The 144,179-nt window shown below is 39.5% G+C and overlaps 1 protein-coding gene and 1 long non-coding RNA gene across 2 annotated transcripts; one reads left to right on the top strand and one right to left on the bottom strand.

The window, feature by feature from the left end:
- Positions 1–3,131: 3,131 nt before the first annotated feature.
- On the top strand, positions 3,132–6,238 carry LOC308499885. The gene is made up of 2 exons (XR_013993648.1): positions 3,132–5,414; positions 5,869–6,238. It is a non-coding gene; the product is annotated as an uncharacterized lncRNA (long non-coding RNA).
- Positions 5,274–86,440, bottom strand: SLC1A3 (solute carrier family 1 member 3). The gene is made up of 10 exons (XM_081053768.1): positions 86,294–86,440; positions 84,457–84,733; positions 65,460–65,597; positions 21,593–21,797; positions 18,735–18,777; positions 15,623–15,915; positions 12,966–13,199; positions 12,210–12,404; positions 9,350–9,484; positions 5,274–7,602 (listed from the first exon to the last, which is right to left on the bottom strand). The coding sequence occupies exons 2-10, from the start codon at positions 84,635–84,637 to the stop codon at positions 7,398–7,400; spliced, it is 1,629 nt and encodes a 542-aa protein (XP_080909894.1). The 5' UTR covers positions 84,638–84,733; positions 86,294–86,440; the 3' UTR covers positions 5,274–7,397.
- Positions 86,441–144,179: the final 57,739 nt, after the last annotated feature.

Raw genomic sequence — 144,179 nt, forward strand, 5'->3', positions numbered from 1 at the left:
GTTTAAATAGAAAGTGACCCAAAGAAGACTATTTAGGTGGCAAAGACTGGGATTGTCCACCTGGAGGACCAACAGATAAGTTTGAGATAAAATAAAGGATCTCTTGCCTCTCAGACTCCCAGTGTTATCCCATCACTCCTAGAATAACATCCAGAGTCCTCACCTGGTCTGCAAGATGGCTCTAGAGAAGTGGTTCTCAAATTTTAGTGGGCAGTAGAACCACCTGGAGGGCTCGTTAAATAGATTGCTAGGCTCTGCCCTCTGAGTTTCTGGCTGGTAGGTAGTTCTAGCGTGGGATTTGAGACTTTGCATTTCTAAGGCAGACCACACTTTGAGGATCACTGCTGCAGACACAGAATGCTTCAAGTTCCTTTTTTCTTTAAACTTCTAAACTATTTTCTGTCTCTATAGCCTTTGCTTGACTCCATAGTAATGAGCTTCTAGAAAATGCTTCCCTGAAGTCTGCCGTGGCCCTCAGGAGCCTAGAGAAAGACTTTTGCCACAGGGTGGCAGCAGCGTCCCAGGTACAGAGCGTTTGGCCTCCAGCTGGGGACAGCTCATTAGCACACCACCCCCTGGGTTCCCACAGAGCGGGCCTGACTGCCTCTCAATTCCCCCTTGGCAGGGAGGAGGGTGGCGGCAGGGGGCCTGGCAGAGGGGTAGGTTATTGGCACACAGAGGGGCAGTTTTGTTCTCTGGGAGACTTGGAGGAAGCTGGGTGGTCTCCTCGGAGTGTCGAATTGTGCCCTACACAAAACCTCCATGCAGTGTGGGGCTGCTGGGAGAGCCGGCCTGACAAAGGCCTTGAAGGAGACTGGCAGGGGCTACCGGTCCGCCCCGGCACAGAGGCCTGGACCACTCTGTAAAGAGGCCTGGCAGCTTCTCGTGATGCCAGTTTCCAGGGGTGACAGGCCTCTGCAAAGCCTCCCTCTCAGAAGATGTAGGTCTGTGGCCGCCTTGGGGAGTTCCGTCCTGCTCACGGTGAGCCCAGATGGAGCCAGAAACCACGCTCCCCGCCTCCAGCGTCACTTTCGTGCCTCTTCCCCCTTCACTGAGCCCATTTTGTTCTAAACACCTTAAGAATCTTCCTAAGTGACAGAAACTGTGCTGAGAATTTTATATTATCATCTGTTTAATTCTTATCACACCCTCATGAGAAAGTATTATTATACTCATTTATGATGAGGGGGTTGAAATTGAGTCTATCATTTGCTACACTTAGTGGACAACAGAACCCCACTTTAACACCTCCTCCAATATATGGGAACCTGATATGAAAATTGGTTTGGAGATTGTGGGTTTCAACCAACCCCACATGCACAGATGAGGACACTGAGGGCCAGGGAGAGTGAATGGGTCAAGGGATCACCTTTGGTTACAAGCAAATCAGAGACTAGAACCCACATTTTCTCATCCAGGTCTGCTTTTCACCCTACCTGCCCAGTGAAGAAGCTGTGTTAAAACTACCATTACCAGGATGTCCGATTGTGTTTTAGAGTTAACCGAGATGGTCCATGGATGCTGATGAAATTTCTCAAGAATTCAGGCATGTATTCAGCCCAGTACTGTGTACAAGTTTGGAACCAACCACTTCTCTGTAGTTGAAGCCTTTAGGTTTAAGGAAGCAGGGAGCTATTTTCAGTTTAGCTTTGTTAGTTTTCTAACACACATGCAGACTTTCTTGAGTTTTCTACTTCTTTGGCTAATAGCTCATCCTCAGCTTAAGTGAAACAATACCTCACAGAGGCACGGTAGGTCCAAGACAGTGGAATTTGGTGACAGTTTCCAGACTTGTGTTGCTGAAAGAATCTTTGAGTGCTAAGTTCTCCCCAGGGTGGACCCATCATCAGTTCCTTTTGGGAACTGACTCTTGGGTAGTCTTCTCCTGCAAGCTCCTAGCTGGCTGCCTTCAGGACACTGTAGGGTCCCCTGAAGGGAGTTGGAAAATAAATCCAAAAGTTGTCATCTGACACCATCTTCTACGAGACTCACTACTCTCTTTAACGTGTCTGCATATATGTGATTATTGGAAAGGAGTTTATGATTTTAAGGGGCATATTTTGTCCTCCTTCTGTAGTACCAACTGGGCCCTGCTTTTCATAACTTTCAGCCTTGGCTTAAAGGGAGGGGGGCTTTTGTGGGAATGATGCCCATCCATGTAGGCTGGAGTTCCCTAAAGAGACTTTGAAAAATGCCTCGTTACCAACTTTACAATGACTGGGAAATGATTGGTCTTTGAATAGTGCCATATGAAAAGAAATTATGGGTGCTTTCCTAAAAGGAGCACCCCAAATGAAAAAAACGTGTTCTCCATTGAAAACCAACATGTGAATGCCAAATTTTTCAGCCCTGTAATGGACTACAGAAAATACTTTATGTTTGAAGTGGGGGAGGAGGAGAGCTGCAGGAGGGAGGAGTGAGAGAAGGAAAGGAGAAAAAAAGAAAAGAGAAGAAAACAGATGTGAGTCTTAAAATATTTCAAGCATGGATAACTGAAACGTTGTTCAATTTATTTAAGACTGTTCTGTGAAGTCTTAAGTGTGATTTTTTTAAGTGCAGCCACAAGATTTATAAGCACATAATGAGTGATGACTTCTCCAGAACAAATAAATAGTAGGCAATGTCCCAGATCTGGACTCCTTTTAAAACCTGGTTTTGTCTACAGATATAAATTAAAAATTAGGATGATTATTTTTAGTGATCCCGGAAACTTGTTCACCTATAACATCTACTTCATTGAAGGAAACATAAATTGTCTTGAATCTTCATTTTGCTCTATGTAGTGTGTCAGATAAACAGATAAAAATACAGGTTTTCCCATGTAATATTTGGGCCATATCTCTACTAAAACATTATTTATTTAATACTTATACTCAACATTTGTTACTAACTTGAAGTTCAAATTTAACTAGGTATCCTGTGTTTTATCTGATAACCCTTCCTGTATGTGTAAATTCAGTAAAATGTGACTGTCCACAGTGAAGGTTGAGACAGCAGTTTTGTGGGCATGCTGAGGGAAAATCAGCGGACATTTTTACGATGCTGCTTTCTGAGTACCTGTCTGAGTCTGGGAAACATAAGTGATGAAATGGGGAGTGATAATCCAGAATAGGATGGCAAAAAAAAGAAGTGGGAGGGGAGAGAGGCAGGGAACAAGGGAGACAAAACAGTACCCAGAAATGAAGGGGCTTCTGGCAGAGACTTTTGGAGAAGCAGAGTGACCAGAGGGAAAAGGAATATGGGAACAGTGAAGAATCTTAAAATCCTTGACGGCTTTCACATATTGACCCTCCCTCTGCAGACCACAGAGTTCCATGGGCTCTTAAAGGGAATTCTCTCTGAGAGGAAGTACAGTCCCTCCTAGTGAAGAGACCCGAGCTCCCCCTGGTGGCTATTGTTGCTATCAGACCCGGCCTCATTTGTCCCCAAGAGTTCTCATCTCCCACTTCCCCTCTCAGAACATCAACCATCAGCTTCCTTCGCTCTTCCTTCCTTGCTCTCTTTCTGTCGGCTTATTCATTCGGAGTCTGCCTGCGGGGTGACATCTTCCAACTGCTCTGGCCCCCCAGAACAGGCCACACAGAGCTGGTCATTGTTGCTGGAGTTCTGGGACCACCCGGGTGGGAGAAGGGGCAGCGCGCTGCTGCGGAGGCCAGGTGACTGACAGCCGACTTGGATCAAGTGCCCAGCGGGCCGCCGGGAAAGAGGGCATGTGGTCCGGTCCCCCCCAGGACCTCCTCCATCCGCTCCCATCCCGCGGGGATAGGCGCCCTTCCTTCAAGGTCCCTTCAGACCCACGCAATTCACAGCACTGAAATCTGTTTTCAGCTTGGCATATATGAATAAAAGCTTTACAAAAAAGGATTTTATTGGAAAAGTGAGACTTTTCAGCTGGGGGGAAGGGAATCCTGCTTGGGGTGGGATGGTGGTACTGACGGGATAAATATGGGCCGGCAGCACAGACTTCCAATTTCTCAAAGTGTAAGATATAAAACTTTGTTAGGAATATATTTATTTAGCAGAAACATTTAAAGAATGTTAACCTGAAAAATTTTCATAGTTCCCTTTGTGAACAGATTTACGACTACCACACGTGGGGATCTACTCTTGTTTCTCTCTCCATCATCGAAGTTACACCATGACCGAGCTGCCAAGTCCCTTAACCGTGATAATGTTCCCACAGGCTGGTGACCAACGTCTCAAGCACTGTGGAGGGGGCAAAATCCAGTTTAGGCTACAGAAGGGAAGGAAACTGGTGACAGCAGGGCCAAGTGCTTCTTAGCAGTGGATTCATCTCTGGTGGCACTTCCCAGCATGCCTCATTTCCAGTATGTCCCACCAGTGTGCAGATGTGGCTCTCCTCAGGGTGGCCTGAGCTGGTTTGGTTCCCTCAGGCTGTTAGCAACCTCCTTCCATTTCCCCAGTCAGCCATTCAAATATCACAGGCACCTTGAAACAAGTTAGGATGTACTGATCAAAGAGTGACTTGTAAGTTTTTTGGCCAAAGAGCCTTTAGAGAAATAGATGGAAATTGAGGATTTCTACCCCAGAGAAAGGCAAGTGCACAAAACTTTTCCCATAATTTCAGGAGCTCCATGAACTCATTGGCATCTTCACATGGATGACCCAGGGGTGTGTGGACCCTGAGCCTCTCCTGTAAGTGGCTGCCACCTGCAAGGAGAGGGTCAGATGAAAGGGTCTCCAGACACTTCTTCAATCTGGCACTCCATGATATTGGAATTGAATAATTATTTATTAAAAGGCATGATGGAAAAAGGCAGCCATCCACAAGTCATTCTTCATGACTAGAACGCTTCACCAGCACAATGGCTGTTTCTGAAATATCCCTTGAGATCTTATTCAGCTCTTCTCACAAATGGCAGTAGTAATCACATAGATAAATCTACTTAATTTGAAGGTCAGATGGGAAATTATTTTTTGGAAGAACCAATGGTTCTTTTCTAATGCCAACATGGAAATGATTCAATTTATCTGAGGAATTTGATGTGGACAAGTGCGTGCAGGTTATTACAGCAAAGTGCTTCCCTCACCTCCTGTTTCCAGCCCAGTTGTAGGAGTTGGGCAAGGGAGAGCTTGTCTTTACTTATTTTCTTGTGGCTGGCTCTCCCAGACAGTCCTTGCGAGATTTTACCTAGTAAAATCTAAAAGAAATTTGCATGGTTTCCTTCCCAAGCATTGTCCTGAGCTCATTGAAATACTTCCATAAATGTTTTTTTTTTTTTCAGGGATAAGAATAACAACGTGCAAAAGTATAATGTAAAACTAATTTTTTTCTTTATTGAAAATACATCTACAAAGTAATGCTTCTCAGTCCACACTGGGTGCATGTATGCAGAGCCTGTGATGGGCTGGCGAGAGGATCATTCTAGAGGACATGCTTTCCATAAGAAATGGTTAGTATAAAAAAGGATCACACTGTGTAACAGAATTAATTTGACATGATTAATTTTCGCTCTACCGGTGTCACAAGATGACATCCGTGTACATTAACGTTTGTAGTGTATTTCCGAAATAGAGCCTTGACATTAAATGATTACTCCACCACAGCCTAATGTTAACTTTTGTACACATATAATGCTTGGGATTGCTATAAAAATATCTCTAATTGTATATAGAGGATGTATGTCTAGATTTTCAGTCTGTTAGCACGATTAAGTCCATTTTTCACTATTTTTCGGTCAGAAACTCAAACACAGCGGGTATTGTCTGACAGCTCCCAGCCTGCATCTGGGACTGGATATGCCTTACGGGGGTGAAAAAAATTAATCTTCTCCAAACCTGGGAGCTGCTTCGCCTGAAACTAATGCGCCTGCTTTTTTTTTTTTTTTTTTTTTTTCCCTCCCTTAGAACCACATTGACAATGTCTTCCTACTGATTCATCTTCTACCATTTCTCTCAGGGACACAAGCAAAACAAAACCAAACCCCACGCCAGCTGAAGGTTTTGAATGATTTGGTAAGTAGAATTCCAACACAAAGAAATATCTTGTTTCCCTCATTCTAAGAACTCTTGATTATAGTCCAAAACCTTTTCAAACAAGAGACCACCCACCCGGCTCACAGCCCTCTATCAGAAAGAGAGCCCATTCATTTGACTTGTTTAAAATATATAAGAAGTAATCCTATATTTTGATATGCAGACTTCCGTGGGAAATGATTTTGAACTGAAGAGAAAAAGTGTTTCCGGTTTAAAAATAAAACCTCATTAAAAAAAAAAATTCTTCCTTAAAGATGACCTGTAATCTTGGTGTTTTAAAAATCCTCTCTTTATGATGTCAACCATGCTCCACTTTTTCCTAGCTGGCTCTTTAGTGTTCCATAGTAAGACCAGGAGCACCCTTGCTAGTTGCTAGTCTTACACTGTAATTTCTAAAAGTCTATTGTCAGTTGAGGAGTGGTAGGAGACATCCTTCCCAGAGCAGTCCTTTCAGTTTGGGAAGAGTAGGAAAGAAGGGAATACTTCTCCTATTGGGAAGAACTGAGTCAAGAGATCATGAATAACTCCACTCCTGGAATGACCTCTGGCCTAATGACTTGTATAACCGACATTTTAGACACAGGCTCTGGTAAACCATACTGCCAACCAGCCCCTACTTAGAAATGTTCATTCCCAATAAATGTTCCTTCTGAAAGTTCCATGCTCCATGGGATGATACTCGTTACAGGATAACCTGAAGGGAAATAGAGGACAGGCTCTTTCGTGATGCCAAAGGACATTTGGACTAGAAGAGAACACAGAGGCATCTGGGGAACTCACTTATTTTACAGATGAGAACACTGAGGCCTAGAGATAAGATGTAACTTGGCCATGGCCACATGAAAATTTCGTTTTATGTACCTCCACACAGTTGTGCTAGGTGTGTTTTCATATTGTCCTGCTACTAATAAAATAAGGACACAAATCAGAAGAGAAAGGGGAGAAGACCCTTCTATTGTCCAACTGATAGCCAGTTATAGCTTATCAAGTTATTCTGTTTTGATACGAAAACTGAATTGTATGCTGAAGGATTTTTAAATTTTGAAAGTTGATTTATAAGCATATTTTTAGCCTACTATTTGTTTGACTCTAACTTATAAAAATCACATTGACAGGATTGTGTGCCACATAAACTTGTAAAATCTGATCAAGACTATTTTTGATCTCAGTTACCTTATTTGATAAGACTAACATGAAATTACTTAAACATTTCAAATGTGGGATAAACACTATACATTTTGGCCACTGCAAAATCCTCCCTTGTTTTTGGATGATTATTTCACAATCCTATCAGAGTAGGGAGGTAAGGGGCTTACTGGAGAGAATGAGTTGTAATGAGATGGAAACGTTTTGTGATGATATTCAAAACACATGGTGCTCAAGAAAGCATTTCTGTTCGTCTACATCTTGGTTTCACTGTCGATGGGTTTCTCAGTTTCACCTTCCTGGGCAATCAGTTGATAGGGCTTTTTCATTTCATTCTCTTCAATCACAGAGTTACCCATTTCAACATCTCGGTTCTTCAATTCATGTCGTGACAAGTGCTCAACAATGCCGGCCCCAAGGGAGTCTCCCAGCACGTTGGTGGTTGTGCGGAGGCGGTCCCTGGGAAGGGCAGGAAGAAGGAAAAATGAGGTGCCTGTGAATATCATGTGATTTCAGCTCATATTTTGAATCATTGACTAAGTGTTTGGAAGCATCTCTTAAAATTCTGCTTGGTGTATACCTCAACTGCCGTATTACATAACAGACATATAACTTTTATAATAGCAGTTATTAAAAATTACAAGGACATATAGATGATTAATTGTCAGTTACTAGGTTAGAGTACCAACAGTGGGGAACGACCCTTCCCTTTCTCCTTTTATTTAAAACTTCTTTGATTCTCTACAACTCGCCTTCCTTTATACCAGCAGTTCTCAAAGTGTGGTCCAGAGGCCCCGGGGAGTCCCTGAAGTTGAAACTATTTTCACAATAATGCTAAGATATTATTTGCCCTTTTCACTCTCATTTTTTCTCATGAATGTCTAGCAGAGTTTTGCAAAGACTACAACACAACACAAAAGATACCGCAATGGATTAAATACAGAAGCAGTTAGGAGACTCCAGCTGTCTTGTATTAAGCCAGACATTAAGGAGATTTGCAAAAATGTAAAATGGTACCATTCTTTTCCCTAAAATTTTGGTATGGAAAATGATATTTTTTTCATAAAAATGTTATTTATGTTAACATGTAATGAATTCATTATTGTAACCTTTAAATGAATTCAACATTTAAAAAATTTCTAAGTTTTTCTAATATGATAAATATTGATAGATATAACCTACATAGATAAAAGCTTTGAGTCCTCAATTCTTTTTAAGTGTAAAGGGGTTCTGAGACTAAAAACTTTGAGACCCACAGCTTTATACTATAAAAGTCCTCATAATTGTTGAGTGCTGACTGTGGGCTAGACAGTGGACTAAATGCTTCCCAGGATGCATCATTGACTTAATCCTCACAACACCACCAGGAGGCAGATGACATTATCATCCCATTTTACAGAGGAGAAAGCGGGTGGCTGCGTAACTTGCCCAGAGCCACACAGGGCCAGGATGAAAACACAGAGCCAAGTGACAGTGGAATTCATGCTCTCAGCTGATTACCCTCCCCTGAGCACACTCTTGGGCTCTTCATGGTCATTAGATCTAGTGAAGTCAACCTATGTTGACTCCAGCACCTGCGTGTCCTTCTAGGCATTTACTTTGGGAATCCTGGGAGAAATTTTTTTGCAAGTGGAAGGGAACTCGTGTGAGAAAAGAGGCAAAGAATGTAGCTGGAAAGGTGAGGGGAAAAGAGCAGAGGGATGGGCCGCAGAGGTTAGTGTCTGAGGGTGTGGAGGGTACTTTTCTTGGAACTTTCCCCAGAGCTAAAACTCAGTCTCACTTAATGAGAGCAGCTAGCTCTCTTCCCACTGTCTGCATGGCTGTCCCTCTCCCTGTTGGGCTCAGATGGGACATCTGTGCTGCATTTCATCATCGGAATGGGAAGCGCATGGATGCAGGACCTGAACCAGTGTGTGAGGCCTGCCGTTCTGTGGGGTGTTGTGCAATTCAGAAATGGCCTTGCTCATTTATGTTGGCTTTGCAGACAGTGGATTTCCCAATCCCTGCAGGCTTTATGGAGTGTGAAGTGTAGCAGGCAGATGTGCCCCACAGGCTGATAAGGGAGTGAATGCACATGGCGTCTGGGGCTTGGTCTCCATATCAGGGCATAGATCAATAAAGACAATTTAATTTCTGCCCTTTTGTTGACATGCCAGGCTGTTTGGTGCCGTGTGACAGGAAGCGTGAACAGTCTGCGCATACTCACAGGAACCAGTCCACTGCGATGATGAGTGTGATGTCGTCAGTGGGCAGGCCCACAGATGTCAGCACGATGACCATGGTAACCAGGCCTGCCTGAGGAATCCCAGCTGCCCCGATACTGGCAGCCGTGGCTGTGATGCTGTTAAAAGAAATCCCAAACCAGAAAGCATTTGTACAAATCTCCCCAATAGAAAGTATACCCCATAAACACACACAACACAAATTCTGACTTCCCAAGTTAGCAGAAAAGGATGTGCTTTAGAAAAATATAAATAAGATTATTTAAAAAACCCATTGAAATCATAATCATATTAACTTATATTTATCAAGTGCTTATTATGTACCATCAGATATGCTAAGCATGGCTTATCTCATTTGATCCTCAACAACCCTTAGGAAGTGGGTCCTATTATTATAGCCATTTCTAAATGAAGAAATAGGTGGCTATATACTTTTCATGTACCTGAAAGTATTTTGTAAAGTCTAAAATACTGTATAGTTCAATGACAGTTTATTTCTAATCATTCCTCTGTCCAAGTAGAAGATTGTAAAGATGCTGAACTTGTATGGTTAATGAGGTCAGAAAAAAAAATCAAATTTATCAATTAAAAAGCAAAATGATTATGAACAAAGTTCTGTAGCACTATAAATATTTTTATGGAGGCAGTATAGACCTGGTTTTTAAGGCACGTGATCTGTCTAGGACTCGGTTTTTTAAATACTTATTTGACAGGCTGACGTGAGATGATGAAAATGTTTTATAAATAGCAAAGTTTTACCTAGAGAGAAAGTGGTATTAATAAAATAATAAGTCTGTGGAAGATTCTGTTCATGGTTCCTCCGTGTTGTTCCCCTTCCATTGTATTAGAATGTTTAACTGGTGTATGGCTGCCCAGAGTGAAGCCTGCATTTCTCAGCCTCCCTTAGAATTCCTTTAGAAAAAGTCCTGGCCAATGAGAAATGGATGAAAAGTGATCAAACAACTTGCAGGCTATGTGACTCTTTCTCTTCCCACTGGCTAAAATTTGGAGGTGGTGATAAGCCAGCCATCCTGGACCTACTGGATGAGGGTAACACCCCAGGTATGCTGGAACCTCAAGTCTTGCTCCCTTACACCATAGAACACCTACCAGCCTTGAGGGCTTTGTGGAGTAGAGCTGCTCCACATGGGAGAAATATAGTTCTATCCTGTTGAAGTCAGTGTTTTGTTATGTTTTTAAATCTGTCATATGCAGCTGAACCTTTTCATAACTCAGGGCTTTTCAACCAGTGTGCTAAGGTATGCCTAACAATAGGTTCTTCAGCCCCAGAGTAGCTAGACTGGGCCTGGGGCTCCCAGAACTCCCTGGTGTCACTTCTGGCCATGATCAGTATCATCTTTTCACCCCAATGGACCCCACAACTATTATCATTTTCCAATAACACATATATACAGTCTAATATAACTTATTTCTAAATAAACATATACACACAAAAAATGTGTGGGAACTGATAGAAATTAAAGTGACATAAAAAAACAAATGTAAGCTATAAATCTGGATTTGATCTTGGTCTAGGAAAAAAGGCTATAAAAGACATTTTTGGGATAACTGGGGAAATTTGAATATAGCCTGGATATTCTGGAAGTATTTTTAAGATTCTTACTATTCTGGCTATGTAGAAAAGTATCCTTATTCTTAGAAGATGCATGCTGAACCATGTACAAATGAAATGTCATGAAGGCAGAGAGAGAGAGAGAGAGAGAGAGAGAGAGAGAGAGAGAGAGAGAGAGAGAGAGAGGAAGCAAAAGTGGTAAAACGTTAATAAAAAGTTGTGGAAAAAAGAAAAAATCTGACTTATTTGATCTCCAAAATAAATTGCTAATAATAATTAACATGCACACACAGTGACGAGCAGGATCTGAGGATCTGATATGGATTGCGAGGCTTAGTTTCCAACATACCTACTTATTGTTTGTTGTGCACGCTGACCTTCAGTAAGCAAAAAGAGGGGATTGTATTTGCATATGCACACAGATATGTGTGGACTATTTCCAGAAGAAAACTAAAGAAACTAGCAAGCAATGGTGGTTTCTTCTGAAGGAAACTAAGAGATTAGGGGAAGCTATGAGAGAAAAAAATTACCTTTCACTACACACTTCAAATATGACTAAAAAAATAGTCCACAAAAAAAAATCTCAACCTATATGTCAGTGCAGTCTGTCATCTGTTTTATACTGCCCCAAAATTAGCTCAAGAGAAAATGTTAATCCAGTTTTTCAAGTGTATTTTTATTTTCTAATGCTGTCAAAAAAGTTAACATTTTAGTGCCTTTTAAAACTGAACTATAATCTAACATTTTTTTTTAAAAAGAGAAATACTCATATTATGTATTCTGCGGAAAGATATATTTTTCTATTTCTATCTATTACATATTTCTATGTATTTCTTTAAAAAAAGAGCCAGATATATTTATGATGACATATTGATAATCAAGTGGCAAGCAGTATATATGGTGTGATTCCATTAATTATTAAAAAAAAAAGTTTGTGTATGTCTATGCATAAGAAAAGGTCTTTATACACCATACATTAACCGTGGCCGTCTATAGGAAGATAGGGAGTGATAGTGGCAGGCAAGTTTCACATTTTACTTTATACATTTCCATATTTCTATAATAATTTCATTAAATGTGCACATCTGTAATTTAACAAAAAATACATTTAAAATATCTAAATATAAAAAAAATAAAACTATTCCTGCAAATCCCAACCTCCTATATATGTGTGATCCCCTTCCCAACTGGTATCTTCACCCCATCTCTCGTCATTGTCTCATTGTTTAACGTCATTCTTAAGAACGTGTTGTGTAGAACTTTCATTGTACCTGATTGTAATAATCTGTCCAAAGTTCAGCTCAAAGTTGTTAACTTGAGCGATGAAAATGGCAGCCAAAGCCTCATAGAGGGCGGTCCCATCCATATTAATGGTGGCCCCTACTGGAAGCACGAATCTGGTGACACGTTTGTCCACGCCGTTGTTCTCTTCCAGACACTTGAAGGTGATGGGCAGGGTGGCAGAACTGAGAACAGTAAAACAGGGCATGTCAGCTGACGGTCCTGAGAGTTCAGACTGTGCCAGTGTGTTTGGTATTTTGGACAGAGAGTTCCTTCCTCTCCCATGTCCTAGGTTAAAGGGAACCTAGTCAGCACTTATATAAATAGGGGAGCAGGGTTAGGAACTGTGGGTCCCCTCACGGGGTCATTTGGCAGCTCTCCTGCTTCTGGGTTCCTCTGTGAGGCATCACTTATCTTTATTTCTCCGTCACAACAACCTGTGCTGAGTCACTCTGCTATCTCTCCCTCAGGCAAATGTCAACCAGAGGAGGGAGATGACAGTGTACAGGAAAGGATAGTTGATTTCCATTATTGTCCCCGCAAAGGGTATACAGCCAGCCATTCTCTGACTCCCAAATAAGTTTGATTAGCACCAGAAGTGAAAAAGCCAATTGACATGCCTAGAAGTTTAAATCACGCCTTCCCCACCCCCCAAATGTCTCCCTCTACCTTGAACCTGGGGGTTCTGGTTCAAGGTAAAGTTTGAGATCCATTTTCTGATAGGAGTAAGCCACATATATCCGTACCTGGAGGAGGTTCCCAGAGCTGTGATGAGTGCTTGTAGCAACCCTCCGATGAAAACCCAAGGGTTTTTCCGTGTTACCAAGAAGTAGAGGAGAGGCAGGACAATGACCGCATGAATGAGTAAGCCTACGATGACGGTCACAGTGTACATGGCAAGCTGGCCCCCAATCACTCCCATGTCTTCCATCTCAACAATTTTCCCTGCAATCAGGAAGAGGATACCCAGAGGCGCGTACCTAGGTAGAAGCAACACACGCACAATTGGAAGTCTGATTTCTAACAAGCTATTCCACAGAAATTACCAAGTGATAAATAAAAGTGAAAGCGAGTTAATTTCCAAACTTTTTTGCCCAGGATACTGTTAGGACTTGTAGAAATTGTGAACTTCTTTCTTTTCTTTTAAAAAAATATAAACAAGTATAAATATTGCAGAATTAGCCTTCTGTCATCCAGAATTTCTCTAAGTCACATTTTTTCCCCCTCCTAAATCTGTGAAAAAAGGCAGGCACAGAGGTTTTACTATGCACCTCTTTTTTCTTTTTTCTAGATAACTCTCCTTTCACCACATTTGGATCACTTTTCTGGTCCTCACATGCCACCCACTCCCCCTGCCTCTTGCTCCCCTGCTAAGTGCTTGGAACTGCCAGAATCCACCGAACCAATATCCAGACTCCTGGAAACATTTCCCACATCAGAGCCTGATTCCTAAGTTGAAGCAAGATGGACACAATGCCTTTTCAGTGTTTTAGATTTGGAGACAGCTCTCATTCAAGGACCACTTTCATTATTTTTTCCTATCTTACACACCACTTACATACAATATTACTTAATACTAGTCTTTAACTCTTTTAAATAAATTTACTCTAAGAGGAAATTTTGTTACAGTGCAAATGGAAAATTGGTACCATTTGCCATAACTAGAAGGCACCATAAAATAAATTTAGAGCTATTAAAATGAATAACATCATATATATACTACCACAATCAGGTTATAGGTGTTCTAATGAAGTATCACCCACAGGCTGCTACTGTCATTTGTGTTCTTTCCTCTGCAGACTTGGCAAGAAATGAACAACTGAGACACAACATGACTTGTACATATTGAAACGACCCCAGTTGCTTCAAGGACCTTGCTGCCTGGTATTCAACTCCCTCTGTCTGATGTATGCTGTAAACTACAATCAAACTCACATTACCAAAATCAGAGAGGCCAATCACCCTTAAGGAGAAGGGTCTGCTGGGAACTGTGGAGGACTTATTTCAAATGGAAAAATACAATGCTTCTTTTAAAAGTCGTTTAATAACACAGGCCCGGAAATTAGAAGTACCTGTTTTCAGAAACGTAATAACTCAATGTTGAATGTGCACGCAAAATGTACAGCTAGAAAAGCTACATGTGAGGTTCATTCAGCAGCCCTGAATGGGCTTCTTTCATAAAAGAGGTGAAAGGTGAGGGCATTTTAATAATATGAAGATAAATGTCCACTTTCAGCCCTGCCAGGATTTCAAAGGAGGGCCCCTAGGATTTCATTTGGGGGCTCCTGTGGAGACCACATTCTGATCCGTCTTTGTGCCCAAGTTCATATCCATCTTGTACAAACTCCTGAAAAATGAATTTCTCTGGGCTTTGGTTGCAATAAAGACAAAGAATATTTTTAATCATGTTGGTGAGTATTTTTCTTAGAAATGGATACCTTTATGCCTCAGGTGGCAAGAAGGAGACTGGATTAAAAATAAAAGAGAACGGTAAGCATCCCCTTCATGAGGCTAAACCAATCAAAGGGTTCTCTCTCTGCTGGGGAGAATTTATTTCCCAAGGTCAATGTTTCCTATGTGGATTAGTCTTTTCCTTTGTCTCCTGCTCTCTACTTTATTTGAAGGAAATTTTGTTATAAGTTGTGGCTTGGCATTCTATAATACTTCCCATGAGTCCTTCAGGCATGCGGCAGAACCGCCATTTACATTTCTTTCTTAGGGCTGAAACAGAGGAGAGGCGATCTCAATTTTTCTGAGGGTCTCGGGGCCTCTCTATTTGCTTTTCCCGCTACTGGGAATGCTCTTCCTCTGGTATTTTGTATGGTTGGCTTTTCCAGATCATTCAGATTTTAGCAAAAAAAGTTACCTCCTCAGAGGCCTTTCTGTACCAACCAAGGCAAATTTTATGCCTCCTCGTCAGTCGCTTCTTATCACATCACATCACATCGCTTCACATCACAAAACCTGCTATTTTATTTTTTTTCATAGCACCTGTGACTAAAGTACATGGTGGATTTATTTGTTTATTTTCTGTCTTCCTTAAAAGAATGTAAGATCTAGGACATTCTGGTATGTTTTCTTCAGTGCTAGATCCATAGTGCTTGGCAATATATACTTGGTATACAGTAGACTAACAAAATAGACATAAAATGGAAGAATGAGGAATGGGATCCCATCAGTACCGGGGTAAAGGAGTTGACACCTTTCAAAAACAGGGAAGCAAACTTATTAAGAGAGGCTTGCAGATTTTCTGGTTCAAATCCAGAAAATCACTGATTTTCTTGCCAGAATGAGATCATTGTAATTGGCCACCTTGCCTGGTGGCTTCTTCCTCAGTATAGCACACGTGTTGATGGCAATAAGCATCTTGCATATGGCATATACAGCAAATGGAAATACATACCACATTATCACTGCTACCAATCTCATGATGGCTTCATTAAGAGAATCAAAGAAGTCTCTCAAGGCTTGTCCCTGCTCCTTCATGTTTCCAATCACGAAACCAAAGCACAAAGAGAAGACGACGAGTCCCAGGGCATTGATCCCGTTCACAGACCCAGGAACTGGGACCAACTCCTCTGTGATCTTGGAAAGAGTCTCCATGGCCTCTGACACATTGTTTACCACAGCGCCCACCAGCGTTTCATTGGACTGAATGGGCACTTTAATGCTTCTCTTCTGGTAGTTGGTTTTAAACTTAAAAAGAAAAGGCACAACAGGGATTAAAGGTGATTTTTTTCTTTGTACTTTTCTGTTATCCAAATTTTCTATAATGATATACATTATGTTGCATTCAAAGCATAGAAAGTAGCTATGTACCCATCTATTACATCTATCTACCTATCTACCTATCTATCTATCTATCTATCTGTCTATGTAACTATCATCTATCACTTATAGATGATACTTCCTCAGCGCACTCGTGCACGCGCACACACACACTCAAATATATAACCAATCATAATAGGAAAGCTATATCTGATTGAAGATATTGGACTAAACATACTCATGTGCTTTTGCTTTCTTCTGAAACCCTAATAAAATGGCTATCACGGGCTTGTAAAAACTTTAACTCCAAGTATTCCCAACAGTCCCTTTACTCTGTGGGATTATAGAAAAATCACTAACATCCTTTTGCTCATAGTCCACAGCTGTGAAGCAGGGACAACTGTGCTGGTTCTACCTCATGGGGTTGTTGTGATGGTCAAATAAAACAGAATGTATGCAAACGTCTTGTAAATTTTGAAGTATTGTACCAATGTTGGCTAATGGTGCTCAATAACAAAGCCCTTCAGGGACTAGACTTAGTTGGAGATACTAAAAATTCTAAACCCCAAAACAACAGTCTTCAAGGCATTCCTGATAGTTACCAATTCTTAAGAATAAGTGTTTGATTAATAGTTGATGATGACAACCCACTTCTCAACTCCCTAGTGGCATTTCTTTCCTTATTCAAGAGATGGTCTTTTCCCCATAGGTTCTACATATTTCCCCATAGACAAGAGATGCCAAGTATATTGCTGAGGCCAAATGAAACAAATAAACCCATCCCTCTATGATTTTAATGACAGTAGAATTCCTGGCCCTCATGTTGATGGTAGTAAAGCGTCAGAAATAGTAATAATGTATGGATGTTGACAGGATCTAGAGTCTAGGGGAAGAAAACACAGCTGTACATGAAGTGCAGGGCCATTTCTTTACTAAGAATAAATGGGAGACTTTCTTGTCCCAAACCACTATTCCGAAACAAGGACATGGCCAGCTGTCAATCCTCTGGACATATCCCTGAAAAATCAGTGGTACCGCTGGTAATTTCAAGTAACAAAAAACCTGGCCCCTCTTTGTCTCCAGTCGACTCTTAAATCTCTATTCCATTGGGGTGTTTATGCATTTTATGGATTGTCTAGAGTAGATTTTCAATTCTGATTAGCCTCTCCTGTGCCTCCAACGCTTTCTCCTTAGGCACAGTTTGTAGCCTTCACGAAGACTGCTACCTCGTTTGCATTCTGGTCTAAGACAAATAGATCTGGGAAGATACATTTACTTCTCCTCCAAAATCCTGTAAATGCAATCCAAAACCAAACACAATAAATCTGCGTGAGTCAGTACTTTTCCCAGTGCTGCTAGAAATCAGCATTTTTGATGTCACCCAGTGCCAGCTGACTAACTGGAATAACAATCCCCGTGGTGCTGGGGTTGGCTGGTCGGATAGAAAAGGATTTTATTTATGGTTAGAGTTGTTTTTGAATAAAGAAAGTTAGATTTTGTCCTTTTAGGCTTTTAAAAAAAATTTAAAGAAAGGGTTCTGTTAGAATTTTGCAGTGTAGACATGCGTTACCTATTAAAAATAGTCAATAAAAATTTTAAAAAGGGAGGAAAAAAATCAAAGGGTGACTTTGTTTTTTATATGTGTTTTTATACTTTATATACATGAAACTTGGTCCTCCACAACAGCGGGGGGTTTATTTTGTTTGTTTTACAGATTCTAAACAGAAGGATTAGGAAATTATGACAAGGGTAAAATGACACCAACTGGGGAAATGTTTGGGAACTATTGTTGAACACAGAAAGTCTAATTATTTCCCTTTTAATATTTGGGTAACAAAGGTTTTTTTTTATTCAAGTGAGGATAGAATGAACTTTGCTAATTTTGTCCTTTCATAGTAAAACACAGAGAGCCAAGAGTTGCTTGAATATAGGGGGTTAACAGAAACTGGACCTCACTATAGCCTCCAGGTAGGTGTGTCATCACCCTGGATATCCCTTTCTAGGAAGCAGAATGTAGGAGTAGAAAGATGATGGAATTTTGAGTCAATATAACAGATTTAAATTTGGGTCTGCCATTTACCACTTGTGAGATCTTGTGCCTGCTACATAATCCCTATGAATTATCATAGATGAGCTGCCTCATCAATGAGCCGAAGACAGTGGTACCCATTATATTTATGTGAGGACTAAATATAACATTAGTGCTTGGCACATAGCAGGCATTCAATAAATGAAGATGCCATTGCTTTCTGATATGGTAACTCCTTTAGGAGTAAGACAGTAGTAGGCTTTTAAAAAATGACCTATTGAATTTTTCAAGTCACTTGAAAAATTGAATAATTTTTCCAGAAACTTGAGTAATCTCCCTAATACTTAAAACAGCTCATAAATATATTTTATACTGCGGTATGCTTGCTTGGTGGGGTTTTGTGTGTGGGATGTGGGGGTGGGGAGAGAGAGGGAATCTAGAGAAAAATAAGATTAGCCTTCTTACCAATTAAGAGATTCAAAGAGCTATTTGTATGCAAGATGTACAGTACTTGGCAACCAGTAAGACTTTAATATAAGGTGAGACCAAATGCTGCTCCTTAAATTTATCAGAAAACCCTAGTGCTTTCCATCTGGTTGAGAAGAAAAGTGTTTCTTACTGCAGAGAAATGGGAAAAGGAAAAGAAAAAGAGGGCCCCACTCTGTTGGTATGCCAAAGAGGAATTTCAAAGGTGAATTAGTAGCTGTAGAGTGTTTACCTGTTTAAAGCAGGCTTCCACCAGATTTGGAGGGAACATATTCCTGCAAAGAAAGTAACAGTCACTTGAAAAACTTCCCAAATAATAAGTTAGCTCCTTAAATACTTTTCCATTGCGTCTAATGTAAAGATTGTTTTGAACTAAGCAGCAAATGGAAAAAGAGAAAGATTTTGGTGGATTTTATGACTCAAAATGGGACATATAGTCAATCCCAAGTGTGGCCCATATAGTTCATATTTTTCAGGGAAGTCCCAAATTCAACTTATCGTCCTCCTGTCAGATAATGGGATTCTTTGTTCAGATGTTATCTCATCAAAACCCTGCTCCTCAGAAGAATTAAGGGAAGAATGGAAATGCTTTTCATCAAAAGCATTCTGGTTAATTGAAGTATTATTCAATAATGGCCATTTTGCTAGTGTGCCAAGTGTCTAGGGTCCAAATATTCTAAATTCAAAGTCATGGTCAGACTGTGGAATTTTTATTCTCCACAAAGTCTTCCCAAAGGCCCTCTGAGGGATGGGATATTGACACACTATTGCTGGAGCTTCTGAAGTTCTTCTGTTGACTAATGGGGAAAAAATGGCCCACAAAATTTCACCCTGAGGCCTACGTGGCAGGGTTTGCCACTTCCTCTGAGCATTGCCCGAGTTGACAGCAGGGAGAGAATAAGGAGTGACACTCTAACTGGGGAGTCCCTAAACAGATGTGCGACCTTGGCACCCATTTAGGTCTCAGTTGGCTATCCGTTAAAGAGGAAATTGAATTAAACTATCATAAAAGCTCAAAGATTGAAGACTATGGGAGAAGGAGACATGACTCAGGCAGTTGCAGAGCCTGAGATTCTAGCAATTGTATGCTATCAAGGTAATTTTTTCAGGTTATAAATTCTTGTCCCTTTCTTCCTACTGCCTAGACCATCCTGTTTCTTTTTCCTTCCCATCTATGCTCTATGGGTCTGTTCCTATCAACCTTATAGAAATGTGAGTTCAGGAGATTCCAGGATAAAAGCTAAGCCAAGTGACTGGATGGGGACAGGTTTGTCACACACTTGTCACTGGAGCAAGGAAGGGCAGAAACACATGGTGCCCTAATGGATTGACTAGACTGGGAATGACAAGAGCCCAATTCTTCAAACAAGGAACAGCAGTTATACAGAAAGAGACTGTAATCAAATACTCCTAATTCAAACTACCTGAGGGTAAATAAAGTTCATGAAAAAAATGACGAAAGGCCATAATTAACTGGATGAACTAAACAAAAACATAGCTGTTGGGTGACAACTTGATATGAAATTTTGTAGGGTAGCTTGTTAATTTCAGATCATTGTGATGAACTGCCTGATAAAGGCTTTCAAGAAGAGGCTCTGTGGGGCGGGGTTGTGCTTACCCACAGATGGTACAAAGTCACCCACAGTAGTAATTGAGAGAACGCTGGTTCCCCAAATTTTTCTTGACGCTACCTGCCACAGATCCAGTTGTTGAGATGGCATGTGAAGTCAAGTCTCTAGGAGGAGTGTTTTTCAGATGATCCCATTAGAGTAGGTATCTAATATTGGCACACCAGCCACTTTGCAAATAAATTGTAAGGAAGGGACGAAAGAGCTAGGTTTGGGGATGACAGACTGGGTGGGGCTACCTGGTGTGTGTGGGAATGCTAAGCAGGTGGGGGATCTAGAGGCCTGTGCTGGGACATCTTCCATTTGCCCTTCTAGATCCTCTCTCCATCTTGCCCTGGGAGGCTGACCCTTTGCATTGCATGTGGGTTCTCTTGCCTTTTGGCTTCCCATTGGGTGTGTCCAGTGGAATGTTCTGAAAGATCTCAGGGTAGTGAAAGAGAGAAGCGCATGCATATATTCTTCCAGGTCACCGTTGACAGGTTGGACAGCAGCTCATTCCCTCCAAACTAGAATTAGAGCTCCTCTCCTGAGGGTCCTTTCCCAAGGCCATAGCTCTTCCTGAGTTTTAGTAACAGCTCATTCCTTTGCGGCTCAGAGCTCGGGGTAGTAAATAAAACAGCTTCCTATTGCTGCTAGTCACCTGTTGCCTCACCACCCCTTGTAGGTTGCCTTAACCCTGCTTGCACCTTTGCAAGCTCTTTTCAATGATCCTTTTGAAAATGCGATATGCTTCCTGCCCACACCTGACTGATGCAAGGCAGCTATGTAGAGAGGGCAATCAGGAAGTTTCAGGATCAAACTTTGACTTACATCACAGTTCTGTGTTAGACCGACTCTATCATCAAGTCTGTTTCAAGTATTAGATAAGAGTCATTTGTAATCAGTGTATGGTTTGTACATAAAACGATGCTAAAGAAACCATCCTTTAATCTTTTATTATTGATCTGCCAACTCCTTTCTTCATAAATAGTATTTAAAAAAAAAAAAGACCTTGAAACAGGTATGACCAGATGATCGCTAAAGTCCCTTCTGGAAAGAAATTGTTGTGTACAATGGGTGATACACATCACAAATTCTAAATTAGAAGAGTCCAATCAACAGGTTATGCTTGAACAAAACGCGACTTTAAGAGAAGACTCGAGCAAAGTAAGTTAAAAATCATTAATAATCCAAGGCGAGCAGCACAGTTGAAAGGAGAACTGAGTGATCAGATTCTGAATCCTAAAAGCAGGGCTCTCAAAAGCTATGTCCTCTCCTTGCTTTTCTTATGTCTTTCACATAAAATCAAATAATGTATTCCTACTTTAATTTCTGTTAGAAAGAAGCAAAGATGTCATCTTCATTTCAAACCCAGCAGGGCTGGTTCAGTTGGACACCTCTTTCAAAGTCTGATTACCTCTCCAAAATAAGAGGGGTTGGGTAGTTAAAATAGACCCAAACGAATGGGCTTGCAAGGACATACCTGATCAAGTCCAGGAAGGCGTCTGCGGCTGTCACTTGTACAATTTTGCCTTCTCTGTGCATGTTTTCCTTTGTGCCCTTCCCAGGATGAATGATCATGACAATGATTATGCCAATTACCACGGCAATGATGGTCGTAGTCATGTAATAGACTACAGCTCGCATTCCCATCTTCCCTGATGCCTTACTATCTAGGGCCGCCATTCCTGGTGAAGGCAAACAGAAGGAGATTTTCAGGAAGTCAGTCCAGGGAATTCTCCAGTGGAAGGTAATGGGAACAATATTTCCTTCAACACTCCCCAACCCTCATCCCACCTAGCAATGGAATTGTATATATGGTATGAGGCATCATGAAAGGTAGAGGGAAAAGGCCAGAGAATGGCTAGGCATCAGCTGTGTCAGCAAACACGTGATCACCTGTTTTCTGCTTCAAGAGTTGATTTCACGTGTCTCTCTAATGATTTGGAAGTGCACTCAAATTCTTTCCGAGGTTACTACTAGTAGTTGGGGAAGCTATGAGTGTGAATAATTAGTGGTGTGTGTGTGTGTGTGTGTGTGTGTGTGTGTGTGTATGTCTATAGATCAAGAGATAAATACTTTAAAACAGTTTCTGGCCGGATAATCTCAAATGCAAGCACTCTGGTGACTCATATAGATTAACTGGCATTAAATTCTTTTAAAAGAATTACTATTATTGGGAGTCTTTTTGATGTTTTTAAGTAAAATGTAAGCTATTATTCCCATCACCTATTGATTTATCTACAATTTGCATTTAAAGTAGACATTGGGTTATAAGGCTGAAGTTCACAGATAGCTTCTTTCCTGTTTCATTTCATCTCATCTAATCAAAACTTCTTTGAAAAGAATTATTGGGGGGGGGGGTCTTCCATTTTTGCACCATGCCTTCCTCCACCTTATCCCACAGGCCTGGAGTACCTCATTTCATGTTAAACATTTTTCTTATTTTCAGGACATTTTAAAAGTCTACCTCAGGCAAGGTGTTATTCTAGGTAAGAAAGGAGGCATGACTTTCAAGATTTCCCTAACTACTCTAGCAAATGGAACATATCTCAATGCCTCTTGGAATGGAAAAAAAAAATGGAAATGATACAAAACTCTCAAAAGATAAAATTATCTATAATAATATGGGCTCTTCTGGTTCATTAGCTATTTCGTCAATTTTCTTCCTTCTTTCGCCTACCAATACCACTAAAACCAATTATAGTATAATCCAATTATAGTTAATTGGACTATTTTCTTTAAAACTGTTTCTATAAACGTATTAAAAGGTGTATTGTATTTCAATGATCAGTATCAAATTCTAGGAGTGATTTAACATTCAGGTAGTGACCCTGTTTATACCTACATATTTAGAGTAGGGTAAAATATTGAAATAATAGTGCTCATGATTGCCAGATAACTGGCTGGGTTTGCCAGTTGGGTTTGCCCAAAAATCTTAATACGATCGTAATGAGCTTATATGTGGATTGAAGTCATGACCTTCAATTTATAACTTCATTTGCACTTGAATCATATCATTTATAATTTTAATAATAAGCACTTACTTAGTACCTGATATGTTCTTATTTTTAACCACAACCTATAAGACAGATTAAAAAACAATTAAGTAACTCCCTAAGACCCTAGTTAATACTCAGTAAAATGGAGTGGGAACTTGAACCCAGGGCTCAGGTGACTAAGTTTAGTGTACTTTCTGCCCCTGAGGAAACCAATTCCAGCTTCCATAAACAAGAAGGCCAACTTTAGCTTTAATGCATGAACTTGGCTTCTTTGATTCTTGCCCTGGGTTTTTGAAACCCAGGATTAACTCTCCATGTATTGGGATGGTGCCACTTTGACAGTTCACCAACATTAAAAATGAGCTAATCAGTTCTCAAAGTGTCCCATCCCTCGTTTTCATTCTCAGGTCTGAATCCCATCTCAAAAATATCTTGGCTTTCCTGTACTTGAAATAATTTCTCTCAGAAAGGGCGCACTCTCTTTCCCATCATTTCCTGAGCTTGTGACCACTGAAGCTTGCAATTCTTCCACTGGCGACTGGTATGGGCCCAACAGGCTGGGTGTCTCTGCTGGGGGGTAACCGGCAGCAGTATTTTCCTCCGAGATGCTTTCTTTCCCTTTTGCCTTCTGTCTTGTGTTGCTGTTCTGTTCTCATGGCGACTCTTCTCTGACACTCCTGCCCACTATTCCCAACCTATAGCTATTCAGAGAAAGCACTAAGTGGTCAAGGCAGAGCACCGGAACCGAAGGGGCAAACAAAGGAGGAGGCTTAGAACACTCTCCCTCCCGCCAAAAGCAGAGGGATGGAGGAAAGTATCCCAGAGTCCACAGCTACAGGGTTATCAACTTTAGGAAACAAAGTTTACAAATGTTTTGTTGGTTTGTTTGTTTAATTTTTAGGATGAAAATCAATGTGAAAGTATTTTCTCCATACTTTCTAATGCTGAAGTAGCTGAAGACAACCATTGAGGCATATTTTTAGCAACGACACCAAGATGAGACTAGATAGTCAAATAAAAGTCCTCACTAACCTCTGCATATTGGCTTTTTTCCTTTGAAAGAGAATAAAGCAATAGCGGCTGTTGTTTCCGCCAACGAAGGGGTTTGTGGGGGGTGCCTTCATTAATGAATTCTCCAAGTAGGTCCTTCCCCTAAAAGGGGTCTGGTGTCCCACATGTGGCTGTTTGTCCACCTCTGTTCTTGGTACTCCAGCACCTTCCTCCTTCCAGTTCTAACCACTCCCCTTTTCTCTGAGACAGGCGTGTAAAACTAATGGGATCACCAGAAACAAGGCCACACACTGTCATCAGTGCAACAGCAGGACAGATGTGGATAATCTGTCACTCACCAGGCCTGAAAGAAAATGGCCTCGATATTGGTGGGACTAGGAAAATGGAGGAAGAGCTCTGGAGACAAAACCCACAACCAGCAGGGTGTCAGTTTTCCTCTCCCTTTTATAAACTGTGACCATGTCCTTTCCTCAGCCTCACAAAATTTGAGACAGAGCTCTATACCAGAGACTACACACAAATGTCAAAGTGTCTGGGGGCAAGGGGAAATTACTAGATCACTTTATAGAAAAGGGAACTTTTGCAGGAAGTGCCCTAAACGTTTGGGAAAAGAAAAGTTTGCATTGAGCCTTGCCATTTGAAAATATATGGAAGAAAAGGGCACTGGGGAAAAGGAGAGATAGGAGATCACTGGGGTATGTGGGTATTTGTGTGAGTGTGTTACAACTATGAGTAATCTAAATACATATTTGAGAAATGCATTCCAGAGCAAGCAGCAAAGATAACAATCTTGACTGGTCTCTTTTTGTTCATTTGATCTGGGCTTAACTAAACCAGTCCCATTCAAGATATCCTGGTATCTTTATCATGAAAACAATCTGCCATCAGAATTGGGACTCTTTTGAAACCCAAAGATACACTAGATTGTACAATTGCTACAAGTACTGTGATTGGTCTTCCAATTACAATGACATGTTTGTATGTTCATATGTTTTGTATATTTTGAGTTGACTTTTGTGCTAGTTCACTAATTCACTCACCAAATCCTACCTCCAGTCAATGTCATCTAATTTCATGACAACTGTATGTTGTATATTGTTGATACCATTTTAAAGGTGAGGATACAAGAGGCCAGAGAAGTTAAGTTTAACTTGCCCAGTGCTACGCAGCTAGTAAATGGCAGTGGCAGGATTTGAACCCACACTCTCAAGGGAGTGCCCTTTCTCTTATACCTCTCTTCTTATGGACAAGCTAGAAGTCACATACATTTCATTTGCTTGTTATCCATGTTATCCTTTTCTAACTTTCTTGGATTTGAGTTCAATGCTGAGATGAGCCAGCTGGTGGAGGAAAATTCCATGGAGGAGGAAACTGTGGAAAAAACTCTGTTTCTTAGCATTTCCCACCTTAAGGAGAAGTGAGCGACACTGGTCACCAGAAGGGCTAGCTAGAGAACTAATCAATCAGATCAAATTCCTTATGATTCCTAGAAAAACAGCCCAAAGCATGTTCTAATGGAGTGTGGAGAGCCATGAATACTTGCTGGCTATGGGCACACGAGTCCTGGTTTCCTTTCTAAAAATCAACCCAGCAATAACCAGTCATTAACAAATCAATCAATCAATCAATCAATCAATCAATCAATCAATCAATCACTCATTTCTGCAGACCTCTTACATATTCACCAATGAGTTAAACATCTAAAGGAGATCAAACAAGATGTTTTCCAGAATGAAATTGATTAAGACTTTACTTCAAATACCTGGGTATTTTAGGCAGCAGTCACTTTGAATAGAGAGGAAAGGAAGAGAGTTTCTTCATGCAAATGGGTAAATATGCATTTACCTCTTTATTTATGAAGACAGTCTTTTGATAATCAGTTTAGCCAAAAAAATATACACCAAATTCATGGGGTTTTTTGGGATTCAGTGGGGAAGGAGTGTTTCATAAGTATATGTGTGAAACTGTAAGTATGTATTTTAAATTAGATTTCTTAGGTATAATATTTAGTATGGCTTCTTAGATAAATGAAATATGTATTCAGCTAATTAAAGATTAGCACATAAATAATGTCAAGGTACCAAGGCTCTGTTATTTGCCTGGATTTTATTCTTCCATCTGCTAAAGACCAATGTCTTTTATATTAATGTGTCTCAGTGTATTTCCCCTAATGTCCTGTCTCTGGTTTTGAAACATGAAATCTAAAGAAGAAGCCGTTTGTTATGAATTGTCTTTTTTCTCGTGCACATGGTGTTTCATTGTTCTGCTTGGGCCACTGGACCTGACCCAACAAGAACATAGAAGGGGGGATGGCAATTGCTGATTCAAGAGTATTGCTCTGTTTCAGTTTTCATTTTACTTTAGATGTACTCCTTCTCCACAATGGGCTTCTCAAACACTCATCTAATGAAAGCCGCTTGTTTTCAATCCTTCTAGAATTTCAAGATGGGCAAACTTACAACAAGGAAATCAAAGATGAGCTCTAACACGTGCTGTAGTCATTTGAATCTGAGGGTTTTTTTTATAAAGGTTAAACTAAAAATACAATATACTTCATATTTACAGTTTGAAAAATGGGCTTTTGTGTCCTAAAGCAGCTGCCCCTGCTTGAATGAGGGCACACTGGAACACTCAGGAAGGAGAATGAGCAAGAGGGCCCTAAAGCTGAGAGGAAAGGAAGTGAGGGGATGGGAGTGAGCACAAAACAAATCACTTTGAATTTCTGTCTATAATTACATATATATATATATGTAATTTTTTTCCACTAAAATATCTTCTACAGACTGAAATTGTGAAAAAAAGTAAAGTTCTGTGATTCTATGGGTTTTGCAACAGAAGGCAAATCTTTAAAAGTTAGGCGAGAAATTGTTGGTTACACATGATTGTATCACAATTTTTGAATCACAGTTTGTGAGCAGGTTCTTATTGCATCAGAACTTAATCTAAAAGACAATATTTCAAACTACTTAAGGCCAACCTCAGGCATTTTTAGAAGCACATTCTTTTTTAAAATTATGATACAGTGATTAAGAATTCAGTCTCTGAGGTTAGAATACTTGAGTTCTGCTTCTGGTTCTGGTACCATGTGACCTCCGTAAAGCCTCAGTTTCCTCATCCGTAGAATGGGAATAAAGAAAGCCCCTTTATAGAGTTTTCATTGGCATTAAAGGGACTTCCTTATAGAAAGCACTTAATATGGTGCTTGGCACATAGTAAGCATTCAACAGATGTTAGCTTTTATTATTAATTAAGGAGATAAATAATAAACAAGTTACTCACTAAGTGTTATTTGACCTCTCTAAGCCTCCATTTCATCTAGAAAAGCTATGTTGTAAGCTTAGAGAAAACTTACATAAAGAATCTGTACGCCCAGAAATAAACCCACATAAACATGGACAGATAATTTTCGACAAAGAAGTCAAAAACATACAATGGAGAAAAGACAGCCTCTTCAATAAATGGTGCTGGGAGACGTGGAAAGCCATGTGCAAAAGAATGAAACTGGACTGCTATCTGTCACCATGAGTCAAAATTAACTCAAAACTGGTCAAACACCTAAACATAAGACCTGAAACAATAAAATGCATAGAAGAAAACATAGGTACTAAACTTATGGACCTTGGGTTCAAAGAGCATTTTATGACTTTGCCCCAGAGGCAAGCAAAATAAAAGCTAAAGTAAATGAATGGGACTATATCAAACTAAAAAGCTTCTGCACAGCAAAAGAAACCATTGACAAAATAAAGAGGCAATCAACAAAATGGGAGAAGATTTTTGCAAACAACGCCTCCGATAAGGGGCTAATATCCAAAATATATAAGGAACTCACACAACTCAACAACAAAAGAACAAATAATCCAATTAAAAAATGGGCAGAGGACCTATAGACATTTCTCCAAAGAAGACATACAAATGCCCAATAGACATATGAAAAAATGTTCAACATCACTAATCATTAGAGAAATGCAAACAAAAACTACAATGAGATATCACCTCACCCCAGTCAGAATGGCTGTCATCAAGAAGACAAATAGTAACAAGTGTTGGGGAGGCTGTGGAGAAAAAGGAACCCTCATACACTGTTGGTGGGAATGCAGATTGGTGCAGCCGCTATGGAAGGCAGTGTAGAGGTTCCTCAAAAAATTAAGCATAGAATTACTGTATGACCCAGCAATCCCTCTCCTGGGTATCTACACAGAAAATCTGAAAACATTTATACATAAATACATGTGTGCTCCAATGTTCGTTGCAGCTTTATTTACAGTGGCCAAGACATGGAAACAACCAAAGTGTCCTTTGATAGATTATTGGATAAAGCTGTGGTATATATACACAATGGAATACTATTCTGCCATAAGATGAAATAGTACCATTTGTGACAACATGGTTGGATCTTGAGATTATTATGCTAAGTGAAATAAGTCAGACAGAAAAAGTTGAGAGCCATATGATTCCACTGATATGTGGTATTTGAAACTGAAAACAACAAAAGAACAAGACAAATGAAGAAACAAAAATTCATAGACACAGACAATGGTTTAGTGGTTACCAGAGTGTAAGGGGGTTGAGGGGTGGGAGATGAGGGTAAGGGGGATCAAATACATGGTGATGGAAGGAGAACTGACTGGGTGGTGAACACATAATATGAGATACAGATGATGTATTACAAGATTGTACACCTGAAATTTATGTATCTGTACTAACAATTGTCACCCCAATACACTTTAATTAAAAAAAAAGAATCTGTACCGTCGGCCCTTCATATGTGCTAGTTCTGATCATTCTATGTCTTTCTCTACTAGAATCTGAGTGCCAGGAGCCAGAACCATCTGTTTTGTTCATTGAGGTAACCTCAGTGCCCAGGACAGTGCCTGCATAGGAAGGCACCCAGTGAATATCTGAATAGTCCTTCTTATTACTGTTACTGTTGTTATGCTGGGAAGAGGCCACACCCTTCCCCCCACCCCCACCTTTTTTAAAACATTTAGATCAGGTTCCTGTTTGAATCACAAGTTCTCAAGTTGCTTTTGTTTAAAACACTTGGAAATTCTGACTCATCACTTTTGGTTGCTCTTCCCCCAATTAATCCAAAATAGTCAGGTTCATTCTATCTTGAAGAAGGAGAGATGGACTTTGTGGAGAAGGAGTGAGCCAGCATCACCTGAGGCTGGATCTGCATTACTGGGAGGTCCTTCACAGCAGGCATCTCCAGACTGGTCAGGAGGGCAGGAGGAGGGCATCGCTCTGCTCCCACCACCAGGAGGACCCCTCCCCCTTTCTGCCTTCTCCCTCTCCCACACCTCTATTATTTTCCTTCATTTGCTAACTTGCCTCACACTTGCAGACGAGCCTATAGAAGTAATTGCTATAGTCCTATCTGTCCACATGATAACAGAAGAATCAGGGAATAAATGAAAAAATTAAAACAGAGAAGAGAACAGAAGCGAGAGGTAGTATCTACCGAGTGCTTAGGATGCAGGCCATGAAATCAGTTTAGTGGGTCATGACTAGTATTTTTATCCATTAATGAAAGAGAATAGAATAGAAAATATTAGAGTGTATCACCTGTGGTAAAGGTAAGGATTCTTTTGTGAAACTTTTTCCAGTTGAGAGTGTATATGTATGTATGTGGCCAGGTCACAATGTAAGATACATTTATATTTTATTTGTAGGTTCTGGTAAAAAAAAAAAAAGTTTGCAAACATTGGTATATACCTCCATTCAGTTAATAGCAGAGGCTCTGAAATGGAACCATGAGCTGTGGTCCTCCCTCTCTGTCATCTTCACTTCCTGTGAGCTTGGGCAGCCCAGCACACCCAAGAATTTGTTTCATTTCATTAGTAGAGACCAAGAAAATGAGGGTGCTGATCTATGGCATCTGGACAATATTTTGAACAGAAATTCTATGGACATTTTAACTAGGGAAGAAGTTTTAGAAAAGGTTTGCTTCTTGGAATTTTGAGCAAAGCTGGCTTTTACTGTAATCAGTGATTCTTAGTGAAGAGAGTTAAACCACCTCCACAGAGAGCTCAGAATGATTTCATGGAATTCACAGTCAGTTAAATCACAAGTATTTTCACATTGGTTTTCATCCTGGCCAAAGTTTCCTTCCTATTATGACTGTTCATAATATCACAGAACTTTACATTTCATTCACCTTCAACACCACCTAGTTTTATGAGGGTATATTGTATGAAAATGACAAGGAAATTTCCGTACAAATTTACCACTTGTGATGGCATATAATTTGTCAGGCAAATTGAGTTTTTAATTTGACCCTTAAAACTTCTCAACAAAAGTCCTTGTTCGAGTTCTAGAGTTCACTAATGTGGAAAGGTAAAAGGGAAATGTTCTCTTTTGAAAGATAAATAAAAACATCAGTGGAGCAGACAATAGTATTAGTGTCAGAAAAAGTCACATAAATCACCTTTATCCTCAGTTGTGGTAGGACTAAGCAGACAATCTCTTTTCCCTGGCTATAGTCCTCATACAGAGAAGCAGTAAGAGGAAACAGAAACTCAACTTCAACTGCTGGTTCCTCAATCATAAAGTGCTTCCAGTGATGGTCTCCTTAACCTTTGGGGTGAAGACTGCTTTTCCGGGGGCACCAGCCAGTGAGGTCTTCTTTGTTTCTCTCTACACTAGTCTTAACCATCCAATAGACCTCATTACAGCCTACCACAGCCCTGCAATCGTTCCAGTAATGTGGTCAGCCAGAAAACCCATCACAGGGACTTCCTCTCACTCTCAGCAAGGCCTCAGGAAACTCTCAGAAGGGCCAACTCTGAAATTCACTTCTCACAGGCCCACAGCTGCGGGTGCAAGACCCACCGAGTGGTGATTGAGATGCCCATTTACCCTTCACATTGGCCCACCCTTCGCTCACGGTATTGGAATGCGCCACACAATATGCTTTTTTGAAGAGGAACCAGGGAGTAATTCATCTTCTTTATGTGTGCTCAGCAGAGCAAGAGGGAAAGGCGAGCGGGACCCATGAGGAGCTGGGGTGTAGTGATTAGTAACAGCTGACAGCCTCAGAGCAAGACCCTTTCTTTGGTTACATCATTGTAACAGCCGAGCACAAAGGAATCACTGTCCTCTCGCCAAGATTTAGAAGCCCAGGACCACAGAAAATAGCATCGAAAAGTGTGGGTTGGGGAGTGGGGGTGAGGGGCTGATCAGATCAACTCTGGGTTATACCTGTGAAACCTGGCTCTGAAAAGAAACCTCCATCGTGTGGAAACACATGCCAACGTGCTGTGGACCATCGACCTGTACCCACTAGGCACAGTGATGTGAATGGGGAAGTCAGTGACTTAGAGTAGGAAGAGAGTGCAAAGAGCAGCAAATTGCTTTGATTTAATGAGAGGAAGTTCTTTGAGGGCCAGAGCGCCAACCCCCTCAGCTTTTTCCTCCCAAAGAATCACGATTTACAATCAACCACTGGACGAGTAGTTTGCAATTTCCAAAACAGCCCTCTTTACTTTGGATTGGGTTACTTGCTGTGGAAAAGAGTTTTATGTTCTGGGTTCTGAGCAACTTTCTTAGGAAGATGATGATCAAGTCAGCTCATTTCCTAGCTGGAAGAACGCTAAATGAGACCGAATTCCACAACTGGGCCAGACTTGTCCAACGTTAATCAAAAGGCGTCTCAAGTTGACTGCAGAACATGGCAGACTCAAGGGGTGCCCTTTCTTACCATGGAAGGCCTGTCCCTCATAGAAGAAAAGGAATTGAAAGCCTCATAGAAATAGAGAGCAACAAATGGACATTAAAAGCCAATACGACCTGGCCCTAAGTCCCACAAGAACAGTTGAAGCAAGAGTGTGACTCCAGGCCTTGGATGGGGCTGGGAAGCAGCAGAGATTCCTGGGGCTAAAGGAGCTACACACACCATGTGTACTGTTCCCCACTTCCCCCCACCTTCCTTGCCATCAAAAGATTCTGGAACCATAACCTAACGTGACAACTCTGAAATGGATCGAGGTTATTAAGTTTGTTGCTTGAAACTGAAATTAAAATATTTTTAAAAGATATATTTCTTACATAGAAAAATAATTGAGAACAAAACATGCTTCCCTCAGCAATTTTCCAATTAAATCAAGAATATAGACTCTTAGGTACTATACAAAAGAACATATTTCAAACAATTTAAGTCCACATTTTTGCCAGTTAAGAGAGTGTGCAAAATTAAATCTTTGGGGATAGAATTAGGGAGAAAGAGAAGATTATGGAGATAAGAGAGTTCAGAGAATGACAGATAGGAGGAGAGCAAAAAGAGAAAGATTAAAGAGCAGAGAAGTATGGAATGGAGGGAAAGTTCAGTAGGTGCTTTTATCTCAGACAGCATATTTCTTGGGCTGTGGCCAGCACCCCCCCCCCTTTCAGTTCTGATTAATTTTCTCAGCATTTAAAAGTTCATCAATTGTTCTTATCTAATCTATGAAACAATAGTCACACCCACAGAGTGGGAGATTATGCTCCCAGCTACCTGACCCAAACAATAAAATGGTATCACTTCACAGAGTGGAAAAGACTGTGGTAAACTCTGGAATTGGTTGGCTTCCTTCATCTCTGCCTTACTTGTAGTAAGAGAACATTCTCTCCTTGGAAAAGGAAAAGCTGCATTTTTGCCCCCAGGGCCAAAGGCGACAATAAAATTGAATTATTCCTGATATATTCCACCAGTGGTGGTGCAACACTTTCAGTCCTTTTTTCCTTTTACAGAAAGGAATTGTTTCTACATATTCTACTTTAGTTTTGTGAATTTATGCCCATAGGTTCTGAGTCTCAGTTTCATATTTTGCTGTTTTTTCCAAGGGGTATTTAGGAATTCCCAAAAATTCTCCAAAGAAAATTGTGGGCAGCTCCTTACATCAAACTTTACTTATCCCGAATAGACTTCAGGGATCTAGGAAGGTGTCAAAGAAAGGATGTAGAAATGGTGTTTGGTTGATTTGAGACTGATGTTGAATGGACTGGATTGATAAAATTTTTCTTGGAATTTACAGAGAGGGTGGGTAACGATGCAATCACCAGTGTTTGGAAAAAAAACAAAAACACAACTAGTGCATGGGTACATTTGAGTAAAATCTGGTAACACTAAATGAGAGAGAGGGAAGGAGGGAGGGAGGGAAGGAGAGAGAGAGAGAGAGAGAGAGAGAGAGAGAGAGAGAGAGAGAGAGAGAGAGAGAGAGAGAGAACAAACTGCAGACGTTGTTGCTCAAAAGGAATACTGGATAAAAGATTTATAAATAAGGTAAAGGAAAGCAGGGTACAAAACACTGATTTCAAATGAATGGTTCAAAGGGCTATGACTACTCCAACACAAATAATGGAAAGAAGTGGTAAAGTAGTGAAGTTATATGAAGGGTAACTTGCTTCTTTTAAAAGTGGCTATATTGACTGTTCCTACAATTAACATTTTTTCACTTAGTCATGTATCATTCAACTTTTACTAAGGATCTTCTCAATGCTCTGGTCAAAGACATGATCATTGGGGCCCTCGTGTATTGACTATAACAAGTGAGACTGAAAAATATATTACTGTGAAACAGCCCTGAACAAATAAAATGCGTAAAATTATCCAGCAGGGTATTTGGAATGAAATTGGGAGGAAAACAAGAAAATTTGTTTTCCAAATCTGAAATGGGAAGAAAATGGTTATAATAAACTCTAGAGTTTGCTTGGTGTGAATCCTGGCTACCTCACCTATTAGCTTGTGACTGTTCAAGGCATGTAACTTCTCAGTGTCTCAGTAAATGAGGGAAAATAATAGTATTTACTTCATAGGGTTGTTCTGAGGATTAAATGAGTTCAACTTGTGATGCCTCAGAACAATATCAGGCACATATCAATGAGCCATGACGATAGCCATGTTTCTGTTTTTTAAAAATATTTTTAGCTTTGAAGGGCTCCTTGGAACAGCACTGTAAAATGTGAGAACGCAGTAAGTAAAATTAGATCCTGCATTGCCAGGTGCATGCTGAGTGCTTTATCACATTTAATCCTCCCAAACAACCTGCAAGGTTGGGACTAACAATGGCCAATCCCCACATATAGACCAGGAAACAGGGAGGTTAAGTCACTTGCTCAGATTACACAGCTAGCTAGTAACTGGCATTGCTGGCATCTGAACTGAAGCCTTTCTGTCTCTAGAACCCACTCTGTAATCCCTACACCTGCTGCCACGGAGATTCCCTGTAAATTAAGTCTCCTTTGCACTGAATTTGTATCCATTGTTGATTTGCATTTGATTCCCCTAAATGGGGAATTTTCACAAAACTCTGTTAAATTCATATTTCAAAGGATGCCACAGATCATAGTAAAAAAAGATGGTGCACTTGTTGAAAAGTAAAGCAACGATGACAAGTGGCTACAGGGCAGCTTACACTAGAGTTAGTCTGACACCTCACTGAACTGGAGTCATAACATGTTGGCTTTATTCAGAAGCTGGCATACTAATGGATATCCTACATCAAAGAAGAAAGAAAGAAAACCCCACAATGGATAATCCTACATTGGAAGGCCTTGGTTAATTCCTAGAATTGCCTGGTCTCTTGGTGAAACTGCAGCATCTGCTCGCCCCATTCCCTTCAGAACATCAGTTATGGAACTTTCTCTGAGCCCATCCATGATGGCACTCACCATCTCCAAGAATAGCTCTTCATTGTTGGGCACCTTTGATTAACACAAAACAAAAACCAAAAAACAAAAAAACCTAATGCTTAGAAAGAACTGAAATCTGGTTCCTTATAACCCCTTTCCCTTGAGATAAATTTTTACTTCTGGAGGAATACAGAGCAAGTCTGGTCCACATTTCCCAGAGGACCTTGGTCTTCTTTTCTCCAGACTAAATACACATCATTTCTCCAACTGATCCTCGAGTATCATTCTTTCCAGATGGTCACCAACCTGTCATCCCTCCCACTGCCGGTCAGTCAGCGCCTGATTCTCTGGTCCACACCTTCATTCCCCACAAAGGCCTACCCTGTTCTGCCAGGCAGTTGACTACTTAGTCTTCCCTAAACGCGCCTTGAGTTTTCCTGTATCTGTATCTTTGCTTTTAAGGCATCCTCTGCCTTCGTCCTCATTTCCTATGGAAATCCTACCACTAGTCCAGCTCCTGAATCCACACAGCACTTTCTTTGTGCTTCTTAGCTTCATAGTCTGCTGCATTTTACAACCATGTATATACCTGGTAGACTCTCCATTTAAATTTTCAATACCTTGAGGCTGGAGACTGGCAGTGACTCTTCATATCTTTCTTCCCACACCAGTTAGCACACTGCCTGCTCCAAACAGGAGTCCAATCAATGTGTCTTGGATTGGACCCAACATCCTCTTAGCAGCTATCCCGCTTTGTCAAAGTCACTCCTGATTGTGGGCAGAACTAAACAAACTACTCCCGATGCATTGTGATCCGTGCAGACTAGAGCAAACTATTAATAATGCTACTGAGGAAGCACACGACTATATTCATTCTTTTGTAGCCACCGCATCCCAATGTTGGTTCATATGAAGTGTTTAGTCACATGAACTGCTGTCAAACTCAGTCACTCCCCACCCTGCAATGGCGCAATTGCCTTTTGAGTCTAAAAGCAGAAATGTAAATTTTCCCCTGCTCAACTTCATCATGTTGCTCTCCATTCAGCGTGGCAGCATATTGAAGTCATTTTGAATCGTGATCATGGGCATATGTGGTAGAAGCCATTTTTGGGGGGAAGGAGTTTGTCATTTGAAAACACAGTGTAGGTGTCTTGTAGGTCTATAAGTTGTTGATAATACATGGAACAGGACAGGTTTTTTTTTAAAAGTACTTCACCAGGTATCTTTCCAAGTTGACATGCAGCCTTAAATACTCTTTAGGTCCAAATGTTCAGCCAGTTGAAAATAGATTTCACTGTTTTATGAGGTCCTCTTTTATTATCAAGAGGACTTAAACATTTTTTCAGAATCATCAAAACAAATTGTATCAGGAATCCTACAGCCAAATGTTATTATAGGAAGTATTTTTAAAATATAAAGAGATGCCTGATAGTACATGGAACTGTATTACAAAATGTTTTGTGAAAACACAGTACGTTTGACTTTGTAACTTCAGCGAATCACTGCCTTTTCCTAAAAGAATCAGCGATATCAATCTAGAAAAGTCTATGTTGATAAATACCTACATTAAGCATTAAGGCAAACATAAGTTATTCATATGAGAAAGGAATAACAATAATTATTTTAGGCTTCAGGAAAGTTCAATGGATAATTCATTGGTAAAAAATTCTGGAAGTGCTGCATTAATCACTAAAAAGTCCATTATTTATGGAAGCAACCCAAGTGTCCATCAATAGATGATTGGATAAAGATGTGACACATATATACAATGGAATATTACTAGACCATACAAAAGAACAAAATCTGACCATTTGTGACAACATGGGTGGACCTACAGGATACTATGCTAAGTGAAATAAGTTAGACTGGGAAAGACAAATGCCATGTGATCTCCTTATATGGAGATCTAAAGAACAAAATAAATGAACTAAAAAACAGAAACAGACTCACAGCTATGGAGAACAAACTGATGGCTGCCAGAGGGGAGAGGGTTGGTGAGCTGGGTGAAAAAGGTGAAGGGATTAAGACATACAAATTGGTAATTACAAATTCGTCACAGGATTGTAAAGTACAGCATAGAGAATGTAGTCAATAATGTTGTAACAACTGTGCAAAGTTCCAGGTGGGTTCTAGACTAATCGGGGATCTCTGCAAAAATTACATAAATGTCTAACCACTATGCTGTACATCTGAAACTATATAAAATAATATTGAATGTCAACTGTGAAAAAGGTCCATTATTTAAAAGTATATACCTTTAATTCATCTCCATTTAATTCATCTCCATTAAATGTCTAACCACTATGCTGTACATCTGAAACTATATAAAATAATATTGAATGTCAACTGTGAAAAAAGTCCATTATTTAAAAGTATATACCTTTAATTCATCTCCATTTTACTCCTTCCACAATAACATATCAGTTTGTAATTTTCCAGGTTACAGTTCTTCAATTATAAATATACATGATGGTCTGTATTTATTTCTATATGCCCAGTGGCTACAGTAGAGACTCAATAGATATTTGTTGAGTGAATGATGAATGACAAAGTCTGCAAATTCTGCTGGTGAGAATAACTAAGCAACTGTACTTAACCCACAAATCAAGGGGTTTTTTCTGCAACATCTACTATAACAACTAGTGCTGGGACGTACATGTACAAATATGAGTTCCTACTCGCAAGAAGTTCTTTTGTTGAGTAAACACACCATATTCTCCCCAAATAACCAAATGTTCAACCACACATGGCCTAAGTGCACAAGTATGACAAATTGTGGAGAACACTGAGCTCATGTGGAGAATAGACGTTATCATAGGCATAAATTAAGGCAACAGATGCACTTTAGCATTTTAAATCGATTCAGTATAAACCTAGAGGCCACACCACACTTGAGGTTTCATGGCATGACAGAGAAGGGGCTTTAGAGACAAATAGATCTAAATTTGAATCCCGGCTCAGCCACTTTACAGATGAGCCTGGCATTTGTCTTTCCCAGTCTGACTTATTTCACTTAGCATAGTATCCTGTAGGTCCCTCCATGTTGTCACAAATGGTCAGATTTTGTTCTTTTGTATGGCCAAGTAATATTCCATTGTATATATGTGTCACATCTTTATTCAATCATCTATTGATGGACACTTGGGTTGCTTCCATAAATAATGGACTTTTTAGTGATTAATGCAGCACTTCCAGAATTTTTTACCAATGAATTATCCATTGAACTTTCCTGAAGCCTAAAATAATTATTGTTATTCCTTCCTCATATGAATAACTTATGTTTGTCTTAATGCTTAATGTAGGTATTTATCAACATAGACTTCTCTAGATTGATATCACTGATTCTTTTAGGAAAAGGCAGTTCTTTCCTAAAGCTACAAAGTCAAACTTACTGTGTTTTCACAAAACATTTTGTAATACAGTTCCATGCACTATCATCTGTAAAGTGGAGATACTAATGACTTTGCTGAAGGGATAACAAGTATGTGTGTCCAATGCCTGGCAATAGCAGCAATTATTATTCAGGTAAAATAAAAAATGTCACTGACCAATCAAAGAATGTATCTGTAATCAAGATGATCATTTTACTACTTTGAGGTGAAAGAGAGAAAAGACAATCTGAATGGCAATACCAACGTTCTCATACATTTTCAGCTAATTACTGAGGCGTTACCACATGCCAGGCTCTGTTCCAGGCTAAGTAAACTGTGTCACTTTGGTTGTAATTTGCACACATCTGAATGCTATGGAAACTTGATTGAAGAGAACATGATCCCACAGGAAATCTGCAAACATCCTTAGAAAACCAGTCTGTTATCAAAAAGCCAAAATTAAATGCCTAAAACTGAGGCTTTGTCATGGCTGAGGACGTCTAGGTTTGGAGAGTGAGGCCAAGAAACCAAGACGTTCAAAGATGTACATACACAATGACACCCCTCGTTAGCGGTGAGGTTTGGACAGAATGAAAGCTTCACTACAGCCTATTGCAAAGCAGTTTCACACTTTGCTTCAGCTCACCAACTTGAAACTGGTGACCTTTCCAATCTTGAAAGGTCATGAGCTTTCTTGGCAAGTGAGTATTTTCTTCTAACACAGAAAAATACAGTGACTTCAATTGTTTACTCAGGGTCATCCGCAAGTAGTTTTCTTGTCCAGAAACCTTGACAAGCTGCAGTGAGCATGACTTAGGAAGTAGCAAGTTCACTGAAAGGAGGTGAAGTAACAAGCAACACCATCTCTGAAACTGGCTGCCAATGAGTGACAAAGCCAAGATGTGGTCAAGGAGAATACCGTCAGATGACCTGGGCCAAGACCGAGGAAACGATTCTAGGCAGATGTACAAGCAAGGAACGGCCTCACACCGCACACTCTCTAGTGAGGAAGCCCACAGGGCCTCGAGCTGGATGTTTATACCACTGAAGTGGAATCTAAGAGGGGCAGTAATCACTAACACTAGCCCAGTGCCAACAGTTCACATAAAGCGTGCTCACAGCCATGATTTCAACTGAGCTCCCCTCAGGGTCCCCATGTGCCATGGATGACAAGTATTTCTATCACTATCACTATTATTTGCACTCCATAAATGAGGCTTGAATGCCAAAGCGACCCGCCTTAGCTAATCAGTGTTGGCCCTGGTATAGAAATGAATTTGGTAGCTCCAAAGTTTGTGTTCTGAAGACCTGTCGTGCCGGGTGTCAGGCGGGGTCTCTGCTCCCGCTCCTCACATAAGAACGCAGGACATGGTGAGGCCAAAAAGGAACACCCACGGAGCCATAGATAGAGGAGTCAAACCAATATATTCTCGCTGGCGGCTGGGCTGGAGACACAGGAAGCAGGATCTACACAATCTGCAACCCGCCATCCTAACAGCAGTACGCGCTTGCCAGCCACCATCTTCTTGCTAGCCCCCATTCTTTTCTGCTAGCGTAGCCACAGCAGTTATATTAGTGGCCAATGGCTTACGGGTTACAGCTGACGGCCAACTAGCCACAGCTGCTGGCCATCTGATCACAGTTGATGGCCATTTACTACCCGCGCCAGCACCTTTCTACGTGAGGCCGAGAGCCTGGAAACTGTTTTTTGGGGCTTTGTCCCCACAAGACCCAAACAAGGATTAGCACAGGTAAATGAGCCCGAGTGAGCCTCCTCTTCTTTGACAGTATGCTCTGCACCACCCATCTGGCTGCTCTTCAACTTTTCAGATGTAAACATCTTCTCTCTATGCAGAGCAGGGAGATCCAGGGCCCAGAGTCCATGTTTAACAGCTCTGTGACTTCCTTCCTCAGCACCTAGCACAGCTGACTGGAGAAGCTCAAGACTGAATGAATTAATGACGTCAATGAGACAATAGCTGCTGTGCGGTGACTGAGAACAAACGCAGCGAGGACCAGGAAGAGAACGAAGCATGAGAACACATGGAAGGTGGAGTCGGGACTATTTACTGCATATCCAGTGAAAGCACGGAGCTGCACAAGGTTTGACAGGGACAATAAAGGAAGTGGGGCAGTCCGGGCGTCCTGAGGAGTGCTTCAGCCGTGTGGCAGAGGACACCGCACACAGCAGTGCCCCGGGAACGCTTGCGGAGTAACTCTCCAGTGAGTAGAAACGTGAAATAGTTCAAGGAGGTAGATACACTGTGTAAGGAAGTGAGAGGTGGATGGGATAACCAGTCATAGGAAATTAATACGCAAGAGGTACAAACATGCCCCTTCATCTACCACCGAGTGTTCTGAATGAGCACATTTCCACCGGCTCATCCAACCCTCCGTGGATTTTCTGGATACACGAACAATTTGTTGTATGCTCCCTAACAGCCCCTGGATGGGTGTAAGAACCCCCTTCGGAATGTCTTCTGATGTTAAAACTGACTAATAAGAAAACAGGACCATTTTCCTTTTTCTTAGCTCATCGTCTTTGGCTCATTTGAGATAAATTTATTGAGCACGTATGGTATGCCAGGCCTGAGACTGAACATGGAACTGCAACCTGTTGCTTGCTCTCAGCCCGAGGAGGGCAGGGCACAGGAGTTGGAGAAGCCACTTTGGGGGGGGGGGTTGGGAAAGAAGTGATACGTGAGGGGCACGAGAGAGGGGCCCTGGAGAAGGGGTCTTGGGAACTGTAATAACCTATAAGCTAGAGTTTTGGCAACACTTGACTGTACTGTTGGCGACGACTGGAAAAGCACATTTAGGAAGAAGGAGCCGAATATTGTGCCAAATCAGATCTGCCTGTGCGTGTTTACCAGACTGGACTTTGAGAGCCAAGGATTTAATAGCGATGGTGTCAGAACCAATAAATAGGTTAGGAGAACTCGTGAGGCGCAAGTGTAGAGTCAGAGGTTAGGTATTTATGTGAACACTGGAACACATCGAAGGCATAAGGCTGTTGAAATGTTAATTGTGAGACATGAAATAACCCCAAATTTGAAAACTAGTACCCCTCACAATGCTGCCAAACACCTAGCATCTGTTCAAATTTATTATGAACCATTTCCTTGGGGAGGGAATGGGGAAGAATTGCAAGCAGCTGCCGAGAAGCGTGCTAGCAGGTGATGCTGTTTCCACACTGCAAATTTATGTGCAGACTTATTCACCAAGTAACACCATTACAGACCACGGACATGCCGCAGTGGACGAAGTGAACCACAAAGTACATGTGAGGTCAGTGCTTCTAAGAGGTCATATTACGATTTAAGGAGGACATCTTAGAAAATGCATTAAAAAGCAAGCTTGCAACAATCTGACCTCTCCCATTCGGTTTACGAAGCTGTATCTATGTTCTCCAGTGGAAGTATTTCAATTTTCAGTCCCCTCAGCCTAACCATTCCAAAACCTGCAACTTACAGCAGTCGTGTCTATTTCTCTAATTCAATTCTTAGCAGTTTTAACTGCATTTCTTTTTTTTCTCTAGTGCCTAGGAATCGTTCTTGGTGAATTTTTCTTCCACTGTGCATTTGCATGCTAGATTCACTATGGGAAGAGAATAATAAAGCCATGTGATACAGCAGTGTTACTAACACATAGCTGTATTGGGTTACTTCCCTTTTTTACTAAACATTTTAGGCACAGTTCTTGCTCCCTGGGTGACTCTGGGAATTCTCCTGAGGCACACAGAAGATGTGAATCTAGCTCTTTGTGTCTGTAACTGTACACCTGTTATTGATGCAGAGGATGAAAAGAAAACACCAAACACGCACTGTTCTATTTTTAAGCTGTTGTACTCAGTTCCAGGGGAGGGAAAGATGTCCTTTCTCTCCTTTAAAGTCACCGAGAGCCAGCTATTTTGCTGCAGTGTAAACTCAGTTTTCAAACTTTGAAGACAGATAATTTTAGGCACAGAAAGAGAAAGTATGGAGTGAGGGAGTGAAGGAGTGTGTGTGTGTGTGTACATGCATGCTCACATGTGCACGTAACAGTTAAGAGCTGGGGATGCCAAAATAAATCTTTCCTCACATCCAGAAATGCCTATCAGGGAAGCGAACTCCTGGCAACCAGAAAACTCCCATGTAATGCTCACTGTTTTAAATAGCATACACATCCTAGGGCAGAATTACATGCCGTGGCTTTAGCAGGCAATCCACCAAATATTAACACAAAGATGGAATCAGTGAATCTTTCCAGGAAAAGAATGGCAAAGCTCTCTTCGCCTGTTTAAAAAGCAAAAAAAAAAAAAAAAAAAAAAAAAAAAAGCCAACCATAGAAATTGACAGTAGGGTGCAATATTTCTTTATGTCAAGAGTCCAAACTTTGGCTTTTCTGGTCTGATAGGAAGCAGTGTTAGAGTTTCAGGCATTGCTGGGTCACCGTGGAACTTTGACTCTTTCCCTGCTATGTTAATCACTCAGAAAAGTGTTACGCAGAGTATAATACTTCTTTACATGAAAGTGGAGACTTGCGTGACACTTTCTAAAATAACTGAAAACTCTCTGGGATCTCAGAAAATGATTGTTGCCAGCCACTACTAATGGAGTACCAAACAAAATGGTCTTTTGCTTTCAGGAAACTCACAGTTGGCTGGAGGAGGTGGAGACTGACAGTGGGGCCATCTAATGACACTGCACCGGGTGGAGAAGATTTCCTGGAAGAAGTGACAGACAAGGTAAGACCTGAGGGTCAGGAGGGGATTCAAGTGAAGAGTCTGGAGAAAAGAGTGCAGGTAGATCTGAGAGGGAGATGGTAAGACAGAAGCAAGAGCCATACAAGACAGGCACACATGGGGCCTGTTCATGCCTAAAGAAGTCCTTTTCAAGCCTCTCTCCTGATTAGGTTGCGTTTTTCAAACGTGATTTTAGCTATCTACCTGTGGGAAGTTGGTATCAGTAGCTCAGAGTCACAAGAAGGCCGGGGGTTTTATCCTACAAGAGCACTGTCATCAAAGCCTTAAGTGCCTTCCAAGGGCAACCAAAGTTTGTAAAAGCCAAACTCTCAAACTATACAGAGGAGGTGTGGTACAGAATGCATTTGGAACTTTTCTAAAGGTCGAATTAGGCGAGCAAAAATGGTTTTGCAGGCTCAAATTAATTTAAGAACTGTGTTCCAAGTTATACTAGTCATCAGTAAGCAAGGTTTATTGACCCAAATTGCAAATTTCCTTGAAAAGTTTCTAAGTAAAAGTTTTGAAACTTAAGTTTGTTGATCAGAGTGGCATAGTCCTACCTGCAGATAAAATCATTAAATAGACAAATCTTTATTTTCTTCCAACATTGAGACAGTACAATGATTTTTTAAAACTTAATAATGGAAAGGTGTTTAGAAGAATAAAATATTATTTCTTGCACGTCTATATGATTGGTCCTCAACAAAAGGATAAATATAAACCAAATGGTAAGTTTAATGCTAATTAATACTTTAAAAGAAAATTCTAAGTGATCACATAGAAATACAGAATGGCTTACATTAACCCCTACTCTATAATGCTATAGAAAATAATGCATGATCCAAACAACGGGGCCCCAAAATGCTCACTACAAACTCACAGCTCTCACGAGCTCATCTTAGCCTCCTCTGAATAAAGGTTGGGATAAATTAAAACAAGAAAAAAAAAAAGCCATGAAGTCAACGTGATAAATTGCGCTAAGAGAAACTGCTCTCTTTTAAAGTATAGCAATGGTAGTGACTGCTGCCTTTTCTCTATTACTGATTTCAGTTGTAAAAATAAAATAAAATGAGTCGGTGAAGGAAAGTCTTTCAGTCAAAATTTGACCAAAATCTGCCTTTCTTCTGTGTTGACAAAAAAAATCTCTTTCCTTGAAAGAATCACTGATTCTACCTTAATTTTTATATGTATTCTTTGGTGTGAGTAGACTGATGGCTAGATTGGCAGGAATAAGGTGCCAAAGTAAATTGATTAAATTTGCTTTGATACGTTTGATCTCTTTCCCTCTCTTTTCTGAACAAAATTTGGAATCATTTTGATTGCCAAAGGAAATGTCCTACTTAACGAAAGATATATTTGAATTTCAGTGTTATCTTGATTGAATGTCAAAAACGAAAATATTTATTTGGAAAGATCAATATGCTTTGCTCCAGAGAAATTCATGGCAGCTAATTTTGCCTTTTGTACATTGGAAATAATTACTTCATTGAAGTCCTCTTGATAAGTTGCATTATGACTGGCATGTAGCTGAAAATAGAAATTGGTTAATAGTGAGTGTTTTTTAGTATTCACAGGGCTCGTAGAATATTTTAAGAGGAAAATGATCAAATTAGACTCTTAACTGAAACTACAAAAGAAGAACTACACATTTCCAATAGGGTAATTAAAGAAAAACTCATGAAAACCTAAAACTCAGTTATGCAGAATCGCAAAACAGTCTCTGCATCTCCTGTGTGTGAATATGAGGTGGGCAGAGACCAATTCCATTACAACTCCCACAAATATGTATTTTACGATGTAGTGTCATATGGGACATATGTTTTATGAGAATAGATACATTTTGGCTAGTGACACCACGGCTGTGTGTGGATGGAGATGATTTCAATGAGAAACATCCCATGGGATCAGTTCTACCCCTGACCTTATATCCCAATAGCCCAATGTACACGGGGTGGATACAGTGCACTTTTAAATTCCTGCCCTCACCTCTTCTTCCACTACATGGCACTTATTTGTACTGCACGGAGGCAGGAATTCCTTGTACCTGCAAAGTTTCAAGGAATCTTTCTTTTTCTCAAAAATACCCCATGAAGCATTATTCGTGAACAGTCTTGAACCATAAGTATAGAAATAGGTAGTTTTCAAAGACTTAGGAACCACGTGGTGGAATTTTCTCCTTACTGTTTTCCTTCTATTATCCAAATCCCATTCCCCAGCAGGGAGGTGACACTGTCATTGTCAGTGTGTACAAACAGTGACCCTGCACTGTCCCAGCACCAGGCCAGGGAGCAACTACTGAGAGGCCTGATGACAAAGCTTAATCACAGTGGAGATGCACTGTCTGCCTTCATGCAGCTTCCAGTTGGACAGGACTCTTTGGCCCTGAGCCACCAAAAGCAAATCACAGGGCTGAAGAGTAAAGCCAACACCACATACCAGGGGGTCGCTTTGTCCAACCACGGGGCGGGGGTGGGGTGACATTACTGATTGATGTCTAACATTTAGATTTCCAAAAAGCCTGGGATATTTTATTTTTCTTTTTTTGAGGGTTTTGATGCTATGACCCTTGTGTGGATTTCAACACAGAAAGGATAATCTGAAACAGCAAAATAAACAGAGGAAACCAATTGTTAGTGAAAAAAAACACAGCCCTTGTTATCAAGGATAATCTGTGTCATGCTTTATCAGTGTTCTTAAAATTCCAGAGGTCCTTTGGTCAGACCAATAATCCATCCTGTCTCTGGCAGCAGCACCTACCGTCCCCTTCTGACATGGACTTCTTTCCCTTAACAATATAGTTTTGTTTCTTTAAAAACTGTTCAGTGGCTTAAATTTAGCATACACGAAAGAGTCTTGGGGAGTTTTCTTCAGTGAACATAAAGAAATGACTTGTAATTAACCTGGACATTACTCACATATCTGTTAGAGGATGTCAACATCAATGCAAGAAGTTTCCTGGGCTGTAGCCATATTTCGGCATAAAAACCAACAATAATCAGTAACACGATAAAATAGCTCATCAAATAAAACTCCCTGCTGGGAATTCAAGACATGAGATGGAAGCAGAATAAAGCAGCCCCCAAATTACTGAGAAGAGTCAGTTGGCAAGCTTCACTTTGGCTCTAAATGACGGTCAAAAGGCAGTAGAAGTCATTATGCAAAGATGCAGAGTTCAAGATTCGAATTTGAGATCTCGCTAGTGCTTTAAAAACTGGAGTGTCCTAAAAGAACACAACTTGAGGGGCTTTTTTTTGTGGTCACCCAAGTGCAGACACCTAAGGAAAGCAAACATTTACTTTCTTTCTGAATTGAAAATGACTGACCTGAAATGATACCTAATAATAAAAAAATAATGAATATGGAATTCAACAGTGTTGGAAAAGACCTGGGCAGAACTTTCAGCAACGGGACCATTCTGTACATTGAGATGTACCAGGCCACTAAAGGCCATAAAATGCACTTCATACCAGTGAGATTTGTATCAGCACTCCAGTCTTAGCATCCACATTCCTTGGAAGGAACGTGAATATGGAATCCAAAGGTCCTCTTGCTTCAGCCTGTGTCTACCCCACCCCCACGCCCAGCCATCTCTGGGACAACCACAGAGGCAGCTGAGGAATGTCTCAACTTAGGGAAATGATCTGATCACCACCTTCCTCAACAACTAACATTTTGCACAACCCAAGTATCTGTATTACACATTTCCAAAAGTGAAATTAGGGAAAAAGCTATCCGACTCCAGCATCCTTCAAAAGCTTTATGTAAAAACTCTTAAATGTGGAAAGTTACATTGATAAGCAGACAACCATTTAGAATGCCTCTTTCAAAAGAGTTCATGTTAAAACATCACACCTACCTTATTGAAATAAATTAATTATGGTAAAAAACATAAAATTTACCATCTTAATCGTTTTTAAATGTACAGTTCAGAAATGTTAAGTATATTCATATTGTGTCACCTGCCTCATTATTTAATTAACGTTATTTTATTTACTATAACTGAAGAAATTAACACATTGTATTTTAATGTAGCAAAGTTACAATTGATGCATTTAAATCTCCATTTTAAAGGATTACAACAATTATTTTAGTATAGCCAGAGATTTCATATGTGAATTTTACCATTTTCGAAATGTAAAATGCACAATTATATTATGCAGGTTACAACTTATGACTTCAAAAGTTTTAATTAAAACACGAATCTTTACAGCAAGAGTCCTCCTACACCTGAGACAAACAAAATGTATCACTAATAAAGTGCAACTTATTCGACAATGCCATTCAACTATTTCCTTTTTTAGGGGAAAGGGGAACTTTTATTTCAAAAGAATATAATATTATAGAATCAGTCATTTTCACCATTGTTTTATCACTTGCTTTACACTTGTAACAAGAACTTAAGAGCGCTTATTTATAGTAAATATTAATCCCAATAAAGAATCTTTCTCAAGGACCATAGCAATGATTTATGACAAGCTGACAGTCATCACTGCATACAGTGTAGTGTCCAGAGCTCTTAAGAAGTGTAATTTTAACATATAAAGAACTACTGCAACTCAGTAATAAAAAGACAACCCAATTAAAAAATGGGCAAAGGATCTGAATAGACATTTTCCAAAGAAGACGTACAAATGGTCAATGAGCATATGTAAAGATGCTCAACATCATTAGCCATCAGGGAATGCAAAACCACAGTGAAATACCATTTCACACACACCAGGATGGCTATAACCAAAAAGACATAAAATCAGTGTTGGCTGGAATGTGTAGAAATTAGAACCCTCATCAACTGCTGATGGGAATGTAAATAGGGCAGCCACAGTTCTTCAAAGGTTAAGCAGAGTTACCATGTAATCCAGCAATTCCACTCCAAAGTATACACCCAAGAGAAATGAAAATACATGTCCATGAATGTTCATGGCAGCATTGCTCATAATAGCCAAAAAAAAAAAAAAAAAAAAGAGCAACCAAAATGTCCACCAACTAATGAATGGATAAATACAACGTGATATGTCCATACAATGGACTACAGTTGACCATAAAAAGGAATGAAATGCTAATACATGTGACAGCATGAATGTACCTTGAAAACATTATGCTAAGTGAAAGAAGACATCATTTATTGTATTATTCTACTTACATGAGATATCTTGAATAGACAGATCTATAGAGAAAGAAAATAGATTGGTGTTTGCTTAGGGCTGGGGTAATTGGGGAGTGATAGCTAAGGTGTTTAGGGTTTCTTTTTAGGGTAATGAAAATGTTCTAAAATTGATTGTGGTGATGGACGCACAATACCAACTAGACTAAAAGCCATTAAATTATGCACTTAATATGGATAAATTGTATGCATGTGAATTATATTTCAATAAAGTTGTTAAAAGAAATGAATGCAATCTTGAAATAAGACAAACCAGCTACCAATAATCAGCTACAAATAAAAGAACCTCTATTTCTATTGTAAAATAGGTTTCTATCATCCTAAGGAACAAAGGGAAGCTTAGTGGTGAGCAGCAAAATTTGGCAGAACTTCTCTAGAGAGAAGCTGAAAGTCTGATACGCATTATTATATATTCATCTTTCACACAAGGAAAATGTGCTTGTATGATGTATACAGCACTTTTCAGGCACTTGACCTCACTTGGTAGTTGTTACATTAGTATTCAGATGTTTGTTTAATGGGAAATTATATAACGACTGCAAATCATGTTCCCATAGAACATCTGTGTTCTGTAAGCTCAACCCAAATGTTTTCTGCTAAAATCAAGTCATGACACTGTGTGTCCAGTTCAGAGGGGAAAAATGAATAGATTAAAGTCCATAGATTGAATTCTCTTAATTTTAAGATTTTTCACTACGAAATTTTCTTAAACCTTTCTTACCTTCTATTCACCTGAATGATAGCTGAATGAGAGTTTGAAAATAATGAAATATTATACCTAAGTGATAGAGACAATTTGAAATTGTCAATCATGCTTAGAGATAATCGTGTATACTGTGCATGGAAATGTGCTTGTAGTTCTGCTCTTATACTGCAACAGAGCCATATTTTCTCATAGTCAATGTGTTCCTATGTCATATAGAATTCAATATGTGAACATTTTTAATGTACCTATAAGTGTTATGAATTTTTAGTGTTATTCCTAAATATGTTTAAGAACTACTACATTAATGTCTGGTTGAAAACTATCTTTTGGGGTCCATACCAAAGGAATGCTTTCAGATATGTCATTAAGCATAGGTTCTAAGATTCCAGTATAGAAGCTACTAATGTTTCTATTTTTATCTTCAATACTTAGCATGTGTAGATTAAGTATGCTGATAGTAAGAATTTTTTGTCTGTACCACCATATCACAATGTGGGAAAATTTTGCAATATATTTCCAGGAAGTTAGCTTTAAAATAATAAAACAGCTCTTAGCACAAACACCTTTGAGAACAGTGTGTTTAAATTACAGCTTAACTAGAAATAATCTGGTTGAGACACCTTAAAGTACAGAAAAAAATTCTGGAAAAAGCTATAAATTAAAAAAAAAGAATTACCAACAGTAGAGAAACAGTCAGAGTACAGTACTAGTCAGAGTTGGAAGGACTTTGGAAAAAAGAACAAACATAAAAAAATGATGTGTGTACAAACACACACTCATATTGTTCTATGATGAAAAATTGTCCCAAAATTTCATAGCATAAATATTTGATTGCATTATTTCCTATTAAAGACCTATCATGCTCTGGCTGCAGGGGAGTTTTGGTAATTAATATGAAGCAGTCGTCCAGAAGTTGGTGCCATAATTGGAAAGGAAGTAAAGAACTTGGTTGGCAACACTTTCTTCAAGTGACTGACAGCTCTTGGTGTGTGTGTGTGTGTGTGTGTGTGTGTATGTGTGTGTGTGTGTGTGTGTGTGTGTGTGTGTGAGGATATTAAAAAAAGATAAAATATGTTAAAATCATTCAAAATGTTACACCTGTCTTATGTTTCCTTTGCTTTTAAAAATGTAATAAAATATCTGATAATTGCTTCCAAACAATCCAGTAGCTGAAGGGAATGCAGGTGAGGGAAGAGGCTCAGGGATATTTACAGATCAAAAAAGACTGTGTGTATATATACACTCATAGATGTTTTTCCAGGAGTACTGACAAGTCCTGGCAATGTGGATGTCATGTTACCAGGCAGCACCAGTGAGACCTACAGTCATCCTGCTCTTATAGAACTCATCCTGAAAGGTTAGCCAACAGCTCCTTCTGACTTGTTCACTTGCCCCCAGAGTCACAGAACTCGGGTACTGGCCAACCTTAATCCAATGCCCTGTGAAAAGGACCCCCCTTAGTAATTTAGGGGACGTTTCTTCCTTCTGAAGAAAATTCAGATAGAAACAAGCAATTGTTTAACATAAATAAATAAATACAAAGGTGGCGAAACCTCTTTCCCCAACTGAAGATGTACAGAAAATGCACATCTGAAAGCAGTGTCACCCGGTGTGTAGATGTTGATGGCTTAGCAAAGCCAGTGCAGTCATGGGGAGTGCACTCACTGGTTTGCTGCTTGGGGAGCTGAGATGACCTCAAAGATCTTCTCCATGAAAAAGTTAAGAAGAAGTTTATCTTGTCTGAAAAAATGAATTTTCAGAAACATGAGACTTGGTGAACTAGATTCTACCCAGAATGAAAATTGGCTGGATCGTTCTGGCAGATCAATCCTCCAGCAGAGAATACCACCACCCCAACGCCTGCTTTCTGCTTTTCATGAAATGCCCACTACCCACAGAACACATACAATCCATGACATTGTCACAGAAAGCTTTGTCTGGCTGTAGAACCTTTTCTGTCTCTCTATTTCTCTATCATCTGTGCTAGTAGAAACTAGCATCTTTTTTACTTGGCTTTATGGGACACAGAGAAGTCGTTTACAATGGAATGCAAGTTCACAATAATTTCCAAGCAGTTCTCCTAGCAGAAGTCCATTCAAATCAGAGTCAACAGCCTAGTGTCTGTGTGTGTGTGTGGGTGTGCGTGTGTGTGTGTGTGTATACTCTTGTGGTTTGCTCTAAAACAATTTCTATATTGTTTTATTTATACAAATGGTAAGCATTCATATTATTTAAATGACTTTGAACAAAACCATGTGGAATAAATAATTAAGCTACTCCTCTGGGAGCATGTGTCAGTAGGAGCCAGGGGAAAGCCAGGGAAGGCTTCCTGGAAGAGAAGGTATCTGAACTAATAAGGACTTGAACTAAGTGGTGATATCCCACCCAAAGAACAATTCTAGAAGAACTATAAAGTGACGGTCCTCTTTACACAATAAAGTCACTTGGAGAACTATAAAGAAACTTCAATTCCCAAGCCCCATTTTACACCAATTAATTGTAAAATTCTGGGCGGCTGGGAGGTGGAGCCTGGACACTGTCCCATGTAGGGTAATTAATCTGAATGGAAGGCTAGAAGTTAGAAGTGCACAAGTTGGTGTCTCATGCATAAGCATCCCTGAACCCTAGCCCCACCCACCACCTCTAGCTCTTAAGCACAAATCTCTAGTCAATTCATTAGGTTTAACTCGCTCTTCTGGAAACCATTATTATATCAAGAAGAAAAGCATCTCTTCCCAACACCTCCCCCAGACCTGCAATTCCAACAGTGGTTTAAGGAAATGATCAAGCTGGTAAAATCTTATGTTTCTTAGAGAATAACTTAATTTTAAAGAAAGTTTTTAAATTTTTGTTTTAATTTTTTTTTAAAGAAATGTTCAAAAATTTCTTACAAACCAGACCGATCAAAAAACCAGGTAAACTTAAAGCTGCTGAAATTCACACACAGAAATCCCAACTCACACAAGCCCAAGTCTTCTAGAAAGTCTTGTCTCAAACAGAGCCTTGAGCCTGGGACTTCTGATCTTTCAACTCAAGAACTGTTCCATTTCTACCACAATTTTTTTCCATAAACATTTAATTCTGAGGGATTAGGTGACCACAGGCTGAAACACACTGAGACAACAGTTTGTTGCAGTTTGTACCACAGATGACTCAACCCCAGCTGGTATTAACAGAGGGGTGGGTCCAGGTCACTGTCCCTATCTAGGCATGTGTCATATGGGGCACTGAGATCAATTCTGGGAACACAAAAGGGCGCAGGGGAGGGCAACCAGGATGGTGAAAGGCTTAAAAGAATTGGGCACATGAGAAGAACTGGGACACCTGGGCCATGCTCAGGTGCCCTCTGGAAACCATCTGAAGAATGTCATTCTCTATTGCTCTGTGTAGTGCAATGAGGACCACTGGTAGACCTCTCAGAAGGCAGACGTCTGCTCAATAGCTTGGACCATCTGAGCATGGAATGTTCACGTGGCAGCTGATGGCCACCTTCCAGGGATGCTGGAGAGGGGGTTCCCACCCTGGGTGCCAAGTTACACAGTGTTCCCTCTACATGCCTTCTAGCTCAGAGAGCCTCAAGTCACTTAGCTCCCCTCCTGAAAGCTGAGCAGCTCCCCTCTGAAAGGGAAAGTTTCTGTGGTTGAAACCCTGTCAGGCGCAGCTTCTCTCTGACTTCCCATCTGTGAAGCCACATTCTCCTGAGTGACTTTTGCTGGGAACCTCACAGAGTCCCACCCCAACTCTTATTGCTCTTAAAGGTAAAAGAGTCAGGTGTGAGGAAAACAAGACTGGACCAAAAAACAAATACAAACCAACCAAACAAAAACTCTTTCCCTGCTAATAGAGTTGTTTCCTGGCTAGGGAGCCTGAAAAATGTAGAGTCACAAAGAGGGATGGGGGCATTGCCGGTTCCCTACTGTATTCTGCCACTGGGCTCATCCTGCCTGGTCACCATGACCCTGAACTATTCCAGTCACAAGACTATTTCCCAATCAGACTTTGAACTCCTTGTCATCTCCTTGTCCCTTGTCAGGGACCTTGTCGTCTTCATTTTGACAAACTCAGGTCCTAGAAAAGTGGCTGGTCCATAAAAATCCTCAACAAATGCTTACTGAATGAAATTGTAATGGAAAAGTAGACATTGTCTAGGACAGTAAGACTTTTTAAATATATTTTATTTTTTGGATGTATCAATTTTTTCAATTATAGCTGACATTCAGTATTATTTTATATTAATTTCAGGTGTACAGTGTAGTGGTTAGACATTTATGTAATTTATGAAGTAATTCTCCCAATAAGTCTAGTACCCACATGACACCATACATAGTTATTACAATATTATTGACTATATTCCCTATGCTGTACTTTACATCCCCATGACTATTTTGTAACTACCAATTAATTCCTTCACTTTTTTTACCCAGCCCCATAACCCCTGTCCTATCTGGCAACCATCAGTTTGTTCTCTGTATCTATGAGTCTGTTTCTGTTTTGTTTGTTCATTTATTTTGTTCTTTAGATTCTATATATAAGTGAAATCATATGGTATTTGTCTTTCTCTGTCTGACTTATTTCACTTAGCATAGTACCTTCTAGATCTATCCATGTTGTCACAAATGGCAAGATTTTATTCTTTTTATGGCCAAGTAATATTCCATTGTATAAATGTATCACTTCTTTATCCAATCATCTATCGATAGGCACTTAGGTTGCTTTCATATCTTGGCTATTGTAATTAGTGCTGCAATGAACATAGAGGTGCATATATCTTTTTGAATTAGTGTTTTGGATTTCTTTGGATAAATATTCAGAATTGGAATCACTGGGTCATAAGGTAGTTTGTAATTTTTTGAGGACCCTCCAAAACATTTTCCACAGTGACTGTACCAATTTGCAATCCCACCAACAGTGCACTAGGGTTCTCTTTTCTTCACATCCTCGCCAACACTTGTTTGTTGATTTATTAATGATAGTCATTCTGAGAAGTGTAAGGTGATATCTCATTGTGGTTTTAATTTGCATTTCTTTCAAGATTAATGATGTTAAGCATCTTTTCATATATCTATTGGCCATGTGTATGTCCTCTTTGGAGAAATGTCTGTTCAGGTCCTCTGCCCATTTTTTAATTGGATTGTTTGTTGTTTTGGTGTTGAGTTGCATGAGTTCTTTACTACATCGAACTTTTTAGTTTGATGTAGTCCCATTTATTTTTTCTTATGTTTTCCTTGCCCAAGGACACAGACCAGAAAAAATATTGCTGAGAGCAATGTCAGAGAGTTTACTGCCTATGTTTTCTTCTAGGAGTTTTTTGGTTGGGCTCTTACATTTTAGTCTTTAACCCATTTTGAGCTTATTCCTGTATATGATGTAACAAAGTGGTCTAGTTTCATTTTCTGCATGTATCTGTCCAGTTTTCCCAACACCATTTATCGAAGAAACTGTCTTTATCTCATTGCATATTCTTGCTTTCTTTGTTATTGACCATAAAGTGTGGCTTTATTTCCGGTGTCTCTGTTCTGTTCTATTGATTTACGTGTCTGTTTTTAGGCCAGTACCATGCTGTTTTGATTACTATGGCCTTGTTCTATAGTTTCATATCATGTAGCATGATACCTCCAGCTTTGTTTCTCTTTCTCAAGATTGCTTTTTATATTTAGGGTCTTTTGTGGTTCCATATAAATTTTAGGATTATTTGTTCTACTTATGTGAAAAATGCCATTGGTATTTTGATACGGATTGCACTGAATCTATAAATTGCTTTGGGTAGTATGGACATTAATGATATTAATTCTTCTTGTCCATGAGTACAATAAGTTCTTCCATTTATTTGTATCTTCTACAATTTCTTTCTCTAGTGTCTTATGATTTTCTGAGTACAGGTCTTTTATCTTCTTGGTTAAATTTATTCCTATTTTTTTATGCAATTGTAAATGGGATTGTTTTCTTAATTTCTCTTTCTATAGTTCATTATTGCTGTATAAAATGCAAGTGATTTTTGAATATTAATTTTGTATCTTGCTACTTTACTGAACTCATTTATCAGTCCTAATAGTTTTTTGGTGGAATCACTCTCTATATAATATCACGTAATCTGCAAATAATGACAGGTCTACTTCTTCCTTTCCAATTTGGATGCCTTTTATCTTTTTTTTCTTGTCTGATTGCTATGGCTAGGACTTCCAATATTATGTTGAATAGAAGTGGTGAAAGTTGACATCCTTGTCTTGTTCCTGATCTTAAGGAAAACACGTTTAGTTTTTCCCTGTTGAGTATGATGTTAACTGTGGGTTTGTTATGTTGAAGTATGTTCCCTCTGTTCCCACTTTGCTAAGTATTTTTATAGTAAATGGATTTTGTCAAATCTTTTTCTGTATCTATTGAACCAACCTTGCATCCCAGGAATATATTACACCTGATCATGGTGTATGATCTTTTTAATGTATTTACTGTATTTGGTTTGCTAATATTTTGTTGAGGATTTTTGTATCTATGTTCACCAAGGATATCAACCTATAACTTTCTTTCTTTCTCTCTTTCTCTCTTTCTCTCTGTCTCTCTACCTCTCTCTCTCTCTCTCTCTCTCAATATTGTTGGCTGGTTTTGAATCAAGGTAATGGTGGCCTCGTATATGATGGAAGGCTTCCCTCCTTGTGAATTGTTTAAGAAAGATAGGTGTTCATTCTTCTTTGAATATTTAAAATTCACCTGTGAAGCCATCCAGTCCAGGACTTTTGTTTGTTGGGAGGTTTTTGATTACTGGTTCTATTTTGTTAGTAGTAACCTATCTGTTCAGATTTTCTGTTTGTTCTTGATTCAGTCTTGGAAGATTATATTTTCCTAGAAATTTATCCATTTCTTCCTGATTGCCCAATATGTTGGCAAATAACTGTTTATAACATTTTCTTATAATCCTTTGTATTTCTGTGGTGTCAGGTGTCACTTCTCTTTCATTTCTGATTTTATTTATTTGGATCTTTTTTCTTTTTTCTTAATGAGTCTGATTAAAGGTTTATCAATTGTGTTAAAATTTTGAATCTTTTCAAAGAACCAGCTCTTGGTTTCATTGGTCATTTTTAGTGTTCTTTTTTCCCCCGGCTTTATTTTGTTTATTTCTGCTCTGATCTTTATTATTTCCTTCCTTTATTCACTTTGGGCCCTATTGTTCTTTGTTTTTAGTTTCTTTAGATACAAGGTTAGATTGTTTATTTGATATTTTTCTTGTTTCTTAAGGTAGAACTGCATTGCTATGAATCCTCTTAGAACTGCTTTTACTGTGTCCCACAGATTTTGAGTCACTGTCTTTTCACTTTGATTTGTCTCAAGGTATCTTGATTTTTTTCATTGATCTCATTGCTAACCCATTCATTGTTTAGTAGCATGTTATTTATCCTCCAGGTGTTTGTGTGCTTTTCATTTTTTTCTTGTAATTGATTTCTAGTTTCTTATCATTGTGGTCAAAGCAGATGTTTGATATGATTTCAAATTTTAAATTTATTGAGACTTGTTTTGTGGCCTAACATGATCTTTCCTAGAAAATATTCCATGTGAACTTGAAAAGAATGTATATTTTGCTGCTTTGGGGTGAAATGTTGTAAACATATCAATCAAACCTATTTGGTCTAATGCGTCAATTAAGGCTGCTGTTTCCTTGTTGATTTTCTGTAAGGACGATCTATCCATTGATGTCAATGGGATGTTAAAATCCTCTATTATGACTGTATTACTGTTGATCTCTCCCTTTATGTCCATCAATATTTGTTTTACATACTTAGGTGCTCCTATGTTGTGTGCATAAATGTTTACAAGGTTTACATCCTGTTTGATTGATTCTGTTGTTGTTATGAAATGTCCTTCTTCGTCTCTTACAATAGCCTGTGTTTTAAAGTCTCTTTTGTCTGATGTAAGTATTGCTACCCAAGCTTTTAGTTTGTTTTCATTTGCATGAAATATCTTTTTCCATCCCTTTACTTTCAGTCTGTGTGTGTCTTTAGATCTGAAGTGGGTCTCCTGTAGACAGCATCTGTATACCGTGTTTCCCCGAAAATAAGACCTAGCTGGGCAATCAGCTCTAATACGTCTTTTGGAGTAAAAATTAACGTAACACCCAGTGTTATTATATTATATTATATTATATTATATTATATTATATTATATTATATTATATTATATTATATTATATTATATTATATGACTTGGTCTTATAGTAAAATAAGACTGGGTCTTATATTATTTTTTGCTGCAAAACATGTATTAGAGCTGATGGTCTAGCTAAGTCTTATTTTCAGGGAAACATGGTAGGTCTTGTTTTTTTATCCATTCAGCTACTTTATGTCTTTTGTTGGGAGCATTAATCCATTTATATTTAAAGTGATTATTGATAGGTATGTATACTAATTATTTCCATTTTATTATTCATATTTTTTCCCCTTCTTCTTAAAGAAGTCCCTTTAACATTTCTTGTAATACTGATTTGGTGGTGATGAGCTCCTTTAGCCTTTGCTTGTCTGAAAAGCTCTTTATCTCTCTTTCAGTTTTAAATGACAGACTTGTTAGGTAGAGTAGTCTTGTTGCACGTCCTTGGATTTCATCACTTTGAATATTTCATGCCAATCCCTTCTGGCCTGCAAACTTTCTGTTGAGAAATCAGTTGACAATCTTATCGGAGCTGCCTTGTAGGTAACTAACTGCCTTTCTCTTGTTGTTTTTAAGATGCTTTGGCATTTTAATTATGTTGTGTCTTTGTATGGGGCTGTTTGGGTTCATCTTGTTTGAGACTCTGTGCTTTCTGGACTTGTACATCTATTTCTTTGCCAAGTTAGGGAAGTTTTCAGTCATTACTTCTTCAAATAGGTTATCAATCTCTTGCTCTCTCTCTCTTCTCCTTTTGGTACCCTTATGATGCCAATAATGTTATGCTTGATGTTATCCAAGAGGTTCCTTAAACCATCCTCATTAATTTTTTTTTCTGTTTGCTGTTCCAATTGGATGTTTTCTACTACCTTGTCTACCAAATCACTGACTCCATCTTCTGCTTCATCTAATCTGCTGTTGATTCCTTCTAGTGTATTCTTCATTTCAGTTATTGTATTCTTCATTTCTGATTGGTTCTTTTTTATGGTTTCTAAATCCTTTCTTATGCTTACTATCTCTTTCTTGAAATTCTCACTAAGTTCCTTGAGCACCTTATAACCAGTGTTTTGAATTCTGTATCTGGTAGATCGATTGCCTACATTTCATTCAGTTCTTTTTTCTGGAGTTTTCTCCTATTCTTTCATTTGGGACGTATTTCTTTGTTTCCTCCTTTTTGTCTGCCTCTCTGTGTTTTCTTCTATGTATTAGGTAGATCTGCTATGTCTTCCAGTCTTGGTGGTGTGGCTTTATGTAGTAGGTGTACTGTGGGCCTCAGCGGCACAGTCTCCTTGATCACCTGAGCTGGGTGCTCCACGAGTGTCCCTTGATGTGTTGTATATGTCCTCCTGTTGTAGTTGAGCCTTGTTTGCTATTGGCATGTCAGTGGGTGGAACTGATCTTCAGAGGCTGATTGGCAGTGAGCACTGGCCATGACCACAGCATAGGAGCTGATATGCAGGGACTGACCCCACAGAAGGGGATTCTCCCTAGTGGGCTCTGGTGTCTGCTGAAACCTAGCTTTGGGTGTGCTGCTTGTAGAGCTAATTGGGTGGTGCTCTGTTGTGGCCTAAAGCTGGCCTCCAAGTGTGTTGGTTCTGGGGCCTCTTGGGAAGGGCTCTGATGCAAGACAAGGCCAGCCACTGCCTGTGACTGCCAACGGCTACCTGGTAGAAGCTACAAAGTGATCAGTCATTGGTAACTTCCACTGCTGGACCTGGAGGTGTGAACTGAGGCCAGCTGCTACAAATACCGGGCCTGGGACAGTGCAGTAAAATGGGCAGGATACCCTGAGACCTGTTGCTGCCTGCCAGCTGTCCCTAAGGCTTGGGCAGTGTGTGAGTTTTGTGAAGAGGGGCCTCAGAGAGTTATCAGAGTGGAGCAAGTGTAGTTCACCAGGCTAATGCAGATTCAGCATTGGCTGTGTGGGGAGAGGGCTCAACACAGAGACAATGGAGGCTGTCTCTTTAGCCCTTACCCTGAAGCCACACAACTCAATTTCTCCCTGTATGTCTCTGGAGCCTCCTGATCTGCTATCCCTCTACTGGAGCCCAGGGTGTACCTGCAAACAAATGACCCTGTGCACTGGCCCTTTAAGAGGACACCTAGGTTTCCAGCAGCCTCCTGTTTCACCTGGATGGATGGAATCCTCACTTATTTTCATAGCCAGATGTTGTGAGGGCTCCTTTTCCTGGCACTAGTGCTCTGGGCTGAGAAACCCGATGTGGGGATGGGAACGCCTTGCTCCTCAGGGGGAGCTCTGCAGCTGAGGTATCCCTCCTGATTCTCAACTGCCACACACTGGTATGGGGCCAGGCTGTTCTGAGTCTCTGCCCCTCCTACCAGTCTCAACATGGCTTCTTCTTTATATCCTTAGTTATACGACTTCTATTCAGCTAGTCTTCAGATGATTCTCCAGGTTGATTGTTCTATAATTTCATTGTAATTTTGATATGGTCATGGGAGAAGGTAAGCACAACATTTACCTACTCTGCCACCTTGACCAGAACCTGGATGTATGAACAGCTAGACTTAAATGACTGTGTACATCTCACCAAAGCCCACATTCACTAAAAGAAAAATATAAATAAATAAATAAAAAGCATTTAATTACCCAATATCCTTTGTATACAATACAAAAAAGCCAAGTGGTCTCTTTACCCCAAAGATGGGCCTTCCCATTATATCCTACAACCTCCTTCTATGGATGAACATTACTTGGCTTTCTTTCTCATGTTTCCTTCCTTCACAGACCTAATAAAGTGGAACAAGCCTGTTGGCTTCAAATGAGCTGGGCTAAAGCTTCTTTCTGGCTTATTTCCAGGCTGCTATGACAAGTGTTTGCATGTTGAGACAGACACTCAGTTTGTCTAAAGTTTTAGTTGGACAGAAATGTCCACTCACAGCATGTAAGCAGTGTGTGGAATTTGCTGCTATATGGATTCCAGGATGTCACACACTGGACATGGAGTTTCAGATGAAAGACCAGGGAGCTGTATAACCAGCGATGAGATGCATGGAATCTGGAGGCTTAGTTACATGTTCCTGAACTGAAATCTTTCTTCTTGCTATAGAATTTTCATTTATACAATGCAGTCCACCAGACAAGTCTTACTGCTGCTACTCTTATTGTCCATAGCTACCAATAACTGAACAGATACTATGTGCCAGGTGTAAATACATACAACAACCCCATAACATAGGTACCATTATCACCTTCATTTCACATAAAATGAAAGGGAGGCCCAAAGAAACTCCTCCCCACCAAGATAGTGACTTTTTCTTCTTCAATAAAATGTTAGTGTGGGAGAAAGACAATAAATCTACAGTCTCTTTTCTTGTACATAAGTGTCTGTAGTATTTCAAACAGGCCTCAGTTATACACCAGAGACATGGCAATGAATAGTTTAAACTATTAAAATTTTCTTAAGTGATTTTGGCTCTCACTTTTCCAAGTCCTTACCAAACCCTTCACATACTATGTGCCAGAATTAAGAATTGTCTCATCATTTTTTGCCCTCTTCTGTTAAATGAAATAACAAAATTTGGGATCACTTTTATTGCAACTGCCATTTGTTTTTTTTTAAGCCAAGGGCCATACTCTGAGGTCCTTTATTGTCTCTACTTTCATTTTCTCAGGTGGGAGAGCCCTTTGCTGGTGATTGCAGCTTGGTGGCTTCACTTATAGTTAAGTCCCATATTCCACTGACTTCACTGGTCTATAAATTTGGAAGGAAGCCGCCTAAGGAATATATGACATTATGAAGCTTCTCACATGGAGGAGCGATTACAGGCAGGTGTTTTGTTTGATTTTCTGTTTTGTTGTTGTTGTTGAGTGTGTGTATGTTTCATTTTGGATGAAAGGAAAGGAAAGGAAAAAAGAACTGTTAAGAGTTTTCCAGGAACAAATGGGTTCCAAAGATCTCTTGTCATTGGAAATGTTTAGGCAGAAGCTGGACAATGACTTGGAAGGGATTTTGTAGAGATGGTTGGACTAGATCAGTGTTTCCCGAAATGGAGTAAATACGGTGGTTATTTATTTATTCTGGCGGTACAGAAACCCCTCCTTAATTTTAATTCACATGGTGAGAAAGTCACTCTTCTAAATTCTCTTTCAATCCTTTGGATTACAGGTAAGAAAAAGTCTTATTTTGGTGCTCACGTGTTATTTAACACTTCGCTAACATTTGCACCCCGCCCCTCAACCCTTTTGAAATGAGTGACTAGTTTCAGGCACTCAGAGCCTTTGGCAGGCAATAGTATCAATCTAGACTTTCATTACATTGTAATTTATTATCTCCTTCACAAGACAAGTAATAGGAAAGGAGGTATCCATTTTCCATAATGATTTGAGGCATTGGAAGAAAAGTAGGTTGATTTAAAGAACATTTTCAGTAAATGATGGAAATACCATGATTCAAAAAATCAGATTTGGGATCATGTTCTTAAAATTAATTCAATTGTCTCTTTTTTTTGCTGGGAGTACAGAGGACTATCCTTAGACCCTATAGTTGAAACTGGAATTTGCTTACATATATTGTATAATCTAAGGCATGTGAGGAAGCTTCCCCCTCTGCACCCAACACCCATCTTGTATGCATGGATCTTCTGTGCCTAGCTCAGCTCTGACAGTAAGGGCTCAAAAACTAGCTGTGAATAAATGAATGAATGAATGAATAAATGAATGTTAAAAGATAAACTTCATACATGTTATAATCCTACCTCCAGTGTACCCTAGCATAGGCTCCAGACATTACTGCTACTTTTACTGTTGCTGTTGAGACCCCTCCCCCCCCTACTGACCTTTTACTTACAATTTGCCCAATTCCACAGTGATTGCTTGTCAAAAGTGATCCTCCCCCCTTGCAGAAAACTGGAGATACAAAAGGTTTTTTCTTAGGAGACGGAGGAGTGTACACTTAGCATGAGAAAAGACGAAAGCACTAATTTTCTGAAAAGATTCAGAAGTAAAGAGGAGGTGATAGCTATGACTACACAACACAGCCTGAAAAGGAGTTTAATTATTATCTAGTGAATTTAATCAGGCTAATCCAGCCAAACAAACTCATATTTTTGGCAAGAAATATTTAGTTTGGCTGACTTTCCTGACCAAATCAATAGAAACTGGTGCCAAACCCCTATTTTATTGTGTGGTGTGTTGGCACAGACATATTTTTCTTGTTCAAAGAAAAGGTACTTGAGTACAAAATCTAGCCATTAGGCTTTCTCCCAGCTTCCCTCTGGCAGCTTCTGGAATGCTAATATACACCAAGGATGCTAGGGAAGAATGGAATGTCAAATTCAGGAAAAGGAGAACATGGCTCGCAGGGGCTTTAGAGCCACAACTCACAAACACGGTTGTTTCAAGTACAAAAACCTACCTTAGATATCTGAGAGTTTAAACGTGACTTTAGGATAGTTAAATGTACAGAGTCTTCTAAAACAAAGTGCCTAATACAAGAAATGCAATAAGGGTTTTATCCATTTCAGTTTCTGTCTGAACAGACCCTAGGACTTTCGAACTGAAGAGCATTAAGTTTGTCAAGCATTTTTCCCATTGGAAAATGCTTTTTATGGAAGCATACCCTCTGAGCTCTTCTTCCGGTGTTCCCGTCAGGTGCAGAAAAGACCAGCACAGCTGTGACACAATGTGGTGACACCCAGAAGATGGAGAGGAGAAGGTTTCCAATAGCTGTTGGTTTAGCAATAAATGTGGTATTTGGTAGCTGACTCCACGTTGAACTAAACTTTGGCATGGAACTGTCGATAGTGAAATAAGGTAACGTACGAAACCCAGTGCTAGCCTGATCAGCGCACAAGTTTACAACAGTGCATTTCTTATAAATTATCGCACTGACACTCAAACCTGAGTTCTAATTTTGGTAGCCTGAGGGTTGGACTGGACCTGCAGATGTGCTTTGTTTGGTTTGCAGTGTTTTGTCCTGTTAATTATATCAACACAGTAAAATCTAGAGGTTCTTAAAATTTTTTGGATTTCTGGATTCTCTTGAAAAATGAGAAGACTTGGCCCTTGGTGACACATGGCTGGAGCTGACACTTTTAAGGTCACAATTGTCTCCTTGCCTCCCTTTATCTACACTATTCTGCAGCTGGGTCACTTTCTACTTATCATACTTGCCCATGTTACTTCATCTGTCGAAGAGAAATATTTCTCTGTATCCATGACTCTATCAAAGTAGGAAAACAAACAGTAGCCTGAAATGGGAGTTATATATATATGTCACCTGCTTGGCCACTGGAGGCATTTGAGTTTGCTTTTCCATTCTAAAATAGTGGACCCCCACTTTGGTCCCTCCCTAGGCAACACATTCTTTAGTAACATCTTTCAACACACACAGGGATCCTCCAAGGCTGTGTGCAATTTGTAGAAGTACCTCCTCTCTCTCATTCTCACTGGATCATATCCTGCTGTGGTTTAGAATCATTGTACTTAAAACTCTGAAGGAAATTCTTATCGAATCAACCATTCATTCTAATTAATCATAAGTACCTAAATTACTGTGTAGCCTGGAAATTACTGCTTTGAGACTAACACCTTAAAAAGATGCTTGGTAAACTAAATAATTATGCCCCTTGTCTTAACACAGTTCTGAAAAAGAGCTGACACTCTCTTAATGGTCCTAAGTGACAGCATTCCCAACTTGCAATTAGGTTACATCATAGAAGTTCATTTTATATTGGTTGCTTGCAGCTTATAATTCCTTTCTCTTTAACATTATTATAAATGATGATTTCTCCAAGGTTTACCCACAAATTGCCTCTTAATCAGGCAAAAGGGATTGTGTCATGTTATTTTTTCCTGCATAATTACTCAGCGAAAGCTCTTATTCCTTCAGTAAAGTTGATGTATTAAGTATTAGGAAATTTCACTTCAAGATAACTGCCCACTAGGATCACTACTAAGGGGAAGTAACATTTTCTCAAATTGTACCTAATGGGGGCTTTCCCCTTACAAAGGGTAAAACAGTGGGTTTTTAGCACAATTACTAGCAAGCAGAAACCTCTAAACACTGGGCCCACCCTTGAAGAGCCAGGATAAAGGAACCCAGGACCCCTCAGCTTGTATCCAGGACAACTGCAGGTACTCAACTCAGACACCGGCCAGTAGGGATGGTGAAGGCGGACTCCTTGCTCCACGAAATATAAATGGCAGATATGAGTTCTGTCCTCTAGGTGCTTACTGCAAAGAAGATGTTTCCCAGAGAAATGGCAGCACATGGATAATACAATGAAGTTGTGCCCTCATCTCAGCATTTATCTAGCTTCCATAGTAAGAACTGAGACTGACATGATTACCCCTGGTCAGTGGTGGGCAGAACAGTTTCAAAAACAAGTGCTCCAAACCCTCCTGTCTGCAGGATGGTTTTATGGGCAGTTCTTCCCCCAATGGGAGCTTCCTGCACATGCAATCACTTGTTTAAAGACGTGGGCAAGTGGAAGCCAGCAGAGCGCTATGGCTCGGAGGAAAAATCTGACATAGTTTCTGTCCAAGTAATGGCCAGCCCCTCTAAGGCATGTGGTAGTTAGAATCTGGCCCCATGACTTTTGAGTTGTACTATGAAGTTTTAATTACACAGAGATCTTGAAAGGAGATAACAAATATCCCTGAGAGCTCCCTAAGTGGGGAAAAGATGTGCAGAGCCAGTTCACATAGGTGGAGTGACTTGCCTAAGAGGGCCCAGTAAGCCAAGGGTGGAAAAGAGACCAGGGTCAGGAATACCTGAGTCCTGGGCTTTAGCTACAGACCCAGAAACCATCCTGCTGGGGCAGTGTCTATGGACTTTCATTCTCCAAGTCAGAGATGTGCTGCGAGGAAAGAGAAGAGTGGGCAGGAAGGAATGCACACTAACATTTTTCTGAAACCTCTTGGCTCCATTTGTATTCACCAATCGCATATACAAATGACTCTAGCCAATTTCCCATGCAGGAGTAAATTGTTATCTCACTGCCATAGAAAATAGAATCCTACCCAGCAAAGTTTCTACTTGTTGAAAATCCAAGTATCAACTGACAAAATATCGGGATGGGGAAAATCTCCCACCCCCTCCCCATTCTCCCACCAGCGTAAAAAGCAATGGGGGTGTGTGAACAACTGGAGGAGGAAATGAAATCATGCGGGTTCACCAGGAAAAGATAAAGTGTCCGTGGCAGCAGAGTTGGTGAATGTGTTGTGGGCATTACCTCTTGATGAGGCTTCCAAGAAGGCTCCCGCTCAAGTCCTGGTGGCTCTGAGAACAAGCATTCTTGCATCAATAGCTAATAGGCTGTCCAACCAGATGTTATCTGGGTGGGATAAGAGGGTGAGAAAACAGACCTGTTGTACGCTGTTGTCAACTATATGGCTGTGGTCAGAGAAGGCTGGTTGTGTAGTGTTTAGCAGGGCACCTCTTTCATAGTGAGGCAGACCAGATTACGTGGTTGTTTAAATCCGTTTCCTCTTGTGATTGGTAAAATACGAGTTATAATCATTCATGCATTACTAAAGCCTCCTTTCCACCATTTTGAAAGGACTTTTTCTTTTTTCTAGAACAGAGCATGCATCCAGCAGAAACCTAAAGCATTTGTTTTTCTAAGCAATCTTTTGTAATAAGCACACTTTTAACAAAACTGCCTAAGGTACCTGTGACAAGACTGGAGATGATAAGTGGTAACACCAACATCTGTAACATCCTCATCAGAAGTTCCCCAGGAAAGGAGAAGTACTTGACTTCCCGGTAGCTCATTCTGTATGGTCGGAGGGCAAATCCAAGGATTGTACCTGAGGGAAAAATAAAAGAAGAAAAATTGTCTCTTTTGAAACTGAAGTAACAGCCCTAGAAAAATGAGCAAGTATTTGGCTGGTGATCATGCCGGTCTGACAAGAGCAAATTTATTTAAGCAGCAAATGTTTGTGCTGCTGTGAGAGCAAGGGCTGTGCCTATATTCAGGCTTAGCCTGGGAGGGTCTGGCTGAATCCAGGGCTTCATGCAGAACTTACAGAAACCATTTTTTCCTGGTTTTAGCAAATGAAAAATTTCTTTGTCTAACTTAAATGCAGGGGAGCCAAGTTTGACATGAGTTACGAAGATTGGCATAACTAGGAGACAAATCATGTATCTATGAACAAGGCCATAAAAACATAAAAGTCTTATTATGAAGTTCTTTTTTAACAACAGATGTTAGAACGGCTAGCATAACCACTTATAAAGGATAGTATAATTTTATCTTTTTCCAATTAAAAAAACCTCCTCTTGTTCACATTGTTAATCCATTTTCATCATCTCCCTGCCTGTAACCACACTTTCAGTCTACATGGTCTTGATATCACCTTGGCAACTGTATTGTACAGACTTGTTAGTTGCTGGCAAGAAAAGACTGCAAAATGAACAAAGATTTTTTTTTCCCCAAAAAAAATTTCCCCTGAAAACTTAGGGGAAAATAGAGAAAAGAGAAAGCAATTTTCCCCTTCTGCTCCTGGAATTTTAAAATATATTTTTAAAATGACAACTTTATATGTAAATCGAATTAAGCACGCTACCTTTTGAAATGTTTGGAAATTAACACAGGTATTGAACAAATTTACTTTCCCTAACTTACTTTCCTTGCCCAAGAAAATTTACTTATTCCATTAACATAAATACCTGGGGTACCAAAAAAATGTATACATATGACTTGTATCCATCTTTTGGTATCAGTATATATTGAGTATTACAATTTTAATACAGTTTTTTTCCTTTCTTAAAATGTGCATACATGTTTTTGTCACCCTCTGTATTTTCAATTCTTTTTGCCCAGCTATTCCTAAAATGTATGAGTTATAGAGAAGAATTGAGTTATCTAGAAGACAGATTTGGGGGAAGGGAAGAAAACATTGTAGATACAAGTTTTCCAAAGGATGCAAGCAATCCTTTAAGGAAACTGAATCATCCTAACTTGTTATGAAATGGGCTTCTTCTCTTATGAAATGCGACATGAGGTTTACTTCAATTGTCACTCAACTCCAATTTCAACTCTTGGGTCTCAGCAACCATGAAGTATCTATTCTTTGATTACATAACTGTGATATTCCAATTGAGAGTCTAAATCTATGTGACTAGAAAATCCGGCAGATCCAGTTTTCAGGGCCTTCAGGAAAATATTTATTGCTTTTTCCTAATGTAATAGTAATATGTTGAAGAGAGAAAGTTTGATTTGGAAAATGTAGAAAAGTGTAGGCAAAAGTCTGCCCATATTGGTTCTACCACTTAAATAGCACACAGCTAATGCTTACTGAGCTTTTAGTATTAATATATGCCAGGCATGGTTTACAGTGTTAGTAAATTTAATCCTTACAAAAACCCCAGGAGGTGGGTACTATTTTACCACCAATTTACTGAGGTAAAAATCTAATCACAGTGAACTTAAAATTTGCCTAATTGCAATAGTTACTCAAGATCAGAGTCAAGTACTGGTAGCTACACAAGTTGACAGAGCCGGGATTTAAACTCAGGCAGTTTGGACTCAGATCTCACATTCTTGACCACTTCACACACTTCCTGCCTCTTCAGTAGAGCAAAGACAACCACTGTCAGTGCTTCAGTGAGTTTCTTTCTAGAATGTTCCTATACAGAGTTAAATATATGGAAATCACATAGAATATACTTTTCCACATATGGTCAACATAAACTTCACTTTTAGGCCTCATGTATCAGATTAATGATTGAATTAAAATTTACTTAATACTTTATTGTTGAACACTTAGGTTGTTCAGTATTTTTCACTTTTTAAAAAAAACACCATGATGAATATATGAAGGTTGTTTTCTATATAGGACTATATTTTTTTAGTGTAGTTTAGAGAAAGTAAACCAGTGCACTAAAGAATATGACTACCTCAATTCCTATTATCAAATTGCTTTCCCAGTGGGTTGGCCCAGCAGTTTAATGCTCCGTTAGTGAATGAGAAGGATTTTTATTTTCTATACCTCAAGGAGCTTATCATAAACATTTATTAAAACAAGCAAAATTTACGAATGTGATGAGCAAATAGTACGCGTTTTTATTTTCCTTTTAATTTACTTAATATATAATGATATCAACCGTTTCTTCCAATTGTATTTTCTCCAAGCATTTTCTAAGTCCTAATAATTTAAGAGTTTATGTATGTGTGTGTATGTATTTGGTTTAGATTCTTTATGTAATAAAAATAACCACCCTTTGCCTATGTGTAGCATAATATTTGCTAAAACTATTTTTCTAATTTGCTTGCCATATATTATTACTTTAAAATATACAAGTGTTCTGCATTTTTATAAAATTTATATTAGCTGATTTCCTCAAGAGTTATAAACTTTAATTTCTCTCCCCTACCCAAGTTTAATAAATCTTTAACTAATTTTTCCTTTTTTGTTTGCTTGCTTTGTTTTAAAATATTGAACCTTTACTCCTCCTGGAGCTTACGTTATGGTAAGGCATTTAATTCCAATTTTCAGTGTGCATTTTTCAACACAGAAGCATCAACAGCACATAGGAATAATAAAAGGCTCTGGTTATATCTAGATCTTTCTTCCTTATTCATATAAAGGCCAAATCACACTGAGATATGTGCTTCATCTTATAATAGATACTTACAAAATTTACTTCTAGTCAAATATAATTTCACTGGAATTGATTATATTTTCTGATCTTTATTTAAATGCATTTTAACTTTTGTCACTCAACTATAACAAAAAATATGCACAGTAAACACAGGAAACTCATTTGGTCATTTGGAATTTGAACATATCAAACTATTAGGAATTTTCAATATCCTTCAAGTAAAATTTTAAGACCAGGTTTGCTTTGACAAGGTCATCTCTAAGTTGGCTGTTATTAGAAATATATTTACTCGTGCACAACATTTCGAAGAGTGGGTGGGATCCCGGCTAGTCCACAAAACCTATTTAAGTTACAATTTAGATGAAAAAAATTGATAGAATAGCTGCTCTACCGATAATGCAGATTCTAGAAGCAAGAGCAAGTCAATGTAATGAAGGAAGGGATTGTTTTCTCTAAATATTAGGAGCACCTGATCCCATCCTCCCAAGTCTAATCGGTGCCAAGACTGACTCTCCTCTCCTCTCTGCAACCACACCAGCTGTGTCCAGCCTCTTTCCCTCCCTGGGTGCTCTGTGTACCTTCTCTCCTCTGTCCCAATCAAACCCTGCATTTACTCAGGGCAACCAATTTTCATCTACCTATGTGTTAGGAGGTAAAGTAAGTCGGCTCAGTGAATGGATTCCGGGCACTGTGTGAAGTTAAATCTCTTAACTCTCCAATCTGCCAAATACATATTTAATGGGGCAACAGCAAGACAATCAGGGAGGCAAAGTCTCAAGAGGTGGTGATACTTTTCTTTCATCTCCTTCCAGTCAACAAGCTGGTCTTGCTTGGACGCTTAGTCCAGGCATCAGCTACTAGAATGTCTCAGTTTCTTTATATTTTCCAATGCAGAACCCACATTTCTTAAAAAGCTCTTCTTTATAATAGGCATAGCAGAGCGGACACATCATTCATTTATAAGGTATAGTTTTAGGTTAATGCTTTGAAGACAGGAGTTGTTCAGAGGAATCAGTGTTGTTCCTGACTCCGCTTTGGTCTGTTTACTCTCTCTGGGTTTACCAAGCGAGCCATTTCTACTCTTGGAGAAGAGGTCATGTTGGGGAAAGGGAAAACTGATGGAGCCCTGACTTCATGTTAATGGTGGCATGATCCTCATTACAACTTTATGAGGTAGATATTACCATGTCTAGTTTCAAGGTGAAGACACTAATGCTCAGAAGTTAGTTAACCTGCTCAAGGTTACAGAGCTAGTAAGAGGGATTCTAAACAAAGCTCAGTGCCCTTTCTACCACATGTTAATGCCTCTCCAACACAAACACATCCTTGCAGCCTGGGCCTGGGAATCTAGGAAATATCTTAACTGGAATGTTTAAGGTGGTCAAATTCTCCAATGAGTCTGGTTCCTGCGTCTTCACCATCTCTAACCCCTAAATCGTAGAAGCATTTGAGTAATAATCTTGGGTATGCTACAGATGTCCTGGAGGCACCCAGCACGTCTTTCAACCCATCACAGGTCCTACTCAAAATTATTTGTATCAGGTCATTGTTTAAAATGGTTACACTAAGTCCCTTTTTATGGAATGATTTAACTAAACTTATTTCAAATTTATTCATTAAAATAGCCTGCTTTTTTCCCTCCATGGCACACATTTTAATTCTTGGAAACCATCAGTAACAACGGTGAGAAGGACATTACATAAAAAAGCATGTTTCAGTGGCGGCTGGTTATCTCAGTTGGTTAGAGTTTGGTGCTCTTAACAACAAGGTTGCTGGTTCGATCCCCACGTGGACCACTGTGAGCTGCACCCTCCACAACTAGATTGAAACAACTACCTTGACTTGGAGCTGATGGGTCCTGGAAAGACACATTTAAATAAATAAAAGTTTTTTTAAAAAACCAAACAGGCTTTAGGTTCCCATGCTTAATGACAACAGCTAACAACAGTCTTCACTACATGCAAGATGTTGAGCCCTCACAAGCACGGTGACTCACAAATACCATGGAGGCCAGGACTAGTAATACCCACAATTCACAGGTAAAGAACCAGTGTCATAAGAGGGCAGGTAAACTGCCAAAACCACACAAATGGTATAGGTTGGAGCCTTGGTCGATGTAGAGAGGGGTCAGTTTACTTCCCTCAGGCAAGGGGAGTGGCTGAGGAAGTCTTCACACCCAGGCCCCAGACTTTCACCCACTATGCTGTACTCATGGCCTCTCAAAGGCCATGGTACTAACTTAAAGGGCCTAAGTAAATATATAATATTTTGCCTACCTTTTCAGTCTATTTTGAATTATGTTAACTAAATGTGGAGCTTAAGTTGGGGAAAAGTTTTGTTAGTTTTATGAATGAGGTCAACATCTAGCGTTTTCCAATTCAGTTGTTGAATGAATAAACAAAAGACATTTTTTTCTTCAGCTTTCTGCTGTGACAGGCAGCGTTAGGGGTGAAGCCAGGGTGATAAGGCCAGCCAGATATCAGCGTCAAATCAAGAGGAAATGCTCTGAATGCAAAGACTGCTTTTTTGGCTGAGCAGTTCAGGTTTCTGATTACGTTCTAGCCCAGCAATGAAAAAAACTCCTTCCCTGAAACACGTTCTTACATCCTGATGCACAGTCTTAGAGCCTCCTAAACTCTGCCCTTCAGATAAATTCAAGGGGCAGCAGGGTTGGGGAGGCCTGCTTCCCTTCGCTAACGCAGCTCATGGCCTCTGCAGAGCTGAGCTCCATTAATGGGCACATATTTGTAGCACATCGATTGATGTTCCCAGAGCTAATAAAAACCTTTATGGCCACCAGATCTTTAGTGCAAAAGAACAGATGTTTTATTATTGATTTCTCTGCAAAAATAACAATGATAATCAGAATGATTTCCTAACAGGATTTGTTAGGGCTGAAGCAAACTTTGCGAAGTTTCCATCTTGGTGACATTATGTAATACGTAGATGTCACGAGCATTATCCAGATTGCTCACTCTCAGTCAACACTCTTGTATCATTCCTGTTTTAGTATTTTAACAAGATTTCTGGAATCTAGAAAATATTTTAACTGGAATGCTTTAGGTGATCAAAATTATCTCTGCTGGTTGAGTGCTATGTACAGCGATATATTTTTATTTAAACACTTTTTCTGTCCTGATGTGGAGAGCTCAAGAAGGGAGTCCTTCAGGGGTTCACTGTTTCCCCTGGGGAGTCTATACAACAAACACTCCTTTGGAAGATTAAATATCACTTTGCTTTCTAAACTGAGACAATGTGTGCACTGGAACCTCAGAGAGAACACACCACAGGCTTGCTTTTGAAAGCCAAACACACACAAGTTAAAAGCCAGAGACCTATTTTAAGAAACTGGTCCATATTTAACCGGGAAAAAATTATGGAAAATATTAAAAAGCCAGAAAATACTTCAGAGTAAAAGAAGGAGGCAAAATTTGACATGAAATTTGGACCAAATCACCCAATTTATCTTTTGGTAAATGCTGTAGTAAAATTTTACTAAAGTTCCTGCCTCATCTCCAAACTTTGTCATGAACAGATTGGCAGAACAAAGCCTTCTAGAATTATTACTCAGAATGAAAAAAACACACGAGATGATTCCCCAAAAGAGCTCAGATGCCAGGCGAGAATCTAAAAGTAATAGTGGCATTGATCTTGAGACCTCACATGACGCTGTTCATAAGAAATCTACCAAATGCCCACCCACGATGGCCCAAGGAGCTCTTCTAGCATTTACACAGCAAACCAGTCAAAGGGCATTCAAACACATACTCAGAAAAAACTTGCCTATAAATCTTTAGTCAGAAAGGGGATCACGCTGGCCACTTATATGAGAGATGGCTCAAGGAAATAACAGTATCAAATATTTTTGATAGTGCATCACTGGTTTTACATGACAAAATACTATTTCCCAGCTAAGAATTTTTTCATTTTTGTAACAAAAGAAAAAAAAAAACACTTAGTATTACTTTCTCAAGGTTACAGCAATCATTAGATGTAATGTATTAGATTTAATGTATGACATAACAAAATCACAGGAGGGACATCCATCATCTTTGCTATATTTTGTTGGTTGGAAGCAAGGTAACAGGTCACACCTACACTCACAAGTGAGCAGGAGAGGGTGGTTAGGAGTTTTCTAACCTGTAGTCCTCACCAAGCTGCTTCTCCTGTGGGGTAGACACATCGATAGAGAAGATGCTCTCTAAGTGTTTGGTGAATGAGTGATGTTGGGATTCTAGTCCTAGCCCTACCTTGAACTCTCTATGTGACCGTCCCTCAGCCTCAGGTCCCCCCGCCCCCCAAACATAAACAATGAAGGCTCTAAGATTTAAGAGTCACCCTCCTTCTTGCCCAGATTACTACAGTAGCCTTCTAACTGGTTTCCCTTCTTCCACTTTGGACCCTCTACAATCTATTCCCAGCATAATACCTAGAAGGACCATTTCAAAACCTAGGTCAATATCACTCCTCTCGGTTCCCTCCACTGGCTTCCCATCTGATGGGGAGTAAAAGCCTAAGGCCAGGCAATGGCTACACCTGGCCGGCTCCCGTAGCTCCACATACTTAGAACCCATCTCCTACTCCTCTTGCCCTTGCCTCTCTCTCTTTCAACATTTGCCTACTTGTTGTTCCTGTCACCTTAGACGAGCTCCCAGTTTATGGCCCTTGGGCTGGAATACTCTTCCCTCTGCCTAGAACACTCTTCCCAGATATCACAAGGTTCACTTCCTTTAAGACTTAGCCCAAACGGCAATTTCTTAATAAGGCCTACCCTGAACTTTCTTCTCCCTTATCTGGCTTTATTTGTTTCAGTAGGTCTTATCGCCTTCCAAAATACAATATAATTTTCCAACTTAGTATGCTTATTGTTGTCGCTGCCTGCTAAAATATAAGCTCCACGAGATCAGGGTCCCCGCCCCCCCCCCCCCAGTTTTGGTCACTGATGTGTATTAAACCCTTAAAACAGATCCCGGCACATAGCAGGAGCTCAATATATTACTGGATGGATGAACAAAGGGATGACTTATTCTCTTTCAGATGGTCAGTACTCATCAGCGCCTGGCCCCCAGCTGGTGTCCAACAGTTTCCTGGATGGAGGAATCACTTTGTTCCACAGTAAATCTGATTCCCTACTGCCCTCCGTAAGCATAGGAGACTACCCTTAGGAAAATGTGGGTAGTGATTTCCGAACTGTGATTTCTCCCTCATGATCTGTGAAACTGGTTCTTGACTGAACCATGATTTCTCTGATGCTTAGATTTCGACATTCCTAACATAGGAGTGATGGCTCCTGATCCCTGGTTCTCTCATGAGGCAGGTTTTTTGAGTCTGAGGAACAGCAGGTGTGATGACGTAGAAAGATCACGGGCTAAGTCAGAGATGAGGTTTCTGGGCCTGATACTGCCAGTAAATTATGTCAGTAGATACTTCTCTTCAATGATTAAATCTTTATATCTACCCTGCAGGATTTAATATCAGCATCTCATAGAGGAGGAGACTGAGCCCTAGAAAGAATGAGCCATTTGTCCAAGGTCACATGGCCATTAAGTGGTGTTGGCAGAGTGGGGTTTCAAACTTTGATCTGCCTGTTTCCACACCCCGTATCTTCAAATCACAGTCTCTTTGGGCCTGTTTTTTTTTTTTTTTTTTAACTGAAAAATGGGAAGGATCGATCAGAACATGTAGTACCTAAGATCCTCTTGAACTTTAGTATTCTCAGCTAAATGTTCTGAGTCTAAGGGAACCATGTAAACCAAAAAGCATTATAAATCTTAGCTGCTTTACATGTATTCAATCTTGTTTCTTCTAATGAATTCTAAAGTCCTTGATAATGTATATGAAATCTTTATCAAAAATGCTTTATCAATTTTGCCATTATAATTATAATGATAGGTATGCAATAAATAATTATTTGCAAGATCAAATAAAACTTTCTATTTCAGAACTTGGCTACATTGTAGCCAAACTTGGAGAAGTCATAGTCTGTCTCATGCCAACTGAATGAAGCTGATGGACATAAAAGTTCTATTAGCTTGTTTTTACAAAGAGAGCAAGGGCAGAATGGTGAATTTACCTGCCCAAGTGGTGTGCTCGTCCCTGGTCTTTTGTTTCAGCCCCAACTTCCAGATATTTCCTGGAGAGAAGTTACTGTTTGAGGCAACTTTTCCACCCTCCCCCAACCCTCTGTTCCCACATCCTTCAGAGATTTGGACCTTGGCTGGGCTCAGTCTTTTGTCCTTTGGTATTTCCTGTCGCTGGAGGTGGGAAATACCTGCTCCAGCCTTGTTCTGCCAGTGGTGTCCCGAAGAAACTACCCGGTGAGGGTGACCAAGCAAGGTGCGGATGCAGACTTGAGTCCACATGGTACGCAACTCCGAGAGACCACTGTATTAGAAGAACCCTGGAATTCTGAAAAGCCCGGGGCTCTCTTCCTAAAATTGCACTAACCTAGGCTATGTAGACTGGTAATTGAATTTACAAATGATCCAACAGGTCGCTTAAAGGTCCAATCCACTGTCATTTAAAATAATCTATTTTAGATACAGAAACTAAAATCATCAGAAGCCGTTGCCTTCCTTTCTGGAAAAATAATTACTGTTCTGAGTGAGTAGAAACTGGAAGTGAAATATAGGTACAATTTTCTAAGTTCCCCTTATGCCTTTTGCTTGTCTGTCATATGCTTGCCAGCCCATGCAAATGGAAAAGTCCACTTATCTGGACTTCTGGCAGTGGCAGAAGTGTGGCAAACTCTTTTTAAATCCCACAGTTTGGGAAAGTAAATTACAACCTCTATGGGGTAGAAATTAGCAATACTTATCAAAATTACCAATGTGTGTACACTTAGTCTCAGCAATTTCATTTCTAGGGATGTATCTCACAGATACACTTTACCTGGGTGAAATAACTTTTATACAAGATTATTCATTACACCATTTAAAAAATAATTCTAAGGGTTGGAGACAACCTGAGTGTCCATCGATTGGGAATTGCTTAAATACATTATGGTACACTCATACAATGCAGCCCCAGGGGAGAAGGGGGGAGGGCTTTTATGTGCTCATAAGGAATGATATCCAAGAAATATTGTGAGTGAAAGAAGCAAGGTGCGAAGTGGACTATATAAACTATGCTACCATTTATATACAAAAGGCAAAACAAATAATAAATATTTTCATGCTCATAAAATAACTCTAAAGGCATACAAGAAACTGATAAAGAGTAAACTGGATCCCTGGGAAACATGGGTGGATGGAATACTTTCACTCTATACCCTTTTGTACTTTTTGATTTGGGGCAGTATAAATTTATTTATATCATAAGTAAAATAATAAAATAAATAAGCAGAAAAATGGACCACAAGTATAAGAAAATCTTACTGAATTCTATTCTACATCTTTTGTCCTAGATGCTTTTGAAACAGTCACCTGGGTTCTGGGTTGGTTTCTCCTCAATTCTGCTTTAATTTGCTTTCACAGTGAGTTTACTTATTTGGGGCAATGGAGAGGAAAATCATTAGCTGTGTTCAGGTTTATTATACATGGATCACTTGCTGACGAAACAGCTCCTTTTCTGGAGAAAAGGAAGTGAATCTGAAAAAAACTTTGAACTCAATCATCATGGGCTCATGCGGCGCTTCAGTCAATTAGCCCTTAGAGTTATGAGGCTGCGAGAACTGAAAACTCACGGTGTGAACCACTCGGCAAAGGTCACATGCGTGTGTAAAGCATTGCAATGCCAGAACCTACAAAGCCCTGGGAAGTTTACTGAATCTCAACTTTGTTTACATGACTACTTCAGTTGCCTGAAAAAGAGCAAACCTAAGAACACAAAAATAAACAAACAGATAAGAAGACAACTTCGGTCTGAGGCAGTCTCTTAAAAGACTCGTCATTTTCTTCTTGATGCTTTTACCGTAACATTCATCAATAAGCTGAAGACACCAGTGAGCACATGTATCCCTGGGGTTTTGCCTTCCTTGCTTTAAAGATGGAATTTCAAGTGATGCAATATGTCTAAAAGCAGGGGTCATCTTTTCAGGGTGAGAAGGGCAGCAATTGTCCTTCTCTACTCTCATTAGGGATAAATGAGCTTCATCTTACAAGATTCGGAACACAAAGTCTGTCGCTAATAGCCCACTGTTTTCTCTCTGGGAAGCAGCAGCAGTCTGTGGCCTGGAATCATTGTTGGAGAACTGGAGAAGTCTCTTTGGGGACCAGAAGAATGGAGTTGCTCTCTCTGGAGACAGAAACTGGTCTTGAAATTCAAAACTTAAGTGTGCTTTTCAACTCGCTGTTCCTAAGTTCACCTTCGAATCTCTGATATGATACACAGAGAAAAAAAGGAGTGCCTTTCCCCCATTTTATCTCAATTCATCCAGGGTATATCTTTCTTTACCTAGTTTTGGGGTTTTAATTATTCTCTTTTGGTTTCAAAACCACTTGAGTATTCTTGGTGTAGGGAAGGAGCTCTGGGCAGTTCTGACAGCGCCAATACTTAACGTAAAATGCCTCATTTTATCCTCGGTGAGCACAGTGGCTAACCTTTGTGTCCTAAGTGTTCTGTGTGTTTCCGCATCTCACAGCAATGATATAGCTTACTTAGCTGCCAGACCAAATAGCTGATGAGTGATAGCACCCCAGTGTTCCATAAATATCAAGTACTCCAACACCTGGAATGTACAACTTGGAAAAGATGGTGCTTAAATTCCAGTGGCCTCTTCCAAACGGCGTAGGCTCTTCACAACCTTGTTTACTCTATACTGAAAACAAAGGCCCACGATTTTCCTCTTCTGATTTATGAGAGGTGGGCAGAAGACAAAAAGGCAGATGTGGCTTCTGCAGAGGTGGGTCTCACTTGTGTCCTCAAACATTGGTGAGGAAACATTGATCATCACATCCAGAGTCTGGAAGCAGATAGTCCTCAAGAATTCAAACCAAGAGAAGGAGATTGCTTGTTCGGTTGGAGAGATTGGCTAGGATGGGTTGGGAGACAATCACTATAGGAAAAAGGTCTTTACAATTGTATAGCATCATGAACTGGAAAGAAAATACATGTGTATCTTATTCCACATATTCTGCTTTAGAAGAAGGCAAACTGGACTTTAAATAATAGAATGTGGAGTTGGAAGCAAATGTACTTCACTGATGAAAAAATCTGAGGCCCAGAGATTTGTCCTAAATCATAAAGTGAGTTAGTTGATGGCTGGGTCTGTAACCAGGACTTTAGACTCTCAGTGCTTTCTCAGCTGCATTCCAGACATTTGTAGATGCTATTCGGAAGGGGACGGACTGGCCCTGGGCTTACACTGCTAGAGTGTGGTGCAATGGGACAGAGCTTTAGGAACTGTGCCACTGCAATAATGGAAGGTGTCATTGCTGCAGGTAATTGTTCTCAATACACCTGCTTATTTGATTACCTATTTGAGAGAGAAACAAATTTGAAATTGCCTGCTCAGTTTTCTCATGATCTGAATTAGCAGGAAGAAGAGAGACCAAAATAAAATCCCGAGATGATCTCAGAACAACATTAAGCCTTCGACCCTCTACTTCCAAATGACCTTTACCAACTCTGTTAGAAACCAGCAACATTTCTCCCAAGTTTCCAGAAACCCTTATCTCGTCTGATGGGGGTGGCAGTTAATGAGCACTAGACACCAAAACACTGGAGAAAAGGAGAAACCAGGGAAACCAATCTCAGATTGGTCCCGAGTAGTATGAACAAAAATGCACTATGGAGTATGTTAAAACATGTAGTGAAAACATTTTCTCCGCGACTGTGCATTTTCCCGAGAGAGAGACGTCTGCTGTCAGGTGCTTCCTCCATTGAGCTGTCTGGGGATTACTTTCTACTTTGGCTCAGGAGACCAGGCAGGTAAGGGACTGACAATGATGGTATCATTTACTCTGAGGCTTTCATCTCGGCCTCTCAAAGCCCTTGACAACTATTAAGTCTCTGCCGACAACTCCCTTGGCTCTCTTCTCCAGCCAAGGAAACACAAGCCACTTCTAGACCTAAACCAGGTGACCATCTTCTCTCCTTCCTCCCCCTCTGTCTCTCTCCACACCCCTCGGTCTCAGTTCCCTGGACAATCAGCATCATCAAATCAGTGTGTATTTTCACTTGATGCCATAGCAAAGATGGAAGCAAAAGACAAGGGGTTTACCGTTTCTGTGGATATTTCAGCTGCCAAGCATTTAAGAGATTATTTAAGGTTACATGGTTGTAAATGGCAGAACTGGGATATAAGTCTTGGCAGAGAGGTATTATAATTAGTCTATTTTGCATGTAAATAACAGAGGCTCAGTTCCAGAACTGGGACATAAACCTAAGAGTCTGATCCACTCCCCACAAGAGGAGGCAGCTCTCTAGAATGCTTTTTGAGAAGGTGGGAGAGAGGCCTGGAATCCAAGTGTGCCATGAGCACATACTGCAGTCCCTGATGACTTTTCTGTATGTCTGCTCCCCTGGGGGAGAAGATGAAGCAGAGAATCAAACTCAAGTCCTTACACCCTCTCCCTGCAGTGCTGGACATTGCAAATCCACAGCTTCTAGGTTCTGAAGGCCTAACCCTTCCCTCCCAGCCCTCTGGACATTGCAAATCCACAGCTTCTAGGTTCTGAAGGCCTAACCCTGCCCTCCCAGCCCTCTGCTGGGGAGCCTCCATGAGTGATGGGCCATTCTCCACTCAGCTTCCTGAAGCTCCCTCTCTTCATTCTCATACCCAAGGAGTGTTGAAGGAACCATAAATCCCAACCCAGAAATCTGTTCACTATTCTTTGGATTCCTGTTGTTCAACCTGTGTGAAGATATCTTTTCCCCAGTAAGCTGGGAGGACGTCAGCAGGAGTGCCAGATGGTACCAACACCATTAGCTCAAGGAGTTGGCGAGTTTGGTTCCACTATCGGTCACTTCAGTGCAGCAGCTGATAGTTAACCACATATATGAACCCTTTTGGTTGAAATGACTGACTCAGCTAGATACTGCATAGGTGTCCCGAAACAGCGTACCACTACAGCATTCCTGGGAGATGACTGCCTTTAGTAATCGAGAAGGTCCCTAGAATTAAAACTGTTCTGAGAATATTCGCACGTTCTTACAGGGTAGCTTATGCATTAGGATAATCCAATTCATTGATCATTATTCATTTAACATTCAAAGACAGAAGCAGTCCTCATTTAGTCTGGAGATGGGAAGAACACCTTCCAAATATTTATGGTGAACCTCCTGCACAGTGTCTGTATTGTAATGGCATGTCACATCGCAAACTCAACATGCTCCAAAATGAACTTACTATCTGCCCCTCTCCCATCTTCTTCCTGTACTCTACCCTTACTGGTGGCACCATCACCACTTGGTCACCCAAGCTAGAAATCGGACCGGCGGCTTGCAGTCCACCTTTTCTGTCAACCCTCACATGCAATCAAACACCAGGACTCAGGAAGACCCTTGTAATGAGGTCTCCATTCAACTTCTCCTTCCCATCCATCCTGTTGATGTCAGTGCACATCCCTAACTAACTGCTGTAATAAACAAGAAGGGACCTTCCCTGAGGGAGGGACCAGCACCCAGAAGAGTGTGGTGGATGAGAGTAGGAGTGTGGAGCCAGAATGGTGGATTTGTATCCCACTCAATGTGTATCAAGTGGGGGATAAGTATCTGAGCTTCAGTCATCGCATCTGTAAAATCAGAAAAACACACACAGAAAAACCCTCCATCCCTGGCTTGTTGTGAGGATTTGATAAAGCTGATACACTAACAACACAACAGTGTAAGTTTGCAATGTGTATCAAACGTGTAATGATAGATGAGGAAACCGAAGCTGGAAGCAGTGAAACACCTTTAGGATCACACAGCTACTAAATAATACAGCTGGCGTATGAATCCAGGTTGAAAGCAACGTTTTCCCCCAATGGCACATCTGGGGCTCCCAATGTGGTTGCTAGTAAGAAACTGGAACCTTTAAAGTGCCAATACAGAAAGACATCATGTATGATATAGAACAGTATGCATAATATGATCTTTGAAAAAATGTTTGGACTTAATTACGAACTTCCCTATTACTACCTCTGAAACTTGTATATTCCTTTGTCAGCTCATTTGCATCTATCTCTCCTCCTAAACTACCTGAGGGTAGAGACTGCCCACTGCATAGCACAGGGCCAGATACACAGCATTCAATATTAACTTGCTGAATAGCACTGAATCTTTTTTAAAAAAATAATTAACTTATTTATTTAGCAGATAATAGATAATATAGATAATAGTAGATAATATGTTAATGTGGTTAACACATTCAAACTATGCAAAAACTTATTTAGAGGAAAGTAATATTCCTTCCAGGCCATTCCCCAGACACCCAGCTCCTATCTCAAGAGGCAGCCATGGTGACCAGTCTCTTATAATATATCCTTCAGAGATATTATGGAATTGCATTGAATGTTAGTGCAATTTAAATTTAATGCCAACGATTATTAGCAAATGGTGGGAAATGCATCATACACATTTAGTCAGTATGTTTTCTTTCCTGAGAAGTCACCAATTTCTCTCAAACCTATATAAAGGACATCCCAAACATAGACTCTGTGTGTGTGTGTGTGTGTGTGTGTGTGTGTGTGTGTGTATAGAAGGTGATAGTTGCTGTGTTTGTGAACTCCCTCAGGTAAAACCTGCAATTCTACTTATAGATTCCTTCCCCTTGCAGCTGATTTTATGATCCATTTCTTCATAATTCTTTGGCCTGAGATTTCATTTTTATTGTGCTGTTCATTCCCTGGACATGGGAAGAGTGGGCATTCTGTGACTTGAACGTGACAAAGGACTTATCCTGTCTTGCAGCAAGATGTCTGACGTCACTCCAACATAACTTACCACAGTTAGAAATAAGAAAGTGCTTCCTGAAGGAAGAAAGACAGTAACCACTCTTCTCAGTGTTGTTTCTGTCAGACCGATGTCTGCAACAGCCCTGGAAGACACTTTATCTAATGCTTCAATAATGGATTCTCTTCAAGGGACCCGACACTTGGCCTTGCCTTCTCTCAGGTCGCTAACCTGCTCCTATTACATGGGCTTTGTTACATGGGCATGGCACACTCAGACTCTGACATCGCTTAGAAATGATATTAGAAATGTTATGACTTAGAAATAACATCAAGTCGCACAAGTGGTTCTATGCCTGTGCTTGCAGAGGAATTGGTACTAAAATATTTACAATTCTCTGCTTTATTCTGAATATATGGATTCACATGTCTCTATTCTTCTTCCATAATGATTTTTAGTTTCTGTTTCTATGTACTAAAAATACATTCATTTTATTTCTAAAAGACAAAACAAAAGGGATTGAACAAAAAATTTACTCCAATATATAGGTTTACCAAGTCCTTTTTTTTTTTTTTTTTTCCTAAAAGTGATTAAAACCTAAGAATTTGAAAACGAAGTAATAGCTATAGTTCCTCATCTCATCTTTGGGGAAAATAAGTATTTCATTCTCCCTGCTAGCATCTTTACAATTTATTCCTATGCTGCAGCAAGTAAATTCGAGCGTTAATGTTCAGACATGTTCTTTCTCTATTTTTTTCTTTTAGGGCTGAGGTAGGCATGGTAGCTAGTGACAAGCTAAATGGAGCCTTTGTTTCCCCTGGCCCCTCAATGGAAGACACACCAAGAGATAACTGAAGGGTTCTTCCTTCTCTCCTAAATCTGTTTGCTACTATGTTGTCTATTTGTGATTCCAAGTGTCTGGTGGAGACTCAGTGGCCTCCCTGACTGTCAATGAGCTCTTTTTATTTGTTTCTTTGTTAGTGCCTTCTTCTTGTTACTCTACCTCCTCAGTTTCCATTAGAAAAGCCAACCACGAGGGCATCCTGCCAAGTTATGTACCCCAGCTTAGCCAACTCATTGCAGTTCTCACAAATCTTAGGGAAGCCCTCATTGGACTAGGAAATGATGCCAGAAATCATAGAGAAAATGGACTTTCAAATGCTGGCATTCTCTTCCTTCTATTAGAGATGTTATTTCTTTGTAATCACTTAGGAACTTCTTTCTCCATCAATCTGCTTTCCATGTTAGGGTTTTATTACTTTCCATTCCTCTCCTCTTTAACTGAAACATTTCTGTCCTAGAAATTGAACTCCTCTCATGTTTAGAATACCATTTTGAATAAGTGTTTCGGCATCTTTTCCAAACATACTCCAATATCATTGAACTCCATTATTACACGTGTAGAATTGCAAAATTAATGGGTATGTGTTAAAGGAATGAGAGGGATGTGGTTTAATCATTTGTAGAAGAAGTATAAGTTTTCTGCTGAGTTTAAATCATACAGTAAAATGACAATGCTAAGTGACTGTATCTAGCAATGCTTGCTAATTGACCTCTACCAAGACATAGCAGCATTTCGTCTCCTGGCATCTCTCACAAGATGTCAACTAGTCAGCAGAACAGAGGGGCAGGATGGAAAAGTGGTTTAGAGAATGAATGGCCCCTGCTACTAGACAGCCTGAGTCTGACTTGCAGCTCTAGCATTTACTAGCTGCCTGACTTCGGGCAAGGTGCTTGATCTCTCCACGTTCAGTCTTCGCCTCTATAAAATGAAGATCATAGTAATTATCCCTACCCACTCGCTTCATAGGCTTGCTGAAGGATGAAGTCCGCTAATATATGCAAAACGCCTAGAAAATAGCTGGAATAGTACTATATATAAATGTTCACTATTATTATGCAGCTATTGCTTGTCTTGACAATGACTATAATTCAAAGCAAAACACGAGGTGAGCATACCACATTTTACATCAGTTTCCAAGAGAATGACACAATACTGAAATACTTCTTTCAGGAATGTATTGAAACCTGGGAACCTACCAAAGAAAGCCATTACTTCCCTGAGTCAATCGGGTCACTTTCTCTTTGGCATCTCTAAAATTAATCGAATGGTCATTAATCACCAACTATTACTAAAAGGAGCCAAAGATGTTGAAATGGAATATATCTACAGTCTTGTGACAAACTACTCTTCTGAGATATTCCTATTTACCTGCAATCTAAGAATCCTATTTTTTTATTTTTATTTTGGATAGAGTTATACTTACATTTACATGCTACAGAATTTTCTTAGTTTTTATTGTCATTACCTCTTTATATTTGATGGCGATCTTGGCAAACACCAAGGTAGAGATTAAAACTGTACACAAATGCCTTTTTTTTGGTGGCAAATTATTAGAAATTTAAGTTAAAGCATTTTTTTATAGCATGGCATTAACTAACTTGTTTATCAGCCAAAGCGTTTCTACACGGGTTTAGTCAAAAGTTCCAAGTACATTAAGTAGTTTTTTCAACTATGTTTTAAAGTAGGATCAATGCTACCCATAAGTAAAAAGCTAATTTCAGATACCAATAAATCCAATAAAACAATAATGTTTTATTAATACAAATTGCTGTCAACAACGCTAAATTTGTAAGAGGCTGAAATGTTTCAAAAAAGGTATAGCTATTTATGGCAGATGCTTCAAGGCAATGAATGAAAGAGATCTGTGTTAACATTTTCCCTGATTTACCTTTCCCAGTCAGTTTATGAGAGAGTGGAAACACGGAAGATTCAGTCTTCACATCTAAATGTTGGATACTCAGCTTCAAGTCAGCACCGGTTAAAATATAATTACTGTTGGGGACCTGTATCTCATTTTTTGGGTGTAGTAATTGTATAAATTAGTTTTTAAGTGAGTGACATTGGATAAAGATTACATTTTGGCCAAATCTAGTCTGCTTGCTTGTTTTAATTGTTATTTAACTGGTCAGGCCTAATGAATAAATGATCACTCTTTTGTCCTTACAGGAAGTGAGAAAACATTTGATTGACTTCCCTTTCCACACAATCAGTTAATTTGCATAATGCCCAATGATGCTTCTTTCAGATTCCCTTGTGTTTATTGCTCCAAACATGCCAATAGACTCATTTAATGGGGAAAAATAATCGTCAAATTCAAAGGAGAATCTGATAATATTCCCAGGCAGCCAGATGCCCCAGAGAAACAAGATCCAGTTTTTTTTGGTTGTTATCAAATGACTTACCCACAATGACTGCGGTGACTGTGAGAAGCACAAAAGCATTCCGAAACAGGTAACTTTTAACGTCCTCCTTTGTAATGTTCTGCACTTTCTTCTTAGCCAAGAGTGTGCGTTTCCGGACTCCTTGCTGGAACCTCTCCATTCTGCCTCCCATTTTAGGCTCTTCTCCATTACTTTTAGTCATATTTTACTTCTCCAGGAGTGTCTCTTCTTTGCACTTCAATGTCTTGGAATCACCCCCAGAAAGCCAGACTTCTTTGGTGTTAAGAGACTAACACAACTAGAATGGAAGAGAAAGAGACAAGAGTTAGTCTCCAGGGGTGGAAAATCAGTGAGCTCTCCACCAGGAGAAACTTGTCCAACTGCATAATCTCAGTAGGAATCAAGGGCTGCAAAATCGCAATGCCAGGTTTCAAGGCTAGAATGTGCACCACGTGTGAGAAATGTGCAGAAATTTAGAACATATGAGTAGAAACTTGTGTTCTATTTTTTAAAACTTGTCTTTTCCCCTCCAATGATGCTGTAAAAGGGTTCATCAGAGCTGGGTTGACTGAGCACCCTCAACCCCCATGCTATCCCCCAGGACCTAGCTGAATACTAAATGTCCAGTTGAATTAAATACACAGGAAACACTCAATAATTACTTGATGGCTTATGCTGTATACATGGTGAAGGCATAACCAGGTCAGTGAAGTGAATATTGATATTTCACAGTTGGTGCTTTCTGTTATATATAATAAGGTAACTATCTTCTTCATGAAGAAAAACAAACAAACCATGAAAATATCAATGAGCAAATATGGCCATGAGAAGAACACAAGTTCTTCCACAGGACTTGGGAAATACACGTGACTATTTCACAGAGTGACTTTGAAAACTTTTTCTGTGAAATAAGCAAAGCACTATGAGAACGTCTATAAATTATCTGAAATCATAATTCATTTTCATTTTAGTTACAAGTAGAAGTACAATGCACTATTTGCCTTTGTGGCAAGCATACTGAAGTCTTCTGAGGAAACTATCACCAGCTTCTAAGTATTTTAAATTTTAGGATTCCTAGAACAGATGAGAGATGAATCCAGTGTTCATCCAAACGTTACAGTGTGTGGTTTCTAGTTTCTTTAAAGTGCTACTAGATTATTGGAATATATCAAAGTAAATCGCTCCTTCATGGAAACTGGATGTTTTGAAAAAAATCAAGGGATACCTCCTGCTGTTTTACAAGATTTCTAATCCATAATTTTTCCCATGGATCCATCTAAGTGAAAATGAGTGTGCCTATGGACGTGTGTATCTGGCAACGCAAGCAGCCAGCGTGTGTGTCCGTTGTGGGAGGCAACTGGAAAGGACTCCTCCGGGGCTCCTGGCAAATCCAAGTGTGGAGAAAAAGATTTGCCTTAACAGTTTTGACTTTCAAATAAAATGACAGGGTAGGATCAGTGATAATAAGACCCACAACTTGTTTAAGACATCACAGCAGATTAAAAGTTTAGGGAGAAGGGAAGAAGAGAAGACGCTAGACCAGATTTTTTTTTTTTTTTTTACTAATCTGATTCCCTTTACCACTCACTTTTAAACAAACCAGCTCAGCCTTGATTGTTTCTACATCTCGAACCACAATCTGCCTCTAATCTGTCCTGAATGACTCAACTCCAAATTACCAGAGAACACAGCATAAACAGACACCTCACCCACGACATTAAATTACTAACATGAACTTTATCTACCAAAATGGCTAGCTTTTCCTCTCCCTATTCCTCTGCTTGGGAGACACTATCCATTTGGCATAGAAGTGGAACACGAAATTAAATCCAGCAGGAAGACAGGACGTTAGACTTACCTTTTCTGATTTGTAACGGGTGGGGGATCCCCCAGGAACAAGGTGAGTTCTCCAGCAGGTAACAGCAGCGGAGTAACAAAACGCAGTGAAACAGGCATGCATGTGCTCTGAACTGCAAGTTACTATGAGGGCAACTTAAGAAAAGGGGCGGAGTCTGTGCCCGGGAAAGGGGGAGTGGGGAAAAATGAAAACACCACAGGGGGAGGAGGGAGTAAACCGAGGTTTCTGGAATATTGATTAATCTTGGCGCACCAGAAGCATGCTTGGTGGCTTTGTTTTGCTCCTTAGACCACTTTCATGCTTTGTCAGTTCACTTTCATTAGAAATGCAAAGCCGGGACCAGGAAGAATTGAAGACTAAAGCGCGCACACACACTCAGAAAGCTGGAAGTCTTGATCAGGACGTTTCAAAGAAGATTTTTCTAAGGCTAAATTTAATTATCTCACATTATTGCAGGTTTCCTCCCCTTTAGGAAACACGAGCGTGTGCTCTTTTGCCTGGTTGTGCAACTGTTATAAAAGAGTCCCTCTTTATAGAACTGGGAAAATAACTGACATTTCTTGGTAAGACCCGGAACACAATCAAGCAGGGAGGGGATAAAAAACTGCTTACTATAATTCAATAAACTTGCCTAAAGTTACTCAAAACACAAGATGAGACATGCCTCTATTTAAGGTGTTTAAACTCTATTATAACAAATCTAATCTAGCTCAAACTGCCTGCCTTGCAAAGACTAAAATGGTGAGTACAAAAACAAAGCACCTTGCTAAACTATAAAATAAAAATTTAAGACCAAGAGTATAAATACACACTTAAAATTTCGTGATTTCAAAAGATACGTTGCTGTGCAAATAGACGCTTTGATTTTAAGGGGTGCTAAATGTAGCCCCCTCCACGGGCCCCACCCATCAAAACCCTGAGAATATAACTTGCACTTCTAGTGCAGTTTTCTTAAGAAGAAAAATAGATGGTGAAAACAGATTTTAAGAAATAAAAAAAAATGTTGAGCCTGACTCAGCTCCAAAACTTAGAACGTTTAACATAAAGAAAAAAAAGTTTAATAGAATCCAAAACACATTCCAAAACTTAAAGCCAGAGGTCTGTATTCCTGTTCATTAAATCTCGTATTCTCCACACAAAATCTGCTTAATTTTTGTAGCTGTCATCCAAGAAGAAAGTGCATCTTTTTCCTTCATTACCAAATCCATGGGAGATTCTAAAGCCATGTCTCCTGCCAGCTTCAACTGTTCCATGCGTGCCCTTTTGAACAGCTATTGATAGGAAAGCAATGGAGTCACGTAAAAGCTTTAAAGTTACAAATTAACGGCAAGTACGACTTTAAATTTGGCATCATTTTAAGAGTTTATTGAAAGTATATACTCTTGACAGTCCCAGCTCTCAGCGATCTTTCTCTTCTGCTGATATCCTAGGTCACTTAGCAGCTGTACCACGCTATTTAACACTTAGTTTTACTGTCTTCTACCGCTACTTTCTTCTGAAAATCTGTTAAATTTTGGCTTCTCAACCAAGTTATAAGTTCTTTGAGGCCAAGAACCAGTCTTATGCTTGATACACAGTAAATATTAGAGAACTTTTATAAATGGGTGACCTAATATGAGGGTATGAAACAAAATGCTTTTCAACCTTCTGGGTTAAAACAAAATTACTGATTTTTACGTTGGACTCCTGGCTTAGGTGCGTGGAGCAGATGTCATTTCTTAACACCATGATTACATTTTAAAGCATTTATTTATTGTACGAAGTCCTATCGGAGCACGGGTTTAAGGTTAATTTGTCCACATTTCTTGTGGAAGTGACCCAGTATTTCAAGGGAATTTAAAAGGGAATCTTTAAATGATTCTAAATGGAGTTCCAAGCCAAGTGGCATTTCTGCTTTTCAATCCTGTTTTTCTCATAGGCAAGAAAAAGGACTAGCAAAATCACACTTCAGTTAGAATAGAGATGAGAAAGCCATAGTACCCTTCCCCCCTCTTTTTTCTAATCCCTAAAGCTTGGTTAAAAACTATTTCATTATTTTAGTTTGCATAGACATTATGGGAGTCTGGTATACCCTCAAGAAGGGAAGTAATTCACCACTGAAAGTTTTGTTGGCTGTAATAAAAACCTAATGAGAAAATGAGATGCAAAGAGTCTCAGTTCAGAGTTCATCTGAATACAAGGTTTCAGTCTTGGGGAAATATTGGGAATTACTTCTTTTAAGCACTACTTTCTCTTTTGGAAAGCTAGAACAATAATGCCTTTGGGGCAACCTGGATTGACTCAACACATATTTCCACTTTCCCCCTTACTTTATAAATAAAACTCTTGAGCACTAAAACATTATTTTTCCTTCATAGAAAAACTAAATAAGTGAAAGATGAATAAATTATGAGAAAGCCTCTGTAGGTTGCACTTCATTTAAAGCTACTCTGGGTAGAAGACACAGAGCCAAGGAATCACATTAATTTTGGTATTCCAAAGTGAGAACAAACAAACAAAAAATGTCGCAAATGCTCCTGCTTTTGAAAAGTCTTCCAAGAATTTTCTTTGAACATGTTGTTATAAAGTATGTTGTAGGTAAATTCTTTTTTTTTTTGAGAAAAAAAAGTCACTATAACAAGAAACCAAATCCAACCATCCTTAAACAGACTATTCCCATTCATTAGTTTGAAGTACAAGGGTTCATGACTACAAGTAACCATTGTAACAGAGTACAGAACAATCAAATGTCAGCATTTGAGGAAGAAAATGGATTAAAAACCCTTTTAACGTTTATCGAAAATTTTCCACTTTCATTTTTAATTTCATGAGGGATTTTGTCATTCCTTGTTCAAATAACTTGCAGTTTAGGATCATCATAAAGAGTGTCAATTCTTCTAGAATTTGGAAATTATAGAATGTTACGACAATAAATGGTACCAGATTTAACTCCAGTGGAAGTACTAGAAGTAGCAGGAATAGAAGTAGTATTTATGGTAGTTGGTGTTTTGTTTTGTCTTGATTTTTTCCTTCTTGGGTTTGAATGTAAAAAGTAAAATAACACACACAAAAAATCTGTGGTGAATAATAGTGAGTTGGATTTTAAACCGACTACATTTACTTTAAGCCCTTAGGAAGCCTGAAAACCCCAAATAGAGGTGAACTATAATTAACCTTTATCACATTCAGGCATTCACTTATTGATTCATTCAACAAATCTTAAGTACTGTGTTTCAAATACCAGTTCCTTTCCTCAAGGGACCCACAAAAATATACATTATTATGCTCTGCACAATGGCAGGCCTCACGGAGAGTTATGGGACCTCTGTGCTGAGGCCTATTTAGCTGGTCTCCCTACGAGATGGAGAACTCCTTGAAGGAGGTCTCAACACTGTATGTAGAGAGGACCCAAAACACCACATTGAAGACCTTGAACTCCTAGGCGAGAAGGAGCCACAGGATTTATGCACAGGAGTGATTTTACTTTTAGGTTGATGCAAAACATTTATGTGAGTAAGATTTGAGTTAAGAAGCCAAGAGGGAAGAGGAGCATTTGCAAACTGGGATAAATGTGAAAGATCACATTTAAAACAAACGCAAAAAATTTCCATTGAAAAATAGAGGCAATCTCACAATACTGAGGCCAGCATTGAGTTCAGACCGCCTTCATTAGATGAGGTGTGTATTCTCCAAGTCACTTGGCCTGCCCACTTCACTCGTAGTTACCAGTGTGTTCCCGTTTAACAAGCAGTCTGAGCAAGGGCAGAGGGCTGGGGAACCCCAACACAAAGGGGGAAAAGAACAAAAGGAGCCTCCTGAATAGATCCACAAATGATAAGCAGTTATACTAACCATTTTATCACAAGTTAGCTGAGAGTTGGGCGTAATGGTGGTTTAAAGAAATTTAACACATTTTCTCCATATTAAATCTGATGGGCGTCTGCTTTCTAATGAAGATTTCATAAGTGTTATTGCTATTATTTATGACTTACATTGGGAAATGGCATTTTTCCCAGTTACTCAACATGAGCCAAACCTCTGAAGCACCAGAATTTTGGCTGAGTTGGGAAAGATCACGCAGGTTAATTGAAATTAAAGCCTTCAGCAGAGTGCTAGAAATGATAACAGTCGATAATTTTATAAGGCTTTATAGTTTTATAAGCACTTGTACACATATTGTCTAATTTAGTCTTTGTGACAATGCTTTGAGATACACTCTGTTATTACTGGTCCTGTATATCCAGATGTTGACATGCAGCTTTGTAGGGATTAAGCAATTTGCCCAGGATTCCAGTCAGGGAATGACAAGTGTTCTTAACAGTTCTTGAAATTTTGGTTTCTCATATTTTTCCAAACGAAAACCCAGTAGTTTTATTAAAGACAGATAGAATGAAAATAAATAACATTAAAAGGAAGGTCTACCATCTGTAATTTCTTCTAGGAAGTCAATCCTAAACTTCTGCTCTTCCTCAAATCCCTGACAAGGTTACTTGACCCTCCTATGTGCTCCCAACGCTCCCTGAGCTTAAATTTCCAGAGTGATCACCACCTTTCTAGAGAGATCTTTGAGAGCAGAGCCTGTATTTATAGCTACTGTATACTCTCAATAACCAGTACAGAAGGTGCTTGGTAAAGAGCAGCTGCATGAATAAATGAACACAACACAACCACAAATACAGTCCACCTGCAATCCTCAGACTTGGAGAAAGGACATCAGTAAACATCCAACTTAAAAAAGGGAGAAAAAAAACCAATGAATTCCCTTTGCAATGATTACAGTATGAATTAGATGCAAGTGGGGCTGCTCTAATTGAATGGGTGGGAGGTGGGCATCAGAGCTTATCTCAGTGTCCTCCTCGCCCCCCCTCCCAGGTAGGACCCTCAGGCACTTCATCAAACCATGCTGAAATCTTGTTGGCCTGTGCCATGATTCCTTAGTACCAGGTCTAGCTTTAGAGCTTGGGTCCTCCCATTCCTGCTCCCACTGTCTTTTTAATCACTAAACCACATGTGCCTTCCCTCCCAATTTTGCATATCATCTGTAAAATGAGGTTAGACTAGATTATTTTTGTCAAGTCACTTTCCCTGTTAACATGCTAGGATTCTAAATCATGTCATGCCAATAATGGGCTTGCTCTATTCACTTTGGTCTATTTAGTAAAGATACACATTTTTATATGCACTCAATGATTAATGGCTTCTCATTAGATTTCTCCACTGCGAATTAAACACAAACACACAAACAGTCACCAAAGAAAGCTTACTGAAGGGCATGGGTTTTATGAAGCACAGTGATGACATGAATCTTTTATAAGCGTTTGCTCGTATAGAATCATAATTACAGCAATCAAGACAGATACACATCTTTTGTAAGGAAAAAAGTAATTATAATTTAAAAGCACACAGCTCAAAGTTGCCACCACAAAAACGACTATTATAGCAACTATTTCGCATTTGGACATTTTTTTGGCAGGAGGTCTGGGCATTGTTTATTGTAAGTCAGAAACAGGCACTGAGAAAATATGCAAATTTTTTAAGCAAGAGAAAATGCAGCTTTGGGTTGAGAAAACAGGGTGAATGGTGGAAACTGTCTGGGCCTTGAACACAAATCAACCTTAGCGGCTGAAATAATTTGGGTCATTAGATGCTATTTTAGCAATCTAGGGTAAGGTCAGAATAAAATTATTTTATGTTTTAATATATGCATTGAAGATTTGTGTTGCGCTCCTGAGTCAAAATGCATCTTCTACTAATGTGTTTACGGATTGATTTGAAGCAGAAAGACCAGGGAAAAAAGCCTCCAGAATGCTTTCTGATCCCATTTTCCATGGCCAGGCAGAGGAATTGCTGTCACGTCATGAGGCAGTTCACCTCCGGGTCACAGGAGAGGCAAAGCAAGCCTTTTTCCTCATCCAGCTGCCTCCCCACATGAAATCATACTTGCTGAAGAGGTGAAATAAATGCAGGGTGACCAGTGCATTCCTGTCAACAGGCCTCGGTTGTAAAAGGGTATTTCTACTAGAATTCTGTAAGTCTAGCAGGTTCTTCAAAATCTCTTAACATCATCAGGTGATGATGTTACCTATTTTCACCTATTTTCTAAATAAAATTCTCTAACATGTATTGAAGGAAAATACACTGAGACTGGGTTCTGTAAGCTTGGGCACATATTGTGGTCCTCTCCTCTACATGAAAGGTGACACAAGAACTGGGTATCAAACATTTTTAACCCTTTGTTCAAATAAAATCATATGATGAAACAAATAACAATGTGGCAATCAAGGATAAGCCTAGGGCTGGCCTGGTGGCTCAGGTGGTTAGAGCTCCATGCTCCTAACTCCGAAGGCTGCCGGTTCGATTTCCACATGGGCCAGTGGGCTCTCAACTACAAGGTTGCCAGTTCGATTCCTCAAGTCCTGCAAGGGATGGTGAGCTCCGCCCCCTGCAACTAAGATTGAACACAGCACCTTGAGCTGAGCTGCTGCAGAGCTCCCACATTGCTCAGTTGGTTGGAGCGCGTCCTCTCAATCACAAGGTTGCCGGTTCGACTCCCAAAAGGGATGGTGGGCTGCTCCCCTGCAACTAGCAGCGGCAACTGGACCTGGAGCTGAGCTGCGCCCTCCACAACTAAGATTGAAAGGACAACAACTTTACTTGAAAGAAAGTTCTAGAAGTACACAACGTTCCCCACTAAAGTCCCTTCCCCAATTAAAAAAAAAAAGTCACAGTAAAGTGGAAGCCCCCATTTCTTTTAAAAAAAGGATAAGCCTAATGTGGGGACAGGAAGCCCAGAGCAACTAGATTAGATTGGATTTGCCCTTCCTCTGCTGTCCCTTCCCAGTCCGTCTTCCCTTGCTCCCACTGCCAGCATCTGGACCCTGAGTGGGTTCCCAGGGCAAGATATGGAAACAACTGGATCAGGAACTCAAAGTACTCAAATTCTAAGAATAACATTCTCATAAACTGGAATAACATCTGAGGAAAAGACAAAAGGCATAAAGTAAACCCTAAGGACCTCACAGTATTAGTGATGCCTCAATTAATAAATCTTACGAAGGCATAACTTGTTTTAGTAAATTCAATCGCAGGCAATCTGCATGGAGGTAGGTGTGTCAGGTCTCAGGCCTAGGCCTTGGGGGGTGTGTGGTGATAAGACAGGCTGGACTGAGGGACTGGTCCGAGTTTTTACAGCCTTGTGACCTACCTAGCGAAGCCCCAGGACAGATGTGGGGAATAAAGCATAGCCGAATTAATGGTTTACTCAAAGTCAAGCAAGAAAATGTCAAAGTCAAGACCAGAACCCAGTGTTCACTCCCAGCCCCAATCATTTTCGGAGAAACATATTGTCCTATGACACCAATTATATTCAGTGAAAGCCTGGTATGATTTGAATCATTTACAAGGCAGGTATTTTTAAATCCTATGTTATAAAGCTGTGTTGTCCAATATGGTAGCCACAGCCATATGCAGCTCCTGAGTACCTGAATGTGGCTCGTGTGACTGAGATGTGCTGAGGGGCGGCCGGATGGCTCAGCTGGTTAGAGTGTGAGCTCTCAACAACAGGGTTGCTGGTTCAATTCCCACATGGGCCAGTGAGCTGCGCCCTCCACAACGAGACTGAAGACAATGAGCTGCCGCTGAGCTTCTGGAGGGGCGGCCGGATGGCTCAGGTGGTTAGACCACGAGCTTTTAACAACAAGGTTGCCGGTTCATGAGATGGTGGGCTGCGCCCCCTGCAACTAAAGATTGAAAATGGCAACTGGACTTGCAGCTGAGCTGCGCCCTCCACGACTAGACTGAAGGACAACGACTTGGAGCTGATGGGCCCTGGAGAAACACATTGTTCCCCAATATTCCCCAATAAAATTAAAAAATGGAAAAAAATTAAAGAAGAAAACAAAGCAAAAAAACCCCCTGAGATACGCTATAAGCGTTAGGTATACACTGACTGGATTTTGAAAACTTAATCCAAAAAAGTAAAGCATCTCGTTAATAATTTATATTGATTACATGTTGTAATGATGATATTTTAGATATTGGGTTAAATAAACTATCGAAATACAATAAAATCAATTTCATCTGTTTCTTTTTGTTTCTTTTAATGGGAATAATAGAAAGTTTTAAATTACGTATGTGACTTATATTTCTATTTGATAGCACTGTTATAAAGTGATTACTCTTTATAGAGGAGTCCTTGGAACTGGCAGAGCTAGCAAAATGCCCTCTCCAGCCCATTTTCTCCCAAGTTAAGTAAATAGATTAAAATGTGGTGAGAATATTTTGGTCTCTGCACAGAGGTTTAATACTAAAGGTAATAGTAATAATAATAAAAATGGCTACCACTTATTAAGTCTTTTCTATGTGCCAAGCACTGTGCTAAATGCTTTACATTTACCTTATTGACTTGTAACAACCACCCTGTTGTTACCAAGTTTTATTATTCCCACTTTACCAATGAAGGAATTGAAGTTCTGAGAAAACAAGCCACCATTCAAGGTCACAAGCTGGTTAAGTGGTTGGGCTGGGATGCCTGCCACCCCAGGCCACTTGCATTCAAAACTCAGGCACTTGAGAGCCACACAATTCTGCTCTGCCAGAATCAACAAACGCAATGAAAATACTGCCCTCAGAATTCTACAGGTTCCCGCTATCTTTAGTGGCACTGGAGAGAAGGTGGGATACACAGAGAGGGACAAAATGGTTGCAGTCTTCAAGGAGTTACAACACAGTAGGGAAAACATATGTGAAATACTTGGGGGAAAAAAGGACCTGATGAGAGATTAAAAAATAAAATTCTCTAGACAGACAGAAGAAAGACTAATTGTAGGTATGGGGTAAAAGGCAGGGTTGCATGGAATCAGCAGCATTTCAGAACGAATTCTAAAGATGAATAAGTTTTTTCCACAGTTGGGAATAACTAGGGAGAGTCATTCCAGGTGGAAGAACCAGCAGGAGCAAAGAAACAGAGTCATGGAGAGGGCATCAGCATGGAGTCCAGATTGGCTATTAACACATGGCAAAGGCGAAAGAAAACATGGAAAAGATAGAGCATACCATGTTGTGGGCAAGTAGAGAAATGGGAAGAAAGAAAGTAGAAGCAACTTGTGTACCTTGCTTTCTTGACAATACAGTTGGCAGCATTTCTTAGATTAAAAAGAAGTCTTTCAGTGGGACTTTTGAAATTAAAAGGTAGTGTGTTTTAATGTAATTTATAGAATGCTAAATGCTTTTTTCTAGAATCTGTCATAACAAGCACTAATACCAACCACAACAAAATCAGCTCCTAAGACCTTGAAAGATTACCCAATCTTCATGAGCCAAAAGAAGTACACATATATCTAAAGGTCACAAAGACACCAGGGGAGCAATCCCCTCGTGGCCAACATTCGTCCATATTCCATGATCTCTGGCAGCAGAAACAGAATGTCTTCTCAGCCTTCCCACCCCCTGCCCCAATCCACACTCTGGTAAAAATCCTGGTTTTCTTCTATTCCATTAAAGCAAGATCTGTCTCAGGGGCAATAGATACACCAAGGGATACCAATTTCTAACATTTATGAGGCAGATAGAAAAGACAAGAAAAAGCAGTTTTCACCAGATGTAGAAGAGAGCCAATAATTTTATTAGATAATCTGTTGAATTCCTTTTCTTCAATGTTGGCCATGTTTTTCAAATGTCATGTTTAAGATAGAGCTCACTCCTCATGCCCTTGACAAAGAAGCTGGAGTTTCCCTTTTCTCCAGAGCTGCTTATACTTGTATCTTTCTTCCACCAAATCCAATAGGATTCAGAACTTCTACTGCTGGTTCTATTTTCAAATTCTTCCAGGACATTGGAGATATCAAGTGAAGCCTATTGTTCTGGAGCAGTTTAGTGACTGCAATGTTGTCCTAATCTAATCCCAACCCAGGGTTTGCCTGGAGGATAAAATGTGTGTGTGTGTGTGGGGGGGGCGGTGGGATTAAAGAAAGGAGACACATAGGGGGGAAATTTACCACAGGTTGACGACTCTGTATATTTTAATTCAAACTACAGATTACCACACTCCTTCTGGAACTGGCCCTATTCCAGCAGGCATTTACTGTCAATCCTGGAGCTACCGCTCTGGCGTTCCTTTTACTTACCTGGAATAACTGGTTTTCCCAACTTCTTATCACAGATAATTCATTACTTCCTTGCTGGCCTTTAGAAATGTTTTCTTGTGTCTTCTTGATGAGATAGCAAACTTTATTTGAGATAGCGGGGCTTTAAGGAAGAAGGTCTTTCTTTCAGGCTTGTCTTGAGTTGTGGAGAGTTGCCTGGATATTTAAAAATGCACATTGACTGCGTGATTTGAAGTTGGTGTGATTAGGGTGAGAAAAGGGAAAAGAACAAGAGAGCGGGCAAGGGCACATATAATCTTCAAAAGGAGAAAACAGCCTGTGGCCAAAAATGGGATTTCAGTCCTCATTACAAGTCAGTGTAGATTAAAGAAAGGCTCTTTTCTGATCTTCCTCATAAGGTTTATTTAACATTTTCAGATTCCTTAGCTCCATCAGCATGGGACCTACAGATTTTTGTACGTATCTTATTTTGTGCCCATTCAGTCCTTAGACAGACCTTGAACTTGTTGACACATTTAAATACATTTTTTTCCCCTTTAAAATTTTTGAAGGCTTAGGTCTTCAAAATGTCTTCGCAAACGAGTAAAAAATGTAAAGATGTTAGTGTTGCCCTTCCACACTCCTTCACACTCCCAACCTTCACTCCATATTCAGCAGTTTATTTATTCTTCAAGCAACTTATGGAGTCCCTACTCTCTGTCCGGCACTGTTTAAGGGGCTGTGGGTAAAGTGGTGGAGAAAGGAGAGGAGGTTTTAACTGTCAAGGAGCTTAAGCGTACATACTAGTTGGGGGTGGGGGGGAAAGGATACAGGCCCTAAACAAATAAATGCTTGTCGCTTCAGGAAAGGGCTTCAGATGTCACTCTGTGTGGGAAAGGAAGCCATTGCAGGGATTAGCTTGGTGCAGTGTGAAAAAGGCTAACTCTGGCTGCTGCAATGGAGAATGGTTAGTAGAGTGAGAGATTAGTTAAGAGGCTACCAGAAAAGCATCCGTGAGAGACGATGGTGGCTTGGTTTCAGGTGACTAACCAGAGAGGCGGTGAGAAGTGGTCCTATTTGGGGAAAGACAACTGTCATGATTTGATAATAAAGTGGACAAAACGTATGAAAGAAAGGAGTAGTGAAGGATAAAATTAAGGTTTTAGCCTAAAGCAACTGGGTAAATAGAGTTTAAGGGGAATGGGGTGGAGAGCCAAAGGTTCAGGTTAGGTGTTAATGGATGAAGAGTTCTGTTCTGGATCCTCTCAGATCTCCAAGTGGAGCTGTTCACGTGGCAACAGCATTCAAGAAAAGGAGAACGCTGGAATGTCACATTTAGGACTTTTCACAGATGTGGAAGTAAAAGCTACAGCTCTGTATGAGCATGTCAATGGCATGCGCGAGGGTATATGAAGACAGAGGAGAAGGTTAATAACTGAAATGGAATAACTAAAGCTTAAAGAGTGATGGTTATTTGGTTTAACATTATACATCCTAGCACACTATTACAAAGTGTACTATTACATTATTATAAAGACCGGAATTACATCTAATGAAATCTCTATTATTCTGCCTCATATTGTTAGCCAAATTTTTATAAGCATTTATTGGCTCAAAAAGGACAGCAAGGTTTTTTTGGGCCTGAGAAACTGTAAGACTATAGTTGTAATGTATTGATTTGGGGAAGACCAGGAACAGACTTGTGTGGGGTGTGGTCAGGGCAGGAAATCAAAACTTGAGATAACAGAGGAAAGATGTTCACTAGGCTATTAGATATAAGAGAAGGAATTCAAGGGAGAGGTATGGTTTGAGATTAGATTTGGTGTTATCAATGTCTAGATAGTGTTTAAAGTTATTGTACAGTTTAATATTACTGTCATGGATATCATCTTAACAGGGCGTGAGTGTAGCTGGAGAATAGATAATCAGCAATAGATAATCAAGGACTGGCCCTGGGAGCTCTCCAAAGTCTAGAAATGGAGAAGATATGGAGGGGTTGGAAGGGAGACAGTGAGATAAGAGAGGGAAAAGCACAAGTGTTGTCTAACATATCAAATTATCTTAAACATTACAAGTTTTCAAATATTAAATAGTCACAGATTCTTTTTAAACTTAGCACAAGAATAGAGTACCATAGATTTGATTTACATTTTCTCTGATTTTAAATCTAAATCTCCCCAGGATTAGAGACACTTGCCTGCTAAGAAAACAATTATGTTATCCAAATAATTTGGGGGTTGCTTTCCCAAAGGAATATTTTGGAATCATGTTTCCAGCTGTACATTTCCAGCTAGTCAGGGCTGCACACTGACCAGAGATTTTGGCTGGGTGTGACATGTGAAGTTGCAGATTTCAGGACATGGCTCCTCAACCCCTACTTGCCATCGTGAGGTGCTCTTTTTTGAGTCTCTGTGTCATGAATTTGAAGGGTAGAAGGTGGGTGGCCACATGACCCAGCTCCCAGAAGTTGAGTTTCTTTGCCTAACATTCAAGTCAGGTGGGTGTCTTTAAGCAGTCACAGGGGAGCTACAGCCCTTGACTGGGCTTTGCAGCTCTTTATCTTGTGAGGTTGTGTCAAGATATTGCCCTGGAATTCTGAACCTGGGGCCGGGGGAACCCTCCAAAGGGATTCTGTGGCTAGCACTAAGGAACCTGTGAACTTGGGTGGGAAAAACATCCCAGCGTGATTTTCACTAACTTTTAACTGCAATTCAACAATCTCTTCAATTATGAATGTAGGCAACAAACCACATCAGTATTAGCAGTACATGGATTTTGTCACAGTAGAAATCACAGATATTATCATTTGCCTTACAATTGTTTTAGATATCTCAGAATGTTATCTATACTTCTCATTACTTTAAAATTGCAGTAATTATTAGACCTGATGCTACATCTTTTTATTGTGTTAGTAAAGAAGCACATATAGATATAACTTTATTTCAATATAATCGGTTCCCTTTGTAAACTTTTTCATTTTATTTTATGTAGTTATATTTTTTATTTTATTCTGAGAAGAGACCTCATTAGACAGTCAAAACGGAAAAGGGTGCAGAAAGGTGGAGAAGCCCTGCTGTCTCTAAATTTGTGTCCTGGATTCTTTCCCACTTCTTGGCACCACACCACTCTTAAAGATAGGGTAATGATATTCTACGGCAGGAGTGTCCAAACTGCGGCCCGCGGGCCAACTGCGACCCGCAATCCATTTTTAATTGGCCCGCAGCAAATTCCAAAAATATATTTGGTTTACTTAAATAAACTAGGTGAGGCAATACATACTTGACCTCAAGTGAGTGGCCCGGCTGTTTGTGTATTTTACTGCATATGGCCCTTGGTGAAAAATGTTAAAAAAAGTTTGGACACCCCTGTTCTATGGGTACCTTGAGGCTTTGGTCAATGACATTATTTTTATTCATCTGAAGTTTTAAATTTTAGGTAATAAAGTCTGCTATTTTTACTTTCTTCTCCATGGCTTCTGGATTTTGAGTATTTCTTAGAAAGTCCTTCCCCTCTTTAAAGTTATAAAAGTACTGTCTTCTCCAATGTTTTCAGCCAATATTTTTATAAGGTTTGCTTTGCTTTGCTTTTCACTTAGGACTTGAATCAAATTGGAATTTGTTTTTATGTCTGCTGTGATGTAAGGATCTAGCTTTAATTTGTTCTCCTAAAATGGTAGCCAAATATTCCAACACCACTTATTGAATAGTCGATCTTTTCCTCATTTACCATATTTCTAGCAACTTTACTGAAGTATAGTTGATATACAATAAACTCTTCATATTTAAAGTATACAATCTGATAAGTTTGGACATATGTGTACATTCGTGAAACCATCACCACAATAAAGATAGTGAACTGTTTTCATTTTAATAGCTTCAATTTTATTTATTTTTCTTTTGAATAGTTAATATAGTCTCATGGTTCAAAATTTAAAGACACAAAATAATATGTTGTAAAGAATTTCTTTAATACTCATACCCTACCCCAGCCCCAATCGCTCGTTTCCTTCTCTGAAGGCAATCAATGGATTTAGTTTTTTGTATTCTTACGAAGATATTTATTTGTGCATATATTTATTATTACATATCAATTATACCTTAGTAAAGCTGCTAAAATATGGTAAACAAAAAGATTGCCTATTCAAAATTAGAAATATTTGTGTATATATAAGCAAATACATGTGGTGTACACACACACACCAAATAATAAATAATACACATTGCTTTCCACCTTCCTATTTTTCCCTCACTAATGTATTTTGGACATCATTCCATATCTGTATTTAAAAAGGTTCTTTATTCGATTTTACTTCTACTTAGAATTCTATTGTATGGATATAGTCAACAAATATTTGTTGAAAACATATCATGCGTGAAGCACTTTTCTAAGCTCTGACATATCAATGAACAAAACAAACAAAAATCTCTTCCCTCATAGAGTTTATATTTTAATGAGATCTATCATAATTTAATCTGTTCCTTGATAAGGAATATTTAGATAGTTTTCAATCTTTTGCTATTATAAATACTGCTGCACTGAATACCTTATATATTTTGCACATATGCAAATATATTGGTATAATAGAATTATTCTAGAAGAGGAATTTCTGGGTAAAAGGGTATACACATTTATAACTGATATGGTCAAATTATTCTTGGTAGAGAGTGTATCCATTTATACTCCCACCAATAATGTGTTGATAGTGGTGCTCTATGCAGGTTTTTTATTTTTGCCAATTTAATAGGCAAAAAGTGACAAGTCATTGTACAGTTATTTACAAGTTTCTTCTGATGAGTGATACTGGGCATCTTTTCATATTTTTAAGAGCCATTTCTATTTCATATAATTTGCCTGTTTATAGAATTTTCAGTTTTTTCTTGCTGTTTTATAGAATGCATATTAGGAAATTATGGTCTTTTTTTTTAAATTAATTTTATTGGGGTGACAATTGTTAGTAAATTTACATATATTTCAGGTGTACAATTCTGTATTACATCGTCTATAAATCCCATTGTGTGTTCACCACCCAGAGTCAGTTCTCCTTCCATCACCATATATTTGATCCCTTTTACCCTCATCACCCACCCCCCACCCCCTTACCCTCTGGTAACCACTAAATTATTGTCTGTGTCTATGAGTTTTTGTTTCTTATTTGTTTGTCTTGTTCTTTTTGGTTTATATACCACATATCAGTGAAATCATAGGGTTCTCTGCTTTTTCTGTCTGACTTATTTCACTTAGCATTATTCTCTCGAGATCCATCCATGTTGTCACAAATGCTCCTATATCGTCTTTCCTTAACGCCGAATAGTATTCCATTGTGTATATGTACCACAACTTCTTTATCCATTCATCTATCGAAGGACATTTTGGTTGTTTCCATGTCTTGGCCACCATAAACAAAGCTGCAATGAACATTGGCATACACGTGTCTCTATAGAGAAATGCTTTTATATTTTTGGGGTAGATACCCAGGAGAGCGATTGCTGGGTCACATGGTAATTCTATTCGTAATTTCTTGAGAAACCTCCACACTGCCTTCCATAGCGGCTGCACCAGTCTGTATGGTCTTTTTTCTGTGATTTAAATTTCTAATATTTTGATCAGTTTGTCATTTATCTTTTGATTATGGTTATGATGGATTTTACTATATATAACTTCTGATTTTTATATAGTTGAAAGGATCAATCTTTTTGTGGTTTTCTGGGAAATTGTATAGTACTTAGAAAAAAATTTCCACCGCAGGATAATAAAAAGACTCAAAAATTTCTTCTTGAATTTTTATTATTTTATTTCTTTGAATTTTTTTGGATTTATCTCAACATAAAGTTAAAGACCCAACTTAATTTTTTTTCCCAGGTGGCTATCTCAAAACAATTTACTAAATAATCTCTATTTTATCCACTGATTTTAAGTGCCATTTTTATAAGTACTAAATTTCCACATATATTCAGGTCTATTTCTTGGCTTTCTACTCTAAGCCATCAATCTTTCTGTATATTCAATGTGCCAATACCACAGTTTAAATTGTTGTAGCTTTATAATATAAAGTTCTTCTTTTACCACTCATTTTTCACAATTATCTTAGCTATTCTTGCTTGCTTATTTTTCTACATGCTTATTTTTATACATTCCAATATCTCATTAAATCCCAGTATTTTGTTGAGATTTCCCAGGTAGCCTAATATACAGCATTTCTTTTCTCTCTCCAGGTTCTGAACATATTGAGGAAAAAGATAAAGAATTAGGCATATGGGAAATCAAAATATAACCTTTCTTAGAGAATAAGGTTGAGTTGTATAGCTAAGCATGACCTCCAAATGGGCTTGTGAGCTGAACCTCAGATTTAGGCAGTTATGTCCCCCTGCGTCACATACAACCTTGGTCTGGGGATGATTGCCTCTTGAACTGAGAACTGTGTAGGTAAGACTTTTGGAAGCAATGCTACTTGCGGCCCACTTACTTCCAAGAAAAAGGAAGAAATACAGTCAAGAAGGTCTACTTTCATTTTTCCCAAATTTGCCAGAGGAAAAAGAAGAGGAGTGAGTAAATGGTAAGAAAGAGGGCTTGAAAGTTACCCTTCCCTGGGAAACAGGTTTTCCCTCCTGATAAATTATCCCACCTTTCAAGGTGAGAGACATAATACATAGAGATGTTAAGAAGAGACACTGAAACTGGCATCTTCTACCTCAGTTCATTCTATGTGAAAAGCCGCTCTTGCCTTCAAAAAATTCCCGACATTAATTATGTTGGTATGTTCTCCTATCTTAATATAAACATGAGAGAAATCATAGAGATATTTCTCCATTGTTTTGTCCCCCTTCATTGAAATGATTTACAAATAATCATTAACACAACCTCGCAGACAAATAATCCCCAGTCCAAATTTAACTGCTGCCAGTTAGAATTCTGACACAGAGTTCAACCTTTTCCAGTGGTGCTCATTTTAAGACATCATCATCTATCTTTCTTGGCATCTATCACAGAGCTTGGCTCTGACTGTCTTACCTCAAATTAATTAACCCCAAAGAGATACCGACCCGCTCGCATAGTTCCCCCTACAAAGTGTGTTTTACATGTCCTTGATGATATTTATGGGATTATTGTCACAGACCCTAAAACTGGGGGGAGAAAGACCCAGAATCCTTGATTATTTGCTGAACTTGAACTCAGGACCAGGCATATACCCTACACCCACTCTGCTTCTGTCCCACTAGATCTGGCTGCACTAAAACTGACCACCAGTAGGTCCAACATGTCCCTTCAGTAATCACCTAGCTTCTCCTAGTCCACATGTTCCTTTAGGAGGCAGACCCATCCTACCTCCCAACCCTTGCACCTCAGCCCTGAGACACAGGACTCTATGGAATTCCAGGGTGAGGGCATTATTGCTAAATATATGTTCTGGAAAAAAAAATGCTTACCTTTAAACTGATATGTTAATCTGGTAGGTGCCCATAGGAAGAAGAAATAATCATCCTATGGGTACATCATTATAGGAATCGAAAGAGAAAATTTATTTTTGAATGTACTGATGAAAAAGAATTCAGCTTTATTGCATAACCTCCCGAAAAACTAATACAAGTCATGATTACAACAAGCTTTTTTCTTTCTTTTTATAGTATTTTTTTTCTTAAATTGGGGAACACTGGGGAACAGTATGTTTCTCCAGGGCCCATCAACTCCAAACCATTGTCCTTCAATCTTGTCGTGGAGGGTGCAGCCTACCATCCCATGTGGGAATCGAACCGGCGGCCCTGTTGTTCAGAGCTTGCGCTCTAACCAGCTGAGCCATCCAGCTGCCCCTACAACAAGCTTTTATGGTCTTTCTCTGTGTGTGTGTGTGTGTGTGTCTGTGTGTGTGTGTGTGTGTGTGTATGGGGGGGTGTTTTTGTTTTTAGTTTTAAAAATCATTCTCTATCTTAGTGCTACTGAGTTCAAGCACATACCGCTGCAGAGCTTATTAACGTTGAACGCAGCATCTGTGTTGTTTTGAGAGGTCTGTGGACCTCAATCAGAAAGAAAGTTGGCTATAATTTTCTTTCAGTCCCCCCACTTGAAAAAATAAAGCCTGACTGTTTGAAGACCCTTTGAAAAAAACCATTCTTTAGTTTCCTCTTGATTTGTGTTTATTGCTAAAAGTTTTCCCAGGAGAAGGCTGAAGGCAACCCTAGAACAGTTCAGGCGTTCTGTTCTATTCCTTTTCTACCAAAGGGCTCCAGATAAGAGCCCTGAAGAAGGGAACACATTCAGCCCTCTCAACAGGACATCAGCACTTTATAATAACCTCTCCCACAGCCCCAAGCTCTCAGCACTATTCACTTTGTACTAGTACCACTTAACACAGCACAAAGGAAGACTTTGAAAGTCCCTGGACCCCACGTCCCTGCTGAGAGCCCAGGATGCAGGATACTGCTCAGCAGTCTTCAAAAAGCTCCCTAATTTTATTTCCATCTCTGATTTCTGGGCCAGAGTCTTCTGCTTAAACAAGGGGAAGAACAGCTGTGTAAATAAATACAGATGACTGCAACAGGCTGAATGCTTTCCTGACTTGCCTGCTGTACTCACATAGACTCTTTGTTGATTGTACGTAGAATGGATAAAAACATGGACCCAAAGTGCTCTAATATATGGTATTTTTCAGAGCGAAAATTGTCTGGTATTAAGCACCTAGGACAGTGTTCTGTGTAAAATAGGGCTGCATGGCTGCTGGCTAGCCGGAAACAACCGTATCATATTGTTGTAGTTAGGAACTTTCACAAAGACTGCTTTCCTAAAACCAATCAATTGTTCATTCAACAAACATATATTGAGTATCTGCTATATACAAAGTATTTTTCTAAGTGTTTATGCGGACACTTGGGAAACCTCAGTGAGCTCTGTCTATGCCTGTATGGCTGTGGATCAGAGCAAAGGGATAGTTACTGATTAAAAGCATACTTTCTAAATCAGCTGGCCTACATTTCAGTTCTAACTCCACTACCTACTAGCTGTGTGGCTTTGGGCAAGTTGCACACCCTTTCTGAGCTTCAGTTTCCTCATCTCTAATATTATATTCATCATAGCATTCTTGTGAGGATTAAGTGATGTGACTCACAGCGTCTTTCACATAACAGATTCTCAACATAAAGATTAGCTGTGATGTTATATGGGGGATGGACTAAATTACTGTAGCAAAGAGACAACCCAATCCAGCAGAAGCTATTTTCTCTGTCCAGAGATACGTAGGAGGTCGGACTGCATTCATTTTCAACATGTAGTTTCATCTCTAAAACCAAGATGGTTGCTCCAGCCCTTATCACATGCCAGCCAGCAAGAAAGGAAAAAGGCAACAGGAAGGCATGCTTATTCCTTTAAAGGGTAAAACCCAGAAGGTACTATACCATCTCTGGTTACCATCCCTTTTTTCAGAACGTAGTCATATGATTGTGTCAGGCTGCATTAGAAGGGTGGGAACTGTAGTGTCTAGCTGGCCATGAGCTCAGCTAAAACTCCTAACTTCTGTGGTGTGAAATGGTGGGCCACAAACCACCTCAGCTATCATTATTACCTAGCCATAGGACCAATGGCAATCATAGCCATAAGAGCCTTGGAAGATCATAGGAGGTAGACTCCTGAACACATGGGGGAAGGAAAAGACATTTTCGATAGAGGGATAGAGAGCTCAGAGGCATCAAACAGGAGTGTGTTCAGAGTATATTGAGAAGCCCAGATTATCTGGAGTGTAGCATGCAATAGAACTGTGTAGAGAGCAAAGCCAGAGCATAGGCTAGCAGCAGATCATGAAAGGCCTGAGACATCTGGACTGTATTTTTCAGGCAGTGAAGAGATAGTACAGTTTTGTTTTGTTTTGTTTTTAGCAGGAGAGGGAAAGATAGGGGATGTGGTTTAAAACCACAATGTCTGACAGTGGTGAATAGGCAAGGAGTTGAATGACCGATTGGGAAAGTAATTTCAATAAAATGGGGAAGAGATTTTGAGGGACTGAACTGGGCTTAGGTGGGAGTGGGATTGTTAAGATACAGCATGATGGGAAGCACCTTTGAAAACAGCGTCAAAAGGATATGATAACCGATTGAGTGTGGGTACGAAGAAAATGGGTCAAGAACGACTCAAATTGATCAGCCTTGGTTTTTGTCAGGACAGTGATGCCATTAAAAAGGACAGGGAACCTGGAATGAGGGAAAAGAAGAGCTAGGATGGGGTAGTGTCTTGTGAGCCAGGGGAGGAGAGACTTCCATGGTATACTTATAACTGAATTTAATTTTTTGGATAATTGTTCAATGTCTGTTCTCTTCCACTAGACTGTAAACTCATCTCTCATTGCATGACAAACCATCTCAAACTTTGTGGCATAAAACAGACAAAATCCACTTATTATTTTTCATGGTTCTGAGGGTTGACTGACCTCAGCTAGGTAATTATCACTCAGGATGTCTTATTCAGTTTTAGCCAGACAAGGGCTGGATTTGGAATCATCTCAAAAACTCAGATGTCTGATAGTCTGCGGCTATGTAGTACTGCTCTGTAGTTCTTGAGTTGTTGCTGAATCTCTCTGTGGCATTCACAGGTCCTCGATGTCTGGGTTTACATCCTTTTTTGTTGTTTTGTTTTGTTTTCAGGTGTGCAAAGCATTGTAATAGTTAGACATTTATACCCTCACAAAGTGATAACCTCTCCACCTACTACCCCTCTAACATTGTATGTAGCTGTTACTACACTGTTGACTATATTCCCTATGCTGTACTCTACATCTGCTGAATATATATATATATATATATATATATATATATATATATATATATATACACTGGGGGTGCCAAAAACATGTATACAAGTGGACACTTTGGTTAACGTTGCTCAAACACTATCATAATCAGAAGTGTCTGAACGCTGATGGTAACCACTTTGGGCACCTCTTGTAATTGCAGAAGTCAAATGTAACTTGTATTCATCCTTTGTTATCGATTTGTACTGAGTATTACAATTTTTATAGTTTCTTCCTTTCTTAAAATGTGTATACGTTTTTTTGGCACCCTCTGTATATGTGTGTGTGTGTGTGTGTGTGTGTGTGTGTGTGTGTGTATTTAATTATAGTTGACATTCAACATTATTCAACTTCAGCTTCAGGTATACAGCACATTGGCCAGGCATCTACATAGTCTATGAAGTGATCTCCCTGAAAAGTCCAGAGCCCATCTGGCACCCCACATACTCTTTACAACATTATTGATTATATTCCTCATACTGTATTTCATATCCCCGTGACTCTATTGTGGCTACTAATTTGTACTTTCTAATCCCTTCACCTCATCCCCCACCCCCACCCCTATCCCTATTCCCTCCCATCTATCAACTTTCAGTTTTTTTTCCTATATCTCTGAGTCTATTTCTGTTTTGTTTGTTTATTCTGTTCTTTAGATCCCATATATAAGTGAGATCCTATGGTATGCCTTTCTCAGTCTGACTTATTTCATTTAGCATAATATTCTCTAGGTCCATCCATGTTTTGCAAATGGTAATATTTCATTCTTTTTTATGGCCATGTAATATTCCAAATTTTTCTGATATATACCCTCAGGCAAGGAAAGCAAAAGGAAAAATAAACATGTGGGATTACATCAAATTAAAAAGTTTTTTTTTTTTTTTTTTTTTTTTTTTACAGCAAAGGCAACCATGAATAAAACAAAGGGCATCCTACTGAATGGGAGAAGGTTTTTGCCAATGATACATCTGATAAGGGTTTAATATCCAAAATTTATAAAAACTTCATGCAACTCAACATCAAAAAAACAAATAACCCAATTAAAAAATGGGTAGAGGACATGAAGAGACATTTCTCTAAAGAGACATACAGATAGCCAGCAGATATATAAAAAAATGCTCAACGTTACTAATCATTAGAGAAATGAAAATAAAAACCACAACGAGATACCACCTCACTCCTGTCAGAATGGCTATCATCAAGAAATCAATAAACGACAAGTGGCGGCGAGGATGTGGAAAAAAGGGAACGCTGGTGCACTGCAAACTGTGATGGGACTGCAAACTGATGTAGCCACTATGGAAAACAGTATGAAGTTTCCTCAGAAAGTTAAAAATGGAACTACCTTATGACCCAGCAATTCTACTCCTGGGTATCTATCCAAAGAAATCCAAAACACTCATTCAAAAAAATACATGCACCCCTATGTTTATTGCAGCGCTATTCACAATAGCCAAGATATGGAAACAACTGAAATGCCCATCGATAGACGATTGGATAAAGAAGCGGGGGTTTACATTCTTTAAGTTGGTCATTCCCTTCATTTCTTTTCTGATGTTCTATTCTTAGGGAAAGCTTGGTGGTTAGCGGCAAACATGCATGTAAAGTTTTTGAGAGACTATAATGTACTGGGGAGTCTAGTATGATTATTATAGGCAATATAATTCCCAATATCGGGAATGTACTTTGGACCATGGCCTCCAAGACCCAAACCAATCAGAATGAAATATGTCAAAGAAAAATCCCACTGAAGTAGTTAGTCACTTTCTTAAGGCAAGTGGTTTGTTCAGTGATCTCATATAGTTGCGTCTCAGGTTCTGAGAAGTGTTAATGCAAGTGCAGCAAACAGCCATAGCATAGACACCTCCTGCTCAGCTAAAAGATAATCAAAGGTTATCCTATTATCAAGAGCAACTTTGGCCAGAGAGTCTGGGGATTTTTGTTGGGCAGCAGCAAATTCTGCAATGTCTTTAAGAATTAAAGAGAGGTTTCTGATCACAGCCTCGCAATTCTAAACCCGTGGAAGCTTGCATGCAGGCTCTCTATACAAAGAGAGCATCATCCAGCAAGGCTAACCAAAATAGAATCACTCGTGGGGTCTACAGGTACTTACATTTTACTCACTTCCATGGCGGTCACTTTTCAGTTCTGAGCCACAAACTCAAACAGGAATTACCTACCAGGAGGCATTCATGCTTCAAAATTAGCTTCCTTTGGCAGATTTGTACAGACCTGACTAGGAGTAGGTGAGGAGGGTAAGAGAGCTGACTTGGGTAAGAATTCTCACCCTTTGCCGGCTTCTGCCAGTTTTCCCAGGATGCCCTCTGCAGGATCCGGAGTGAGTGGGGTGTCCCAGTGGGTCTCATACTGCTCAGCAGAAACTGTAAAGGGGTGAAAATAATTCTCCCTCTACCCTTTATAGTGAGTACTTGGCTGAGATCCCTTTTTCTCTAAGGCACCTCATAAATGGATAAGCTTGTCTAGGGTTAAACATTCTCCACTGTGGCCACTGCAATTCACGATTATTTTTGGTAAGAGTAACTGTGGGGACAAAGCCCCAAAAAGCAGTTTCCAGGCTCTCGGCCTCACATAGAAAGGTGCTGGCTCAGGTAGTAAATGGCCATTAACTGTGATCGGATGGCCAGCAGCTGTGGCTAGTTGGCCGTCAGCTGTAACCTGTAAGCCATTGGCCACTAATATAACTGCTGTGGCTACGTTAGCAAGAAGAAATGGGGGTTAGCAAGAAGATGGTGGCTGGCAAGCGCGGACTGCTATTAGGCAGATTATGTAGATCCTTCTTCCTGTGTCTCCAGCCCATCCGCCAGCGAGAATATATTGGTTTGATTCCCCTATCTATGGCTCCGTGGGTGTTCCTTTTTGGCCTCATGTGTCCTGAGTTCTTATGTGGGGAGCGGGACCAGAGAGCCCGCAGGCCGCCCTGCCGGACGCCCCGCACGACACATGGCGCAGCGAGCAGGGTCCCCTGCGTGACACATGGCGTAGTCGGCAGGATACAGTGCTGGCCAAAGCTTTCCGAAGGGCAGTGAAGTAGTTTGTGCGCATGAAAGCTCAGTCTGAGGAAGACCAGGAGGAGCAGCTGCCGGAGAGCTGGATCCCCGTGGAGGGGTGGAAAGATGTGGATGGTTCCCCAACCAGCAGAGGCCGGAGAAAGAGAAGGTTGTTGCCGCCCTGTGGGCTGGGAAGTGCTTGCTGAGGCAGCCTGTATGCGGGACTTGTCCCAGGAGGAAACGCTTGCTGAGTCCTCCGTGGGAGATGAGGGTGAGGTCAAAGTCATCCCTCACCCCCAGGACAGCCCTGGTGAATGACTATGGACTATGGGGAATTGCCTTCTATCCCTGATTTAATGGACGCTTGACTGTTTGGGAACATACCACCATGTAGTGGGACTGGCGGATGTTTGCTTTTGTGTCTTGACTGGCCGCCATTGATAATATGTAAACACCTTGATGTGAGCCGCTGTTGTTCCAGCACAGTACCCCGAGAGGCCCAGAGAGAGAGTGGCAGTGCCCTGAGAGCCTGGCTGTGTCCAGAATATTGCATTCACCTCCAGGCTTCTGGCACAGGGCCCCTTGCGGAAGACTTTTGTCGCGTAGATTGTGAGGCGAGACCCTGTAGGGTTGGAGTGTGGGGACAAAGCCCCAAAAAACAGTTTCCAGGCTCTCGGCCTCACATAGAAAGGTGCTGGCTCAGGTAGTAAATGGCCATCAACTGTGATCAGATGGCCAGCAGCTGTGGCTAGTTGGCCGTCAGCTGTAACCCGTAAGCCATTGGCCACTAATATAACTGCAGTGGCTACGCTAGCAGAAGAGAATGGGGGCTAGCAAGAAGATGGTGGCTGGCAAGCACGGACTGCTGTTAGGCAGATTATGTAGATCCTGCTTCCTGTGTCTCCAGCCCAGCTGCCAGCGAGAATATATTGGTTTGACTCCCCTATCTATGGCTCCGTGGGTGTTCCTTTTTGGCCTCACTGTGTCCTGAGTTCTGATGTGGGGAGCGGGACCAGAGAGCCCGCAGGCCGCCCTGCCGGACGCCCTGCACAACACATGGTTCAGGGAGCAGGGTCCCCTGCGTGACAGTAACCTACTTGTTCTGCCTTAAAACAAAATTTTACTCACCTGAGGCCTCAAACTGGACCCAGTCTGGTTGCTAAGTGATCCCAGTTCAGCCCTGAACCCAGACCGGTTTCTAAGTTGGACCCACTCAGACTCCAGGCAATTTCCGGACCCCGTCAGGGAAAAGAGATGCTCGAAGTCTAAAAGTTCATAAAGGCAACGCTGCCCAACTTGGCTCCAAGGGGAACTTAGCACTACATTCAGAGGCAGCCAGGAAGCAGCCAGCTGAAGGAGCTCCACAGGTACCTCTGTCCGGTTGTTCATTGTTCCTGGGGGCTGCCGGGCGTCTCCTGCAGTTCCCTTTACTGATATCAGCACTGTGAAAAGATAAACGGAGGCATTTAAAAAATTTTAAGAGTTTATTTGAGCAAAAATCAATGCAAGTCGGGCAGCATCCTATCTGGCAGATACAAATGAACTCTGAGGAGCTGTGCAAAACGAAAAGTTACAGGCAGAAGAGAGCAGTAACAAGGAGGCAACACAGGTTGGTGATGGCAAATTTACTTTCTTTTAGGGGATGGCAGGGGCTTATCAGGTACATTACCTTACCAGTGCTGATCAGGCAATTTCCAATTGACTGGTTGAAGATTCCATTTCTGGAAGAGAGAAACTATAATTAAGTCTTAGTTTGGTGACGTAAAGCTTCACATAAGTGACTCTATTTTGGGCCTGTTGTCCTGAATATTAATGAAAACTCACTCTGTGTGAGACCCTTGTCTGTCTTAAAATGTTGAGAACCTTGAAGATGGGACAGAGGGAGTTGTCTGTAAAGGTAAAGGGGACGTTGGCTTTACCCCCACCCCAGACAGTGATGGGGAAAGGCAGCTGTGACAGCAATTGAGGCAGTGGGAGGTGGGAGTGGTTTCCCGACGTGCTATGGGAGAGTTGAGGAGGGATCGATTTTATTTCTGAGAGGTCTGGGGAAAGTGCTCCTTCTGGTTTGGTAGAAAGAATGCTGGGTTTGGAGCTGGAGGAGTCAGGTTCAGCTCCAGGGTCTAAGTGAGTTGCCTGATAGCTGTGAGCATCAGTAGCAAGCCCTAGGAACACTTACCTGGAGACAATCAAGTAGAGCTGGAGTATACCGGGGCTGCCAAAAACATGTATTCAGGTGAACACTTTGGTCAACGTTGCTCAAGCAGTAGTTCATCATGATCAGAAGTGTCTGGACACTGATGGTAACCACTCTGAGCACCTCTTGTAATTGTAAAAGTGAAACGTGACTAATATTCATCTTCTGTTATCAGTATATATTGAGAATTACAATTTTAATCATTTTGTCTTTTCTTACAATGTGTATATATTTCTTTGGCACCCTCTGTATATCAAACACAGAAGAAAATTGTCCTTTCTCCCTTCCTCTAGTTACTATTCTTTTAGAGTCTCAGTTACATCACCTAAAGGTGTGAATAGTATTTCTCCCTGAATGAAATGAAGAATGAAGTAATAATGAGTATGGTGGTATTTGGCACATGCCAGACATTACTGTGGTTCTGGAAGAATGAGGATATGCGCTGGGATCTTAAAGAACAAACTTCTCCAGTGAGCTTTACAAGGAAAATTCTGGCATTCAGCAGGGTGTTGTGGCTTGTTGGCAGAAGGGCACCGTCCACTGTCCACCAATTGCTGGAACAGGGCCTCATGCTGTGGTGGCAGTGGCGAAAGCACTCAGAGGAAAGGGAAGTGGAGCAAAGGGGAAGGGGGATAGTGTCAGCCGAACACATTGCAATATGACCTGGCCCAAGCGCCAGCAGGCAAGGGGGGCTCCTACAACATGGGGTCTGATGATGGGGGTGACTGCTCGTGAAGTGCTGGCCACCTGGCACTGTGGACAACATGACAAGTAATGGTCACCAATCCTTTACCTCTGTTCCTCCTTGTTATATTCCAAAGAGAAGAGCTGTGATGAAAGGGCTTTGGGGGGAAAAAAATAGGGCAAGGGAAAGATAAACCAAGAGGAGTTGCCAGGACAGTAGTGAATGGGACAGCTGGGTTGAGTGCTTGGGCCTGTGCTGTGAGGGAGAAATGCCCTGCAAAATGCTGTGCTTTGTTCATCGTGCAAACATAATATACAAGATCCAGTGTGACCCTCCCCACCACCTTTCCTTCCTGCCACCCCCAAAGTCCACCCAGACAGAGAGGGAGAGAGAGAGAGGACTCATTTTGGTGTAGGGTGCTTTGAAAACAACACGAGAGAAAGAAAGTGAGCTCAGAGAGAGGGAACATGCAGGATATCCTAGGGTATCTTCACAAGGCACCAGGACAGGAAAGGAAATTTACAAACAAAGCAGTGCAGTGAATGTTAACTGGATAAGTATGGAATGCCCACTCTGTGTGGAGCTGAAATAGGTGGCTTTTTTTTGACAGGAGTAGCATTTGGAGCACTTGGGATGTGTTATCTTAGAATGTATTCTCCATGCATGCTTCCCACACAGCACACTTCTGCCCCTGAGTGCTCCCTCCAGGGTAGAGTAGGTGCCTAGTTAGATTCCTGGGTGAGGCACATAGCGTCTTGTGCAAGTAGAGAGGTAACATAGTTAGATGTTAAAAACGTGGAACTGAAGCCACACCCGCTGGTTTTATAACCAAGCTCTGCCATGTGGTCAAAAACATAACCTTTCTGGGAATTAGTTTCCTCATTTGTAAAATTGGGATAATAGTAGTATCAACTATAGAATTGTTAAAGGATTAGATTTGTACAGGTGAAAAGACTACCTGGCCCATGGTGCAAATTGAAATGCTGACTGTCATTATTAGTATGTCTGGTGCTCAGAGGGTATTCAACGTAAACTGCTGTCATAAAAAGCATCATATCAAATACTTTCCAAACCCACATGTGTCCATAGTATTATGTTCTCTGCTTAGTTATGGTGCTGGATTGAAGGCATGTTTTCTCCCCAGGAACTTACTTTCTGAGGTGGACACATTGATTTGGACATACACAAAGAGTTGAAGAATGAAATGGGAATAAGGCATGAAAAAGAATACATCAGAAAAGAAAGATCTGAGCATAAGAAGCCAACTGAAATTTGTGCTCACTGTCATAACAAAGTAATCTTATTTCTTACTGATAGGGTTTTGAAATTGGTTGATAGGTCAATTTGTAGCTGTTAAACAGTCACATGCCTACCTGGAAGAAGGTCTCTATTGAATTATCACAGGAATCATTCCTATCCTGGTGAATAGTGTTCCATAATAATATTTTATTAATATAATAAATAATAAATGAAATATTTAATGTTGTTATAATAAATATCATAACAATATTTTATTTCCATAATAAGATGTTGAGATATATACCAGCTATTATATCATTTAGTCATCCCCAAAATCCTGTGATACATAAATATCTATTATTCCCATTTTGCAAATGAGAAAACTAAGATTTAGGTTGAAATTGACCAACTCCACATAGCTAATGAGAGGTATATAAGCCTATTTGAATTCAAACCTATGTTCTTAATGGCAAAGAATCTAAAGCTAATAATTGGACGATCAAAAAGATCTCAAAAGAAAGAGTTATGGACTGAAACAAGATTAGATAAAATGGGGATAGATGGAAAATTCTGAGTATACCTTCATAAAACCAGCTGTTTGAGTTTGAAATAGAGAAATATGGCTTAGTAACAATTTATGCAAAATACACTTACGTTTACTTTCTTTTTAGATTTAAGTTTAATATGAGCCAAAAATATGTAACATGGCTATCTGTAAAAGTTAATTCCTGTGGTTGCAGCAATAGAAGTATTATCTGCAGAAATACAACTGTAAAGGGACAGGAATTCGCAAATAGAACACTAAGAGAACATTCAGGACAGTAAAGGGTATGGAAAATATGTCAGTTTCTAACAATTTCAGCAATGAGGAATTGTTAAAGGAGTCATCGTGTTTTTTTTTCTTTTTCCAAGAAAGCAGTAATAACTATAATAATAATACCTAAATCTGCTAAAACAGTTCCCTTGACCTAGGCATATTTATATGTATTAACTCTTTTATTCCTTAGAACAATTAATGAGTAGATCTATTATTATTCCCATTTTATGGATGAGGAAAATTTGTTATGCAGCGTAGATAACTAATAGAGTAGCCCTCCACCTCATGCTGTTAGCTTCTGCCTTGGTCACATTGTAAGACGATGCGCAATCACAGAGTTTTTACTTTAACAAGTGGTTAAATCTGAAAGAGGACTAGTGATAACTCATCTGTCTTTCCCCAACTGTTTCCAGGTGTGATATAATTAACCCCTTGTTTTCAAGAATAGCAGACAGGGGGCTAGCGGATAAGAGTTGCATCCACACTTGAGCTAACTCCTTTTGCTCTTTGACAAGTGGCTGTCTCTACCAGTACTCTTATCTACCAGCCAATTGTGCCCAGGTATGTGCCCAAACCAGGGAGATTCACAGTGCCCTGAGATTGTCCATTAGTGGGAAACAGGGAATTACAGGTTAGGTGTATGCAAAATATATGTTAGATATAAAGGCTGGACAGTCCCGACACAGAACGATATACAGAAAATAGTATGAACTCTCTTGCTGTAATGATTTTGTCATTTGTTACTTGGTAATGCTATTTAAAAATTATGCAATAAGTACTTTCAGCAACAACAAGCTAAAAGACAAAAGCAAAACAAAACAAAAACATAAGACCTGAAAGAGCATATTTAATGAAAAATAAGGATCTTAAATGTTCCTTTCTCAACATAGTTGATAATGAATACAAAACTTGCACAAAACATTTGTTGACATTAAGAATTTTAGTGATATCACTAAACATTAAAAGCAGAGACACGCATCTGCTGAAGAAGCGACAGTACCTATTTCAAAGTTAGAAGTTATTTTGTGAGGATTGTACCCAAAGAAAACAATTCAACATGTGTAGCTGTGGAAAGATATATTTACACATTACCCTTTGAAGTGCGACTTTTCACTTATTTTTAAAAAATTTTTTAAAGCATTTTTTTATTAGTTTCAGGTACACAAAACAATGTAATAGTTAGACATTTATCATTTATATCCCTCACACAGTGACAAACCCCCTCCCCCCATCCATTACCCCTCTAACATCGCACACAGCCATTACATTTCAAGATCAAGTGTCTGTTCTTCTAAATTAATTTCAATCATTTTTAATTTCAGGATTGCGTGTGCAAAGCAATGTCAGAGTTGGCTCCATTAGCAATGGAAGAATTTTGCAAACAGTTGAATAATTCCAATTTTGTGTCAAGGTCATCTGATACTTCAAATAGTGAATCAGTCAAGTTAATTCCAGTTAACGATTCAATTCTTTTTCATGAAATCAAAGTAAAGCTTTCAGAAGTTCATCTGTTGAGGGTGAAACATCTAACAACATTGTGAATATTGTGATAAACTCAGTTAAAAATTCAACATTGAAGATGAAATTGTTGCTGTGGTGATATAAATTTTGGCAGAGCATATCATCATGGTAAAAACTATGTTCTAAACATATCTATGGAGCAGAAATATACTTAGAATTGATTTAGTGCACACAACTCATTGCATCCAAACAAATTTCAATATTTTATCAATTGAAATAGAAGCTGACAGTGGTTAAATTTTGCAAATATTTTAATTTAATTTAATTTAATTTTTTTCTGTAAAGTTTGTTGGGCTGACAATTGTTAGTAAAGTTACATAGATTTCAGGTGGACAATTCTGTAATACATTATCTATATCTCACGTTATGTGTTCACCAACCAGAGTCAGTGCTCTTTCTATCATCATATAGTAGAACCTGTTTACCCTCTTCTAGAGCCCCGCTCTGCTCTTCCTCCTTACCCTCTGGTAACCCCTAAACTATTGTCTATGTCTATGAGTTTTTGTTCTTTCAGTGTTTGTCTTGTTCTTTTGTTGTTTTTGGTTTATATACCACACACCAGTGAAATCACATGGTTATCTACTTTTACTGTCTGACTTATTTCGCTTAGCATTATAATCTCAAGATCCATCCATGTTGTCACAAATGGTCCTATTTCATCTTTCCTTACGGCCGAATAGTATTCCATTGTGTATATATAACACAACTTCTTTATCCATTCATCTGTTGAAGGACATTTTAATTGTTTCCAAATCTTGACCACTGTAAATAAAGCTACAATGAACATTGGAGCACACTTGTCTTTATGGATAAATGTTTTCAGATTTTTGGGGTATATACCCAGGAGAGGGATTGCTGGGTCATATGGTAATTCTATTCGTAATTTTTTGAAGAACCTCCACACTGCCTTCCATAGCAGCTGCACCAATCTGCATTCACACTACCAATGTGTGTGGGTTCCTTTTTCTCCACAGCCTTTCCAACACTTGTTACTATTTGTCTTGATGATAGATAGCCTTTTTAACTGGGGTGAGTTGATATCTCATTGTGGTTTTTGTTTGCATTTCTCTGATGATTAGTGATGTTGAGCTTTTTTTCATGTCTATTTGCCATTTGTATGTCCTCTTTGGAGAAATGTCAGGTCCTCTACCCATTTTTCAATTGCGTTGTTGTTTTTTTTGTTGAGTTGTATGAGTTCCTTGTATATTTTGGATATTAGCCTCTTGTCAGACATACTATTTGCAAAAATCCTTTCCCATTCAGTTGGTTGCCTCTTTGTTTTGTCAATGACTTCTTTTTGCCGTTCAGAAGCTTTTTAGTTTGATATAGTCACATTCATTTATTTTAGCTTTTATTTCCCTTGCTATTGGAGCCAAATTCATAAAATGCTCTTTGAACCCAAGGTCCATAAGTTTAGTACCTATGTTTTCTTCTATGCAGTTTATTGTTTCAGGTCTTATGCTTAAGTCTTTGATCCATTTTGAATTAATTTTGGTACATGGTAACAGATATTAGTCCAGTTTCATTCTTTTGCAAGTGGCTTTCCAATTCTGCCAGCACCATTTATTGAAGAGGTTTTCTTTTTTCCATTGTATGTTTTTGGCTTCTTTGTAAAAAATTATCTGTCCATATATATGTGGTTTTGTTTCTGGGTTCTCAATTCTATTCCATTGGTCTATGTGTCTGTTTTTCTGCCAATACCATGCTGTTTTGATTATTGTTGCCCTGTAGTACAAGCTAAAGTCAGGCAGTGTGATACCTCCAGCATTGTTCTTTTTTCTTAAGATTGCTTTGGCTATTCGGGGTCTTTTGTGGTTCCAAACAAATCTGATAATTTTTTGTTCTATTTCTTTAAAAAATACCATTGGGATTTTGATGGGGATTGCATTAAATCTGTATATTGCTTTGAGTTATATGGCCATTTTAACTATGTTGATTCTTCCAATCCATGAGCACGGAATGTCTTTCCATTTCTTTGTGTCTTCTTCAATTTCTTTTAAAAATGTCTTATAGTTTTCAGCATATAGATCTTTTACATACTTGGTTAAGTTTATTCCTAGGTATTTTAATTTTTTTGCTGCAATTGCAAAAGGAATTGTTTTTTGTATTTCTTTTTCTGAGATTACATTGTTAGTATCTAGGAATGCAGTGGACTTTTGTACGTGGATTTTGTAGCCAGCAACTTTACTGTATTCCTTGATTGTTTCTAATAGCTTTTTGATGGAGTCTTTAGGGTTTTCTACATATAGCATCATGTCATCTGCAGAGTGGTAATTTAACTTCTTCATTCCCATTTGGACCCCTTTGATTTCTTTCTCTTGCCTGATTGCTCTGGCGAGGACTTCCAACACTATGTTGAAAAGCAGAGGTGATAGGGGACAGCCCTGTCGTGTTCCTGAACGTAGAGCAAAGGGCTTCAGTTTTTTACCATTAGTTATGAGATTAGCTGAGGGTTTGTCACATATGGCCTTTATTATGTTGAGGTATTTTCCTTCTATACCTATTTTATTAAGTGTATTAATCATAAATGGATGTTGTATCTTGTCAAATGCTTTTTTTGCATCAATTGATATAATTGTATGATTTTTGTCCTTTATTTTGTTTATGTGGTGTATCACATTGATGGATTTGTGTATGTTGAACCATCCTTGTGCCCCTGGGATGAACTCCAGTTGGTCATGATGAATAATCTTTTTAATGCATTGTTGCATTTGATTTGCTAGAATTTTGTTTAGGATTTTTCCATCTGTATTCATCAGAGATATTGGTCTGTAGTTTTCTTTTTTTATGTTATCCTTATCAGGTTTTGGTATCAGGGTAATACCTCATAAAATGGCCTCATAAAATGAGTTAGGGAGTACTGTCTCTTCTTCAATTTTTTTGGAAGCGTTTGAGCAGGATTGGTATTAGATCCTCTTTGAAGGTTTGGTAGAATTCACTAGTGAAGCCATCTGGTCCCAGACTTTTGCTTTTGGGAAGGTTTTGGATGACTGATTCAATTTCGTTACTGGTGATCGGTCTGTTTAGATTTTCCAGTTCTTCATGGTTCAGCCTAGGAAGGCTATATGTTTCTAAGAACTTGTCCACTTCTTCTAGGTTGTTGAATTTGGTGGCAGATAGTCCTTCATAGTATTCTTGAATGATCTTTTGTATTTCTGTGGTGTCCGTGATAACTTCCCCTTTTTCATTTCTGATTTTGTTTATTAGTATCTTCTCTCTTTTTATCTTAGTGAGTCTAGCCAAGGGTTTGCCAATTTTGTTAATCTTTTCCTAGAATCAGCAATTTGTGACATAAATTTTTTTCTATTGTCTTTTTGTTCTCTATTTCATTTAGTTCTGCTCTGATTGTTATTATTTCCTTTCTTCTGCTGACCTTGGGTTTCATTTGTTCTTCTTTTTCTAGTTCTTTAAGGTGTAACGTGAAGTTATTTATTTGGGATTTTTCTTGTTTCTTGAGATAGGCCTGTAATGATATAAATCTCCCCCTTAACACTGCTTTCGCTGCATCCCCAAAATTTTGGTGGGATGTATTTTCATTCTCATTTGTTCCCGTGTATCTTTTGATCTCTCCTCTTATTTCTTCATTGACAAAGTTGTTCTTTAAAAATATGTTGTTTAATCTCCACATTTTGTGGTTTTTCCTGCTTTCCTTTTGCAGTTGATATCCTATTTCAAAGCCTTGTGATCAGAAATATACTTGGTATGGTTTAAATCTTCTTAAATTTACTGAAGCTAGTTTTATGTCCCAATTTATGGTCTATTCTTGAGAATGTTCCATGTACACTAGAAAAGAATGTATATTCTGATGTTCTGTGATGAAGTGCTCTATAAATGTCAATGATGTCCATTTCATCTAATGTGTCATTTAGGGATGATATATCTTTCTTTATTTTCAGTTTGGATGATCTATCCATAGCTGTCAATGATGTAATTAGGTCCCCTACTATAATTGTGTTTTGGTCAATTTCTCGCTTTAGTTCTGTTAGTAGTTGCTTGGTATATTTCTGTGCTCCCTGATTGGGGGCATGAATACTGATGCCTGTTATATCTTCTTGTTGTCCCCTTTACCACTATGAAATGTCCATCTTTGTCTTTTGTTACCTTTTGAACACTGAAGTCTGTTTCATCTGATATCAGTATGGATACACCTGATTTTCTCTGGATACAATTTGCTTGGAGTGTCAATTTCCATCCTTTCACTTTGAGTCTATGCTTGTCCTTGTAGCTGAGATGTGTCTCTTGGAGACAGCATATTGTTCGGTTTAGTTTTTTGATCCAGTCTGCTACTCTGTGCCTTTTTGTTGGTGAGTTCAGTTCATTTACATTTAGGGTGATTATTGATATGTATGATTTCCTATCATTCTATCTTTAGTTTTCTGGTAAGACTGTGTCTCCATTGTTTCTTTGCCTTTTTGTTGTTGTCTCTATTTCTGTGTGGTGGTATTCTATGATGTTTCCCTCTGTTTCTTCTTTTATTACACTATATATTTCAGTTCTGGATTTTTATTTGAGTGGTTACCCTTAAGTTTATGTAAAAGAAAGTTTGATGTTTAGAGTATTCCATTTTCTTCAGCATGCTTACTTTCTCCATTCCCATATTCTGGTTCAGACCTTTACTCTCCCCCTTTTTATGTTTTGGTTGCCACAAATTGTCCCTGTTGATGGTGGTCGAATAGCCTCCTTTAGTATTTCTTGTAGTGCAGGTCATGTATTAGAAAATTCCCTCAGCTTCTGTGTCTGGAAAGGTCTTTATTTCTCCTTCATATCTAAAGGATATCTTTGCTGGGTATGTTATTCTTGGCTCATAATTTCTCTCCTTCAATAGTTTGAATATTTGGTTCCACCCCCTCCTGGCTTGTATAGTTTCTGCTGAAACATCTGATGATAATCTAATGGACTTTCCTTTGTAGGTTACTATCTTCTTTTCCCTGGCTGCCTTGAGGATTCTTTCTTTGTCATTGATTTTTGACAGCTTCAATTACAATGTGCCTTGGAGAAGGCCTGTTGGGGTTGAGGTAATTAGGTGTTCTATTTGCTTCTTGGATTCTAGGATCCAGTTCTTTCCACAAGTTTAGGAAGTTCTCATCGACTATTTGTTTGAATATACTCTCTGTTCTCTTCTCTCTTTCTTCTCCTTCTGGTATGCCTATTATTCTTATGTTGCTCTTTCTGATGGAATCAGAAAGTTCTTGTAGAGTTCTTTCATTTCTTTTAAGTCTCAAGTCTCTTTCTTCTTCCATCCATGTCATTTCCTGGTTTCTATCTTCGATGTCACTGATTCTTGCCTCCATCTGGTCAACTCTACTACGTAAACTGGCTATCATTTCATTCTTAATTTCTTCTATTGAGTTCTTAATCTCCAGAAATTCCATTTGGTTCTTTTTTAAAATTTCAATCTCTTTCATAAAATGTTCATATTGTTCTTTGATTGTGTTTCTGAGTTCACTAAACTGCCTTTCTGTGTTTTCTTGCATCTCGTTGAGTTTTTTCAGAACTGCAATGTTGAATTCTCTGTCATTTAAGTCACATATTTCCATATCTTTAAGTTCCTTTTCTGGAGACTTTTCACTTTCTTTCTGAGCTGTCTTGTTGCCTCAGTTTTCATGGCAAATTAATGATTTATCATTTCTCTTCCTAGACATCTACAGGAGTGGGTTCTGCAACAGGTTGATAGGAAAAAGTCTTTTGTTTTCCAGTACGTGTTGGTAGAATGTTTTATTTTCTCTCCAACTGCAGCCTTTTTTTCTATCTCATACTGTAGTGTTATGTTGTCTCTGCACTATTCCAGCTTCTCACACAACAGGGGGGATTCCCTGGAAAGCAGGCGTCTCCTGTTAACAGTTCGCCTGGGTCATAGGGCGCCACCTCCGTGTGGGGATATGGAGAGCTTTTGAAGTTCCAAAGCTCTTCCTGCACCAGATTCAGAGCCCATCTGTTTCAGCAGCTCTGTTTACTCCTGCATGCATCCACCCAGATAGGGAGAGGGGCAGGGTGGGTTGTGAGAAGTGGCCCAGAGCAATGATGGCGACCACCACCACAGCCAGTCCTGCTTCCACAGCTCCCTCCCCTTTTTCTGAACAAATTGGGCTGTGAGTCCATGTCTGTGGACCACAGTTCTCAGAACTGCAGATATTCTGTTCTTTTGATCTGACACTGCTACCATTATGCTTCTTACACCAGGAAGGTGGGGGCGGGGCAAGCTCTGGGAGGGTAGGGAGGAGGCGGCTAGTCTCAGTGCCTAAGGCTTCCAGTCTCTGCTCTGCAGTGAGGGCTGAAACCACTGTTTTCAGCCGTCTTCCCTCAGTCTTTTCTCCGAGGTCTCTGCCTTGAGCCTTGGGTTCAGCTGTGTTATATGCTGTCCCCTCAGCCCTGTGGGTCATAAGCCGAGCCCTAGCAGTCCGAGTTCTTCCCTCTCCCGCAGCTGCGGTAGTTCCGGGATGCAGCGAGCTCGGAGCACTGAGCTAGGTCTGCGTCCTGTTCCTGCGTGTCACTGTCAATGCACTTCTCCCTTCCCTCCTTCGCTGCTCGCACAATTTGCCCACCTTTAGATGATTTTAGTAGGAGGCCTCTTAGTGTTGCCTGTCTACTGCGCAGGGAGTCCTTTGTGGAGTTGTTCAATTTGTTGTAAATTCCAGGAGAGATTTCAAGAGGCTCACCTCATGCTGCCATTTTTATGACGTCCGCAAATATTTTTATGTGTATGCAGAGTAACTGCATTACTCTGTGTGTGTGTGTGTGTGTGTGTGTTTGTGATAAAGCTAATTGTTAAAAATAAAAACTTCAGCATGGCAGTATTTATTTTCACTTTGTCATGCACCATCAATTGAATCTTACAAATTTTTGAGCTTTTTGAAGAATTACTTGGAAAATCACCTTAAATGTCAACCATGGAGAAGAAATCCTCTAAATTTTTATTGCATTTTGTTAAAAATTAGTTGGAAATATTTAATTAAATTATTCAACAAAGAGAATAACCAAAACACTTAGCTTTTAAAATTTATAGCAAATTGCACTTATTAAAAACAAAGCTTACAGACGAGGAATTATTGATATTTATCCATACAAAAGCAAGAGAAGAAGTGAAAAAAATTAATTAATGAGAGCACAAATGGTGAAATAGCTCATCATGTGGGAAACATCCTTTTGTAACGGTTTTATTTGTCATTTGCTAAGTTTATATTCTATTGTGGAATGCATTTAAATTGAGAGGGCTTGTGATTTTGCATAATCTAAATTTGATTAAATAGTTAGAGGAGTCATAAGAAGAACACCTTTTAAAATGAATTTTATCTTGTAAAAAATATTTGTGAAGAAAGTGCTCTTTCTTCACAAAGTAAAACAAAGTACTTGTAAACATATTTGGGTTGAAAATTTACGGATCTCAATTTAAAAATTAAAATGTGAGGGCAGCTGGATGGCTCAGTTGGTTAGAGCACGAGCTCTGAACAACAGGGTTGCCGGTTTGATTCCCACCTGGGCCAGTGAGCTGTGGCCTCCACAACTGGGTTGAAGATAATGAGCTGCTGTTGAGCTGCCAGAGGGGCGGCTGGATGGCTCAGTTGGTTAGAGTGCGAGCTCTCAACAACAAGGTTTCCGGTTCAATTCCCACATGGGATGGTGGGCTGTGCCCCCATCAACTAAAGATTGAAAATGGTGACTGGACTTGGAGCTGAGCTGTACCCTCCACAACTAGACTGAAGGACAAGACTTGACTTGGAGCTAATGGGCCCTGTAAAAAACACACTGTTACCCAATAAAAAATTAAAAAAAGAAATTATGAGAATATACTCTGATTAGCAGACTTTGCTCAAAGCTGCCTGTAGAGTGCTCAGCATCTCATAAAAATATTGTGGTCAAAAGAAAGGAATCGCTTGAAGCTGTCATGCATTTCAAATTTATTAATCATAAAATTCAACTATGAAAAATATTGCAGGCAATTTTATTATAAAATTAAAAATAATTTATAGTAAGACTTGAAGTAGTGTAAGGCATCCGACTTTGCCCTCTTTTTTAAGATTATTTTGGTTATACCAGTTTTTTTGTTTTTCATTTTCCATATACACTTAGAATTATCTTGTCATTGCCTATAAAAATAGCTGCAGCAATTATAACTGGCATTGTTGAGAACCTGTAAATCAATTTGTGGAGAATTGACATTTTAACAATATTGAGTTTTCAAACCCATGAACATGGCATAACTTTCTTTAGGTCTTTAATTTTTATCTTAGAATATTTTATAGTTTTAAATGTAGAGGTTTTGCACATTTTTGATAAATGTATTCCTAAGTATTTTATGTGTTTTGATGCCATTGTAAATTGAATTGTTTTTAAATTTCATTTTTCAATTGTTCGCTGCTAATATGTAGAAATGCAATTCAACGGATATTTTATATTGACTTTTTATCCTGTGATCTTGATAAAATCACTTATTGTTTCTATAGTTTTATAGGTCCCTAAGGATTTTTCAACTTAACATTTAGTATGTCAATGATTAGAGATGGTTTGGGTTTTATTTCTTCTCTTTGAATCTTTTCGCTTTTTACTTATTTATTTATTTATTTATTTATTTATTTAGCCTTATTGCAAAGGCTAGCTGATTATATAGTTTTTGGTAGAATTTGTGTAAAATTGGTATGATTACCTCCATTGTTTCTAATGAATAGTCTACCATCATCATCATCATCATTGTTCTCCTTTTAGTAATATATCCCTTTTCTTTCAATACTTTAAAGATTTTCCTTTTATTTTTGATTTTCAGTTGTTTATGATGTGCCTAAGTGTGTTTTTATTTGTATTTATGCTGTTGGGGGTTTGCTGAACTTTTTGGATCTGTATGTTGTTTTTCACAAAATTTGGGGAGTGTTTGGCCATTATTTCTTCAAATAGTTTTCTTCCTTATTATTTCTCTTCTCTTCTTCTGGGACTCTAATTACATGTATGCTAGTCTGGTTGAAATTGTTTTATAGTCCCTGAAGTTTTGTTCATCTTCTTTCAGTCTTTTTTTCTCTCTTTTTATATTGGATAATTTCTATCAGTCCATTAATAAGTTCATTGACCCTTTCTTCAAACTCCATACTCTAGGTCCTCAAACCAGTAAGACTGGGATTTTCTGCTTAAAATTCAGTTGCCTTATGCTTGTGTGAACTGGGGAGTGCAAAAACTATGTATACACAGATTTTATCCAATTTAGTTTTCTTTCAAAGATTGGCTACAGTCCAATTTTTACTGCTTTTGATTCCTTCTAGAGCCTTCAGACGGTTGTTTTTAAATTTTTTTCAGCATTATCTGCAGAAAATACAAGTTACTTTGCCAATATCAGATGTGAAAGCAGTTATACAGATATTATTTCCTGATTTACCTAATAAAGGAAAAAATATGAGTTATATATATGATTAACTGTTGAAATGGTAGAATAATAAGTGGTAAAAATAAACACGTTTAAAAAAGATTTTTATTATTATTTGGGTTACAGTTGACAATTTTTTCTTAAAATATCTCATATGTTGACCTGAATCTAGAATACCTCATGTGCTCATCTGTACATCACTAGAATGTAGCTCATCCCACATGCTCTTCACCTGAGTCCTGAGCCCTGAACTGCTCTATCTGCTATTTAATAAGCTGCGTCTACGATTATGTACTTGAGTGGTGTGGCAGCCTCAAATTGCTATCGAGGCTTCTAAATGCATGCTCTCCAGTTTGGTGCTTATCTCATGGCAGTTCAGCCACAACATTTTACAGACTGGCACCAGTTGACGAAACGAACTGTGAAGAGCACTGATATATATGTGACACTCTCCCCAAGCTCTCTGGGCTGAGTCTCTTCCCCTCCCACCTCCACTTTTATTCTTCACCTTTTTAGCCCTGCTTTGTCCTCAGGAGGCTGATGTGCATGGATTTTGATCTCTTGCCTTCTGGCTTCCTGTTGCATTTGGCCAATGGATACAACCAGCAGGAAATGGAAAGGCAGGAGAAGAGTGAGGTTGACCTGTTTATTTTTGCAGCTTTTTCTTAACGGAGGATTGCTTGTGTCCTTGTCCCTCTACTAAAGGCCACAGTTCTTGTTGGGTAGTCCTCATATTAGGGTGTAACGTGGGGTGTCATGCGGGGTCTCTGGTCTCGCTCCCCACACCAGAACACAGGACATGGTGAGGCCAAGAAGGAACACCCATGGAGCCATAGACACAGGAGACACACCACTATATTCTCACTGCTGGCATCTGTCTCTCTGCAATCTGCTCTTGCTAGCCCCCATTTTCTGTTAGCATAGCCACAACAGTTATATTAGTGGCCAATGGCTCACTGGTTACAGCTGATGGCCATCCAGTCACAGTTGATGGCCGTTTACTACCTGAGCCAGCACCTTCCCATGTGAGGCCGAGAGCCTGGAAACTGCACTCCTGGCTCTGTCCCCACATAGGGTCACTCTCATTAGGTTCTGGTGTCTGCTCTGTCCCCTTGCCCTTCAGGCCTTGTCACTATTATGGTATTGCATTTTGTTGCCGACACAACTTTAAATAGTCCTTTACTGACTATCCTCAAACGACATGTGTGCCATCTCTTTGCTGTCAGGACTCTGACTGAGACACACTCCTAAGTTAGGATGTATGTCTGAGTTGCACTAGTGAGCTATTTGCAAAGATCCGAGGAGGCTTCTGGGAGAATTAGCATGGAGACTCAGTGCCCTCTATTTTACAGATTAATGTTAACAGACCAATTCTCTGATTGGACGAGGAGCAACTGGTGGGTAGGTACATTCACCGTGAGGGAAAGGGAACCAAAACGAGGAAAAGGGCTGGCTTAGAGCATGGCACCTGGATAATGCTGCACATTCCTCCTGATGTAGCCTTCATAGCACTGTGGCAAAACTCCAAAAAACAGCTGTGTATGATCACTTACAATAAGCCAGGTGACTAGTAAGTACGTGTGTCCTTGTTGGGTAGTGACTATTGCCAACCTTAACACATCTTTCTATTTTTCCGCACTCTACCTTGAGAAACGCCTGCCAGACCAATGGCATAGCTGTAGATTGCTATCCAGCTCCCTTTTTCCAGTAGATCAGTAGCCAGCACAGATGTCATGAGTCACCACTCTTCCTGCAGCAATTGTATCTTGCTATCCAAGCAGCCACTTGCCACAGATACTTCATCAGCATTAGCTGCTGCAAATCCTGGCACCTCTCCGTAGATGGATTCCTTATAGTTTCTAGTTTACTTCCATCACGAGGATAGTAACCAGGACTGACCCCTTGAGCTAAGAGTTGTTGATTTTCTTCTCTTGAAATGGGAGGTGAGACACCCCAAAGAGGGAGGCAATTTATACTTTTTCACAAGAAGAGTAGGGTACATAGTTATTTAATTTGAATATTAATAAAACGACAGCCTTATTTTATACCCCATGGTGGTAAAGAGGGACATATCAATCACACAAGAAAGCTTGCAGGTGTAGCTAAAACTGTAGGCAGCAGAGTCCATGAAAACGCTAGATCTATGGTCTACGCTATGTTTTCTGTAAGTAATGGTGCTTTTAGGGTAGAGAGTTTGGTTGAGAATACATTTACTAACTGGATAAAAACCTCATTTCATTTGTATAAGTCATCTTCCTGAAAAAGGTAGAATTTTAGAATGTCCTATTCTTGATGGTGAAAATTTGGGCTTGGTTAGATGTTGAGACCAATGATGAGGATTTTGTGTGGGGAGAAGAACACAGAGAACTAGATTTAATTGGTTAAATTTACTAGGAGTTATTGTTTTCTGTGATCTGTTTTTACTCTGTTTGGGCCAGTGTGTTGTTTTTGAAATGTTTATCTGTCCTTGGAGATTTTAGTGATGAGAACATTTCAAGAACTCTTAAAAAAAAACCTCTGTATTTCTTTGAATGCAATCACCTGTTGGCGTGTGGTCAAGACATAATTCACAAGGAAACATTCGTTCTTTGGGATTAGTCCATATCCATCAGGCCAAAGCTTGTCTAGTCAGTTGCTTTTCTCCAAAGGTCCTGATAGAGAGACTCGCTATCCCTATCGTAGGGATTGTATTGTTTTAAGATGACTCGTAGCGAGGGTTCAATTCCTCGATCCTTGCCGGAGTCATGTGGTCAAGCTCATGCTGGTTGCAGTGTTTTTCTTTCTTCACCCACCAACTGAGATTACAAGGCCCTATACTTCCTCCAGTGTCAGGACTAACATCTTCTTTGTTCCTCTATTCCTATCATCTTTGTTCTCTTCTATTTCCTATCACTTCACTCATGGACTGTTTGGTTGGGTGAGAAGGCAATGGAAGAATTCTGGTTAATATCTTCATGTAAAAATTTTAGGTGACAAGCAAAGCATGTACAGTCTGGCAGGAAAGATACTTAATTAGGGATGACAACGTTTGAGACAAATTGTTATGGGATATACGAGGTTGGACAATTAGGTTCATGAAATCATCCTAGAAAAAGTGCTACCTACCTCATTGCTGAATATCACTATGGTCACCTTTGAAATACTCCCCTTGGGAAGCTATGCACCAATGCCAATACCTAGTCCACCCTTCAAAGCAACTTTGGAACTCTTTTTCTGGAATGGCCATCAGAGCTGTTGTCATATTCCCTTGATGTCCTGAATGTCGTCAAAAGGTCTTCCTTTCAATATTTCCTTTATCTTTGGGTAAAGAAAAGTCACTGGGTGCCAGATCAGATGAGTAGGGAGGATGTTCCAATACAGTTATTTGTTGACAGGCTCAAAACTCCCTCATAGATAGTACCGTGTGAGCTGGTGCATTGTCGTGATGCAAGAGCCATGAATTATTGGCAAAAAGTTCAGGTCATCTAACTTTTTCATGCAGCCTTTTCAGCACTTCCAAATAGTACACTTGATTAACTGTTTGTCCAGTTGGTACAAATTCATAATGAATAATCCCTCTGATCACAAAAAAAGTTACAGCATCGTTGCAGCAAACAGTCGCAACAAGTTCACGAACTTAATTTTCAGACCTCGTATGGGAAAAGCTCACCTTGAGAAGGTCCAAGAAGTTTTTTTATATTAGAATATACACAGAAATGTAACTTGAAAGATGAAAAAGGGCTAAATCATGAAAGAATTTGAATGACATGTTAAGAAATTCAGTCTTTAATCTGAATTACGGGGAGCCATAGAATATTTTTGAGTGGTATGTTACGGTTTATATCTTTGGAAGCTCTCTTGGGTAGCATAGAGGATGAATTGTAGACAGAAGATCTAATGGGTCACAATTGAAGCAGAACAGGTGAGAATTCATGAGGACTTGAACGTGAATTTGCATCAGAGAAGGTAGATGCAAGAGATATTTTAGGACTTAGACTACGCGAGGACTTGGATGGGCTTGGATGGAGGATGCAGGAGCAGATGTTGATGTTAAGAAGACACACTGGTGAGAGAGCATGACACTGGCTTCCAGTGGGCAGAATGTTTACGTCCAGGACAAGGCTCATGTTAGTGAGACCATTTATAATGCATTTATATCCGATGTCGGGGGACACTGCGGGCTCCTGAGCACTGGGTAGTGAAAGTGACATTTTAGGAAGGTTTTTCTAATGGATGGAGACCTGGGAGTCTCTGATTTTATATATATATATATATATATGTGTGTGTGTATATACACACACACACATATATATATGTATATATATATGTATATATATACATATATATAGAGAGAGGGCGTCAGCAAATGTATACACACTTTAAGAAAGGAAAACTGTATTAAAATTGTAATACTCAATATATACTGATAACAAAAGATAAATACAAATCACGTTTGACTCCCGCAATTACAAGAGGTGCTCGAAGTCGTTACCATCAGCGTCCAGACACTTCTGATTACGGCAAACTACTGCTTGAGCAACGTTGACCAAAGTGTTCACTTGTATACACTTTTTTGGCACATATATATTAATATGTATATATACATTTTTTTCTTTCCCCCCCCAACTCCTGAGTTCTTAAGAAGTGAAAGGAAACTCTTATATAATGTTCATGATAAGCAAACTCATTTGACACCGGTCAGCCTTTTCTTCTCAATGCGAAGGTTCTGGAGTTTAGAGTAAGTATAGGAATGAGTTAAAGAAAAGTGACTTGAAGCCTGCAGTCAGTAGCTGAAATCAGCAGGCATGTTATCATCCCTGGGCCATGTGTAGTGGCTTTTCCCGAGTGTTTTTTATCTGTGTTTTCTTCCACCTCAGGGGACAATCTGTTCAGTCACCAGAAAGGATACCTTCAAAGAGTTTTCTTGGATAAGATCCACTCATGTGGTCAGCCGTGACCTCATCTTACTGCTCCAGGGGCCTTGGCTGAGACTTGATATCTTGAGTTCCTGCTTGAATGGGAAGCAGGGAGGTTTTCTTTTTAATGCCTCTCAGTTTGGAACACGTCAGAAACTACCAGTTAGCCTGTTAAGTGTTTTTCCAGATTTTTTTTTTCATTTTTAAATAATTTAGACCATTGCCCTGCTTATTGTCAAGAGTCGTTAGAGACAGGCAACTGCTTATGTTCTTTTCACAAACAAACGCAAAGTGGGAGGTTTGGGGAGGTGCAGGGGTGGGGAGAGTAAGGCTTTTCACTCTGCTGGCACAAAACTCAGAACTGTAAGGAGAGAAGAATAGAAATACTGGTTTAGATTTTCCTAAATTAAATTGTGAACTTGATGTTTCTACCAGCGACCATGATACTCAGCTCATGGAAACGTTCACGCTTCTCTTTCTTTGCTGTCTCTTCAAATTTGAAACTCTTCAGAGAAGGCTCTGTGTTCCCCCATTTTATTTGTTCTTGAAAGCAAGGTCCCTGGCCAACACCCACCACTCCTTGGAGGAGAAGCCACGTGTCATGGCACCTTTCTCCTGCCTAGTGCAGCCCGCTGTGGGTGCAAATTCAAACCCCTCAATTATTCACATTCTTCTCCAGGAGCAAGAAGGCTTGTGCAGATTCAGCTTGAATAGCAGCTGAGGGGATGGATAGGAAGGGTGCGAAGGGATTGGGGGCAGGTCTCTTGTTACGGCCCCAGAGAGTGAGGCTGTGTGTATGGGATTGGACCTGCCTAAAGACAAGTTGTACGCTGCTGCCAGAAACAATTCGCTCCCTGCAGAGCCTCTGCCTCAGGCCTCTGATAGGACTGTTATGGTTTCCTGGCTTCAGAGTTGTCCTTTTGGAGTGCAGGAATTTTTTTGTTGGTTTTGAAATTTCAATTCTGAGTTACCCACTCATATGTACTAGATTAATTCCCATTTCACGCTCTCATGGTATTTTTTGAAGCTTTCTTCACAGCGTCCCTTTGTATGACTAGATTTTAAACTACTCATGCAAGGACTGAGTGTCTCCTTTATTCACTACTGTATGTCCAGTATCTAGAATAGTAAATGGAGCATGGAGGCACATGATAATTATTTGTCAAATGAATGAATGAATGAATGAATGATGTGTTTTTCCTATGCAACCAAGGAAAAAAGATTTAAAGAGGCATTTGACTTCCAAAGCCATAGCAGGGAGACCACTAAGGAATATGTCCCACAATTTCCCTATGCTTCTATTTGGGGCACAATTCAACAAGTGTGGTTATCTGGTTTCTGTGCTATAGGAGAGTAACAGTAAATTAAAATAGGGAGCTGGGGTGCTGCTAGAGAGAGGCTGATAGGAGAAAGAGAACAACCTACAGTCTGACAAAAGGCAGGCCTACTTTTAGCAAAGTGTGGTAGTGTGAGGCTATTGAATGCAGGGGCAAATCACCCTACAAACTTTACAAGCACTGAGGTCATCCCTGTATTATACTAAACTGTAATAATTGGTCTGGCAGTGAGAATTTTCAGTTATCTGGGAAGTTTAATTATTAATAGTTTATTTCCAAATGATCTGGGTCACTGAGGTATTAACACGTTTTGGCTTGTAGATATTATTTCTTTGAATCCTTTAGAAAATCTGCCACTTTTCTTGCACATGGGTAAAAATTGTCATATCCTTTTCTGTGTTTAACTTCACAAAACATAAGACAAAAAGTTCTTCAATGGCCACAGCTTGTCCATCCTTTTGAGAAGGACAATCTTCTCCTAATTCTAACTCATGGTCTATGCACATCTCTACCGGAAATTTTCTTCAATTAAAAAAAAAAAGGAAAAGTCCAGAGAAGAAAGCAATGATAAGAAGCAATGCTGAGAGTACAGAGATTCTGAGAAGTGCCGTTCTTATTCTGATACAACAAATGAAGGAATAGAGACACACAACTTGGAAGAGGCTCAGCAAGTTCTATTTCGGCTATGGAGTGGCAGGTATTTGCCAACAGAAGCTGTGGTTCTTCCAAAAACCTTTTTATGTTCATGCACCTTGAACAATATTGCTTTAGATTTCTAGGTAAGGAGAAAAACATTGCATGACTCAGGCCATAAAAAAGTGTCCATATTCCAGAATTTAATATTTGAGGGCACACATGGGTTTCTTTTTGTCTGTGCTTATTCTAAGCAGGCACCAGCTTGTCTAGCTTGAGAGGTGCCACTCAGTTAACACCTAAAGGAAAATATATGCCAGGCACTATTCATATGAAATATCAAAAAACTCTTCCATTCAAATTACTATTAGAAAAGGACTTAAAGGAAGAGGTGAAAAGAATGACAGTGATGAACTCTTTCACATTTGGTTTATATTGATTGTGAAAAGATTATAAAGAAAACCAACATAAATTTTAAACAGAAAAAATTCACTTTTAATGAAAATAGTTGTTAATATTCTTTTTTAATCTTTGTCAACAGGAATGTATAGTTTATGTAATTATAGCCACAGTATGTGTGTACTGTGTGTATTGACTTTTTTGTGGCTAAATATTCCATGGAGGCTACTGCTTAAAAAACTGCTTGTCATTTTTGGGAAGAAAAGAGTTAGCTCTTTATCTCACTCCATAGCCAATTTTTGAAGATTGACTAGATAGTAAAATGTAAAAATAAAACTTCTGTTAGAAAGTAAAATGGAATAAAAATAATAAATCATACAATTAAAAAGAAAACCCAAATACAAAATACTTAGGAATAAACTGAAGATGTGTAAGTCCTATAAGGAAGAAAATTAAAAACTTTTCTGAGAGAATTAGAAGAAGACTTGCTTAAATACGGAAACAGGTCATGTTTGTGGATAGAAGGAATAATGTAGTAAAAATGCAAATTCTCCCCAAATACCTGTAACATTTTCAATTAAAATGCCAATAGACTTTCCTTTTGAATTTTACAAAATGTTTCTAAATTTCACATGGAACAAATAACTAGGTGAAAATTGAAGAAAATGTTGAAAAGAAAGGGAAAAAGACGACTGTTGTGTCAGAGATTAAGATATATTATGATACTATAATGAATAAAATTGATTGGAACCAGAAATAGACACACAGGTAAATAGAAACATAATAGAAATGGACCCCAGTATGTATATTTGAACTTAATAAATGATAAGAGAGATTAGGTAATCATTTGAAAAAAAGGACTACTAGTGCATATCTTATAAAATATTTTCCTGCAGGATTATAGTATTAAGTGTAAAAGAGAACAGCAATTAAATAAAAAATATAAGTAAATATTTAATCTAGAGGTGAAAAGCCCCCAAAGCACAAATTATAAAGGAAATTTTTGAAATCTCTATTATTTAAAAGGTAAATGATAAAGTAGGGGGAAATGGGAAATATATGTGATACAGTGACAGACATAGAGTTATTTTCCTTATATAGAAAGATTTTTAAACTCAACTAAAAAATGAGGCTACCATAACAAAAATGGACAAAGGACATGAACAAGAAATAAATAAGATACTGTAAATGACATTTAAATTATGAATATTATAAATCGAAGAGATGAAATACATGATGGGTTTTTGCTAATTAAAGTTTTTTAAAATAGTAAATACTCCATGATGATGAGGATAGGAAGCAATATGCACTCTCGCACACAGTTTATAGGAGTGTAAATATTAAAATCTTTCTGGAAGTTAATTTAATGATATATTACAAAAGCCGTAAATTAATACATACTCATTGACACTGAAATTCACTGTTAGCAACTTATCTTAAGGAAATTATTTAAAGGTGTGAAGATATAGGAATAGGACAATTAGCATTGTCTCTTTTTCTGCCTCAATTTCTAATTCTTTTGGAAATTCTGTAAAATATTTAATATCCTTGAAATAACTTTATTATGAAAAATTTGAAACAGGAGAATAGAAAAAATATTTCAATTAGCACCCATATACACACCTACTACCCAGATTCAATACTTGTTACTGTTTTGCCACATATGCTTCATCTATTTCTATCATTTATTTTATTTTATTATATTATTATATTTTGGGGGGCGGGGAAGGGGAACGGGACTTTATTGGGGAACACTGTGTACTTCCAGGACTTTTTTTCCAAGTCAAGTTGTTGTCCTTTCAGTCTTAGTTGTGGAGGGCGCAGCTCAGCTCCAGGTCCAGTTGCCGTTGCTAGTTGCAGGGGGCATTGCCCACCATCCCTTGCGGGAGTCAAGGAATTGAACTGGCAACCTTGTGGTTGAGAGGACACGCTCCAACCAACTGAGCCATCTGGGAGACAGCTCAGCTCAAGGTGCCCTGTTCAATCTTAGTTGCAGGGGGTGGAGCCCACCATCCCCTGAGGGACTTGAGGAGTGGAACCAGCAACCTTGTGGTTGAGAGCCCACTGCCCCATGTGGGAATCGAACTGGCAGCCTTCGGAGTTAGGAGCATGGAGCTCTAACTGCTTGAGCCACTGGGCCGGCTCTATTTATTTTTATTGATTTTTCTCAAAGAAGAGGTCCCACTGCTGTGTGACTGACTATATTGTCAGAGATTTTTCTGAGAAATAATACATTTCAGAATAGGATGAAGCAATAGGAGATACTTCACTAATAAGTCACAAAATAGTCTGTGTTGAGATCTTATGTCTGCGTTAACATAGCACTTGTGCATGATGCAAGCAGTTAAATGATTAGTAGAGGAATAATTATGTTATTAGGCTTGTCATCAATTATGGTCAGGATTCTAGTACCGAAATGGGGGCCTGGGAGGCCCTGATCCTCAGGATGAGGCAAACACTGAGACACCAGGCTGAATCACATATCCTGAGAGAAAGTTCCCTCTGAAGGGAGCAGTGCGATTTCCAAGGCCATATGTCCCAGATGGTACCATAGAGGGACCAGAACAATCAGGATTGCGTTTGTGCCCTTCTCAGGTTCCTCTCCACTCAATGATAGTCGTAGTTTTCCTATTAAGGACTTTTTCCTCTTGCACATTGATGTCTCCAGGACTCTCTCTATACTTGTCTCAAATTTGTCTTCTAGTATTTTCTTGGGATTGTTACAGCTTACTTTTGCTGACCTTATATCTCATGTGAGCTCCCTGTGCATTTGATATTTTCCACAAACTGTCCCAAACCTATGGCACTGTTTTAGAATTCTGTTGACTCATCCCTACAGGCATGGAGACAAAGTCTGCCCACTTTCTTGGGCCAAACTCCGGACCGTTATTTCAGGAGGGCAGTGTGGGTAAACAGTAGCTAAAATGACTTTGGATTTTGTTGTCAAACAGATCAGGATGAGATTCCCATTTAATAGTTGGGCTTGAGTTTCCTTATCTACAGAAAGGGAATGATAAAGCCATAGCTAGCGATATAAGGCCATGTGTCAAGCACTTTGAACATTTCATTTAACCCTCATAAAAATTCTGAGGTAAGTACTATTATTGCATTCATTTTGTTGATGAGGAAATTGCGGCTTAGGATTTAATAACGTGCCAAAAGTTACACAACTTGAGAGTCAAGGAGTGTGGTTTCTCACCTAGCTCTGAATCTAAAACTTAAGCAGTACAATAGTTGTGAATTTTACATAAGAGGGTGTATATGTTTATTTGCTGGATATTATTGTTATTTTATTATTACTATAGGTAAGCCTCATATTTCTAATTCTTCCATTCATTCATTCCATATTTGGGGAGTCTGTATTACCTGCTAAGCTAAGCATTCTGGTATAGCAGTGATGAGCCGAGGAAGGCCCCTGCCCTCCTGGAGTTTACCTCTTAAGGGGAGGCAGACCAAAAACTGGGTGGAATTATCTCTTAAAATAAGTGATCTGAAGAGAATTAAGAGAGACTGGGGCAGTAATGAGGCCAGTTAACTGCTTTCTATCAGGTGTTTTGGGAGCCTGAGGACATGTGGTATACAAAGTACGGGTCCCCCAAGATATCCCTGTCCAAATATTTAAAACCTGTAAATATGTTACCTTAGGTGGCAGAGAGAGATTAAAATTGCTGATGGAATTAAGATAGGGAGGTTATCCTAGATTATCTGGATGAACCCAATGTAATCACAAAGGTTCTTAAAAGCGAAAGAGTGAAGCCGACTTTTGTGAGGTGATGGATGTTAACTAAGCTTATTGTGATAATCATTTCACTGTATATACATATATCAATTCATAATGTTGTACACCTTAAACTTAGATAATGTTATGTGTTAATTATATCTCAATAAAATTAGAAAAAAAAGAAAAGGTTAACTGATCTTCCGCTGACATGGTTTATTCAGGTAGCATCAGTAGAAGTCTGGTGGTATAATTTGGATAATGTCCCTGACCACAAGGTCACAGGTGAAAAATCCCTGCCACAGTGACATCCTTAAAGAAAGACATTCCTCTACATCTCATACTGGCTCGAGCTGGTTCTGTAGTGTGTAACTGAAAACGTTAACCTCCATGCTGCTGGATAAGTGATGTTTTCTTATATGATTCTTGGCTTATGTTATTACAAGGACTTAAGACCAAATGAATGGAAACAATAATAATAAACTTTATATAATCTGAGTAGGGCCAAGTACTGAGTACTGCATGAGACATTCAAAATAGGAATCTGTTTCTTTCTAATAAGAGTCTGAAAACTCAAAAGCAGCCTGATCGCTGTACACAGGAGTTTTTTTGGGCACAGGGCCAAGAAAGGTCTTTCTTATTAAATCATTTGTGCCCTTACAATTTTGGCTCCTTGTCACTCAGATCGATTGTTTCATTTGTCAGTATGTGCCAAATGGATTACACAAAAGGTAAAATGCAGCAAAAACAAATCAGAGTAGAATGGCTCTCCTTAGTGTACTTTTATTTTCTGATGAATTCTGACTGCTTTTCTAAGAGCTCAGAGTTCCAGAGAGAAACCAGAAGTGGGTTTTTTTATTATTATATTTTGATTATAGAACCTTACAGATTGAATACCAGAGTGCAAACTTCTCATTTTGCAGATGGAGAAAGAAAGTCCCAGGGAAGTAAAGAGACTTGTGTGAGGTTTTACAACGAATTTGAGGCTGACGGGCAGCAGAATATGCCAGTGTGTGACTGTAAGAGTTTAGGACGTGCCACCCCAAAATTTGCTGCTCTGGTATATTGATTATTTTGGGCTGTAGGCATTTGAAAAACAGTAAATGCAGGAAGAGGCTTTCTCTGATATCCCCTTATCTGCCAGATCCTCCAAAAGGAACTCGATTGTCATAAATCCTCTCCTTGGGAGTTTCATCAACCAGGGAAGATTGACTCTTGTTACAGGAGAGGAGACTAGAAGTCCACACCACACCCGACAGACTTTGTCACAAACTATCATACCTCTCATCTCTTCTTCTAAGGACCCATTTATCTTTCCCCGAATTCATTAATTCTTCCCTAAGAGGCCTACATTTCTCCTCCCCTTTCCCTATAAATATGGTATTTAATTCTGAATTCTAAAGCCACCTCTTTGATTTACTCATTTTCCCTGGGTACATAAGATATATGTATTGAACTTCTGTTTGATTTTTTTTCTTGTTGATCTGTCTGTTATTAAAGGGTTCTCAACGAAGAACTCAAAAGGGCAGAAGGAAAATAACTTTCCTACCCTATAAGGCAGATCTAGGTGCACCCCGGTGCACCATTCTTTCCACAGATGCATCTTTCATTCTAAGAGAAACAAGTGCTGTGCTGTTCAGCATAGGAGACCTTTACCTATGGAAAGTCTTTCTGTCTGTGGCTCATAAATGAGATGTTGTACCAATGAAACAGGTTGACAAAGAGAATTTAAAATGGTCTTTGGAAGGTTATACCATGCTTATGAATTGGAAGGATTAATATTGTTAAAATGTCCTTAATACCTAAAGCAATATACACGTTCAGTGCAATCCCTATTAAAATACCAATGGCATTCTTCTCAGAACTAGAACAACTAATTCTAAAATTTATATGGAACCACAAAAGCCAAAGAAATCTTGAGAAAGAACAAAGTGGGAGGTATCACGCTCTGTGATTTTAAACTACAGTACAAAACTACAATAATCAAAACAGTATGGTACCGCCAGAAAAACAGATCTATAGATCAATGGAATAGAATAGAGAGCCCAGAAATAAATCTTTGCTTATTAGGTCAATTAATCTATAACCAAGTTGGCAAGGATATACAATAAGGTAAAGACAGTTTCTTCAATAAACGGTGTTGGGAAAATTGGACAAATACATGCAAAAAAATAAAATTGGACCACTTTCTTATACCATGTACAAAAATAAACTCAAAATGGATTAAAGACTTAAATGTAAGATTAGATGAAAACATAGGGAGTAAACTCTTTGACACTCGTCCTAGTGGTATCTTTTTGGATATGTCTCCTAGGGTAAGGACAACAAAGCAAAAATGAATGGGACTACATCAAACTACAAAGTTTTTGCACAGCAAAGGAAACTATCAAAATGAAAAGACAACCTACTGAATGGGAGAAGATATTCATAAATGATATATTCAATAAGGGGTTAATTTCTAAAATATGTAAGGAACTCATACAACTTAACACCAAAACACCCCAAACAATACAATTAAATAATGGACAGAGGACCTGAATATACATTTCTCCAAAGATGGCCAACAGACCTATGAAAAGATGCTCAACGTCACTAATCATCAGGGAAATGCAAGTCAAAACCACAATGAGATACCACCTCACACATGTCAGAATGGCTATCATTAAAACACTAACAAATAACAAGTGCTGGTGAGAATATGGAGAAAAAGGTACCCTTGTACACCATTAGTGAGATTGTAAATTGGTTCAGCCAGTATGGAAAACAGTATGGTGATTCCTCAAAAAGTTAAAAATAGAGCTGCAATATGACCCAGCAATATGACTTCTGTGTGTTTATTTGAAAAACAAGAAAAACATAATTTGAAAACATATAAAGGGCTGGCCCAGTGGCTCAGGTGGTTGGAGTGCTGTGCCCCTAAAGCCGAGGTCGCCAGTACAATTCCCACATGGGCCAGTGAGATGCGCCCTCTACAGCTAAGATTGTGAACAACAGCTCTCCCTAGAGCTGGGCTGCCATGAGCATCTGGAGGTTGGCGTGAGCTTCTGCTGGTTGCTGTGTGCTGCCATGAGTGGCCGGCAGGCTGCTCTGTGCTGCTGTGGGCTGCTATGTGTTGCCGTGAGCTACCAAGTGCTGTCGTGAGCTACCACTGATGCCATGAGCAGCTGGGGGCCAGCGTGAGTGGCCTGCCTTGGGCTGCTGTGTGCTGCCGTGGGCTGCCATGTGCTGCCATAAGTGAGTGGCTAGTGTGAATGGCCGGCAGCCATCGTGAGCAGCTGGTTGCAGTGAGCTGCTGTGAGCAGCTGACCAATGACCAGCAACTGACTGCCTCAAATCTCATAATACCAGCATGGGCCAGGGAGCTGTGTCCTACACAACTAGACTGAGAAACAATGGCTTGAATCGGAGTAGATGAGGGGAGGCAGAAAAGGGGGGAACAAGAAAAAAGAAAAGATATACGTATGTACCCCTATCTTCATTGCAACATTATTTACAATAGCCAAGATATGGAAGCAACCTAGGTGTCCATCAATAGGTGAATGGATAAAGAAGAAATGTACATACTCATATATACAATGAAATATTACTTGGCCATAAAAAAGAATGAAATCTTACTATTTGCAACAACATGGATGAAGCTAGAGGGTATTATGCTAAACTAAACAAGTCAGACAGAGAAACACAAATACCATATGATTTCACTTATATGTGTAATCTCAGAAAACAAAACAAATGAAAAAACAAAAGCAAACCAGAAACATACCCGTAGATGCAGAGAACAAGCTGATAGTTGACAAAGGGGAGAGGGGTCAGGGGTAAAAAGGACGCTACAGAAATAGATTATTGGAATCATTTCTTTTGGGGGAGCAATAAACCAACCAACCAACCAACCTAGGCAGTCTGACTCCAGAGCAGTGTACTTCCCACTACGATACATTACCTCTCTGTAACAGTGGAAAAATGGCTACCACTATCATAAGGTTGGTGCAAAAGTAACTGCAGTTTCTGCAATTGTTTTTAACCTTTTAAACTGCAATTACTTTTTCACCAACCTGATATTCCAGAGCTCTTATGAACCTTAGATAAGATCTGGGAGATAAAAATCTCCTATATAACCTATGCAATTAAAAACTGTAAAGTGATTTTATGTCGTGTTGTTATGAAGGATAAAGATGCGTAAAATGTATAAACAGTGTCAAATTATTATGGAGTATAAAAATGAACAAAAATATAAAATATATAATAAGCAGCCTGGAAAGCTTCACATAAAATAATCTCTCAGCTACTTTAGCCTATTTCTTTATCATTTTATGCTTTTGACTTGAGCTGGACCCTGTGTTCCTGAGATGCCGAAAAGGACTGGCCACTTAGCAGCGGTTCTCTGGTCAATGTTCTCAATCAACAAGCAGAGATTACTGGCCTGGCTGCAGTGAGGGAGTTGTGGGAGAAAAGCAAAATGTCTTTTACCCTTTGAAGGGAGAGACATATACTATACTGGCCTTCAGGTTTTTTGTCTGGAAGTGGCCCTCCCATTGCAGGAAGTTTCTTTCCTTGCTCCTGTCTCCCCTGAACTTCAGATTCAGTTTATTTCTTTTTCCTTGGGGTCCTTTTAGTTTCTGCTTAATGAGACAGGTGGTTGCTGAATGTTTGATTGACACTTGGTATGTACAGCTTGTATTCATCTTCCTGAGAAAGGGCATTGCACAATAAAGGATTGCCAACAGCAACTGTGGTGGCATTTCTGGGAGCCCCAGCAGCACTTCAAGCAGCTCCATTCGCCACCCCAGTGGAAGGAAACACCTCCAATGACCATAATGGAGGGAGGTGTGGTTTCTAAAGTAATTATAATATTCCTATGCAGAGAGAGCTTAAGTTCTTTTCTCTGTACACATCAGACCTCTTTCCTTTTTACCCATGTACGGTTCTGCTGATTTCCAGGATCTGAGCCAAGTCTGGGCTGGAGGGGAATACTTTTGGAGTAAAATCAAATCAGTTGCAAATGAGTACAACATCTCAATCTCCTTAATAGATCAAACGAAACTTTACTGTGTGTTCCAGACACCCGAACTGATCCCCTCATTGGAGTCCCTCAGATAAAAAAATGCAAATCTTTGCTCTACAAGATCCCAGGCAATGCCCTTGAGGGCTTAGCCAGGACACAGAGACTTGGATTAGAGTTTGCTGAGCGTGTGGCCTGGCCAGAATGGTGTAACTAGCAAGCTAGCTGGAACAAGCTCTCCTGCTTCAGGCCAGGAGTAAAGAAAATTGATTTCACTTCCTTTGTACTCTGTGTATTGCCGGGGGAGAGGGTGGGCAAGTAACAGTTCTTTGTGTTGGTAGCACTTTTGGTGGCTCCAACAAAGCTTGCTGCCCATTCTCTCCCTCTCTATCCCAGCTTCCCTCCTTGGTTTCTCTGCAGAACCAAACTCTGTTTCCGCACATATACATGCACACAATAGGCACATATCTTCTTGTTTTAAGTGGGGCTCGGTTTTTAATATAGCTGGATGGTCCTTCAAATCCAAACTTCAAAAACAGGTAAATTGAGTTGAGATTTATAGAACAACCCTTCAAATTGTAAAAACGAACCTACCCAGTTTTATTGATAAAACTGGTTTACCAGTTGACATAAAATAAACTGCACATACCTAAAGCATATAATTTGATAAATTTAGATATAAGTGTGTGTATAATTTTATCAATTATAGCTGTCAAAAATGTGTATTACTTAGTTTCCAAATAGTTGGAGATTTTCCAGATATTTTGCTGTGAATTGATTTCTATTTCATTCCTTCGTGGTCAGAGAAATACTTTGTATGATGTGAGTCCTCTCAAATTGATATAGATTTGTTTTATTCCCCAATATGATCTGTGTGCACTTGTAAAGAATGTATATTCTGTTGTTGTTGTGTAAAGTGTTCTAGAAATATCAATTAGGTCAAATTAATAGGTAGTATTGTTCAAGTTGTTTATATCTTTGCTGATTTTCTGTCTACTTTTTCTATTAATTATGGAGGGATGGACATTGAAATCTGCAATTATAATTGTGGATTTGGAAAATTTCCACTGAAGTTCTATCAGTTTTTGTTCTATGCATTTTTGAAACTGTTATTAGATACACACATTTTTGAAATTTTTATATCCTCTAGAACAATTAACTCCTTTATCATTATGTAATGAGCTTCTCTATCCCTGGCAATATTCTTTACTCTAAAATCTGTCTGATATTAAAGTATTTTAATTTGATTGTTATTTGTTTTGATTAGTGTTAATATGGTGATCATCTGTATTATTTTCCTATTGCTGCTATAACAAATTACCACAAATCCAGGGCTTAAAACAACACAAATGTATTATCTTATGGCTCTAGAGGTCAGAAGTTTAAACATAGTCTGACTGGGCTCAAGTCAAGGTGTCATCAGGATTCATCCCATCTGGAGGTTCTAGGGGAAAATCTATCTTTTTGCATTTTCTAGCTTCTAGAGGCCTTGGCTCATGGTCCCTTCCTCCATCTTTAAAGCTAAGACCACAGCATCCTCACATCCCCTTAATTATCTCTGCTTCCATTGTCACATGGCTTTCTGTGACTCTAACCCTCCTGCCTCTCTCTCATAAGGACCCCTGTGATTACATTGGGCCCATCTGGATAACCTCCTCATCTCAAGATCCTCACTAATCACATCTGCAAGATCCCTTTTGCCATGTAAGGCAACATATTTACAGGTTCCAGGGACTAGGATGTGGATATTATTTGCTGTTTCTTAGAGTGAAGATCTGCTGGTAATGTATTCTTTCAGCTTTAATATCTCTGAAAAAGTCTTTATTTCACATTAAAGAAAAAAAGACATTTTAGCTGGGTGTAGAATTCTGTTTCAATACTTTGTGTATGTTGTTCTAGTATCTTCTGACTTCCATTCTTTACACTACAAGTCTGCTATAATTTTTATCTTTGGTCCTTTACGCGTAATGACCTTTTTACCCTACATGCTTTTAAGATTTTCTTTTTATCACTGGCTTTGTGCAATCTTATTGTGATATGCTTTAGTTGTTTTTCTTCATGTTTCTCATACTGGGGTTTCATTGACTTTCTTAGATTTGTGAGTTTACAGTTTTCATTAAATTTTGATTATTATTATTATTACTGTTTTCTCTTTCTACTTCAGGAACTGCAATTACACATAAATCAGGCCGTTTGAAGTTGTTCCACATCTCACTGATGCTCTGTTTATCTCTTTTTTTTTTTTCAGTCTTACTAAGAGATCTGGGGG

The sequence above is a fragment of the Rhinolophus hipposideros genome, assembly GCF_964194185.1.
Source record: "Rhinolophus hipposideros genome assembly, chromosome: 7".
Taxonomy (NCBI): Eukaryota; Metazoa; Chordata; class Mammalia; order Chiroptera; family Rhinolophidae; genus Rhinolophus; species Rhinolophus hipposideros.

Excerpts from the sequence above, each read along its gene's own strand:
- SLC1A3 (XM_081053768.1), bottom strand. The coding sequence starts at position 84,637 with ATGACTAAAAGTAATGGAGAAGAGCCTAAAATGGGAGGCAGAATGGAG. Across the intron at positions 12,405-12,965 it reads GCTCTGGGAACCTCCTCCAG|TTCTGCCACCCTGCCCATCA; the intron begins GTACGGATATAT and ends TACTGTTCTCAG. Across the intron at positions 9,485-12,209 it reads GGACAGATTATTACAATCAG|CATCACAGCCACGGCTGCCA; the intron begins GTACAATGAAAG and ends TTCTTTTAACAG.